This window comes from Monodelphis domestica, chromosome 1 (assembly GCF_027887165.1).
Source record: "Monodelphis domestica isolate mMonDom1 chromosome 1, mMonDom1.pri, whole genome shotgun sequence".
Lineage (NCBI taxonomy): Eukaryota > Metazoa > Chordata > Mammalia > Didelphimorphia > Didelphidae > Monodelphis > Monodelphis domestica.
Window position 1 is genome coordinate 707588558 of NC_077227.1, and position 144179 is coordinate 707732736.

General features: G+C 38.9%; 1 protein-coding gene and 1 long non-coding RNA gene across 10 annotated transcripts; one reads left to right on the forward strand and one right to left on the reverse strand.

Moving 5' to 3' along the window:
• Positions 1-8275: 8275 nt before the first annotated feature.
• Positions 8276-34991, reverse strand: LOC103105375 (sulfotransferase 2A1-like). 9 transcript variants are annotated; one of them, XM_056811026.1, is made up of 9 exons: positions 34771-34978; positions 22457-22684; positions 21932-21994; positions 20961-21112; positions 20110-20318; positions 14409-14535; positions 12701-12795; positions 9047-9224; positions 8276-8947 (listed from the first exon to the last, which is right to left on the reverse strand). In XM_056811026.1, the coding sequence occupies exons 3-9, from the start codon at positions 21949-21951 to the stop codon at positions 8832-8834; spliced, it is 897 nt and encodes a 298-aa protein (XP_056667004.1). In that variant the 5' UTR covers positions 21952-21994; positions 22457-22684; positions 34771-34978; the 3' UTR covers positions 8276-8831. The 9 variants fall into 9 exon arrangements, with proteins under 9 accessions (XP_056667004.1, XP_056667007.1, XP_056666983.1 ...); XM_056811029.1 differs by having other exon boundaries at positions 34838-34977; XM_056811005.1 differs by lacking the exon at positions 22457-22684 and having other exon boundaries at positions 8276-8966; positions 34771-34979.
• Positions 34992-36137: 1146 nt separating this feature from the next.
• On the forward strand, positions 36138-99612 carry LOC130456337 (uncharacterized). The gene is made up of 2 exons (XR_008915027.1): positions 36138-37035; positions 64964-99612. It is a non-coding gene; the product is annotated as an uncharacterized LOC130456337 (long non-coding RNA).
• The last annotated feature ends 44567 nt before the right edge of the window (positions 99613-144179 follow it).

The window sequence follows — 144179 nt, forward strand, 5'->3', positions numbered from 1 at the left end:
TACTATAAAGCAGTGGTTATCAAAACAATTTGATACTGGCTAAGAGAAAGAAAGGAGGATCAGTGGAATAGACTTGGCGTAAATGATCTCAGCAAGACAGTATATGATAAACCCAAAAACCCCAGCTTTTGGGACAAAAATCCATTATTTGATAAAAACTGCTGGGAAAACTGGAAGACAGTGTGGGAGAGATTAGGTTTGTATCAACACCTCACACCCCACACCAAGATAAATTCAGAATGGGTGAATGACTTGAACATAAAGAAGGTAACTATAAGTAAATTAGGTGAACACAGAATAGTATACCTGTCAAACCTTTGGGAAGGGAAAAATTTTAAAACCAAGCAAGACTTAGAAAGAGTCACAAAAAGTAAAATAAATAATTTTGACTACATCAAATTAACAAGTTTTTGAACAAACAAAACCAATGTAACTAAAATCAGAAGGGAAGCAACAAATTGGGAAACAATCTTCATAAAAACCTCTGACAAAGGTTTAATTACTCAAATTTACAAAGAGCTAAATCAATTGTACAAAAAATCAAGCCATTCTCCAATTGATAAATGGGCAAGGGACATAAACAGGCAGTTCTCAGCCAAAGAAATCAAAACTATTAATGAGCACATGAAAAAGTGTTCTACATCTCTTATAATCAGAGAGATGCAAATTAAAACAACTCTGAGGTATCACCTCACACCTAGCAGATTGGCTAACATGACAGCTATGGAAAGTAATGAATGCTGGAGGGGATGTGGCAAAGTGGGGACACTAATTCATTGCTGGTGGAGTTGTGAATTAATCCAACCATTCTGGAGGGCAATTTGGAACTATTCCCAAAGGGCGCTAAAAGACTGTCTGCCCTTTGATCCAGCTATAGCACTACTGGGCTTGTACCCCAAAGAGATAATAAGGAAAAAGACTTGTACAAGAATATTCATAGCTGCACTCTTTGTGGTGGCCAAAAAATTGGAAAATGAGGGGATGCCCTTCAATTGGGGAATGACTGAAAAATTATGGTATTTGTTGGTGATGGAATACTATTGTGCTCAAAGGAATAATAAAGTGGAGGAATTCCATGGAGACTGGAACAACCTCAAGGAAGTGATGCAGAGCGAAAGGAGCAGAACCAGGAAAACATTGTACACAGAGACTGATACACTGTGGTACAATCGAAGGTAATGGACTTCTCCATTAGTGGCAATGCAGTGTCCCTGAACAATCTGTAGGGATCTAAAAAACACTATCCACAAGCAGAAGATAAACTGTGGGAGTAAAAACACCAATGAAAAGCAACTGCCTGACTACAGGGGTTGAGGGGATATGACTGAGGAGAGACTCTAAATGAACACTCTAATGCAAATACCAACAACATGGAAATGGGTTTGAATCAAGAACGCATGTGATACCCAGTGGAATCGTGCGTGGGTTATGGGAGAGGTGGTGGGAGGGGGGGATGGAAGAAAAGAAAATGATCTTTGTTTCCAATGAATAATGTTTGGAAATGACCAAATAAAAATAAAAAAAAATTAAAAAAATAAATATTACAATAATTGGTATCAAACAGTCAACAAACATAATTTTGACTAGAGTCTGGCCTCTGGAGCCAGGGAGGGATTTATCTCTGCCTTCCATATCTTTCTCAAGGTTATGTTGCTCTCTTGTCTGCACCTGTGTCTTCTTTGTAAATTTACGGGACAGAGGAGGGAGAGTTTGGGGGGATTTAACCCCTTGGTCCCTGACAGGATACTTCCTAGTTGTGTGACCCTGGGCAAGTCACTCAATCCCTAACTCCCTTGGAACCAATACACAATATTGATTCTAAGATGACAAGTAAGGGTTTTAAAAAAATTTACTTTAAAAAGTTGCTATTTTGTTAAATATATTTGTATCATTGAGATTATAATAATGGTTTAAAAGTATCTGATATTTGAGACTTTTCATTAAATTGTTATTTTATGGAGTAAGTTAATAAAACATGAAAATCACTAGATTCAAAGGTGAAGAAACTGACATTGAGCATGTCTTAATATTAAATTATAAAAATTGGTATATATCAAAATTTTAAAGTAGAAAACCTGATTCTAAAGGTCAGATCCTTCTACATCCTTTAGATTCTCCTTTTGGTCTGTTATGGCTGTTTCTAAATTGACTAAGTGGTTTAGCTAGAGATAGAGAATAGAAGGAGTAAAGAAAATGTAGATCCTCAAGTGCAAAGGTTCACAATTGGATGTTCTTCATATTAATTACATTAGAACCACCAGGTTTGAGTTAGTTATCACAATATGACCTACTTATTGGCAAAGCAAAAATTAGGGTGATTGTATTAAATTTATTAAGATCTATTTTGCAAGCAAATTTAGTGGAAGATATCCACCTGAACTAGGGAAGCAGATAAGCCAGAGAAACCATTCCAGAAAGCCTAAGAAGAAAAGATGACAGCAATAGAGAAAGTCCTCAAAAATCATACAGTTGCATCATGAGACTATACAATATGATGTACTGAATATTGTGGACTGGGTTACCCATCCCTTTCATTTCCCCCCCAAAACTATTATTTGTTGGTAAGGCCCATTTGGCAAAGTGGACTTCTTCCCCCAATGATTCTTTGTCAATGTGTTGGTAAATTTCTTTTGTACCTTTTATATCATATCAAAGACCCTAAGCATCAGAATAAAAAAATTATTGAGGAAGTGTTTCTCATATTAACTAGTTTATATAATTTTTATTTTTAAATAATGCTCTAACTGTATAAAATTATTTAGAATATTTTTCCATGGTTACAAGATTCATGTTCTTTCCCTCCCTTCTTCCCTCCTCTCTCCCCAAACTGACAAATGCAGAAAAGCAGAAATAATAAACATAACTTTCTGAGAGCAATAAAAATCACAATTAGTAAGAGTTCATGGAGAGGTACATTTAAAAGTGTTTCTGCATTTGTTTGCTGTTTTTTATGACCTAGTACATGGTCAATCTTTGTATATGTACCATGTGATACAGAAAAGAAGGTATATTCCTTTTTATTCCTATTAAGTTTTCTCCAGACATCTATTAGCTCTAATTTTTTTAAACATATCATTCACTTCCCTTACTTCTTATTTATTTATTTATTTACTTATCTATCTATCTATCTATCTATCTATCTATCTATCTATCTATCATCTATCTATCTATCTATCTATCTATCTATCTATCTATCTATCTATCCATCCATCCATCTATCTATCTATCTATTGGTTTGATTTGTCTAGTTCTGATAGGGGAAGATTGAGGTCTCCTGCAAGTATGGTTTTACTATCTATTTCCTCTTTGGGCTCCTTCAATTTCTCTTTTAAAAATCTAGAAGTTGTACCATTTGGTGCATATGTACTGAGTACTGGTATTTCTTCATTATGTTACCTTTTATCATGATGTATTTTCCTTCCTTGTCTTTTTTAATCGAATCTATTTTTACTTTAGCTTTGTCTGAGATCATTATTGGCACTCCTGCCTTCTTTGTCTTAGTTGCAGTCCAAAATATTCTACTCCAGCCTTTTATCTTTACCCTGTGTATGTCTGCCTCATGTGTGTTTCTTGTACATAATATATAGTAGGATTCTGGAGTTTAATCCACTCTGTTATCTGCTTGCTTTTAATGGGTGAGTTCATCCCATTCACATTCACAGTTATGATTACCATCTGTGTAATACCCTTCATTTTAACTTCCTTCTTTATTTCTAATCTTATTCTTATATTACTTCCCTTCCCTCCAGTTTCTTTTAGTCAGTCTTCCCCCTTTTCTCTCCCATTATATTGCTCCCCTTATCCCCCTCCGTTCTTACTTCCTTCTTTCTTCCCTTCCCTCCAGTTTCTTTTAGTCAGCCTTCCCCCTTTTCTTTCCCATTATATTGCTCCCCTTATCCCCCTCCCTTCTTCCTTCTTTCTATATGACTTTTTGGATACCCCCCCCCCCATCCTCCCCCAATGCTCCCACTAATTTGTCACCAAGGCCTATTTCACCTTTGTTACATCTCTCCAATATACTCCCTTCACTTTTCTAACACTGTCACCATTATTGTGCAGACCCTCAGCATCTTACAATCTTACAAATCTGGGGGAGGGGGAGAAGTCCAACCTCTTTTCAGCTGCCAAGATAATTATCTTAAAATGTAGGTCTATTTGTTTATATAGTTAATAAAGTTTATTTATACATATACATATGTTCTCCCTACTGGCCGGGCTATTTTAGCTGGGGAACTCTGCTTGAGCCTGTGTTCCTCAGTTCCTTGCTGCTGATCTCCAGCCCTGCTCCTACTACTGCTACTGAATCAGCCTCCACCCTGACTGCTGTTGCTGATCCTACTGGGCTGCTAATTGCTGTCACCGAGAAGCTTGGAGTTCTTGGAGCAGCTCTCTGGGCAACTGGTAAAAATAGGAGTGTATTTTCCTTAGTCAATGTTTGGCATCTTAACTCCCTCTCCATCTGACTGAGGGGACAGGCTGCTCCCTAGCATTTTACCTTAGGGGGAAGGGAAGAAGGAAGTTACTCTTTCAAACAGGAAGTAAATTACAAGCATGGCATACTCTATGAAAGAGCAGTACCTTGCCTATTTCAAACAGCTTCTACCATTCATGAGTACACTGATCCTTTCATTTATCTTGCCTTAGATTCAGGGGAGAAATTCACCTTCTTACAACCCTTTGCCATTTGGGCCTGCCCAGTCTCTAAGATTCATCCAGTTTGAGATTACTCAAACCCATGTTCTTCCTTGCTATGGGAAATACCACACTACTGACAAAAGGGATCTGAACAGATAGAGAAAGAATCTTTAAAGAGTTTAGAGGTGAAAATTTTAAGCCTTTTCAGACTACATTGTTTCATGAAAGTCTCTGTATTTTATTATATTTTTCTGATTGCTTTAAGATTTAATTTTGTTGTTTTATGTTCATATATTAATGTATTCAATACTGTTCTGTTATGCTGAATCAGTTTAATCTACTGTATTTTAACTATTAGATATATTCTGTTACCTTTCCCCTGTAACTATTGAACAAATGTTTTTAAAAAAAAACAGCTTTTTCTTCCATTTTGGCTTTGTAAATTGTCACATAGAGAGTGGATGGACTCAACCTGGCTAACAACCTTTGAAAAATTTAATGAGCTAAATACATTAGATTGATTTTAAGAGGTCTTTAGACATGATTAAATTTTTTTTCCCCAACAACTATGGCCAATCATTTTGCCTCCCTCTGAATTATTTGTAACAAGAGGTAAAGAGTCCATTTTAGTAGCTGAAGTGAAACACTATTATAATCCCCACCTCCCACATTTGTAAAAATGTGAACGGATGGGACATAACAGTCACATACCAAAGGAGCTGGAATATTGATCCCAGGGCATGGTACCCCTGGATACTCCTTGGCTGCCAAGAGGAAGCATCTCTCATTTGTTACTCTTCAGCTAACCTTCCACCAGAATGATCTAGATTCTTGGTGACATTTTTAGACCCAACATAAACAGCATAGAGGTTTGGTTTTTTCTAGACTCCTCTGCTACATTTTTTTGTAATGATTGCAGTAATTGATTTTTTAAAAAAATATCTCAGCTAAGGTTGAAACATTGTTATACCTGAAAAACTTGTGACAAGTATCCATTATTTTTATTTTTTTAAACCTTTACCTTCTGTCTTGGAATCAATACTGTGTATGGGTTCCAAGGCAGACAAGTGGTAAGGGCTAGGCGATGGGGGTTAGGTGACTTCCCCAGGGTCACACAGCTGGGAAGTGTCTGAGGCCAGATTTGTACCTAGGACCTCCCGTCTCTAGACCTGGCTCTCAATCCACTGAGCCACCCAGCTTTCCCCTCCATTAGTTTTAAATGTCATACTTCAGATTCATGTGAATACTAATGATAATGGGTTTGTTTTCTATTGTAATTAACTGAGCTATTGTGAATTTTGGGGACTTCAGTACTTCTTTGAATATGCATTATCTACTGTATTACTGTTTTATTCAGAAAATCATAATGTATCCACACTGTGGTTCATGGCCAAGTTAAAAAGGAAATGGATCTCATTTTAGGGTGAGAAACCTTTATATTCTCCCTTTCCTTAACTGACACAGTGTGTTAATGATTGTAAGCTATATATTTTTGATTTTTAAAACTTTTTTTTATTATTGTTTTTGCTTGCATGTGCAATATAATATTTCAGTTTTATTTTTTCTCTCTTTCTGTATTTGAAGCACATGTCAACAGTGTCAAGATTTTCTTTAATTTTTTTATTTTGCAGTAACATAAGTTAAAAACATATATACATACATATATATATGTATGTATACATGCTCTATAATATTAATACATACCCAAAAGCTTTAGAGTATGGAAACCTACCATTTATTGATAAATATTATGGGATTGTGATAAATGATTGAGTATGATTCCAGGAGAAGGGAACAAAAGAGCCATTATACAGTGCCAAGAAACACAAGGTCAAGGAGAACAACAAATTCCAGTGGGATTGATGAAAATCTGCACAGTGCCAAGGAGCACAAGGTGAAAAAGGACCAAGCCAAACCAGTTAGGATTGATGAACTTCTAAGCCAATACAAAAGGACTTGTACCTAGTGTGAGACTCGAGGTTGTGGCACTTGATATATGTTAATATGCAGGATGCCTTGTTTTGATTTTATAAGATTAGTCACTTATAAAAATGAATAATAGGGGAATCTGCTTTGCCCGATAATACATGTGTCAGTTCTATTTTTGGAACTCCCAAGTTTGCCCTTTCTCTTAGGAAATTGCCTGAAGGGAAGTCACAAACTGACCTTGTGTCAGACTGAACAATGAACCTTATAGTATGTAATGATCTCAGTTTAGGTAGAATTGTTAGGTCCGAGTGGAAGACCACCCCAAGGATCACAAGGAGACAATGCAATTCAGGCAAGGGGAAGTCTTTATTACTAGCGTCGTTAGGGGAGCCCAATCAAGGGGTTCCCAAGAGTCAGAGTGGAGTTTATATTTGTTAAAGCAGTCATAGTTGAGTTACTAGATGGGGGACACCTGGAACATTCTGTTAATGATGTTGGCTAGTTTAGCATAATAGGTGGGTGATGTGACTGGCATATCAGGGGGGCAATTGGTCAGACATGAAAGGTGGGTTATTGTTGGCGTGCTCAGGGGCCCTGTAGATCCTGGGGCTTTGCACAGAACACTCTGTTGTGGGACATTCTGTTGTCCCATGCAGAGTGAGGGTCGGTTGATTTTTACTGCATAACAGAATTAGGAGATATAATTGAATCATAAGTACCCTTTTCTCTTAGAAGTTTCTCCCATTGTATCTTGGGCTACTCCCTGGTGCCCCAGCCTCTGGCAACAGCCTCATTCCCAAGCCTGCCTATAACTAGTCAGTGGATGTTTTCTGTCCTTAATTCCCCCAAAGGTATAGAAGACCCCAAGTTCTATTGCTCCCAGGAAAATCATCTTTGGCTGTGTGTTTTCCCTGAGCATTGTTCCCAGAGTCCCAGAACTTTGGCTCTGTGTGGTATTAAGCTCTTGACTCTGTGTGGCAGTCAAATCTTGAGTACTATCCCTTATTCTGATTAAAGACTTTGTCTTCATACTCTTTTAGTGGTTCTGTGTTTTTTTTCCAAAGTTGACACGTGTATACCCCAGTTTCAATTGCTTGCTAGTTCTGGGATGGGGAAGGGGAGAAGGGAAGAAGACAAATTAGATCATATAACTTTGAAAAACTTATGTGGAAATTTGTAATTACATATAATTGGTAAAAAAAAAATTTTTTTAAAGGAACCATTCGGGTTTATTGATCAGAGAGGGGTGTCATAGACTTGAGTTTTTGAAAAACTGCTTTGGCAGCTCAGTGTAGGATGGATTTGAAGGGGGAGAGAATAGAGTCAGGGAGACCAATTTAGCCACTATTACAATCATCCAGGTGAGGGGTCTAGACTAGGGTGGTGGTTATGTGAGCAGAGAGAAAAAGGTATGGAGAAGGGTTGTTGAATATTTTTGGTGGTGATGGTGACGGTAGTGGTTTCTATATAGTTGGATCCTGGGGTTTCTGTGGGGACTCCACTGTCAAGTGACGAATGATTGAAAGTGAGGGTCAGGCCTGGGGTATGTTCCTGCTGTTACAGCTGAGGTGAGAGTATCAGTTTACAAGGAGGCCAGCTCTGAGTAAGAGATAGAGATAGAGATAGAGACAGAGAGATAGAAAGAAAGGAAAAGTAGGCGCCTTCATGACTGAAGGTAAGAGGGCCTGAGTAGAAAGACACAGCACTATAATTGAGGGTTATGACTTCCATTTATTCAGAGTTTAGTCTTACATTTTATAGTTTATTCAAGCAATTGAAGAGTGACAGTTGATTTGTTTAGAGTAACTTGGGGGTTTACAGGAAACAGGGGAAGGGAAGTCTGGGTTATTTGGTCATGACATTGCAAAGGCTTCTCTGGTCATCCAAATAAGGAATGGCTCAAGGATTATTATGGCCAACTAGGCAAGAGGCTTTTAGGAATTCTTCTTATCTGAATTTTAGCCAGTCAGAAACTTGTAGCTCTGAATTGAGATTGACCCAGCCAGAAATCCCAGGCAGACTTACAAGGATGTCATTATGGCCACTTTCCTCAGTGGGTCTAAATTGTCCTAGGTTCCTCCATACTCCACAGGGATAGGTTGCCAAAAGGTTTGAAAATAGGGGATGACTTAGTGTTGGCCACATACTGAATAGAAGGGTACATGATTGTGGCAGGGATTGGGGTAAAGTAAGGTGGAATAGAGATGAAACATCACTACAGTAATCAGCTGAGGATTAGAGAAAGGGTCTAGTTTTTGTTTTCCTGGTCAGTTCAGAGACCAGTCAAATTTAAAGGTTAGATCTCCCAACTTTTCCTGGTAGATATTATTAAATTTATCATTCTGCTCTGGTGAGAAGTGTTCCTTCCAGTTTCCTGTGACACCTAAAGGGAGAAAAGGACACTGAGTGAAATGCTGGGAGAAATAAGGATCCCTCCCCTTCCTGGTGAAGCCCTGCAGGAATGCTTTAGGAAGGTCCTTACCTTTCCTAAAAAACTTCCCCTTGCTGTGGTCAAACAAGTCTATAGAAGAAGAATAGTTGAGGGAGTCATTTTGACTCATGGAGGAAAAACTGCTGTAATGTAGGATGTTCTCCATATCATCTGGTTCCAGCTTCTGTCCCAGGAAGTTAGCCAGGTTCTGGATAACTTGGTGAGGTTTCTTAGAAATGGGGAGCAGGAATTAGGCTGAGGTATCACAGGACCCCAGCCTCCCTTCCTCCCCAGTAGAGGCATCTCTAGGATCCCTGCTGCTCCTGTAATAAAATCAGATTGGGGAATTCTGGAGGTATGGTTAGAAACCAGGAACCAAGGCTGGAGACTGGGGAGCAGGTGCTCATGACCTATTTTAATTGGTGAGCATGTGCTTATGAGTATATGTATGCATGTGTATAATGCAGGTTTGTCAGTGTGTGTGATTCATTCTGTGTATTTTTGAATTATATGGGCCCTTGTGTCTCTGTGACCATAGGTATGCATTTCTGATTATCTGGGTGTGTATGCTTATATATGTGTGTCTGTGAATATGTGTGTGTTTATGTGTGCTTAGGAATGTGTTTGTGAGTATATGACATGTGCATAATGTATACCTCAAACATCCAAAGGAAGGAATGGCCCTTTCACAAAAGAATAAACTGCTGTTTCATACTTTGTCCTCTGAGCTCTGTCTTTGTGAACTCATTGCGTTGGTGGGATCCAGTGTCCATGACCCCATCTCTCTCAGATGGGGGGCCAGTCCAGGATTGTGAAATGGTGAGGGGCCTCAGTTACTTGTTTTTGGGCACGGCTTAAGGAATGCGTCACCCAGATGGGTTCTGATCAAGGACACATGTGGAATTGTGAGTCGGCTATGGGAGGGGTGCGGGGAGGGAAGGGAGGAAGAGAAAATGATTTTTGTAACCAAGGAATAATGTTTGAAATTGACCAAATGAAAATAATGTTAAATTAAGAAAAAAAGAAAGTAAGTAATGCAGTAAAGTAAGTAAAGTTTTACAGCTGTTGACCAGGAAGGGGGGACTGGGTGATTCTCACTTGCTTTCATGCCTGAAGGGAGTTTCAGCAGTAGCAGTACTAAGGTAGTGATGATTGGGGAATTCAGATTCTGCTACAAAAGGAATTTGTGAATATAGATGGAGGGTGAGGAGTCCTTCTCTGGACGTGAGTGTATAAGATGTGTCACAGGTGCCAGGAGAGGGGCCCCTGCCAGAAAGAGAGTGAAGCAAGTGTTGTGGTGTTGTGTGCTTGTGCAAGAGATACAGAGGAATGGGACAGATTATAGGACTGAAAACTGTGACTAGATCATGGAATCTCTTAGATGGAACTGGTGAGAAGTTGCAAAGATGAGACAGACATCTTGATTTTCTGGCAGGGTTGAGACACCTTGTTTTCAAGCCAGGTTGAATATATCTGAGGGAGGATACATGACTCTTTTTCTGGGTTGCAAGACATGTGAGGTCTGAGAGTGAGCAAGCCAGGTTGACCAGTTTTCAGAATATTTTGCATCGATAAATCCAAAGAAAAAGTACAAAAACTGGAGAATATTCTGCCAGAAGGAATTTGAAAGAGTCATAAAAATCTTAATTCTAAGACAAACATTGAATGTCAGAATGGGGCAAAGACATTCTGTTGTGGGGTGCAGAGGTGAATCCCTGGGGTTCTGGAAGGATACCTTATGCAAGAATGCAAGATTCTGAAACTTAGCTTAAAAATGAAAAGAGAAATTTACCAATTTAGAAAGTAATGTTGAGTATGGCCAGGAGGATAGTACAGGTGGAAAAGCAAGATGGAAGGCTGCTCCCAGAATCTATTAATTCTGGGGATTATATACTCTTTACAACAGTGAGGACTGTAAACCTTAAAATTCCTTAGACTTATAAATGTTGGAAATTTCACCATTGGGATATTTCATACTTGGAAAATTTCTTACTGATAGTCTATTGGAATGGGAACCCCATTGGCATGGGAGGTTCCTTCTCTTCCCTTCTTAAGATTACTTTAGGACAGAAACCTTTTGCTGAACAATGGAAAGGACTTTGACCTATGCTTAAGCATAGAAGAGGAATTTCTTTGAATCATGATTGATTTTAGAATTGATACAATGGAGATACTTGGAATAAACCTCCACCCTATTCAGTCCTAACAGGATTGAGTAAGGGCTGCAGCCTAGATCAAAGATTTAATCATTTGAAAATATGACCTTCAACAGACATGTGCAAAAGCCAGAAACCTCTGGGTGGTCCTGGGTTAAGCTAGAGCCTCCATTGGCACAGGGAAATTGATGAACAGTGATTGGTAGATGGGAGAACTGAGAGGAGGAACTTGGATGGTTTCCTTAAAGATAGGAGGAGCCGGAGACTTGAGGAGGGTTGAGGAGTTTGGTCAGGGTGATTGCGGTGGACTCGGAGAAGCTTGCGCTGAAGGAAGCTGAAGGTGGGGGCCTCTGAGACTGTTTCTCCATTTTGGTCACGTGAGTGATAGGGACTGATCTCTTTTCTTTGCCCCAGCTATCTAAGGGCTTGGGCCTTTTGGCCCAGCCTAAACAGAAGGGGTATTTAAGCCCTATTCCCTTCTCTCCCTTTTTCTCTCTCTCTATCTCTAATTCCTTTCTTGCTCCTATTGTAATTAAACTCCAAAAAAGGCTGACGGCTGACTTGAGTTTTTCATTTAGGAATTACATAGCTGAATTCCTTGGCGAACTTAAATTAATATATATCAGTCTTTTAAAGTGATTCCCTTGTCACAGGACATGATGCTGTGTCATGTGTAGACACGACTCGACTCTAGAGTGGTAACTACTCTGGCATTTGATGGTGGTGGGGGGAGGGCTGGTCATCTGACTGGGGTCTGCCTGGAAACATAGGGAATGACCCTCATAAAAGATTCTTTAGTTTTAGGGACAGACAGATGTCTAAGATATGGCCCAATAGTATTGAGATGTAGTCTGGAGGGGCATCTCTCTGTCCATCTTAAATCTAGAGGAGGATCAAAGAGGGTAATCCCCTCAGGGTTTCTATAGGGGTTATTATATGTTTTGGGTGAGGATGTAAGGGAGCAAAGGAATTTCCCTGATAATAGTTTGCCTGAGTTTCTGGGTATGCAATGGCCATGCCAATTCCACAAGCATCCAAAGCAGGTAGTGTCCAGTTCTTGAAAGAATAAACTGCTTTCTCATACTTTGTCCTCTCAACTCCGTGTTGGTGAACTAATTGCAGTGGTGGGGGTGGGACTGGGGGCAAGGAGAGATCCATCATTCATGACTTCATCCCACTCAGGAGTATATATATGTATTTGTATGACAACATGTGTATGTGATTATGGGTGTGTACTTGTGAGTGCATGATCTTGTTACATTATTCTCCAGCATCCATCATTCCAATACCAATTCCTTGATTTCCTGTGAAATCTGAGCATCTGGGAAAATCCCAGGGGAGCTGGTCATCCAGCATGGAAGCTCCCCAGTTGGAAGAAAACAGATGACCAAAGCCTGGGACCCTGGCCACTTCTCAGTCAACAGGGGCATCTCCACGATTAGCTGGGGCCATGGAGGAGAAGACCCTTGAAAATACTACCTGAAGGGGTGATGGGATCCAGACCTGATGACTGAGCACAGGGAAATGTAGTGGAGAAAAGTTTGTCTACCTGGGACAGGTCTTCGTAGGTGATCAGAAAGGAATTCAGTTCATGCCACACACCTAGCCAACTCTTAGTGTGGTTAAACCAGGAACCATAACTCACTAGAGAGAGAGAAGGCAGAGAGAGGGTCAAAGGCATGCTCCCCAGCCAGGGCCCAAGGCATTGCAGTTCTGACTATGGCAGCTGCTCAGCCCCCTATCTATCCCATGGCCAGGGTGGGGCTCTCCCAGAGGGCATCTGTCTTGTGTCCAGAGGAAGAACATATACTATTTGTTCTTTCTGTAATCAGTAGCAGTGACCTCACTTCTTAGAAAACTTCCTAGTGGCTTGGCACTCTGAAAATTTGACTGAGTTGTTGAGATGAGACAGAGCAAGTTGGGCAGAAAAGAACCTTGGCTGACATCAGGAGGACCCAAGCAGAATCTATGGTGTATCACTTGCCAACTGTGTGACCAGGAGAAAGTCATTTAAATTTTGGGCCTCAAATTTCCTCATTTGTCAAATGAAGAGAAAGGAGGAGAATAAGCATTTATAAAGGCCTGCTATGTATCAAATACTGTTACATGCTTTACAAAAATCATATCATTGGATCCTTCCAAGACCCTACAAGGTAAGTCCTTTTATTAGCTTCATTTTACATTTGAGGAAACTGAGGCAAACAGAAGCTAAATGACTTATCCAAGGTCATAAGCCACTGAATATCTCAGGCAGAACTTAGATTCAAATCTTCCTAATTCCCACCCCAACCTTTTCTTAAATGTCCTGTTTAGATAACTTCTAGCTCTAAATTGATTATCTATGATCTCTACACAGGACAATGGACAGGGCCAGTTTCCTTATCCCCTTTTTTGACTTTATCTGTGGTTTTCCTCACATTCCATGGCAAGCCAGAGTCTTCTCTCATTTGACTGACCCACTAATGGTTATTTTAGACCAGAGGTCTACCACATGGCCCACAACATCCTCAGTGTAAACTGAACCCGATTAAAATGTATTGGAAAATATTTAGCAAAATAAATAAAAATATAATAAAACATAAAATTGCATTTAAAAACCAAGTTCAGTATGCAGCCCAGAGGGATCTGTATATGTGGTTTAGTGGCCCCTATTTCTATTTGAATTTGACACTATTGTCTTAGATGTAAGTCTGCCATATTGCTCTCCTTCAAATAAGGCAAACAAGGAAGGGTAGAACTTGGAGAAGCTCATGATCCCCCCTAGTCATTCTACTGATCCTGTCCCATCAATGCTCCTGGTGTCATAGGAAGGAGCAGGAAACTCTTGACAACTCTTTCCCCTACTCAGGGTCTGGAACATCTCTCCTCACTAAGGTTAGCCTTGCCACTGATGTAATCACAGAACAGAATGAGGAATCTCTTCTAAGTCCAGATTCTGCTTGAAGTCTTCCAGGGATGGGATATTTGCTTCCTCTGGGAGGGTTCGAAGTCCTCAATTCCAGATTGAGCCCATTCCAACTTTGAACAACTCTGATTCACCAGATTAACCATATATTGGAAATATTTATTTCCGTGATCATATGTACCAATGGGTATCATATTTCTTGTCTTCTCAATGGGTGAGGGAGGGGTTAGAGAATTTGGAATTGAAAATTAAAGAGAATAATGAGACATAAGAAATGGGACCTCAAAGTCTAGCCATGTTTTCCTCCCTATCAGCTTTGTCCCCACCACCCTAGATCCCCAGGTATAATAACCTTTGCCTTCAATGAACTGATGAAAGAAGTCATCAAAGGAATTGAAATCTGGCAGAAACTTCGAGAAATTGTAGAAATGATAAAAGGAGACCAGAACATCTTTTGGGTTTCGTACCAAAAACACTACCTAAGGACAAACAAAATGAAGAAAGGATAGTAACAATCCTGAGATTTGGGGTAAACTTCTAGAAATTGTTGCCTAACCAATTTCCTTAGGGAATTTTCTTTATCTCCACTGTAAACCTCAAATTTCCTTAGGCTTATAAATGTTGGAAATTTCACCATTGGGATATTTCATACTTGGAAAATTTCTTACTGATAGTCTATTGGAATGGGAACCCCATTGGCATGGGAGGTTCCTTCTCTTCCCTTCTTAAGATTACTTTAGGACAGAAACCCTTTGCTGAACAATGGAAAGGACTTTGACCTATGCTTAAGCATAGAACAGGAATTTCTTTGAGTCTTGATTGATTTTAGAATTGATACAATGGAGATACTCCACCCTATTCAGTCCTAATAGGATTGAGTAAGGGCTGCAGCCTAGATCAAAATTTAATTATTCCAATCTCTACCATACTCAAGTTAACAGGATTTAGAAAGGGCTGTAGCAAAGGAGTATAGATTTAATCATTTGAAAATATGACCTTCAACAGACATGTGCAAAAGCCAGAAACCTCTGGGCGGTCCTGGGTTAAGCGAGAGCCTCCATTGACAGGGAAATTGATGAAGAGTGATTGGTAGATGTGAGGACTGAGGGGAGGCAACTTGGATGGTGTCCTTAAAGATAGGAGGGTGTGGAGACTGGAGGGGGGTTGAGTTTTTGGTCGGTGTGGTTCCTGGGCTCTGAGGAAGCTTGCTCTGAAGGAAGCTGAAGGTGGGGGCCTCTGAGACTGTTTCTCCATTTTGGACACGTGAGTAATAGGGACTGATCTCTTTTCTTTGCCCCAGCTATCTAAGGGCTTGGGCCTTTTGGCCCAGCCTAAACAGAAGGGGTATTTAAGCCCTATTTCCTTCTCTCCCTTTTTCTCTCTCTCTATCTCTAATTCCTTTCTTGCTCCTATTGTAATTAAACTCCAAAAAAGGCTGACGGCTGACTTGAGTTTTTCATTTAGGAATTACATAGCTGATTCCTTGGCGACCTTAAATTAATATATATCAGTCTTTTAAAGTGATTCCCTTGTTACACCACTTAGCTTCCCCCATATCTGTCTCTTTTCCTAGGTTCATACACAATACTAAAACTCAAGATCATTTAAACTGAGATTATCTATTTATAGATTCCTATATTGATTATCTATATGCTCAAAGGATAAGGAAAGGCTAGATGAGACCATAGAAATCATATAATACAACATCCTTATTTTCTGGAAACTGAATTCTGCAGAAGGAAGTGATAGAATCATAACTAGGACAGGTCAAATGATGCTTTTTCCAAAGGCACGGAACTTTAGACAATGCTGACAGAACTAGTATTACTTTTGGCCTGCAGAAACAATTGAGCCTAACACTTTAGTAAGAACAATTCTTTATAAATAAAAAGCTATTCAAGCCTTAGAATTATCTCTGTGCCTCCAACTCCTTTTAAAAAAATTAAATTGAATTTTTAATAGTTGTTTTCTGACATTTTGTAATCCATGTTTTCTCCCTCCTTCCTTCTCCTCCTCTACCTAGGATGGCAGGCAATATAATATAGATTGTACATGCATTTGCTATCATACAACACACATTTTCCTATTGATAATGTTGTGAAATAAGAGAGATCACTTATATTAGAGAAAAAAAACAAGTGGAGGAATTAAAGTGAAGAATAGTATGCTTCAATCTGCATTCACACTCAGTTTCTCATATTGTGGTGGAAAGTCTTTTTCATCATGACTCTCTTGGAGTTGTCCAACATCCTTCCACTGCTGATAATAGTTTAATCATTCACAGTTGATTATTATACATTGTTGCTATTGCAGTGTACAATATGCTCCTAGTTCTGCTCATTTCACTCTGCATCATTTCTTATAAATCTTTCTAGGTGTTTGTTTTTTCTTGAGATCATCCCATTCACCATTTTTCATGGGATGATACTATTCTATTACAAGCACATACCACAACTTGTTCAGTAATTCCCCAAACTGATGGATAACCCTTCATTTTTCAGTTCTTTGCCATTACAAAAAGAACTCCCATAATATTTTTGTACAAGTAAATCCTTTCCCCTTATCTTTGATCTCTTTGGGATATAGACCTAGTAGTGGTACTGTTGGGTCAAAGGGTATGCACAGTTTTATGGCCCTTTGGGCATGGCTCCAAATTGCTCTCCAGAATGCTAGTGTTCACTAATAGTGCATTAGTGTCTCAATTTTCCTACATTCCCTCCAATATTTCTCATTTTCCTTTTTTATCATATTAGCCAGTCTGATAAGTGTGAGGTGGTATCTCAGAGCTGTTTTAATTTTTATTACTCTAATGAATTGTGGTTTGGAGCATTTTATCACATGACGAAAGACAGTTTTAATTTCTTCATCTGAGAATAGCCTATTCATATCCTTTGATTATTTATCAACTAGGAAATGCATTGTGTACTTATAAATTTGACTCAGTTCCCTAACTTTTGAGAAAAGAGACCTTTTTCAGAGACACTTGCTATAAAACTTTTCCTCCAGTTTTTGTTTCCTTTTTCATCTTGATTACATTGGTTTTGTTTGTGAAAACCTGTAATTTAATGTAACCAAAGTGATACATTTTACATTTTGTAATGTTCTTTATGTCATGTTTGATCATAAATTCTTCCCTTATCCATAGATGTGAGAGCTAAACTCTTATGCTCCTCTAATTTCTTAATATCACCCTTTATTTCTAAATCATGTATCCATTTTAACTTTACTTTGTTATATAGTGGGAGATCTTGTTCTCTGCCTAATTTCTGAGAAACTTTCACATTCTGCAAGGTTTCCCAGGAGTTTTTGATGAATAATGAATTTTTCCAAAATCTTGGATCTTTAGGTTTGTCAAACACTTGGTTACTATGGTTATTAACTACTACATGTTGAGTACCTTATCTATTCCATCGATCTACTTGTCTATTTCTTAGCTAGTACCAGGTGGTTTTGGTGTTGCTATTAAATAATACAGTTTGAGATATGGTACAGTGAAGACACTTTCCTTCACATTTTTTTCATTCATTCCCTTTATATTGTTGGTCTTTTGTACTTTCCAAATGAATCTAATTTTTTTCTAGAGTTCTGAAATAACTTTTGTTTAGTTTGTTATGGTACTGAACAGGTAAATTAATCCAGGTAGAATTGCCCTTTGGGTGTGTCTTTTCATCAAACTTTTTAATTTCCCCCCAATCCTCACCATTTCCTTAGTCTTGCTTGTACTGATTATGCCATCCACCTTGGGCTCCTTCCCACTAATCTGAAAAACCTCCTTATGCTGCTTCTGCTGTAACTCTTTCAATTCTGTTGGCAGGTCATCACTGGAGAGACTGTCTATTGCCTTTTTTGTATCCCCAGGGCTTATTACAGTGCTTTGCACATAATAGGTGCTTAATGAATATTTGCTGATTGATTGAGGTGAGTTTGAAGAAAGCCAGGAAAACTAGGAGGTGGAGTATTCCAGGCCTGTATGATGGCCAATGAAAAGGAAGATATTCATGAAGAGTCATTTAACCCCATTTGCATAGCTCTTACAGCTCATCTGCCTAGGCACCAATACTTTGTATTGATGCTGAGATGGAAGGTAAAGGTTTAGAAAAATATGTGGCTGAGATCTTAAGCCTACACATGGTGTTCTTCTGTTTTGAAAATGTTTTGCTATCATTGACTCTTGAAGGCAGGAGAGATGATATACACCAAGGAGTAAAAGACAGACTAGGAAGTTGGGTTCTGATGCTTCTTTCTGTTAATTTTAAAATTACTCCACCCTACTCAGACAGTACTTTAGGGGAAGATAAAGTTGTAAACTCCTGATTGAACAATGAAGGTACTTAACTCATACCTTATAGTGAAGCTAGAACTTTAAGCTAAGTCTATTTTTAGATCTAATACAAAAAGGTGTTAAGTAACTATAAAGGTTAAATTAATCATAAAAAAAGTCAAGTAACTGAAAAAAGGTGAACTTAATAAAGAAGTGAGAAGTAGTTCAAAAGAGATAATCTAGCCAGAGAAGGTGAGAACTAAAGAGTGGACAGTCCTGGAGAAAATCTAGTCAGAGAAGGTGAGAACTAAATAGTGGGCAGTCCTGGAGAAAAGCATCTGCTGTGATTGGTCGACATGAAAATTTAGGGGAGGTGACACAAGAAAAAAGATCTTTAAAAGGAGGTCTAGATGAGCAGCAAGAAGTGAGTTCAGGACTGGAACTCAGCCTGGAGGATCTCCCTCAGACAGCTTCCTTGAAACAGTCTCATGGTGAGTGATAAGACTGACTCCCTTTCCCTTGGGCTCAGGGAGGCCAGTTTGGCCAAGGCCTTTAACTTACTGCCTGGCTCAGCCTGAGTTGGAGCAGTTTAAATTAACTCTTTCCTTTCCCTCTCTCTTCTCCTTAATTCCTTCTCTCTCTATTAATTAAAACCACCATAATTTCCAGCTGACTTGGGCATTTTATTATTTGGGATTTTCCCTGGTGACCAAATTAATAGATTTTAAGTTACAGCCTTAAAATTATCCTTACATTTCTTGGCAAAGAGAATGTTGTATTTATGGAAGGTATACCACTAGTCATTCACTCCTTTCTTCTGACTGCTTGTTTTAGTACTAAAAATCACCGTGTGCCTTTCTTCAGGCTACCAAAGAATCAATTTTACAGCTAGATGGGGATCACAGAGGCCATCCAATACCAACCTCTTCATTTTACAGATGGTGAAACAGAGGGATAGAAAAATTTAAGTGACTTACCCAAGGTACAGAGCACACATCAGCAATAGGATTTGAATCTGAAGTAGTTTGAATGAGGGAAGTAGGTTAGATAATAAAATTGGAGTAGATAAAGCAGATCAATCCCTTCCTACATTTTTAGGAAATAAACCCAGTCCCACCAGGAGGTCAAGCAGATTATACAGGGGACAGACTAGAATCTAATTAGCCTAAGGATTTTACACACACACAAACTATATATGTATATATCATATGTGTGTATATTTTGTATATGCACATGTATATATTTTTCTGAATTTAATAAACACCAAATAAATGGGTTTTTCCACATACATAAGACCACAGAAAAAGTGGATCATACATGAAACTGCTTCAACTGCATAGAACTTGTTTTTCTTTTTAAGAGTATAATCAATTCAACAAGTAGCTTTCCAAGCTATTCAATTTCTCCCTGCTTCTTCTTGACTTTTCTCTTGATCTATTCTTGGCATTTAAAGAAAAAGATGCTTCAGGGGCAGCTAAGTGGTACAATTGGTAGAGTGGCAGGGCCTGGAGTCAAGAAGATGTGAATTCAAATTTGCCTTCAGACACTTCCTACCTGTTTGACTCTGGGCAAGTCAACCAATTCAATTTGCCTAGCCCTTGCTCTTCTGCTTTATAGTTTTTACTGAGAGAAAAAGTCAGGGTTAAAAAATGCTCCAAAAATCCTTTTTTTTCTTTTGTTTTTGTTTTTCCTAGTCTATCTCTTTCTCTACTTACCTTCCTACCTGTTTGTTTGCCTCTTTTTTTTCCTAGAAAAAAAGAGAAAGAAAGTTTCTGAGTCCATTTTCACTTACTCGAACCTTGGAGTTCTTCAGGTTTTTAATGAAAAAGTTGGCAGGGAGGTGAGTAGTGAGAAGGCGTGGTTCAGGTATTTTGGTCCACTCTTTCTGAAAGATAAAGTTTTCAATCCAAGGGACCCGAATAAAGGTAGGAATGTTATTTTGGTTCTGCAAGTCCTCCTTGTTGAGCATAAGGCTCAGAATCTGCTGCATCCAGTGTGTGCCTGTTAAAGAAAGGAAAGAAGTATGGTTGTGAAGGTTGAACCTCTCACTATAGTTAAAGACAGAGGTGAGGTGAGGGAAGGAGACACAGTTTCACTCATTTCTTATTCCCCAGGAGTTGACGACCACCACCTCCATTGCTTGTCCTCAAGCACAATTCTAATGGAGGCAAAGTTGGCCTTCAACATATCCCTATTTCTTCCCCCATCCATTGATTTCTCTAGTTTGTTTGCTGTCCCCAGCTGCCCAGAGTCCTGACCCCAATGTCCCATTCAGTCTTATACTTTCAAATTAGCACTGGTACTCCAGGTCTGGGCAACAGAAAATGGGCATTTCATTATGTGAAGATCAGACATTTAACCAAGAGTATCTTCAGTGTGGATAAAGGCCCACTTGGCAATTCTCTATCTGATAAGTCAGGACCCCTGAAGGGGGAATTCCTTTGTGTTTCTAGAAAAGATCGAATTATTGTCCTCTCCCCTCAAAGAATCCCATTTCATTCAATATGTCACTCAAAGAGGATTCTCTCTAATGTATCTGTGGGAAGAACCACATTGATTTGTGGAGATGAGTGATCAAGGAGGAAGGAGATAGAGCTATGGTAGGAATAGTCATCTAAAACCTGATTGTTAAATCTATGTTACCTGATTTGGGGTAGGAGAGCAGGAGGATATCTGTGTCTTGGAATTGGAATTTGCTAGCAAAGTGCAGGTTCTCTTTAGAAAAAAATGCTACTGGCAAGGGAATGCCCTCAAAGACTTCCATAACCTTAGTTTTCTCCTTGCTAGTTGCTTCCCTGCAGGGAAAAGAAAGCCCAATATAAATGTTAGTGAAATTATATTAAAGGATCTACTACTTGGGGAAAGTCTCTAATGCTGGCAATTCTAACTCTCTAATTCCCTGGTAAGAAGATGAGTTCCAGAAGAGCCAGTCTCCTGGAAGAGAACAGCTGCCAGTTCTGGGGGAAAGTGTTCTAAGCAGCCAAATGTGTTCCTTGGTCTGCCCTCTGCTGAGTTAGAGATTCTTAATGTTGCTGCCCTTGAAGTAAAAGGTCTACACACAGTACTTCACTTAGCATGCCTGATCTGGGAGTAGAGTTGGGAAAAGGATGTGTTTAACAAGAATTTGCAGAGAAAGCAGTGCTGAATTCAGTGCCAAGTGGAGAGACCCTCCTCTAGCCTCCATTTAAGAACAGTGCCCAGACCAGCCATCTCTTCATTTCCTACCCAACTGTGTTCATTTACATCTCTTCATTGTATTACCTTTAACCTCATCATCAGGCAAAATCATACCAACTTTGATACTCTTACCTCATCATTGCCTTCTCCCCCTGGAAACTCCATGATTAGATTCAAACTTCCATTTTACAAGGGCATCAGGCCCAGACATCACTTCACATCCTACCCAGTTGCATTCCTTTGGACCTTTCTATCTCCATGCATTCTGCCTTATCAGATACCTTCCCTTCTTGCCCTCCTATTTTTAGTTTCCTCCATTGTATGTTCTTCCTCTATTAGACTATCAACTCCTCGAGGCCAAGGACTTTCTTTTTCATGCCTCAAATAGAGTGGGCACTTAATAAATGTTTATTAATAGATGAAGCTTCAGGTCTTACCTCTCTGTCCTCCTCCACATAGGATGGGAAGGGATTTGGGGAGAATTACACAGAGCTGAGAATCTGAATAAGGGAAGGTTAAGAATAAAGAAAGAAAATATGTATTGATTAAATGTTTACTTTGTGCCAAGTCATATGCTAAAGCCTTTAGAAATATCATACCATGTAATCCTCACAATCACCTTGAGGCAAGAGATTCTATTATAATTCCCCCTTTTAGGTGAGAAAACTGCAGGTAGATAAAGGTGAAGAGAGAAGGTCATTATATTAATGAAATGAGAGAATTGGAAGGAAAATGCACTGAAACCCAGAGAAAGGATGTGAGCAGGTAGATGAGATAGTGCATAAAACAGTGAACTTGGAGTAAAAAAGACTTGAGTTGGAATCATATTTCAGACACTTAGCTCTTGGCTTTGGGGACAATGAACCTTTCTCAGCCTCAATTTCTTCATGTATAACATGGGAATAAGCATCTACATAGGTTTGTTGTAAGGGCTAAGTCAAGAAGCATTTGTTAGCATTTACCATGTATCCGGTCATGTGTTAAGCTCAGAGGATGTAAAGAAATACAGTGTCATCATCATCATCATCATCATCATCATCATCATCATCATCATCATCATCATTAGCACCAGTAAGGAAATCCAGAGTCCAAATGGTGGAGCCAAGATGGCCAAGTGAAGTCAGCATTTTTTCTGAACTACCCTAATATGTTCCTTCTTCAACAACTTAAACAACACACCAGACTGAATTCTGAGTGGAAAAGTAAATAACAAAATCACCGTGAGTCATTTTTTCTAGCCCAGGAAAGCTTAGGAAGATAGAGAGTTCTATAGGTGGGTGATGATTGAGAACACAGCACAGAGAAAGTGGAAACTGTGGGGCAAAAGCAGTGCCCAGGGACTGTACGAAGACTGAACAACCAAGTCAGAAAGAGATTCCAAGGGACTACAGTACTGTCTGAAGGCACAAGACCAAGCACCAATAGGGAGCTCTGTTGCCTATTACCCAATTAGAGGTTACAGTTCAAGGGTAGAAAGAAATGGTCAAAGTCAATAGAGAGCAGGGCATCACTTGAGTGAGGACTAGAGCACAGACCGTGAGGGCAGTGACCCAACCTCTCTATTGCACCATACTGGAAGCTCTGAAAACTTATATTGGGCTGTGAAAGCAACAAAAGGACATAAAGTACAGAAGCTTAGGTCATACATCCACCTTTACACACACATTCCCATCCTGTGCTCCTGGAGTACCCGTTAAGTGGTGGCACCACAAAGCACAGTGTTGCTCACGTACAGTACTACTTCTGGTGACATAATCCTTTGTGTGGCACTTTGTTCTGAGAGTAACTGAATCAGAACGATGCCGTGAACAATGGATTATGTGACTGCACAATGGAAGATGTGAGTGGTGACCTGGGGGAGGGGATTCTGCACTTTGGATACTGTTGCCTGGTATAGTGGTGGCAGTGATGTACAAGGTGTGACAGGCTCATCACAGCCAGCACTGCAGCCTCTGTTGTCCCAGACAACAGTATATAGTGTCACAGGCCCAGCACCACCTCCAGTATTGTATACAGGCAAAGGATAGTGGTAATTTGGCCCTCCAATAGTCTAACGGACAGTGAACTGGCCCCCTGTGTAAAAAGTTTGGGGATTCCTAGTGACTAGGAGTTGATCAGAGTTCAATTCTAACATAACATTGTGAAGATTAGATTTGGCTCTCCTCTGATTAAACAATGAAGGTAATTAGCTTTTCCTTTATTATGAAGATTAAATTGTAATCCCCTGTCTATTTTTAGATTCTAATCCCTAAAATGTAAACCCAGGACTTAAATTAGACCTACCCATTTTAACCACAAAAAGTTATGAACTAACCACAAAAAGATGTGAACTAATCACAAAAGGTATGAACACCCATTTCATACACTGAGTGGGAAGACTGTGATTGACGTGTGACAGAGCAGGCAGTCCTGGAGAGGAACATCTCCTGTGATTGGTAGATGTAAAATTTAGGGGAGGTGACATAAGAGAAAAAGGTTTTTAAATAGTGGAAACAGACACACAGAGAATTTCAATCAGTCACTCAGGCTTAGAGTGAAGATCAATCAGTCACTCAGACTTGGAGTGAGGAATCATTAGTCACTCGAAGTTTATTCCATTTATTTATTCCATTTGCTGAAATAAAAGACCAAAACAAATCTTCCTTTCCCCCTGCTTTAAATTGTATCAGCTTCCTAGTTTTTTTTTTTTTTTAATTTTGAAACACTACCCTAAGTATGTGTAAAGTGATTGAATTCTAGCTTGCCTTGTCCAGAGGATATTAATATGCTAGACTGGTTGAGATTTAGCCATATTCTCTGGCTTGTTTTTATTATTAACATGATGTACTAAAATTAGATCCCTTTGAGATAAAAACTAGCTATTATGTAAAATATGGTAACATTGACATTGAATGACTAATAAATGATTGAATAAAAAAAAAGAATTTGACTGGAAGACAAACTCTCAGATGGAGTAAAGAGAGACTCTTGGACTTGGAGGGAAAGAGACAGACTCTTGGATGGAGTAAAGAGAGACTCTTGGAGTTGGAGTGAAGAGAGACACTTGAGCAGAGACTGGAAGACAGACACTCAGACTTGGAGTGAAGACACTTGGCTGTCGAACTGGACCCCTAGAGGAGCTCATGCAGGAGACCTCAGACTGCTTTCATTTTGGATAGTCGCTGTGGTGAGTGTAAAAGCTGACTTCCTTCCTTGCCCTTTCTGGAGGTGTGACCCTCCGAGAAAGACCCATCGTCTTAAGACTCCTTTCCTCTGACTGGTGCCTTAGAATTTCTAACTAGTTCAGAGGAAGCTGAAGATCTCTGTCTGTCTGTCTGTCTGTCTGTCTGTCTGTCTGTCTGTCTCTCTCCCTCCCCCTTAATATCTTCCCTCTATTGTAAAGTAAACTACTATAAATTACATTTTACTTTAGTAATTCATTTTGGGAATTAGTCATTAAATCCCTAGTGACCACCAATTAAATCTATTGAGTCCAAGTAACTATAAATTTAACAATATTTGGATGACCATTTCAGTTGTGATGAAATCCCCTCAATCAAATAAAAAATTAATCGGAAACTAAATAATCTAATTCTTCACAAGAATGGCTCAAAGAACAATCATAGAACCCATCACTGATTTAATTAAATGGTTGATAATGAGGAGACAATATATCACAATTTAATGGAGACCTCCAAAGCAGTACTTAGGGGAAAATTTTTTATCCTTGAATGTTAATATAAATTAAATGGAGAAAAAGTAGGTCAATTAATTGGGCACACAACTATGAAAAATGTAGTATTCCAGTATATTAGCATCTTGAAAGTATTATTGGTGGATTGATATTGTATCTTATGTGTTCATATATCAGAGTTATGGTCACCCTACTTTTGATTATTGTATTTCCAAGTCTTCATTCCAAAGAACAAAAGAATTCCTGAAAAGAACATTATTTGCCATGGGGTCCTAGCTTCCATCTTGTTAGACCACATTCCTTACCAAGTCATATGTTTGATTAATCTCCTCACATTAATGTGATTGTCAATTGAGTCAATGTTAAAACCTATGCCATGTCACATGTTCATTAGCTACCTCCCGCTCCACATTCCTAAATTCTCCAATAAAAGTTTGGGGACATGTTTAGAGCCCTCTATCAATAGCATTAGAAGGGCACACATGATTGAGCCCATGTTTTTTAACTCCTTGTTTCTGAGTCTTTATTCCTTTGTCACTATCTCTCTCTCTCAATCTCTTTCTCTCCTTGATCCATTTCTCCTCAGTTTCCAATCTCCTTCTCAGGTGTCCACCCATGAAAATATTAATATGTAGCTGCAAAATGTTATAAAAAACTAGATAATGAATAAATTAAAAATGTCCAATTAATGACTACATTGGAAATCCTAAAAAATTGAAAGTAAAAGAACCATTGAGCTAATCAATGAGACTAGGAGTTGGTTTTATGGAGTAAAATAAAATAGAATATTGGTTAATTTGATTAAAAAAGGAGAGAAGAAAATCAAATTACAAATTACAAATTACAAATTACAAAAATACAAATTACAAAAATACAAAAAAAATACAAAAAATACAAATTACAAATACAAATACAAAAGCGAAAAGGGTAAAGTCGCCTCCAATGAAGAGGAATTAAAGCAATCATTAGGAGCTATTTTGCTCAATTATAGGACAGTAATTCTGATAATATAGGTGAAATAAATGTAACTGATGCAGTGTGAAAGGAGCAGAACCAGTAAAACATTATACCCAGGGACTGATACACTGTGGTATAATCTAATGTAATGGACTTCTCTGCTAACAGTAATGCAAGGATCCAGAACAATTCTGAGGGACCTGAGAAAGAACACTATCCACATTCAGAGGAAGAACTGTGGAAATAGAAACACAGTAGAAAAACAACTGCTTGATCACATGGGTTGATGGGGATATGATTGGGGATATAGACTCTAAACGATCACCCTAGTGAAAATATCAATAACATGGAAATAGGTCTTGATCAATGACATGTGTAAAACCAAATGGAATTGCACAATGACTACAGGAGGGGGTGGGGGTAGGAGAGAGAAGGAACATGAATCTTGTAACCATGGAAAAATATTTCAAATTAATTAATTAAACAAAAATTTCCAAATATATTAAAAAGAGAAGAATGTTGGAAATAGTTATTACATGTAAATGGAGAAAAATAAAATAAAATATAATTAAAAAGTAACAAGTTGGAACCTCAGTTTAAAAAATAGGCTCATAAGAGGCAAATACAGTAGAGGAGAAGATTGGGGTGCAGATGGCTAAGTTTGAACCTTACTCTCATTGGAACTAGCTCAAAATGAGAATAACACCCACATAGTTGGCTAAAGAAAACTATCTTACCCTATAGAGACTAGGATGGTAGAGAGAATAAGGAAAGAGGGCCCTAAGGAGGGTGAATTGGGGTGGAGAGGTTATTGAAAACAAAACATCTATGAAGGGAGCTGCTAGGTAGCTAGGTGGCTCAGTGGATTGAGAGCCAGGCCTAGAGATGAGAGGTCTTGGGTTCAGATCTGATCTCAGAAATTACTAGCTGTGTAATCTTGCACAAGTCACTTAACTCCCTTAGCACTCTTTTGTCTCAGAACCAATACACTGTACTGTTGCTATGATGGCAGGTACATGTTTATTATTATTTTTAAATAATCTGTGAAAAGGGAGAAGCTAAAAAGAGAGAGAAAAAGAAGAATAAGTAGGGAAAAATAAGATGGAGAGAAACATAATAAGTAATCATAATTGTGAATATGAGTGGGATGAACTCACCCATAAAATGGAAAAGGATAGAACAGTAAATTAAAAAACATTATGCCACTATATGCTATCTATAATAAATTGAAACTGAAAATAGGAAGGTACAACAAATAAGTAAGAGAATACAGTAGAAGCTACTGTGCCTCAGCTAAGGGAAAAAACCCAACAACTGTGGTAGCAATCATAATCTCACACAAAACAAAAGTAAACATAGATCTAATCAAGAGAGAAGGAAGGAAATTACATCATGATAAAAGGCACCATAGACAATGAAACAGTATCAATTTTTAAACACCTATGCACCAAATGGCATTGCATCCATATTCCCAAAGGAAAAGTTATATGAATTACAGAAAGAAATAGATAGAAAAAGTAATTAGTGGGGGACATCAACCTTCCCCTCTCAGAAGTATATAAATCCAACCAGAAAACAAAGAAGGAAAAAGTTTAGGAGATAAATAGAATTTTGGAAAGGTTGGGTATTAGAGACTTCTGTAGAAAAATGAATGGGAATAGAAGGGAATATGCACCTTCACCAAAACTGACCACATAATAAGATATAAAATCCTCACATTCAAATGTAGCAAAGCAGAAATCTTAAATGCATTCTTTTCAGGCCACAATGCAATACAAATTATACTCTATAAAGGCCACAGAAAGAAAGACTAAAAATGAATTGGAAACCAAATATCCTATTCTAAAAAATGAATGGGTCAAAGAACAAATCAGAAAAAATCAACAATTTCATTAAAGAAAATTACAATTAAAAGACAACATATCAAAATCTATGGGATGTAACCAAACAAGTACTTAAAGGGAAATTAATATCTGTATATATTTACATCAATACCATAGAGGTAGATCAATAAATTGGGCATGCAACCAAAGATAATAGAAAAAGAACAAAGTAAAATCCTCACAATCAAGGGAGAGATGAATAAAACTGAAAGTTAAAAGCCATTGAACTAATAAATAAGACAAAGATTGGGTTTAATGAAAAAAATAGATAAGCCATTGATTGACTTGAATTAAATGAAAACAATTGAATTTTTAAAAAAGAAAGAAATCCATATTACCAGTGTCAAAAATTTAAAAAGTAACAACACAACCAATATAGGAAAAATAAAGCAACCTCATCACAGAATAAGAAATTGAATAAGCCGTCAAAGAACTCCCTAAGAAAAAGGCCCCTGTGTGACCCTGGGCAAGTCACTTGACCCCCATTGCCTAGCCCTTACCACTCTTCTGCTTTGGAGCCAATACACAGAATTGACTCCAAGGCGGAAAGTAAGGGTTTAAAAAAAAAGAAAAAAAAGAAAAAGGCCCCTAGGGCCAGAAGGATTCACAAGTGAATTGTACCAAACATTTAAAGAGCAACGAACTCCAATACTAGACAAACTATTTAGAAAAATAGGGGAAGAAAGAATCCTTCCAAATTCTTTTTGTGATAAAAATATGGTATTTATACTTAAACCAGGAAGAACTGAAACACAAAAAGAAAAATTAAAGAGCAATCTCTTTAATGAGTATTGATGCAAAAAAAAAATTTTTTTTAAACCCTTACCTTCCGTCTTGGAGTCAATTCTGTGTATTGGTTCCAAGGCAGAAGAGTGGTAAGGGCTAGGCAATGGGGGTCAAGTGACTTGCCCAGGGTCACACAGCTGGGAAGTATCTGAGGCCAGATTTGAACCTAGGACCTCCCATCTCTAGACCTGGCTCTCAATCCACTGAGCTACTCAACTGCCTTCTTGATGCAAAATTTTTAAATAAAATAGCATATTAGCAAAAAGACTCCAGCATGTCATTACAAAGGTTATTCACTATGACCAGGTAGGATTCATACCAGGAATGCAAGGATGGTTCATTATTAGGAAAACCATCCACAGAATTGACCATATTAACAAGCAACCCAACAAAAATCACATGATTATCTCAATAGATGCAGAAAAAGCCTTTGATAAAATACAACACTCATTCCTATTGAAAACACTAGAAAGTATAGGAATAGAAAGGCCTTTCCTAAAAATAATAAACAGTATATATCTAAAACCATTAGCAAACATCATCTAACTAGAAGCCTTCCCAATAAGATCAGGAATAAAACAAAAGATGCCCATTATCACCTCGGTTATTTAACATTGTAGTAGAAACACTTGCAGTAGAAATTAGAGAAGAAAAAGAAATCAAAGGTATTAAAATTGGCAATGAGGAGATCAAGCTATCACTCTTGGTGGATGATATGGTGGTTTACTTAAAGAATCCTAGAGAATCAACCAAAAAGCTAGTGTAAATAATCAACAATTTTAGCAAAGTTGCAGGATACAAAATAAACCTGCATAAGTTATCATCATTTCTATATATCTCCAACCCATTTCAGTAGCAGCAATTAGAAAGAGAAATTCTATTCAAAATCACCCTAGACAAAATAAAATACTTAGGAATCTATCTGCCAAGACAAATATAGGAACTATGTGAACACAACTACAAAACACTCTCCACACAATTAAAACTAAATCTAAACAATTGGAAAACATTGATTGCTCATGGGTGGGATGAGCTAACATAATAAAAATGACAATCCTAACCAAATTAATCTACTTATTTAGTGCCATACCCATTGAAATACCAAAAAACGTTTTTACTGAATTAGAAAAAAAACCCATATTATTTATTGTACCAGAAGTGTGACCACCGTGAGCCAAAGAGCTGATTTTTTTTTTGTGGGCATAAAATATGGAGCCTGAAGTCTGCATACCACATCCAGACTGTGACATGAGATGTCAGATGTTCAGATGACAACAGCACATGATTATTTCAATAGATGCAGAGAATTAAACAAAATACAATACCCATTTCTTATAAAAACATTTGAAAATCTTGGAATGAATGAAACATTCCTTAAAGTGATGAATGGCATCTATCTAAAAGCACTGGCCATCATTATCTGTCATGGGAATAAACTAAAACCCTTCCCAATAAGATCAGGGCTAAAATAAAGATGCCCATTATTATCACTCTTATTTCTTGTACCAGAAATGTGATATCCATGAGCCAAAGAGCTGACTTTCTTTTTGGGGGCACAAAATATGGAGTCTGAAACCTGCATACACATCCAGACTGTGACTTGAGATGTCAGATGTCCAGATGACAATAGGTTCTATGGGTTATGAATGATTGCTTAAGAGAAGTCATTAACGGGGAAAATAATTGGAACATTCTTAAAGTGATTTAGGAAATATTTTTCTGAAGGGTTATAAATTCTAGTAAGGTGGGATATACCTGAGTCACATCTCATCTTTCTTCTTTCCCTTCTTGGGTCATTTGGTTATGACACTATAGGAATAGGGTCCCAGTCTCCTCTTTACATATCCTCTAGAGTGTATGGCAAGGAGAAAATGGGGGAAGTATACAAGCACTTTCATCATTTCAGAGGCCCTTATACTATTCTTATTACCATTATATCTTATTTAAATCACATAGTTATAACTTTATCAAACTATTATAGTGGAATCATTGAGTGCTAAAAATTACTTAATTAGATTTCTTCTTATACTCCCCCTACGGCCCTAAAATTGGGTATGTTCAATGATGGACCAATACTAAATATATAGAAGGTATTCCTCTCTGGACAAAGCATGGTCCAGAGGGCACATTCCCATACTGAGGCACATAGATGACAATCAAAGGGGAAGAAGAGGGAAAAGGGCAAACTTATAACAGTGAAATATAGCAAACTTATAAGTGAGGCAGAGGTATATAAGGTCTTCAGGAGGAAAGCAGTCTCTGCTTGTAACATAAATGCAAAATGAAGGAAATGAGTCAAAGTTTAAAAAAAAACTGAAGTATATTAGAAGAGCACATGAAAGGTTTAACTCTTTAGGTTAAAATTTTGGGATGGTATCAATTCATATTGTAGAGTCACAAATATCAGATAATGGCACATGATTATCAGTTTTACACATATATTAATTTGACACTGACAAGGTCTCTTCTGGGGCAAACACAGGATGCACAATGTTGGACTTCCTGTGAATAGGCAGCAGCAGCCATTAGACATCAGCAGGAGATGGAGCTGGGTTGGGAGAAGCAAGGTAGCTGTTGCTGTTGGTGGTTCAGAGTAGTCATGGATGTTCAGGAGGGGAAATTCATTGGCAAAGTTCTTCAAGCACAGTGTCCTCAAGTGTGGCTCTTGATGAGAAATGATGATGGTTAAGTGGATACCTTGGAGTCACAAGATGTTAAATAGAGTGGTCTCTCAATAGTCTCATCTATTAAAAATGAGCCAACTCTCTATAGACTATATACGCTATAGTCAGAAGAGTGAGAAGTTTGGCTTTTCAAGGTCTGCAAAGACTCCTGACTCCACACCCTTCTGCTTATGTCCTTATGATGTGAGCTGGCAGTGAGTAATAAGGGGTACTAATAAGAACAGGACCCTCATATTCTGAAATCTTGCATTTCTAACTAGTTAAACATCAACTGCAATTCTCATAAATTCAGCATTAGTCAAGCATGAATTGTAGACTGTTCAATTATCCACTCTGTGTACTAAGATCTCTAACATTCTATGCTAGGCTTTGTACCACCTCTGTTTTATTAATTGCTTATATTGTTCTTAGAAATAATTAATGACCTATAGTGGTCCCCCAATATATCCCCTCCTTGTGTTCCCACTCTGGAAGGGCATCAAGATCTCTCCCTGACAAATGATGACAAGGTGGACAGTGGAAGAATATGGAGCCTGGGCACTGGAGACTCTGGCATCCCAGAAGAATCCCTCAATCTTGTGCATGTTCTTATTTCCTATGGCAACAAACTCTAAAACATACCACCACCTGAGTTTGGAAATGGAGCTGCTAAGTGATCAGACCCCAATAAATATGCCAACCCTGATCCGCAGGGTGTGGAAACTGCCACTCCACTGTAGAACCTGTTACTCTATGGGGGAACTTCACCCCTTGGTGGAAGCTGTCACTACAATGGAAGCTGCCACTCTAAGGGGGAATCTTCAGTCCTTTGAGGAAGCTGCCATCCTATAGAGGAGCTATTACTCCATAGTATCAGCTTCAAAGACACTACTCTACTAGCCCATGGGTTTATCCATTGGCCATAAGGTTCCCTGATTTGTCCCCAGATGATTCGACCTGCTATTATGCCACCATAAGCCACTTCTTTAAATAAAATTCTTTTCTTACTTCTGGACTGAATGGAGTTTGAGTCTCCTATTCTTGGGACAAGATGTTGCTCCAAACTTGGGTGTGTTTCTCCCACATCACTTAGATGGGGTGACTTGTAGTAATCTGGGAAGTCAAATGTATGGAGCAAAGATGGCTTCTGAAAATGTCCAAAGTTTTAGAGCAGAGGCCTTCATCAATGGCAAAGGAATAAAAGTGAAAACATGAGTTGATCCCATTGCCAGTAAAGAACTTACTCATTCATGGCAGGGAAAAATTTAAATTTAAGGAAAATGTTCACTTTTAGTTTTAAAAATCATAGTGAATTACCAGAGGACATTTACAAGTTGGGATTTTCTTTAACAGTGATTCTAATAATTGACTTAGGGTTTAGAGAAGGTGATAAGGTTTCTGAATAAAGTTTAAGTTGAAACTGGGAAAGCAGAACGAAGAAAATCACTTTGTAAACTTGACTAAGAATTCATTTCAAAATCTAAAAATGTTTAACATTTCCAATTTAAAAGGTCACCCAGGCCATAATAGACATAGAGGCAGTAACATCATTTATCTCGACCATGACAGCAAGACTGAATAAGGAAAAGAGGTACAGCTGCTCAGGAGTGGTTCTTTCTGTTAAGAGTAACAAAAGAAGGAAGTAAATGATACTTAGAAAGGACCAGACTGGAGGTATCATTCCAAAAGCTTCAAATTAAAGGAAAAATAATCAAGTCATCACAAAAAGAAAAACCAGAAAGAAAATTCCATCCCACATATTCCCCTCTTGTGAGGAGGAGAGACTGCACACACAGACAGGGGACAGTGAAACAGGGTAGAGAGAAGGTAAGAGACATATAATAGAAGCCTGTTGGTATCTTCATGAGGGAAATATAACCTTTTAGGGAAAAGCAATTAAAAGTAGAATGAATCATAAAAAATGTGTGTTATTGAGGGTAAAATGGAGCATTAATGAGGACTAACAAGAATCAAATTTTCTAAATGAGAGGGAAAAAAGGAGTTACAAATAAGCTCTTTAATCACAGGTAGAGGTTAGAGAAAGGCCAAAGAATGACACTATGACAGTCTAGCCCAGATCTGATGGCCTTATTTGAGCCCCTGAATTATGCAGGGGCTTTCCTCAGGATTCCCAAATAGTAGCATCCCCTCACTCTACTCAGGGCCAGGTAAATAGTGATGGGAGCCATCTATTCAGAAATCATTCATCTTGATGAATAATTTGTCAGCCTCATAAGGACTACCTTTGCTACTGACTTTAAGATCTATAATAGGTGTGAATTGGGATTAAAATAAAATCCAGTTCCAAAAAATAAAAAATAAAAAAAGCCTCAGAAGCTATTTGACATTAATGCCTGAAAGGAAGACCTTCAAAAAACTTACAAGTAAATCCTTAGTATTCAGCCTCAAATAGGAAAGTCTTGTTGCTAAATGTAAACTATCTGAGTGTCACCAATAATATAGGTAGACTCTATAAACTTAACTCTATTTTTGTGTAAGTGCTAGAAATCATAGTAAGTGTGTCTCCAATTCTAGCCAAATAAGTATGAGAAAAGTAAGAAGTAACTGAGGTAAGGGAGATTGGAAGTACAAGGAGTAGGTGTTAAAAACAAGAAGTGGGGATTTGAGACAGCAGTAGCAGTATACTTGCTGATAAGAAAGTGAAATAAAGAGAATTTAATAAAGTGGCAATCCACAATAATTTAAGTAAAAGGAAATCTAAGATTTAAGTATAGAAATATTATACACAGTCAGAGATGTCCTAGTTCCTCAAAATGAGTCACTTCAGAATTCAGTTCTGTAAGGATGGGCTAGAAACAAAGTTCAGTCCAGTCATCTGAGGAAGTTCCAAGGAGATCCACACAGAAAAAAAGTAAATAATAATTACTGTCTTATTTTTTTAAAAAAAAGGCAACCAAAGGCAGGTTTTTCCTTAAAAGGTTGTAAATTTATAGATTTCTGTTGGCAATCCAATCTCTGATCATTAGGCTTGTTACTTTAAGGAAAACACAGATCAAGTCTGATTTTGTTTGACCAGGTTGGAAGGTATTCATGATAATGATCTGTAAACCTTTTACATGGAATAGTTTAAATTATGATTTTCTTAAGGTTAAATCAGAGGATTTCGGCATTTGAACTCATTCAACTAATTTTATTCAATTATTCAAAAATTCAATGAAGAATTTCACTATTCTTACTAGTGAAATGTATAACATACAGCATTAAACAAGAGATTTATTTTATAGGCATAACAGTTCATCATATATTTAAAATCTGTATACAAGAAGAATTTAAAGAAATTTCAAAGACTTTACCTTTCATTTAACTTCTTTATCATTCATTCTTAAACCTTCAAAAATACAAACTTGAATCTTTCTCTACCTGATTTTCCCTTTCACAGTCCTACTGTCAGGTGACAGACAAACATTCAGGGGTCCCGGAGGGGTGAGGAGAATGAGATGCGGTGAGGAGGATGTCAGGAAGGCCACTGAAGATGATCAATAAGAGGCAAAGTTTCTTTCATCTCAGCTAGTATTTTATAGGGAAATGTTACATAAGCTAAAGGATTAGGTAATCCTTTTGCATAGACAGAGATTAGTAATGATTTACAATTTTAGCAGAATGACTTACTGAAACTTAGAGTTTTCTGTAGGATAATAATTCAATATTTCAATGTGTAACCATCTAACAAAATTTCTCAGAACTCTTGCATCAGTGATTTTTTGGAAAGATATTAGTATCTTGAAAGACGTTGGATTAAGTTCTCATACTGGAGGGGAAGCTACAAATCTGACACTTCTAGGTTATGGCTGTAATTTTACTGGGACCTATTATCACTATTGGAGGCTACTTTCATTTTGTGAAGATTAAATTACCTTCCCTGCCCATTTTTTAGATTTAATCACCAAAAGTGTGAATACCCCATTTACATTTGAGTAGGGGAAGTCTGTGAACCACATGTGCAATAGTGGGTGATGAATCAGAATCAAACTGAATGCTCCCAGGCCAGTCCTAAGCAAAGCTTTAGCTGTAATTCGTAGATGTAAAAGTGGAGGAAGACACAGAAAGTGATGCAAAAGAAAGTGTCTTTAAAAGGGAGTTACAATGGTCCTCCCTCAAAATAAAAAACATCTAGAGTCGGAAAATGAGAATAAAGAAAAATATTTGGTTATTTCTTTTCCTCATGAGAAAGTCAGAGGCCCTAATGGCAAATGCAATACCTGGGTACAAGAACAGGCATTTTATAGCTTCCTAACACAATATCCTCCTTTCCCTCCCCCTGTCCAACTCCTGCCTGTGGCTTGAACTTACAATCTAAACTTCTGTATTCCAACTTGGTTCACGTTATGGTGAGGTACAGAAAAAGTGTTATTTTAACACTCATAAGAGATAAGTAAAGAACTGAGTTGTTTATTGACCTTGAATCAGGGGCTTTAAAATTTTATCAATTTCTTCACCAGGCTTGTTCTGGAGTTTTTAGATAAACAAAAAGTCAACAAAAGGTCTTTGAAATTTAAAACAAACTAGTCATCCCTGTCTTAATTAGGCTCATTAAGAGTGATTTTGTCTTGAGGATATTGAAGGTATAGGCCAAATGTTTCCCTTTGAGAATCACACACTTTTATTTCACTCATGAGAAAATTGACTCTCTCTGCCTACCTGCTGCAGGGTTGGCCAGCCTCCCACAGGGGATGGGGTCTTAGAGGTGGGACAGTGTTGGCAGAATGATGACTGGGACACAGCTTTTGTATTCAACCCACAGTACAGGTTTCACATGAAAAATTGCTCCATCTTGGCTGAGGCTTGGCTTTATCTTTTACCCTCATGGTCATACAACTACTTGGCATACAGTTTCATTTTCAACATACATATTTCCATAGATCCTAACTACAGGCTCAAAATCCAAGGAGATAATCCATAAAAACACTGTTACTAAGTGCGGGGTCAGTGTGAATCTTAAAACTGCTCAAACTCTACCTTCAAACATTTGGTTAAGGTTATTCCCCATTTAAACAAATAGAGATAGTTGATCAGAAATGTATTAGGAACTTTAAAATTACTCCACCCATACTTAGGCATACCTTAGGGGAAGATACATTTATAAACTCCTTAGAACAAAGAAAAAGTACTTAACTCATACTTATAGTAAGGCAAAAGCCCTTAAGCTAGGTCTATTTTTAGATCTAATACAAAAGGGTGCTAAGTACCTATGAAGGTCAAATTAATCACTAAAAGGTCAGTCAACTTTCAAGGGACGACCTTAGCAAAGAGGTGTGAAGTACACAGAAAATATAATCTACCAAGAGAAGGTGAGAACTAAAAACTAAGAATGGGCAGTCCTAGAAAAAAATGTCTACTGTGATTGGTAGTTGTGAAAATTTAGGGGAGGTGACATAGGAGAAAATTCTCTTTAAAAGGAGGTCAGAAGGCCTCTGAAGTTAGTTCAGCTTGCTAAAGCTGAATTGGAGGTCAGGAGTCAGAGGAGGCTCTCTTTCGGTGGCTGAACTTAGTTCAGCTTTCTGAAGCTAAACTGGAGGGTCTCTGTGAACAATGGAGTTTGTTTGGGACAAAATCTTGTGGTGAGTGACTAAAGACTGACTTAGTTTTCTCTCTAAGGGAGAAAGACCTAGGCCATTGGCCTAGGCCCAAGCCCCTTTCCTATTATTTCCTCTTACTCTGTCTCTCTCCCTTTCTTTAATTCCTTCATTTGTATTAATTAAAATCTCCATAAAACCCAGCTGACTTGGGTATTTCATATTTGGGAATTTTTCCCATGGCAACCACTTATTTAAAAACATTTTTTTTAAACCCTTACCTTCTGTCTTGGAGTCAATACTGTGTATTGATTCCAAGGCAGAAGAGTGGTAAGTGCTAGGCAATGGAGGTTAAGTGACTTGCTCAGGGTAACACAGCTGGGAAGTGTCTGAGGCCAGATTTGAACCTAGGATGTCCCATCTCTAGGCCTGGCTCTCAATCCACTGAGCTACCCAGCTGCCCCCACGACCACTTATTTTTGATATAAAATCAATACGCTAAAATTATCTTTACAGTTTTAGCAATTCAAAGTCGTGAAACCATATTTTCCCGATTACATCAGAGGGTAGAATCAACATGACCTAGATTTAGGTTGGGGAATTCTGAGCACAGATTTGCCAAAAGTTTTAAGCCTAGAAAAGAGGGTCCTTTCTATGTAGGTACATGAGAATCCTTAGGTTTAATTTTGTGAGGGGGATCTCCTAATGATATTCTGGGGGGACAGAGTGGGACATCTATATTAACCCAAAAGCACTTTGCTCCCATCTATTTTTCCTGGACCTGAGTAAGAGCAATTCCAATAATAAGAGGATGTTAGTGGGGGAAGTCACACGGGGGTGGGGGTGGGGGGGATGAGTGAATGTTTCCATCCTTCCTAGGTGTCACTTTTTGACCTACTGGTTTCCACAAGTGATCATGTCAAAACATTGTGGCTTGATGGCCCCCTGAACCTATCTTTCACATTGTTTTCCTCAACAGAAACCCCTCTCTACATTTTATTGCTGGTTTTTGATTCCCGTGATTTTGAGATGCTTTTATTATTTATTTATTTTTTAAGCTCTTACCTTCCATCTTGGAATCAGTACTGTGTATTGGTTCCAAGGCAGAAGAGTGGTAAGGGCTAGGCAATGGGGGTTAAGTGACTTGCCCAGGGTCACACAGCTAGGAAGTGTCTGAGATCAGATTTGAACCTAGGAACTCTTGTCTCTGGGCCTAGATTTCAATCCACTGAGCTACCCAGGTGCCCCCTTGTAATGCTTTTAAAGTGTTGATCTGAAAGTATTTTCTGAGTGGTTTCAGGTCTTGCTGCTACTGAGCCACTATAATGGCTTTGTCCCCTCTCCTGATGTTATTTGAGTTCTTGGCTGGGACTCATCTGGTACTCCTCTAGAGACTCCAGTGCTGTCTCTGTATATTCTCTTATTAAATAATCCGGCAGGAATGCTTCTTTTCACTCTCCTTACCTCTTCTGACTGGTTTTTACTCTCTCATGGATGCCAAGGTACTATGAAGATAAGAGTTTATTTAGGCTTTTGGTTCAAAAAGGGAAGTCCTGCAAAACTGCCTCTTGGTTTGGAATTTTCAGGCATTAGGGGGTTACAAGGCAGAGTTCTGTGGAATGTTGAAAGCTTTTTTTTTTTTTAAGCCAACTGTCTTTTCCTGAGTGCTCTGACCCACTGGAGCTTGGAGAAGGAGGAAGTTTTCCCTCTGGAGCTCTTGGCATTTTCCAGTGTCAGTTTGGGAATATCAACATCAATAATTAGTGACTGTGCGGCTGTGATCTGAGAGATCTACCAACTGAGAAAGAAGCAAAGAAGATCTTTGTTTCCTGGTCTTTGTGATCCTGACCATGTGAAGACAGACTCTTGGCCAAGTTGACCAGAAGCCATTTTGGCCCCCCCAGGGCCCACCTTGGAGGCAGTATACAAGTTAATCCATAAGGACATTTAGAAGTAGATTAGATCAGATAGTTGGGAATTTTAAGAAAGAATAAGGAGCGTTAGGAAGGTTTCCAGTTTGCTTGAGACAAGAAGCCAGACTGTGAGGTCTACAGGGACGTGAGAAAGCTTAGTATCCCTGGTATAATTAGGGAACCCCTATTTGAAACCCTGTTTACTATCCCTTGTTTGGTTTTGTAATCTGCCTCCAAGGATTTTTTTTACCAGGCTTACCTTGTTACATAACCCACTTCAGTTCAAACACAGTCAGATTGCTTGAGCAACAGTTACAAAGTGGGGGAAGTTGGACACAGTCTATCATCCACTTTGTCATTTCCCTTAGTTTATCATATTACTATTACAGCAAAAACAACAGGGAATTGCACTAGCATGCACGTGCCAGACCAGTTAGAAATTGGTTTCTCTTCCACAATACCACCAGATGTCCACTTGGGATATATTCACTCTTGAGAAATCACCAGTACTTTCTCCAGACACATTACAGTCCGTAGTACATGTTCCCAATTCATCAGTACTCTGGAGTTGCTCTGCCTTCCTGCAAAGACATGCAGAATGATTTCTGGAACTTGGATGGGCAGCAGGGATGGCCTTGATGTTTCTCTTTTTCACCAGGGAAGACAAATAAGGCAAAGTGCTAAGATTCTTCCCATGAGCCTTATTTTGAAACAGGAGGATCACACACTTAAACTCTCCTTCCTGGCTGTCCATTCCTCGTGGCAATGGGACTGCCTGGGTGGTGGGTTGGCCAGAAGCCACAACACCAATGCTGCTTGTGCTGCTTCTGTTGCTCCTGCCCTTGCTCTTTTCACTGTCACAGATTTTGGTATGATTGCCCCAGCTGAGTAGCCACTTGGAACATCTGAGTAGCCAGCCCTCATCTTGATGCTGCCAAAGCCCAGAGTGGAGCAACAATCCTTCCCTACCCCAGGCTCACAGGACTCCACCAAGTGAGCTGGGTTTTTAGCAGCAATCAGCCTATCCAACAACCCTCCACCAGTGAGGTGGTGGAGAGAATAACTTGGTACTGGCACCTTACAGTGAGCACACCCAGACTGAATTGGCCAGTGATTTTTTTTTTCGTTTGCTCACCGCACTGGTCTCAAGAGGCTCCCCCAGGGACTGGAAACTAATTCAGCCTCTTGCTAAGAGAGCATCCTAGGGAGCATCTCAAAAGCAAAATCCCAGCAGGGGCCCCTGGTCCCTGCCCTGCTCTGGCAGCTTCCAATCCTTGCAACAACCAGAGACCTATGACCTTGCCTGGCTCAGATTGCAGCACTCTGTGCATCTGCTTGGGTTTGGGGATTGGGGACTGCGAATTAGGACTAGCCCACAGGGTTTTTTTGGGGGGGGGGCTGTGTTCCTTTTTCCCCTTTCCATGCTCACATGCAAAAGCCTAAGAAGTCAGCTCTTATGCATGTGCCTTTGCCTCCTCCTCAGCCCCCACCACATAGTTCTAGGAAACCCTGTCCCCTGGCCAGTACACACCAGTGTAGTGCCATCTAAAGGCAGGAAGTGAAACTCCAGGCAATTTTTAAAAGTATTAAATAAAATTAAATCTAATTGAATAAATGAAACTGAATTGAATCAAAGTGAATAAAATTAAGTAAAATAAATGTTAATAAGTTAAAATCAATAATATTTAATTAATTTGAATAAAATAAAACCAAAATAAGCAAATTGAATAAAATCAAATTAAGCCAAACTAATTCAAAGCCATGTTAATTAATTGAATATCCTAATTCAGTGATTTATTATTTGAAACATAATAATATTTTTAAAAAATTATAATAATCATTATAAATATATATTTATCATTGGTACTCTTGCCTTGTATTAATTCCTATTGCCTTACATTGATTTCTTATTTAATCCTACTCTAGTTTGGTTGCTTTCTGCAATAAAATTAAAGGAAATTGTGTCAATTTTTAAAAATGTTTTGGGGTCCTTTCATTGTTTGAATTCCTCAGAAGCAAGAGTTAGAACAGTTTCTTACTGAGCACTGGTAGTAATAAACTTGTACCATAGCTACTGAACTCTTCTACAATAGCAGATAGAGGAGAAGCCTCACCAAAACAGGGAAAAAATACTGAAGAATATTCTTAAACAGATTAGAAAAGAAAAACTAGAAATGTTTTTTACAAATTTTTTAAACATTATTTTATTTGGGGGCAACTGGGTAGCTCAGTGGATTGAGAACCAGGCCTAGAGATGGGAGGTCCTAGGTTCAAATCCGGCCTCAGCCACTTCCTAGCTGTGTGACCCTGGGCAAGTCACTTGACCCCCATTGCCTAGCCCTTACCACTCTTCTGCCTTGGAGCCAATACACAGTATTGACTCCAAGACGGAAGGTAAGGGTTTAAATTAAAAAAAAAAAACATTATTTTATTTGGTCATTTCCAAACATTATTCATTGGAGACAAAAATCATTTTCTTTTCTTCCCCCCCCAACCCCGACCTCTCCCCTAGCCGAACCACAATTCCACTGGGTATCACATGTGTTCTTGACTCGAACCCATTTCCATGTTGTTGGTATATGCATTAGAGTGTTCATTTAGAGTCTCTCCTCAGACATGTCCCCTCAACCCCTGTAGTCAAGCAGTTGCTTTTCCTTGGTGTTTTTACTCCCACAGTTTATCCTCTGCTTGTGGATAGTGTTTTTTCTCCTAGATCCCTGCAGATTGTTCAGGGTCACTGCATTGACACTAATGGAGAAGTCTATTACGTTCAATTATACCACAGTGTATCAGTCTCTGTGTACAATGTTTTCCTGGTTCTGCTCCTTTCGCTCTGCATCACTTCCTGGAGGTTGTTCCAGTCTCCATGGAATTCCTCCACTTTATTATTCCTTTTAGCACAATAGTATTCCATCACCAACATATACCACAATGTGTTCAGCCATTCTCCAATTGAAGGGCATCCCCTCATTTTCCAATTTTTGGCCACCACAAAGAGCACTGCTATGAATATTCTTGTACAAGTCTTTTTCCTTATTATCTCTTTGGGGTACAAACCCAGCAGTGCTATGGCTGGATCAAAGGGCAGACATTTTATTGCCCTTTGGGCATAGTTCCAAATTGCCCTCCAGAATGGTTGGATCAATTCATAACCCCACCAGCAATGAATTAGTGTCCCTACTTTGCCACATCCCCTCCAGAATTCATTACTTTCCTTTGCTGTCATGTTAGCCAATCTGCTAGGTGTGAGGTGATACCTCAGAGTTGTTTTCATTTGCCTCTCTCTGATTATAAGAGATTTAGAACACTTTTTCATGTGCTTATTAATAGTTTTGATTTCTTTATCTGAGAACTGCCTATCCATATCCATTGCCCATTTATCAATTGGAGAATGGCTTGATTTTTTGTACAATTGATTTAGCTCTTTGTAAATTTGAGTAATTAAACCTTTGTCAGAGGTTTTTATGAAGATTGTTTCTCAATTTGTTGCTTCCCTTCTGATTTTAGTTACATTGGTTTTGTTTGTACAAATCCTTTATAATTTGATGTAATCAAAATGATTTATTTTACATTTTGTGAATCTTTCAAAATCTTGCTTGGTTTTAAAGTCTTTCCCTTCCCAAAGGTCTGACAAGTATACTATTCTGTGTTTGCCTAATTTACTTATAGTTTCCTTCTTTATGTTCGAGTCATTCACCCATTTTGAATTTATCTTGGTGTAGGGTGCGAGGTGTTGATCCAAACCTAATCTCTCCCACACTGTCTTCCAATTTTCCCAGCAGTTTTTATCAAATAGTGGATTTTGGTCCCAAAAGCTGGGATCTTTGGGTTTATCATATACTGTCTTGCTGAGACAGTATAATAACATTTTTCTCCTTTTCCCTTTCCTTCATATTTACCTTTTCATGTTTCTCTTGCTCTTTGTGTTTGGATAGCAAACTTTCCACAGAGCTCTTGTCTTTTCTTTACAAATGTTTGGAAATCCTGTATTTTGTTGAATGCCCATACTTTCCCCTGGAAGTACATAGTCAGTTTTGATGGATAGCTGATTCTTGGTTGAAGACCCAGCTCTCTTGCTTTTCTGATTATCATGTTCCATGCCTTATGGTCGTTCAGAGTGGAAATTGCTAGGTCCTGTGTGACCCTGATTGGTGTTCCTTTATATTTAAATTGTCTTTTTCTGGCTTCTTGTAAGATTTTTTCTTTTGCTTGGAAGCTTTGGAATTTGGCAATTATATTCCTGGGAGTTGTCTTTTGGGGATTCAGTGTAGATGGTGTTCTGTGAACTCTTTCCATGCATATTTTGTCCCCTTTTTCTAGAATCTCTGGGCAGTTTTCTTTGATGATATCATGTATTATGATATCAAGATTATTGTTTATCTTTGTTTTTTTTGGGCAGACCAATGATTCTCAAGTTGTCTCTCCTTCCCCTGTTTTCCAGGTCTGTCACCTTGTCAGTCATATTTTATGTTGTCTTCTAATTCTTTAGTCTTTTGACTTTGCTTTATTAATTCTTGTTTGTTTGCAAGATTATTGTCTTCCAGTTGTCTGATTCTGACCTTTAAAGACTGGTTTTCCGTTTCAGTTTGGTCTGACCTGTTTTTTGAGTCTTCAATCTGTTTCCGCATTGCATATTTTGGTCTCTCATATTGCTGAGTTCCTTTTACATTGTTTCCCATTTTTCCTGCCAGAAGGCTTCCATCTTTTTGGTAATTTCTGATTTAAATTCTTCAAGAGTTTGTGGAGAATTTCCATTTCCTTTGGAAGGTTTTGGAGCATTTGTTTGTGTTTCCTCTTCTATCTCCTCTGTATTTTGTATTTTTGCTCCATAAAATGTGTCCAAAGTCACCCCTTTCTTCTTGCTTTTCTTGGTGTTTGGAGGCTTTTGCACTTCTGTACTGTTTGCCATATCTATCTGACTGAGGAGGACTGGCTCTTAGTGTATCTGTCTGATGGTCTGAGGCTTTAACCGCAGGCAAATTGTCCATTCTCCTGTCTTCCTGGGGAAGCCCATGGTCTGCCCTCCCCTGCCTGCTGGCATTTCAGGTGTTACTGCTCTCAGTTCCCTCCAGTTGCTCCTCCACTGCCTTACTTCCATGCTCTGAGCCTGGCACAGCACTGTCCGCAAGGTACCTCAGTGCCTTTGCATGCCCTGAGGTTTCTGTCCTTGCAGAAGACCCTGCACTCTAAGGGGGGGGATGGGTCCTGGCCTCCCTGAGCTCTGAGGGCTCCTGATGGGATTAGGTTCAGCTAGGTTGGACTGGATGTGCCCCAAAGCAAAAACCTCCAGTGAGGCTCAGATGGAGGCCCCCCCCCCTCCCCGTCTCTCTCTGTTTCCCTGCTCAGGTTGCTTTCAAGGTGCGCCCTTCAGAACAGCCAGCCCTGAGGCCCTTTTGCTGGCCCTGATGTTCCTGTTGCTGCCGCGAGCTCAGTTCTCTGGGTTGGGGGGGGGGGCTTCCTGGGAACTTCGTTCTGCCTTCCCCTTAGACCCGAGTGATCTAGGATTCTGGCTTTTGATCCGAGTCCAGGAGGAAGGTTCGCCCGCTCTGTCCTGTTGTTAAGTTTGAATTTCAGTCCCCTAGGAGCATTCAGTTTGTGATTGGTAAGGAAGGGTTTTCAGAGGTGTGAACTTTTGCTGCCTCTAAGCCACCATCTTGACCGGAAATCCATTTTTACTAATTTTTAAACTAAATTTACTAAATTAAATACTACATTACTAAACTAATTTTTTACTAAATTTACTAAATGTTTTATTAAATTTTACTCAATTACTAAATTTACTAAATTACCAAACTAAAAATTACTAAATTTTACTAAATTACTAAAAATACAACATTTACTAAATACTAAAATATTAAAGTACTAAAAATACTACATACTTAAAAAATTTACTAATTACTAAAAAAAAAGGAGTCAAAATATTGCAATAAATCAGGCAAGATTCCTTCAGGTTCACCCTTGTATGAGCTATTGAGCTCTTGGAATGATCCCAGTTTTCTAAAAGAAGACTGTATGCCAATGAAGGAATCAATGAGGTTATATAAAGCATGTGCATTAAAATCCTTTAGCTGGCCAAGATCTGGATCATTTGAGTTTAAACTTCTGAAAGAGCTAAGCCTTATCATTGGCCATAAAAATTTAAGTCACTTTTTAACTTTGCACTTAAATACAAAATTGTTTTGTTATTCAACTCTTAAGCAATTGTGATTGATAGTGAAAGCTGATCAAAAGCACAATGATCCTCTCAAGAGGTAAAGGGGTACTAACCTACAAACAACTTTATGTTATTCATATACATCACAGAATGTTGTAGAAACGTAGTAAATGATCACAGAATTCATTGTTGTAATAACATCACAAGAATGTGCATTAAGTGATTTGATAATATCCAATCAGAATGTAGAATATCAGATGTAGAAAATTGATTGTGTGCCAAAGAAGTATGTACTTGAAACCCTATATAAGAAAAGAACCACAGTACTATGGCAGAGCACTGTGTGTGATGCCTGCATGCGTGGGTGTGAAGACATAGTGTCTCTTACCTCATAATTCGACTGGATCGTCACACTTAGATGGAGATAACCATAGACCCTCAGAGAGACCACTGGATGGCTCTCCTTATTTAATAATCTTTTTCAACTGTTTTACAATAGCCATAGGTTTGTCATCCTATGCAGGTGTATTTGCTTTGAAGGAATCTAGATCTTCTTGTGTGAATGTCTTGTGGCATTTGACATTAAGGATTTCATTGTCTGCAGTGATTACTGGGTTCTCTTTTAATGGGAACATTTATCTGGGTAGTTTTGTAGTGCTTCAGATTTTTTCTAATTTAGTGGCCCCATGTGTGTTAACCAACTGTTCATAGTGTGTCTCTATTCTAGGCAATTTGTTTTCCAGAAAAGCTACTCTCATTTTCAACTTATTATTCTGTATCTTCTTCCTGAGAACTATTTTCACGTTTGCAAAGATAGCTGGTAGAACGTTCAATACCATGCCCATTAATAGTATCATTAATATCCCCAATGGAGTGTAGGAGATTGCTTCCAGAATAGTCATAGACACTAATGCCTAAGGCCTTAGAAAGCCAAAAGACAGAAGGCCCTGGATATATAAGGGTATTGTAGTCAGAAACAATTGAGGCAAAAAAGCCATATCAAAACACAGCAACCCCATTGTCTTTTTAGGAGGTTCCTGGGGAAACTGTAAGCAGGATGGCTTTTGGAGCCACCTAGAGGTCTGTTTGCTGGTACTGCAGGGAAAAAAACTGGTCATTGAATTCTCTAATGGAAATTATTATTTTTTTAAACCATTACCTTCTCTCTTGGAGTCAATACTGTGTATTCGTTCCAAGGAAGAGAAGTGGTAAGGGCTAGGCAATGGGGATCAAGTGACTTGCCCAGGGTCACACAGCTTGGAAGTGTCTGAGGCCAGATTTGAACCCAGGACCTCCCATCTCTAGGCTTGGCTCTCAATCCCCTGAGCCACTCAGCTGTCCCCTCTAATGGATATTCTAAATGCCTCTGAATGAATGGCAGTTAGACTCCTTAGAAACTTTCAGTTTCTAGGTCCTTTTATCTTTGTGAACTTGCCAAACTGTGATAGTAATATGATAAACTGTAAGGGAAACTGACAAGATGGATGATAGACTGTATTCAACTTCCCTTATTTTGTAACTGTTGCTCAAGCAATCTGACTGAGTTTGTACTGAGGAGGGTTATGTAAAAGGTTAATTGATGTAATGGAGAGGTTTGTTGGTGGTAAAGAGAAAATAGGATCCAGAAGAGACAGCTTATGGTTTAAAGTTGGCTCAGAGAGAGAAGGGGTTTTTTAGTAAGTTTTCCCCCTTCAGCTTCAGCTTCCCCTCCTATGGCTGCTCTCACAACATTGTCTCTTGCCCTCCTCCACTACTAGAGCCTAAGGTTTATTCTCAGGAAGATGTCTCTCCCCCCTCAAGCTGTAACACTTACACTTGAGTCAATTTGGGAAAGGACAACAACTTTAATATAACTTAAGTCAACTAGGGTAACACAAAGAAAATGGCTGGCAGAAATAGAATGGGAAAGGAAAGTTGGGAAGGGTGTTCTTTTTTCTAACTACCCCTTTCTTTCCCTCCTTGAGTTTTCGGGGAATTCAGGTCTTGGCAGCCTGAGCCCCCTGAGGAAGAGTCAGGTTGCCTGGCCCTGGTCTTTGACCCCCTGGCTACAGTTCAGACCCCGAACACCAGGAGCTGTGAGGTAAGGGTTTGACAGAGGCTCAAATGTCTTCTTCAGATGTTCCTTCAGTTGGAAATTGGGGGGGGGGGGGTGAGAATGTCCAGTCACCAGGAGAGGGAAAAGATGAGTAAATCCCAGGGGAAAAGCTTGGCCAGTCATCTGCTACTAGGCTTCTCAAGGTTGAGAGTGATCTAACTGAAATCCCAGCCAGAATCTTCTGGGTTCTCTCAACATCCCAGACCTCTTGGGACCCCTCCCCTATTGAGGTGAGCAGATCCATAAACTCTTCAGCCTGGTGGTCTTCCTATGTGCAAACCCTCTGTCACACTCCTCCATTTTCCTGTTGTTAGCGTGGTGCCAACATGCACCCATGCAACTTACCTTCTGTATATCTATTCTAATCTATCTATGCTACTTATTATTCCCACCTAACCTTCCCCCTCTCAAAATAATAAATCTTATCTAAAGCTTCCTCAGAGGGGAGAGAAGCTTTAAGGTAGGAAGATAGAGACAGGATAGAAGTTTTAAATACCACGAGGGGGATGATGGAGTCAAATTAGAGATATGAGGTGGCAGGAATGAGTCTTTATTATTTATCCATAAGCCACAACCAAGCTTTGATCAAAGGACCATTTCGAAGGCTTTTACCAGTCCAGAGATCCACATTTATTACCACACAGGTTGGAGAGATGAAAGAGAGATAGAGAAGATTTAAAGATGGAGCTTGCCAAGCTCCTGCCAGGACAGCCATCAGCTCCTGAAAGAGAGAGAGAGAGAAAGAGCGAGAGAGAGAGAGAGAGAGAGAGAAAGAGTGAGAGTGAGAGAGAGAGAGAGAGAGAGAGAGAGAGAGAGAGAGAGCGAGAGAGAGAGACAGGAAGGCCTGACTGAAGGGCCAGGCCTCAGGGAAAAATATAAAGAGGAGAGAGAAAGGGGAGAAGTTGCTCCCTTGCAAACCTCCTCCAAGTGGCTGAGCTGGCTGCTTCCCATTCTCTTTATTCTCTTTGATATACAAATGAGCTCAATACAAATTGATAAGTTACACGATGTCTCAATACATATGGATGAGTTACCTAGTGTATTGCCATTGGATAATTGCAAATTATGACTAGGTGAAGGTGGGGTTATTATCCTCAGGTGAGTGAGACAGGAGGAAGCAAGGTTTCGCGCCCTAACTTCAGCCACGCTGGGAATAGAGCCCATTGCCATGCGCAGGATGGCCATGTGCTCACTCATAATCCTTGTCTCTCCATAATACCTATGGGCTGGACTGCTACATTATCTTAATCTGTCTATTTGTTAGCTTAAGGTCCTATCTTAGGCTAAAGGCTGAGTCATTGGAAGGAGGGTTAGGATAACCTGTCTACAAAATTTTTGCAATATAACAATTTCCAAATACAAATGTCATTCCTATCACAATCAATATAAAATCTAGCTCTAAAATTTCAGTGAACCATTCATGACCTCATGGAATAGAGTTCCTCTTCCTAGGTGTTTGTGACATACCATTCCTTCTGAGTACGCCAAAACATAGAAATCTTAGTTCAAGGCTTCATAAATCCCAAGATCTCCTAGGAACGGGTTAACTCCCCTGTTCACATTCTGGGGAGGATTGGGGAGGATAGATTGTGTCTCACCACTGAATCTTATCCTTTGAGATCTTATACCCACTTTTGTGAAATTCGAAAAGAAGGTGTTTACTATCTTCCTGATATACCTCTGTGTCTGTTGAAGGCAAGAGTAGATAATCTATGTATTTTATAAATTTGCTGTTTTTTAATGTTATATTATCTGTGTCTTGGATCAAAATTTGCACAAATAAACTCAGGCTTTCCACAAACCCTTGTGACAGTCGACTCCACATATACTTAGAGCCCTTCCAGGTGAAAGCAAAGATATGCCTGGAGTTCTCATATATGGGTATGGAAAAGAAGATTGAGCACAAGTCCACTAGGGTAAAGTAGGTCGCTGTGCTAGAATTAGAGGAAATAATAGTATTTATGTTGGAAACCACAGAGTGTCTTTTTATAATGTGATTGTTCCCAGCCCTCAAATCCTGTACGAATCTATAGAGGTGCTTGCCATCAGGCCCCCTTTTTGGTTTTTTAATGGGCAGGATGGGTGTGTCGTATTCAGATTTACAGGAAATTATGATGCTCTGTTTGATTAATGAGTTTATTACTGGGGTAATATCCTCTATTGCCTCCTTTGAGAGAGGATACTGAGTAATGGAAGGAGGTCTGCTATAGTTAGTTTTAATCTGCACAGTAACAGCTGATTCAAGTAGGCCTATATCGAAAGAAGATGTGGCCCAAAGAGACTCTGGTATATCTATAGATATTTCAAAGGTGGAATATTTTTCCCCTCCTGACTCTCTGATAGAAGGGATACAGGGAGTAATTTGAGATTCCTCAGATACTTCCAAGGACATAGAGTCATATGGGGTGCAAATTATTGTGGCTTGTAGTTTGGAAAGTAAGTCCCTCCCCAGCAAGTTTGTGGGGGATCCAGGCATTAAAAGAAAAGAATTTTCAAAAGTTAGGGGTCCCATGCATACCATGTGAAGAGTAAGTTTTGGGACCTTTAATGCTGTTCCTGATACACCTAAAACATTTAGAGATCTAATAGAGTCACATTTTGCATCTTGTTTGCTTACCAAAACTGACCTAGATGCCCCAGTGCCCAAAAGACAATCATAGTATGAATTTCCCACCTTTAAAGTAACATGAGGTTCCTTACTATGTGTGTGTGTGTGTGGATGTATAGGGATTACTGGCATTAAAATAGCAGGGTCTGGTGTAGTTGAGGCAGAACCGTAAGGGTTAAAGCCCTCCTCTTCTCCCTGCTTGGGTTGCATAGTCAGGGTTGTGGGTTGAACTGTGTACGACCTGCCCAGCTGTGTGCACAAGGTTGGAGTAGCATCAAAGGGAGGACTGATAAGGTTTGTGAGAAAGAAACTGCAAGGTTGGAGTAGCCAGCAAAGGGAGGATTGATAAGGTTTGTGAGAAATTGTGAGAGACTGTGGGAAAGTTGCTTGTTTGGAATCCTCTCGGTTCTTCCCTGTGCCTGGCAGGTAACGTCATGAATTCCTATGAATCTGCCCAATTATTGGTTCCTGCTGTTGCTGGGTGGTAACATCATATCTTCCTGTGTGTCTTAACCCATATATGCTTTGTGTGAAACCAATAAAGCTTTGTTGCTATGCATTTTTATATAGCATCCATTTGTTACTCTTCATTTCGTTACCCCAAGTGAGGTCACACAGGGCTGGCCGACCCTGGCGATGAGCCTTACAGTCTGGAAAATCAAAGGTTTCACTCTTTGATTCCAAGGCCCTCCCCGCTTACCCCCTTTATACCTGCATAGAGATGCCTGGGAAGTTTTCTGGGATCTCCCACACTGATGGGAATTCTCACCCAGAGTATAGCATGGATGAACTCCATTTTTTATATATTGTTGTTGGGCATTATGTTGAGTATTATCATTTTCCTCATTTGGAGCACTGTCATTTTTATTGGCATTACGATCCCTTTAGTTATTATTAAAGTTGTTATTATTTCTTTTTTCCCATAGCCAGCTCCCACAGACCATCATTACATGTCCTCTCTTCCCACAGTAAAGGCATGTTAATGATTTATTTGTTAATTCCTGCAAAGGGGCCATGGTCTCTCCCTGATTTTTCTGTTGTCCTTTTAACATTTCAATTTCTTTCTTTAAGTCTTCCACTGACATATTGTGTTCCTCATGTCTTTCTGCACAACCCTTATAAACATAGGCTGCTACTCTCCTCAATTCTTTGAGGTCCATAGAGTCCAAATAAGGACAGCTAGTTTTAAAGTAGTCCTTTACCACCAAACAATAATTCTCAATGAATTGCCTACTTGTTTGCCTAATGTCCCTTTCTCTGGACAAATCAAGGTGCATATATGTATTTCCTACATCAATAAGTCTGTCCATAAACTAGGAGGGGGCCTCATCAATTTCTTGTCAGGTTCTTTCAAATTTTGACCATTTTTCAGGTCTATCAGAGCAAGCTCTCATGGCTATCAATAATGCTTCCATGGCCTGGTTTAGTTTTGTGTGATCTAGTTCAACATTGGGGTTCCAGTGTGGATTTTCAGTTGGCCAATAATTTGCTCCTTTACCTTGCTTCTGATTAGCCAGAGAGATTACATTATTTTTCTCCCTGTCAGAATTTTTTCTAATAAATTTTCAACATCCATCCAAGTGGGGTCAAAAGTTTTGAATATGTTCTCCAATCTTTTTATAATTTAATTTTTGCTTTTCCTCAAATGAGGGAAGGTCTTCCTTGAATTTATTTAAATCTTCAGGGTTAAAAGGTGTATGATGTTTTATAGATGCCAAGTTCCCATTTTTATTAAAAGTGGGTACTTCCCTTAACAGAAATAAGCTATCTGAACTATTTGGTGCTCCCATTTCTAGGCTTCTTGTTGCTTTTTCAATGGGGTAAGTAAGAGAAGTGGAAGGGGTGGGATGGTTAAGTGTGTTAAGGTAGTGTGGGCAGGGCAGGTAGCATGGGTAGGTGGGGTAGCCAGGGCAAGTGGGTTGGGGTAGAAGCAGCATGGGAAGGGGTAGGGGCTAGGGCTGAGAGAGCAGGACAGAATGCATGGGCAGGGAGGTGGGACAGGAAGCATGGGTGGGGGGAGGGACTAGGGCTGAGGGGGCAGGGCAGGAGGCATGGGTGGGGGAGGAGTGTGTTGGTTAGGGTGGGGAGGCTAGGGCAGGGGGAGCAGGGCAGGAGGAATGGGCAGGGGGAGGAGTGTTTTGGGTAGTGACGGGGGCGTAGTTGGGTATGGGAGGCCATGATTTGAGAACTAGGAGCCAAATTGTGTAGAGCAGGGTGGGACAGGGATTCTAATAATGATGAAGTATGGAAAGATAAATCACTCCTATTATGGGATGTTATTGAGTCTTTTTTAATGCTTTTCATAAAAGCCATGATCTCCCCCACATTTTCCTCTAGAAGCTCAAACCGAGTATTTAGTTCCGCATATTGTTGAATGGTTTGGATGGAAAACATGTTTTTCAGGGGGAGACTGACATAATCCTCCTATTTGATTCTCTATCTTCTGTATGGGATTTCCAGGGCTCTCTTATAGAAAATTAGATACAATATTACAGCTCCAACAAGTAAAATCCCAAGGAGGAGGAGTGCAGTGATTTGACATAGTCATAAGTCCTCTGGGATGAGCCATTCCAGAGAGACAAGGAATAATACATCTCCAAATTTGTTAATGGAGCTGATAAGCCAGTTTTAAGTAAGTTGTGAACTGGCTGTAACCACATATTCCTAAAGTCAAACATTAAGTTGCCTGTAATTTTGCCTTTTGTCAGTAGATGGCTCTACCGCCAAGAGTCTTATTTTGTTGTAAATTTTCCTAGCAGGCCTCACAAGTTTTTGTTGTGTTTTTGTTTTTGTTTTTGTTTTTGTTTTTGTTTTTGTTTTTGTTTGTTTTTACTCCTCACTTAATTTAAAACTAGAGACATGTGGGGAGCAGGATAAGGCCAAAACTTCCTCCAGGTTTCCTTCACTGCTAATTAAGAATAATCTAGGCAGTATTGTCAGTGAGGGTTGCCTAATTGGGTTGTTTGTTCCCTAAGGGAAAGGGGATTCATACGTAAACAGCTTCCCCAGTCCTGCTGCTTTTAGGGTTTTAAAAAACTGGCTGTGTTCAATTCAAATTAAGGAAAAAAAGAAGAAAAAATTTATACTCACCTGATCTCACTGCTGTGTTTCAAACTGCTTAAAAAGCTGACTTGAGAAAGTAATAAAGAGAGAAAGGAAAGAGATTTCACAGAAATTTGAGGGTTCTTGTCACACCCTTCATGGATTAGCCAGACTGTAAAGGTAATTTTAGGGTTGTGACTCAAATCTAAATTAATTTTGGTTGCTAGAGGAAATCCCAAATAAAATACCCAAGACAGTTGGAAATTTATGGTGATTTTAATCCATAAGCCATAGAAGGAAGGAATTAAGGAGAAGAGAGAAACGGATGATATGGGATTTCTCCTGGCTGGCCTGTACCAGGGGAAGTTCAAAGACCTCTGCCATGAGGTCTCTGAAAAAGATTATAGGCTTTCTAAGAGGATAATGTTTGGAAGGTAAAGGAGAAAGGAATCAACCTAAACTCTGAGAGAGCTCAGTTAGGATGCTTCACCTGAACTAGGTTACTTAGCTTCTCCCAGTATAGTGTCAAGGAAAACTCACTGCCAAACTGGATAATAGCTGCCGCTACGCTAAGATGCCGAAATGCTCAGCATGCTGCCAGCCAGAGCCACCTCTTCTAGGAAAGAGGCTGGAGAGAGGAAGTGACTCAAAATATAGATGGTTTTTACATCACTTTCCTGCATCTCACATGTACCAATGGTAGCTTAAACTTGACTTAGGACAGCCCAGGGGTCTGTCAGTTGTTTCTGATTTGCCATTTGCTAGCACATGTCTGTCATAGGCCATCCTCCTCAATACTTAGTCCTTAAGTATGGGTGTAGACATTCCTGTTTTTGTTAGACTAAGTAGGGTGGAGTAATCTAAAGTTCACATTATGAAAACCCATTTCACACATTGAGTGGGAGGTCTGTGACCCACATATGAAAGAGTTGGTGACAAATCAGAATCAACTGACAATCTTCTAGGCAATCCTAGAGCAGAGCATAAAATGTGATTGGTAGACATAAAGATGAAGAGAAGTGACTCAAGAAAAAGGTCTTTAAAAGAAAGAGACAAGAGCCTGGATTCAATTCTTCTGGGAGTTCGACTTGGGACACACACACTTTTGGAGCGGAACCTCCTGTGAGAAGCAGTTCTGCTATTCTTCTGCTGGAGGCTATTGGCAGTTCTCCTGGAGTTGAGGATGCTGAAGAAGAATCTGATAAAGAATCTGCTTATTTAATTGACACAAGGTGAGTATAAAGGCTGACTCCCTTTCCCTTAGCCTTTCTGGAGGCACCAGCCTCTGGAGAGGTCCATTGTCTTGGGACTCCTTTCCCTGGCCTGGGTCCTCTGAATTCCTGCCTGGCTCAGAGGAAGTCAGAGCAGCTCTCTCTCTCTCTCTCTCTCTCTCTCTCTCTCTCTCTCTCTCTCTCTCTCTCTCTCTCTCTCCATTCCAACTTTAGTAATTCATTTGGGATTTAGTAATTAAATCTCTGGTGACCAATCAAAATATTATTCAGTCCAACCATCAATTTAACATAGCCAATCTTTACCTTGGCAAAGATATTACTACCATCATTCCAAAATGTGGCAGGAGAAACAAAAAAACCCCCTCTGTACTGCTGATGAAAATATTTTGGGTCTAAAATGTCAGCACGGATCTTGATCATTCTGGTGGAAGGGTAGAGTAGGCTGAAGAGTTATAAATATAAAAACTGTCTAGGGGTAACCAAATCCCTTGGGAAACCTCCTTCCTTTGGTGTGAGACTGTAACAGCTGCAAAAGGCATGTCTTTATCTATCCCATCCATTGCAATGTGGATGTGAGGACTACAAAAGTGAAAATCACTTCAGATGTCTCATCCATTACATTTTTATGAATGCAGAGATGGGGAATTCAATAGTACTACAGCACTTCTATTCAGCTATTAAATGGACCCTTACCTCTTGTTACACACAAGTCAAAGGTAGGAAAATGATCAGTCAGAAGTAGTGGTGTCACTAGATATCTGAAAATCAATTCTGAATATCCCTTAAAATCAGTTGAGATTTTCAGCTGATTAAGTTCTCCAAACATTGTATACAGGCTGTAATCAGTTTGATGGAGTCCATCCATGAACAAAAGGCCATGTAGGCAACATGTGACTTTGATGGATCTGGGGACAAAATCCAGCATCCTTATGGACCTATGGTTTTGCCACAAACAAGGGTCTGTTCAAGAAGTTTATTGACTTTTATAATGGTATTTTCTCCAGTCCGGTCATAGGGGAAGGCGACAAATAAAGACAATGTAACAGAACATATAGCTAAATGGCCCAAAACACAGTAGTTGAAAATGACATAGTGTAACAGAAGATATTAGATTAGATTAATATGTGAACTTAAAAAAACAAAATTAAAATTTAAAGCTAACAATAAGAAAATACAATATATGTGACAGAATATGAGCAATGAATTGTTAAAATTTATGGTTAGACTGAATAATTAAATTATTGGTCACCAGGGATTTAATTTCTAAATCCCAAAATAAATTAGTAAAGTAGAATGGAATTTATGGTATTTTATTTACAATAGAGGGAAGATATTAAGGAAGTGAGAAAAGGGGAGAAGAGAGAGATAGAGAAAGCTCTGGCTTCCTCTGAGCCAGGTAGAAATTCTCAGGCCCCAGTCAGGGGAAAGGAGTCTCAAGACAATGGGCCTTTCTCAGATGTTCACACCTCCAGAAAGGCAAGGAAACTTAAGTCAGCCTTTTACTCACCACAGTGACCATCTAAAAGGAAAGCAGTCTGAGGCCTCCTGCACGAGTTCCTTCAGGGGTCCAGTTCCACAGCCAAGTGTCTTCACTCCAAGTCTGAGTGTCTGTCTTCCCGTCTCTCCTCTTTTTCACTCCAAGCCCAAATGACTAATCTCTTCCAGTCCAACTCTGAATGACTGAATCTAATGATCGATCTCCATGTGCTTCTGTTCCTCTATTTAAAGACATTTTTCTCTTGTGTCACTTCCCCTAAATTTTACATCTAACATTCACTGCAGATGCTCCTCTCCAGGACTGCCCACTCAATATATGAAATGGGTGTCACACGTTTTGTAGTTAGTTAACACCTTTTTGTGGTTAGTTAACACCTTTTTGTAGTTAGTTAACACCTTTTTTGGTTAGTTAACACCTTTTTGTAGTTAAAATGGGCAGATCTACTTTAAATACTGAGTTAACACTTTGGGGATTAAAATCTAAAAACAGACAGGGCATTAGATTAGAATTTAATCTTCCCAATAAAGGAAGAATTGAGTATCTTCATTGTTATAATCAGGAGAGAGCTAAATCCAATCTTCACAGAATTCAAGAGTCCTTTTCTCCTATTCCAATAGCTGCATTACAGAGACTTCTTCACTATTTGGAGGAGAACAGATTGAAACAGCTAAAATCAATAAGGCAAATGGCATCTGAAAAGGCTTAAAATCCACCTCTAGACTCTTTAAGATTCCTTCTCTTCTTGAGTATCATCATCCTTTTACATTCCTTTGGCCACACTTCTGGGGTTTCCCATTCCCGCACTGAGCATAGGGTGGATGAACCCCATATTGGATGTGTTTCAGGGACTGGACAGGCCCAAATGGCAAGAGGTTATAGGGATATGAATCTCCCCTGTGAATCCCGAGATTACTCAAGCTATCAATTGCAAGGTATCCAGTCAGTACACCCAGGAAGGGTAGTAAGAAAAGACATCCTAAAGCTACAAACTGTACAAGCTTGGTAAGGCTCTCTGAAAATGGGAGCTGTTTGAGATAGGCAGAACACCGGGCCATGTTTGCAATCATTACTTCCTGTCCATAAGTGGCACTACCCTAGCATGTACTGGCTAGGAGTAAGGTGAAGAGGTTTGGAAGAGTAACCTTCCTTCCTCTCCTTCCTAGGGGTTAAAGCAGTGGCTACATGACACCTCAGTCCCCACCCTTACATCCAGGAATATGGAAGCCACCTTGGGTTAGCCAGTTTGGGGCTGGGGTGAATAGTGTGTAAGGGGCTGCTCCACTGTGTTCCCCAGCTGAAAAGCTGCTAGCAGAGGCTTGAGACCCCCATGGTTGTAAGGGGAGTGTAGCCCAAGGGGATTTGGATCTCACCTTTCTGAAAGTAAAAAGAAAATGCTTCCAAACAGCTCTCAGACCTTTGGGCAAATAGCAGTGGTGGGAAGACTGTGGTAGGAGTGAGGGGAGCAACAGTGTGAACTGCAGTAGCTTGTAGACAGCAGAAAGACTTATCTGTTTCATCTAGGAATCTCAGGATGGGGCATCCAGGAAAAATGAAAAACAAAACAAAACAAAAACCAAAACCAAACAACAAAATAACACAACAAAAAGCAGCTTATCAGCAGGAGCAAAATTTTCTATTCCCTAACCTTTACTTGAAGACTTTCTTTAAAAAATTCAAGGATTCTATCTTCTGTAGTGGCTTGTCAAATATGTAAGATTAAAATTTATATCCAATAACTCCAAGTATTATACTTTATAAGATTTATTAATAATCACTTAAAGGAAAAGAAATGAAAGTACAAAAGTAAAAACATGAGTCAAAAACACCTGAGTAAAATTCTCCTGTATCTCTCCTCATTCCACCTTCATCAGCCCTGTTTCAGGGAGAAGAATACAACAGGTGGGGCTACATCAAAATATATCCTCCCTCTGCAAGGACATAGATAAACATGTAAATAGGATGCTGGAATTTAGAGTCCTGGGGAGCAGATTCTAATTATACAGGTTACTTCTTATACTTGTGCTAAAAGCAGTCCCTATTTTATCTCTCTTTATGTGGGAACCAAGCTTAGCTCAATAATTGGCATCAAACAGTCAACAAACATAATTTTGACTAGAGCCTGGCCTCTAGAGCCAAGGAGGGGATTTATCTCTGCCTTCCACATCTTTCTCAAGGTTATGTTGCTCTCTTGTCTGCACCTGTGTCCTCTTTGTAAATTTACGGGACAGAGGAGGGAGAGTTTGGGGGGATTTAACCCCTTGGTCCCTGACAGGATACTTCCTAGTTGTGTGACCCTGGGCAAGTCACTCAATCTCCAACTCCCTTGAAACCAATACACAATATTGATTCTAAGATGTAAAGTAAGGTTTTTTTTTAAAATTTATTTTAAAAAGTTGCTATTTTGTTAAATATATTTTGTATCATTGAGATTATAATAATGGTTTAAAAGTCCTTATCTGATATTTGAGACTTTTCATTGAATTGTTATTTTATGGAGTAAGTTAATAAAACATGAAAGTCACTAGATTCAAAGGTGAAGAAATTGACATTGAGCATGTCTTAATATTAAATTATAAAAATTGGTATATATCAAAAATTTTAAGTAGAAAGCCTGATTCTAAAGGTCAGATCCTTCTAGATCCTTTAGATTCTCCTTTTGGTCTGTTATGGCTGTTTCTAGATTGACTGAGTGGTTTAGCTAGAGATAAAGAATAGAAGGAGTAAAGAAAATGTAGATCCTCTAGTGCAAAGATTCACAATTGGATGTTCTTTATATTAATTACATTAGAACAACCTGGTTTGAGTTAGTTATCACAATATGACCTACTTATTGGCAAAGCAAAAATTAGGGTGATTGTATTAAATTTATTAAGATCTATTTTGCAAGCAAATTTAGTGAAAGATATCCACCTGAACTAGGGAAGCAGATAAGCCAGAGAAACCATTCCAGAAAGCCTAAGAAGAAAAGATGACAGCAATAGAGAAAGTCCTCAAAAATCATACAGTTGCATTATGAGACTATATAATATGATGTACTGAATACTGGGGACTGGGTTACCCATCCCTTTCTTTTTTCCCCCCCAAACTATTATTTGTTCGTAAGGCCCATTTGGCAAAGTGGACTTCTTTCACCAAAGATTCTTTGTCAATATGTTGGTAAATTTCTTTTGTACCTTTTATATCATATCAAAGACCCTAAGCTTCAGAATAAAAAAAAATTATTGAGGAAGTGTTTTGTGTATCTTAAAAATTCTCAGACTCTACTTCAGAACACTTGGTTAAGACCATTCCCCATTTAAACAATGAAGGGACTTAGATCAGGAATGTGAAACCTCTACTTCACCCATACTTAAGCATGCCTTAGGGGAAGATAAAGCTGTAAACTCCTTGCTGAACAATGAAGAGTACTTAAACCATACTTATTGTAAGGCAAAAGCCCTTAAGCTGTGCCCATTTTTAGATCTAATACAAAAAGGTGCTAAGTACCTATAAAGGTCAAACAACTTGTAAACTTGCAAGGGGCAAAGAGGTGAGAACTTACTCAGAGGTTTTAGTCTACTCAGGTGTGAATTACTCAAAAGTTTAGTCTACTTAGGTGTGAATTAAGAATGGTTTGTCCTTTGGAAAATGTTTACTGTGATTGGTAGATGTAAGAACTTAGGGGAGGTGACATAGGAGAAAATTCTCTTTAAAAAGGAGCTCAGAAAGGGCTCTAAGAGATTTACCTGAGAAATTCAGCTGGGAAAAGCTGAATTGGAGGAGGCATCTGGCCAAAGTTGCCTTGAAGGGCTTGCTGCAAATGAACTTGATTGAGCTAGCTGAAGCTGAACTGGTGTCTCTCTGAACACTAAAATCTTGCTTTGGACAGATCTTGTGGTGAGTTGATAAAAGACTGACTGATCTCTCTTTTAGGGCTTTAGCCTAGGCTGGCATAGGCTGGTCTAGCCCTTTTCTCATTATTTCCTTTTTTCTCTCTCTCCCTTTCTTTAATTCCTCATTTGTATTAATTAAATCTCTATAAAACCCAGCTGACTTGGGTATATTTCATATTTGGGAATTTTTCCCTGGCGACCACTTTATATTTTGATTTAAATCAAGACACTGTCTTGAAACCATAATTCTTTGGTCACAATTTAAGGAAAACACTCTTTTAATCATTACAGTTTATGGCACCAACTATTTTATTTGTTACAGTTTATGGCTGACTACGAAGTTGGTGGAAAAACCCTCAAAAATTTTTGTGAAATCTCTTTCCTTTCTCTCTTTATTACTTGCTCTATCAGTCAGCTTTTTAAAAAATGTTGCTAACTCGGCTTCAGAACACAGATGCAAGAGAGGGTGAGTAAAAAGAACATTTTGATTCTCCTTAAATTAAGCTGTTTTAAATCTTAGCAACAGGGCCCTAAGGTCCTTGCTAGGAGAGCTGTTTCTAAATCTCTTTCCTTTAGGGAACAACTTCCTAAATTAGGATTAAGAAAAACTTGGGAAAGTTTTGGCCTTGTTCTGCTTCCCACATTTACTTTAGAAATATGGAGTTACAGTCAGTTCAGAACTTAGTTAACAACTGGCTTTTCAGTAAATACTTTGTTCTTTTTTTAGTACAAACATTGGTCTGCAACTTACTTAACAGCTGGCTCATCAGCTCCATGACCAAACTTGTAAGTACAGAATTCCTTGTCTCCCTGAAAGGGCTCATCCCATGGAACTTATGGCAAAATCTAATCAACATACTATTTTCCCTTGAATTTTTGATTGTTGTAATTGTAATATGGGATCTCCTTGGAGAACTCATTTCTCAGTCAAACCAACCAATTGCTCCTTCTAATATTCAACAAATTGTAGAACTAAATACTCAGCAGGAACTTATAGAGGAAAGTCATGGGGAGATCGTAACTTTTATGAGAAGCATTAAAAGAGAGTTAAGAATATTATCAGAATCTCTGTCCTACCCTGCTCTGGACACTAACCCTCCTAACCAACTCACCCCTCCCCCTGCCCCCTTGGCCTCAGAAAACCCTAGTTCTAACCAACCCACTCCTCCCACTAGTCATGCTTTTGATCCCACACCCTCAACTCTAAGTACACACTCCACCCATGCTTCTGACCCTACACAATCCACTCTAAATTCACACCCTACTGATTCCTCCAACCCTTCCCACCCTGCCCAATTCAATTCTCAGATCCTTCCTACCTCTGATCTTTCTGGCACTATGGGACAACAACAAACCCTCTCCCTCAGTGTGCCCAACTCTTCTCTTTCTCATACCTACCCCATTGAGAATGGAGCAAGAAGCCTAGAAACAGAAACAGGAGTACAAAATAATTCAGATAGGTTATTTCCTTTAAGGGAAGTACCCACTTTTAATAAAAATGGAAACTTGGTATCTGTAAGACATCATACACCTTTTAGCCCTGAGGGTTTAAATAAATTTAGGGAAGATCTTCCATCATTTGAGGAAGAACCAATATTAATTATAAAAAAATTAGAGAACATATTCAGAACTTTTGACCCCACTTGGATGGATGTTGAAAATTTATTAGAAACATTTCTAACAAAAAGAGAAAAAAACAACATCGTCTCTCTGGCTAAACTAGAAGAGGAAATTATTGGCCAACTGAAGATCCACATTGGAACCCTAATGTTGAACTAGATCACACAAAACTAAACCAGGCCACAGAAGCATTATTGACAGCCATGAGAGCTTGCTCTGATAGACCTGAAAAATGGTCAAAATTTGAAAGAACCCGACAAGTTATTGATGAAACACCCTCCCTGTTTATGGACAGACTTATTGATGTAGGAAATACATATATAGACCTTGATTTATCCAGAGAAAGAGACATTAGGCAAATACGTAGGCAATTCGTTAAGAACTGTTGTTCAGCGGTAAAAGACTACGTTAAAACTAGTTGTCCTAATTGGGACTCTGTGGACCTTGAAGAATTGAGGAGAGCAGCAACCTATGTTTATAAAGGCCATGTAAAAAGACCTGAGGAAGGCAATATGTTAGTGGAAGACTTAAATAAAAAATTGAAATGTTAAAGAGACAATTGAAAAATAGGGAGAGACTAAAGCCGCTTTGTGGGAATTCACTAATAAATCAGTAAGCTGCCACTTTTGTGAGAAGAAAGGGCACAAAATGATGGAATGTAGAACCTTTCTTAAGATGATTGGAAGGAAGACACAGTTTAATAACAACTTTAGAAATAATAATTATAGAAATGATGATAATAATCATAGAAACCAGAATTTTAGAAATTATAATAACGATTATGGAAATAACTATAATGACTATAGAAATAAGAACCTTAGAAACCAAAAGTATAGAAATAGGAATTGGGAAAATAATGACAATGCTCCAAATGAAGAAAAGGATAATACCCAACAACAATATATAAGAAATGGTGCTCGTCCAAAAAATACTTGAGGTAATGACCCTCAGAGGGGTGCCCTTCAGGGGGGTGCCCAAGGAACATCCCAAACACAATGAAGGTATCTGGGGTGGGGCTGGGGCACAGGAATCAGAGGATACAACCTTTGATTTTCTGGACCCTGATGTCCTACTACCCGTTGTCCCTATCCACTGCCCTTCCCATACTAATGAACCCCATGTTACCTTAAAGGTGGGTAACACTTATTATGATTGTCTCTTAGACACTGGAACTACCAGGTCTGTATTAAAGAATGTACCTGATTTACACTGTTATTCCATTTACTCACAAAGTGTAGTGGGAGTATCAGGAATACCCCAAAGAGTTAAAAAACTTCCCCCTAGAATGGTGTCTGTAGGACCCCTAGAGGTACAATATTCCTTTCTTTTGATGCCTGACTCCCCTTTAAATTTGCTGGGGAGGGACCTTCTATGCAAATTCAGAGCCACAATAACTTGTTCCCCAGATGGTTCTTTAAGATTGGAAGTACCAGAGGAATCCTTAAATTTACTCCCTGTACTTCTCTCAGAGAACCAAGAGGCAAAAGAGCCTCCCACTTTTGAAATACCGATGCATATACCGGAGTCTCTTTGGGCCACATCTTCTTCCGATGTAGGCTTACTTAAATCTGCTGTTCCTGTGCAGATAGAAACTAAATCTAGCCCACCTCCTTCCATTCCTCAGTATCCCCTCTCAAAAGAGGCAATTGAGGGTATTACACCAGTTATTAACTCATTAATTAAACAAGGAATAATAATCCCTTGCAAATCTGAATACAACACATCCATCCTGCCAGTTAAGAAACCAAAAAGAGGGCCTGATGGCAAGCACCTCTATAGATTCGTACAGGATCTAAGGGTGGTGAATAATGATGTTATAAAAAGACTCTCTGTAGTTTCTAACATAAATACTATTATTTCCTCTATTCCTAGCACAGCTACATACTTTAGAGTAGTAGACTTGTGCTGAACTTTCTTTTCCATACCTACACATGAGAAATCCAGGCATATTTTTGCTTTTACCTGGAAGGGCTCACAATATACATGGAGTCGTTTGCCACAGGACTATGTGGAAAGTCCGAGTTTATTTGAGCAAATTTTCATCCAAGACACAGATAACATAACATTTAAAAATATCAAATTAATTAAATATGTAGATGATCTACTCCTGGGTTCAACAGATGCAGAAACATGTCAGGAAGATAGTAAACACCTTTTGGAATTGTACAAAAGGGGACACAAAATCTCGAAGGATAAGGTTCAGTGGTGTCTCCCTAAAGTAGAATATTTGGGATTCATCCTGACTGCTGATGCTCATTATATTTCTCCAAAACGAATTGAGAATATTCAAAATTTAAGTGCTCCTACTACTAAGAAACAGTTATTTGTTTGAGCTATTTGTAAAAAGAGGTAAAGAGTCCATTTTAGTAGCTGAAGTGAATCACTATTATAATCCCCATCTCCTGCATTTGTAAAAATGTGAATGGATGGGACATAACAGTCACATACCAAAGGAGCTGAAATGTTGATCCCAGGGCATGGTACCCTTGGATACTCCTTGGCTCCCAACAGGAAGCATCTCTCATTTGTTACTCTTCAGCTAACCTTCCACCAGAATGATCTAGATTTTTAGTGACATTTTTAGACCCAACATAAACATTATAGAGGTTTGTTTTTTTTCTAGACTCCTCTGCCACATTTTTTGATAATGATTGCAGTAATTGATTTAAAAAAAAATCTTAGCCAAGGTTAAAACATTGTTATACCTGAAAAACTTGTGACAAGTATCCATTAGTTTTATTTTTATTTTTTATTTTTTTTAAACCTTTACCTTCTGTCTTGGAATCAATACTGTGTATGGGTTCCAAGGCAGAAGAGTGGTAAGGGTTAGGCAATGGGGGTTAGGTGACTTCCACAGGGTCACACAGCTGGGAAGTGTCTGAGGCCAGATTTGTACCTAGTACCTCCTGTCTCTAGGCCTGGCTCTCAATCCACTGAGCCACCCAGCTTTCCCCTCCATTAGTTTTAAATGTCATACTTCAGATTCATGTGAATACTAATGATAATGGATTTGTTTTCTATTGTAATTAACTGAGCTATTGTGAATTTTGGGGACTTTGGTACTTCTTTGAATGTGCATTATCTACTGTATTACTGTTTTTTTCTGAAAATCATAATGTATCCACACTGTGGTTCATGGCCAAGTTAAAAAGGAAATGGATCTCATTTTGGGGTGAGCAACCTTTATATTCTACCTTTCCTTAGCTGACACACTGTGTCAATGATCGTATGCTATATATTTTTGATTTTAAAAACTTTTTTATTATTGGTTTTGTTTGCACATGCAATATAACATTTCAGTTTTATTTTCTCTCTTTTTTTGTATTTGAAGCACATGTCAACAGTATTGAGATTTTCTTTAATTTTTTTATTTTGCAGTAACATTAGTTAAAACATATATATGTATATGTATATGTATATGTATATATATATATATATATATATATATATGCACACTATAATATTAATACATACTCCAAAGTTTTAGAGTATGGAAACCTACCATTGATTGATAAATATTATGGGATTGTGATCAATGATTGTGTATGATTCCAGGAGAGAGGAACAAAAGAGCCATTATACAGTGCCAGGAAATACAAGGTCAAGGAGAACAACAAATTCCAATGGGGTTGATGAAAATCTGCACAGTGCTAAGGAGCACAAGGTGAAAAAAGTCCAAGCCAAACCAAGTAGGACTGATGAACTTCTAAGCCAATACGAAAGGACTTATACCTAGTGTGAGACTCGAGGTTGTGGCACTTGATATATGTTAATATGCAGGATGCCTTGTATCCACACTCTTTGTGAAATATTCACAGACAATTACCAAATTTTGGTTATCATCCTGACTCCCGCTATCCCTGAAAGTGAATGTAAATCAGACTAGGGAATGACACTTCCCTATCACACAAAAACCTAGTCCTTTTTTCTCTCTTATAGTATGGCAACTTCCTGTAGTCTTGGCTGCAAATGGGTAAGTAAAATATTACTGCATTTTGTCCTACAGACTTGAGGGATAGAAATTACTTTAATTGGACCCTGATTCAAGGACCTGTTATAGGTTTATTTTCCTTTACTTAGAATTTTTACACATAAGACATTGATAGTCTATATTTCATCCAAAAGTTATTTTTTCTATTTTATTTGGATTTTTTCTAATGTTTTTGGTTTGTCTAACCAAGTGATTCATATACCTCATAACTGAGCCATGTATCCCTAAGTGATCCTTGTGTTTTTCAATCACCCTCTTCAGCGGGAATGTATTATTATTCTAAAATGCAAAGTTTAAATTCTTTTTAAGAGTAATTTTATTTTAAGAAACATGCTACCTCTCAGAATCCAGAAAGTAAACTGTTTGGAGGAGGCTTGAAGATGCTTACACAGACCAACATGTTGCACCAGAAGATCCAAAGTGAAATTTGGAATGTGGTGATTTGAATAGTGTGGGAATGAATGCATTTGTTTTTGTATGTATACTCTGATGCCAAAAGGGACTGCCCCCTAACTGGCTTTTTGTCAATGCACCTTGCAATCATTGGTTTTGTTCTCTTTTCCTCTTATTCTCAAATTATTGTAATTGCAAAGTTGGTTATGTTTACAAGATCCATTGGAGAGAGTAGTCTTCTATGGATCTCAGGGGGAAATGTATAATTGAAAATCCGTTACCCTAAAAAAGAACTAAATTTCCTGGGAGCCCACTGACATCCTGTCATTATGCAGTTCCTGTAGACAAAGGATATTGTAATGATTAAAATTTAGCGGAGATGGGGAGACTGAGGCAGTTAGAAATTAGTTTCTCTCTGCAAGAAGTATTATATTTTTTAGAGGTTTATTAAAGGTTAAAGATTAAAGAATATACAAGTAAGAAACATGTGCCTAGGCCAGAGGCCTAGACAAAATAACCTCACATCATGCAAGCGACGCTCCTGCTGCAAAACAGAAGTCCAAAAGACCCAAGAGAGCCCCCTCAAAAGCCTTTGAATCAGCTTAAATACCTTCTCGATTTCAGCCCAGGTGAGATTACAAGGCATTCTGGGGAAGTGGAGCAAAGGCTCATGGGGATTGTAGTCCTGTATTCGAGTCTATTTTTTACAATATTAAATTGGGATGTGGAGAGTACTACCTCTTTATTTCCTGTCCTGAGTTTGGTGGTGGTAAGGTGGTTGTTTGAAACTGGCTCATCAGGCACAGGTACATGTTCTTTATTTTGTATCCTATTTATTCCTTAATTTCTTTTTTTTAAACATTATTTTATTTGGTCATTTCCAAACATTATTCATTGGAAACAAAGATCATTTTCTTTTCCTCCCCACTCCCCACCTCTCCCATAGCCAACGCACCCACCTCTCCCATAGCCGATGCACCCCACCTCTCCCATAGCCGACTCGCAATTCCACTGGATATCACATGTGTTCTTGATTCGAACCCATTTCCATGTTGTTGGTATTTACATTAGAGTGTTCATTTAGAGTCTCTCTTCAGTCATATTCCCTCCACCCCTGTGGTCAAGCAGTTGCTTTTCCTCAGTGTTTTTACTCCCGCAATTTGTCCTCTGCTTGTGGATAGTGTTTTTTCTCCTAGATCCCTGCAGATTGTTCAGGGTCACTGCATTGACACTAATGGAGAAGTCCATTACGTTCAATTATACCACAGTGTATCAGTCTCTGTGTACAATGTTTTCCTGGTTCTGCTCCTTTCGCTCTGCATCACTTCCTGGAGGTTGTTCCGGTCTCCATGGAATTCCTCCACTTTATTATTCCTTTTAGCACAATAGTATTCCATCACCAACATATACCACAATTTGTTCAGCCATTCTCCAATTGAAGGGCATCCCCTCATTTTCCAATTTTTGGCCACCACAAAGAGTGCAGCTATGAATATTCTTGTACAAGTCTTTTTCCTTATTATCTCTTTGGGGTACAAACCCAGCAGTGCTATGGCTGGATCAAAGGGCAGACATTTTATTGCCTTTTGGGCAATAAATTGCCCTCCAGAATGGTTGGATCAATTCACAACTCCACTAGCAATGAAGTAGTGTCCCTACTTTGCCACACCCCCTCCAGCATTCATTACTTTCCATAGCTGTCATGTTAGCCAATCTGCTAGGTGTGAGGTGATACCTCAGTGTTGTTTTGATTTGCATCTCTCTGATTATAAGAGATGTAGAGCACTTTTTCATGTGCTTATTAATAGTTTTGATTTCTTTGGCTGAGAACTGCCTGTTCATGTCCTATGCCCATTTATCAATTGGAGAATGGCTTGATTTTTTGTACAATTGATTTAGCTCTTTGTAAATTTGAGTAATTAAACCTTTGTCAGAGGTTTTTATGAAGATTGTTTCCCAATTTGTTGCTTCCCTTCTGATTTTAGTTACATTGGTTTTGTTTGTACAAAAACTTGTTAATTTGATATATTCCAAATTATTTATTTTGCATTTTGTTTCTCTTTCTAAGTCTTGCTTGGTTTTAAAATCTTTCCCTTCCCAAAGGTCTGACATGTATACTATTCTGTGTTTGTCTAATTTACTTATAGTTTCCTTCTTTATGTTCAAGTCATTCACCCATTTTGAATTTATCTTGGTGTAGGGTGTGAGGTGTAGATCTAAACCCAATCTTTCCCACACTGTCCTCCAATTTTCCCAGCAGTTTTTATGAAATAGTGGATTTTTGTCCCAAAAGCTGGGTTCTCTGGGTTCATCATATACTGTCCTGCTGAGGTCACTTACCGCAAGTCTATTCCACTGATCCTTCTTTCTGTCTCTTAACCAGTATCAAATTGTTTTGATGACCACTGCTTTATAATATAGTTTGAGATCTGGGTCTGCAAGGCCCCCTTCCTTTGTATTTTTGTTCATTATTTCCCTGGATATCCTTGATCCTTTGTTCTTCCAAATGAACTTTGTTATGTTTTTTTCTAAATCAGTAGAAAAGTTTTTTTGGAAGTTCAATGGGTATGGCACTAAATAGATAAATGAGTTTGGGTAGGATGGTCATTTTTATTATATTGGCTCATCCTACCCATGAGCAGTTCATGTTTTTCCAATTGCACAAGTCTAGTTTTAGTTGTGTGGAGAGTGTTTTGTAGTTGTGTTCATATAGTTCTTGTGTTTGTCTCAGAAGACAAATTCCTAGGTATTTTATTTTCTCTAAGATGATTTTGAATGGGATTTCTCTTTCTCGTTTCTTGTTTGCTGCTGAGCTGTGTTGGAAATATATCGAAATGCTGATGACTTATGCGAGTTTATTTTGTATCCTTCAACTTTGCTAAAGTTGTTTATTATTTCGATTAGCTTTTTGGTTGAATCTCTAGGATTCTTTAAGTAGGCTATCATGTCATCCGCAAAGAGTGATAACTTGGTCCCCTCCTTGCCTATTTTAATACCTTCAATTTCTTTTTCTTCTCTAATTGCTACTGCTAGTGTTTCTAGTACAATGTCAAACAATAGAGGTGATAATGGTCATCCTTGTTTCACTCCTGATCTTGTTGGGTATGCATCTAGTTTATCCCCATTGCAGATGATATTAGTTGATGGTTTTAGATATATCCTGTTCATTATTTTTAGGAACAACCCTTCTATTCCTATGCTTTCTAGTGTTTTTAATAGGAATGGGTATTGTATTTTATCAAAGGCTTTTTCTGCGTCTATTGAAATAATCATGTGATTTTTGTTGGTTTGCTTGTTGATGTGGTCAATTATGTGGATGATTTTCCTAATATTGAACCAGCCTTTCATTCCTGATATAAATTCTACTTGATCATGGTGAATGACTATTCTGATCACTTGCTGGAGTGTTTTTGCTAGTATCCTATTTAAGATTTTTGCATCTATATTCATTAGGGAGATTGGTCTATAATTTTCTTTCTCTGTTTTTGGCCTGCCTGGCTTTGGAATTAGTACCATGTTTGTGTCATAAAAGGAATTTGGTAGAACTCTCTCTTTGCTTATTATGTCAAATATCTTGTATTGTGTTTTGGGTTAGCTGTTCTTTGAATGTTTGATAGAATTCACTGGTGAATCCATCAGGCCCTGGGGATTTTTTCTTAGGAAGTTCTTTGATGGCTTGTTGGATTTCTTTTTCTGATATGGGATTATTTAAGAAATCTATTTCTTCTTCTGTTAGTCTAGGCAATTTATATTTTTGTAAATATTCATCCATATCACCTAGGTTGGTATATTTATTGCCATATAGTTGGGCAAAGTACTTTTTAATGATTGCCTTAATTTCTTCTTCATTGGAGGTGAGGTCCCCTTTTTCATCTTTGATGCTGTTAATTTGCCTTTCTTCTTTCCTTTTTTAAATTAGATTGACCAGTACTTTGTCTATTTTTCTGTTTTTTCAAAGTACCAGCTTCTTGTCTTATTTATTAATTTAATAGTTCTATCACTTTTGATTTTATTAATTTCTCCCTTAATTTTTAGGATCTCTAGTTTGGTTTTCTTCTGGGGTTTTTAAATTTGTTCTTTCTCAAGTTTTTTGATTTGCATTTCTAATTCATTGATCTCTGCCCTCCCCAATTTGTTAATATATGCTCTCATGGATATGAATTTCCTCTAAGTACTGCTTTGGCTGCATCCCATGAGGTTTGAAAGGATTTCTCAGCATTGTAATTTTCCTCAATGAAATTATTAATTATTTCTATGATTTGTTCTCTAACTGATTTTGGAGTATCATATTATGTAATTTCCAATTAATTTTTGATTTGGCTCTCCATGTACCCTTACAGATCAATATTTTTATTGCTTTATGATCTGAAAAGGTTGCATTTATTATTTCTGCTTTTCTGCATTTGAGTGCCATGTTTTTGTGACTTAGGGTATGATCTATTTTTGTGAGTGTGCCATGTGGTGCTGAGAAGAAGGCCTATTCCTTTTTGTCCCTATTTATTTTTCTCCATATGTCTATTAACTCCAATTTTTCTAATATTTCATTCACTTCTTTTACCTCTTTCTTATTTATTTTTTGATTTGATTTATCAAAATTTGATAGTGGTTGGTTCAAATCTCCCACTAATATGGTTTTACTGTCCATTTCCTCTTTCAATTCTCCTAGTTTCTCCATTTGAAATTTGGGTGCTATACTGTTTGGTGCATACATGTTGATTAGTGATATTTCCTCATTATCTATATTCCCTTTTAACAGAATATATTTACCTTCCCTATCCCTTTTGATCAGGTGTATTTTTGCTTTGGCTTTGTCAGATATCATGATTGCACCTCCTGCTTTCTTTCTATCAGTTGAGGCCCAAAAGGTCTTACTCCATCCTTTAATTCTAACCTTTTGAGTATCAACCCCCCTCATATGTGTTTCTTGAAGACAATATATGGTAGGGTTTTGGGTTCTAATCCAATCTGCTATTTGTCTACCTTTTATAGGTGAGTTCATCCCATTCACATTCAAAGTTATGATTGTCACTTGTGGATTCCCTGGAATTTTTATATCTTCCCCTAGTTCTGACCTTTCTTCTTTAGCTATATCCTTTTGAACCAGTGATTTACTTTAGGTCAGTCCCCCTAGTCCCTTCCCTTGATATGTTTCCCTTTCTAGCCCCTCCCTTTCTATGCTCCCTTCCCCTCCCCGCTCACCTTTCCTCCCTTTTTATACTCCCTCTCCCCTCCCCCTCCTTAATTTTCCTTTCTTTCTTACCATGTTGGATAAGGTAGAATTCAGGATCTCATTGGATCTAGATGTTCTTCCCTCTCTGCATTGATTTCACTGAGAGTAAGGTTTAAGTAATACTACTTCACGCTCTCTTCCTCTCCTTCTCATATGAGAGTTCTTCCCCTCCCCTTCCTATGTGTATCTTTGTATGGGAAAGATTATTCTATTTAGTCCCCCCCCCATTTCTTGAAGTAAATCTTAGTATTATCGACGCTTCCCCCCTTCCTTTTTCTTACTTTGACCCCCTTTCACCAAATCTTCTTGATGCCCCAATCTTTTCCTATGCATGATTTTTCTAACTACTCTTATGATGCATACAATTTTTGAGAGTTACACAATGCATTTCCCTCACATATTAATATATATAATTTGCTGTAAATGTAGTTCTTATAGAAGAGAGTTTGGCTTAAAGAAAAAGATAAGATTTTTCTCCTTTTCCCTTTCTTTCATATTTACCTTTTCATGTTTCTCTTGCTTTTTGTGATTGGATATCAAATTTTCCACTAAGTTCTTGTCTTTTCTTAGCAAATGCTTTTAAATCTTCTATTTTGTTGAATGCCCATACTTTCCCCTAGAAGTATATAGTCAGTTTTGCTGGGTAGTTTATTCTTGGTTGGAGACCCAGCTCTCTTGCTTTCTAAATGTCATGTTCCATGCTTTGCGTTCTCTTAGTGTGTTAGTCGCTAAGTCATGTGTGATCCTTATGGGAGCCCCCCTGTATCTGAAGCTCCTCTTCTTGGCTTCTTGTAGGATTTTCTCCTTTTCTTGGAAGCTCTTGAATTTGGCAATTACATTCCTGGGGGTTGCCTTTTGGGGATTTAGTATAGAGGGTATTCTACGAACCCTTTCTATTTCTACTTTGCCCCCTTGCTCCAGAACATGAGGGCAATTTCCTTCTAAAATCTCCTGTAGTATAGCATCAAAGTTTTTGTTTATCTCTGGTTTTTTGGGCACACCAATAATTCTCACGTTATCTCTTCTTCCTCTGTTTTCCTGGTCTGTGACCTTTTCAGTGAGATATTTTATGTTTTCTTCTAATTCATTAATTTTTTGGCTTTGCTTTATTAATTCTTGCTGTTTTGCAAGCTCACTGTCTTCCAGTTGCTTAATTCTGGTAGTTAGGGACTGGTTTTGCTTTTCAGCTTTGTCTGCCCTTCTATTAGATGCTTCCAGCTCTTTCTCCAATTGTGAAGTCTTGTCTATCAGACTGCTGACCTCTTTCTCCCATTTTTCTTTCCGGAAGGTTTCCATGTTTTGGATAAGCTCCAATTTGAGTTCTTCTAGAGCTTTTGGATAGTTTCCATTTTGGGAGGCATGTTTTGGTTTTGTTTGGATTTCATCCTCTTTCTCTTTTTTTCTTGGGTACTCCCGCCATAAAAGTTTTTAATAGTCACTTTTCCCCCTTTCTTCTTAGAGGCTTGATTTTTGGGCTGTGTGAGCCATTCCTTTGGTGGTTTTATTCCCCTTTCCTTTTTGGTCTGGGGTCTGGGTGATATGGGCGGGTTTTCTGTGAATTTAGGTTGCCTCAGACTAGTTCTTCCCAGCCTCTGAGGTTTCTTAGAGAGCAGGCCCCTGTGCTCAGTGCAACCACCCCTGTGTTCAGCAGGGCTGCCCCTGTGCTCAGCACAGGATTCTCCCATGAAACTGCCCTGAGAGGTCGTTTCCTAGCAGTCTTTAGATCCCAAGGACTTGGTGTGCCCCCCCCCTCCCCCAGACAGAGACGTTCCTCACTCACTCACTGTCCCAGTGAGTGCTCTGATACCTTACTCTGGTTTGGTGGGGGAGGTGGAGGGGAAGGGAGGCTCAGTTCACATTTTTGTGCAAGCTTTTCCTCCTTCTTATAGTGTGGAAATGTTCAAACCCCACTTACCTTCGTTTCTGTGGGGTACTGGAGAGTCCCTCCATTCTTCCAAAGGTGATTTTTATGCTCTTTTGAGGTAGTCTATTTTGTTCGGTGCCGGGGAGAGGAAGCGATTCGCATCTAGATTGCAGCCATGCTTACCTGGAAGTATATTCCTTGATTTCTAATGATCAATAATAAATTTCCTAAAATATATTTTTACTATTTGAGATTAATTTTAATTTTTACAGGAATATGATTGATTAGCTTTACAATGACTACAAAGAAATGAGAAGTCTAAGACAAGATTATCAGGGAGAGACTTATGCTTCATAATGGATACAAAAGGGAAAGGTTCAGCCAAAGGCTGGGCTACCGGGGAGAGCACTCTGATACAATGGGAGAAACTACTAGGACAAAAGTTTACTTAACATTTAATTAAGTTTATTAGTCCCACCCAAATTGGGATCATGAAATACTTTAAGGTCTATTGTTCAGTTTGATATAGGTTAAGTCTGGGGTTCCCCCAACCCCTCTTGGGTTTGCAGGGGATAGGGGAAAACCCGGGGTCTCCATATTTGAAGTTGACAGTATACAAATAAATACAAGCAAAAAAGATAATCTCTGCTCTCAAGGAACTTGCATTTTTAATGGGAGAGAAAACACAAGGAGTTGTAAAAGTTGGGAAGAGAGACAGAGAGAGACAGAGACAGAGACAGAGAGACAGAGACACACACCCAAACACACACACACACACACACACACACACACACCCAAACACACACACACACACAGAGAGAGAGAGAGAGAGAGAGAGAGAGAGAGAGAGAGAGAGAGAGAGAGAGAGAGAGAGAGAGAGGAAAGCATGATGGCAAAGACTACAGAATGAAAGATAGCTGGTCCAATACTCTTCTTCAAAACCAGAGTTCCTGGAATAACTCACTAATAGGGAAAAAGGAGTCACAGGGGCAGAGAGAGGAGGCAGGTGAGCCATGGTGGATTTGTTGACTGGAATGCTTAGGAAAATCCTCTTTTCGAGCTTTTCACTAAGTTTTATCTGAATTATTTTTTGTGTTTTATTTTGCAATCTTTCTTCTCAAGTTAAGGGAGTTAAGGTTGAGAGAAGAAGATGAAAGAGGGATATTTATCTGCTCCATGCTATTGGTTATTTGGGCCATTGTTGATAGTCAGGTATGAGGAAAGGAAATTAGACCAGTTCACTCTTTGGTTGAATTAAGAACAAAGGTTGATGTTTTATCTGTCAAAAAACTACTTAAGATAAAGGGGACTTGCACTCTGAGGGGACACCAGAGGACTCCTGGCTCCTAAAAGATGCCAGCTTCTTGTCTCACAGGACACCTGGCTTCTGGAAGACCTGTCCCTGATCTGGACTGAGGTCAAAGCCTGCCAAATGAGGGTCTCAGAAAAGTGATACCACAAGAAGCATAAAATTGGACTGGGGAAGGGATGTAGCTCTCTTTTGCTGCAGAATCAAGGTGAGAAGAGGTTGCTAGGTGAGCACTGACCCACTCATAGTGTGACTCTGGGAGTGCCTGAGGTATGGCAGCTGGGGAATGCCAGAATGGCTGAGGACCTCTGGCTAGGGGAGGCTTGTGACAGGAAAAGTCAGCCACATGTGACTGGTGCCTTTTCTTTCTCAGATCTGCTTTTAAAATTATTTAATAGATATATATAAATTAAAATACAGTCTCCAGAGAATTTTAATCTTAACACATGTAAATGTAAAAAGATTAGAAAATGATGAAGAATTTGGGTTATAAAGGACTTTAAAAGCCTAATGACTTTATCCCATTATCCTTAGGGAAAAAGAAGACATTGGAATGAACAGGATGATTTCAGAAAAAGTTGGAAAGACCTACATGAAATGATACAGAGGGAAATAAGCATAACTAGGACAACATTGTCCACAGTAACTGCAATATTGTGGAATGATCAAATGTGATAGAGTTAGCTACTATCAGCAATACAATGATTCAGAACAAGTCCGAGGAACTTATGAAAAAGAATGTTATCTATCTCTAGAGAAAGAAGTATGGGAGTAGGGATGGAGGTGAAAGCATACATTTCACTCGCTTATTTGGGGTTCTGTTTGGGGGTTTTGATTTTATAAGATTAGTCACTTATACAAATGAATAATAGGGGAATCTGCTTTGCCCGATAATACATGTGTCAGTTCTATTTTTGGAACTCCCAAGTTTGCCCTTTCTCTTAGGAAATTGCCTGAAGGGAAGTTACAAACTGACCTTGTGTCAGACTGAACAATGAACCTTATAGTATGTAATGATCTCAGTTTAGGTAGAATTGTTAGGTCCGAGTGGAAGACCACCCCAAGGAGCACAAGGAGACAATACAATTCAGGCAAGGGGAAGTCTTTATTACTAGCGTCGTTAGGGGAGCCCAATCAAGGGGTTCCCAAGAGTCAGAGTGGAGTTTATATTGGTTAAAGCAGTCATAGTTGAGTTACTAGATGGGGGACACCTGGAACATTCTGTTAATGATGTTGGCTAGTTTAGCATAATAGGTGGGTGATGTGACTGGCATATCAGGGGGGCAATTGGTCAGACATGAAAGGTAGGTTATTGTTGGCATACTCAGGGGCCCTGTAGCTTCTGGGGCTTTGCACAGAACACTCTGTTGTGGGACATTCTGTTGTCCCATGCAGAGTGAGGGTCGGTTGATTTTTACTGCATAACAGAATTAGGAGATATAATTGAATCATAAGTACCCTTTTCTCTTAGAAGTTTCTCCCATTGTATCTTGGGCTACTCCCTGGTGTCCCAGCCTCTGGCAACAGCCTCATTCCCAAGCCTGCCTATAATTAGTCAGTGGATGTTTTCTGTCCTTAATTCCCCCAAAGGTATAGAAGACCCCAAGTTCTATTGCTCCCAGGAAAATCATCTTTGGCTGTGTGTTTTCCCTGAGCATTGTTCCCAGAGTCCCAGAACTTTGGCTCTGTGTGGTATTAAACTCTTGACTCACTCTGTGTGGCAGTCAAATCTTGAGTACTATCCCTTATTCTGATTAAAGACTTTGTCTTCATACTCTTTTAGTGGTTCTGTGTTTTTTTCCCAAAGTTGACACGTGTATACCCCAGTTTCAATTGCTTGCTAGTTCTGGGATGGGGAAGGGGAGAAGGGAAGAAGACAAATTAGATCATATAACTTTGAAAAACTTATGTGGAAATTTGTAATTACATATAATTGGTAAAAAAAAATTTTTTTAAAGGAACCATTCGGGTTTATTGATCAGAGAGGGGTGTCATAGACTTGAGTTTTTGAAAAACTGCTTTGGCAGCTCAGTGTAGGATGGATTTGAAGGGGGAGAGAATAGAGTCAGTGAGACCAATTTAGCCACTATTACAATCATCCAGGTGAGGGGTCTAGACTAGGGTGGTGGTTATGTGAGCAGAGAGAAAAAGGTATGGAGAAGGGTTGTTGAATATTTTTGGTGGTGATGGTGACGGTAGTGGTTTCTATATAGTTGGATCCTGGGGTTTCTGTGGGGACTCCACTGTCAAGTGACGAATGATTGAAAGTGAGGGTCAGGCCTGGGGTATGTTCCTGCTGTTACAGCTGAGGTGAGAGTATCAGTTTACAAGGAGGCCAGCTCTGAGTAAGAGATAGAGATAGAGATAGAGACAGAGAGATAGAAAGAAAGGAAAAGTAGGCGCCTTCATGACTGAAGGTAAGAGGGCCTGAGTAGAAAGACACAGCACTATAATTGAGGGTTATGACTTCCATTTATTCAGAGTTTAGTCTTACATTTTATAGTTTATTCAAGCAATTGAAGAGTGACAGTTGATTTGTTTAGAGTAACTTGGGGGTTTACAGGAAACAGGGGAAGGGAAGTCTGGGTTATTTGGTCATGACATTACAAAGGCTTCTCTGGTCATCCAAATAAGGAATGGCTCAAGGATTATTATGGCCAACTAGGCAAGAGGCTTTTAGGAATTCTTCTTATCTGAATTTTAGCCAGTCAGAAACTTGTAGCTCTGAATTGAGATTGACCCAGCCAGAAATCCCAGGCAGACTTACAAGGATGTCATTATGGCCACTTTCCTCAGTGGGTCTAAATTGTCCTAGGTTCCTCCATACTCCACAAGGATAGGTTGCCAAAAGGTTTGAAAATAGGGGATGACTTAGTGTTGGCCACATACTGAATAGAAGGGTACAAGAGTGTGGCAGGGATTGGGGTAAAGTAAGGTGGAATAGAGATGAAACATCACTACAGTAATCAGCTGAGGATTAGAGAAAGGGTCTAGTTTTTGTTTTCCTGGTCAGTTCAGAGACCAGTCAAATTTAAAGGTTAGATCTCCCATCTCTTCCTGGTAGATATTATTAAATTTATCATTCTGCTCTGGTGAGAAGTGTTCCTTCCAGTTTCCTGTGACACCTAAAGGGAGAAAAGGACACTGAGTGAAATGCTGGGAGAAATAAGGATCCCTCCCCTTCCTGGTGAAGCCCTGCAGGAATGCTTTAGGAAGGTCCTTACCTTTCCTAAAAAACTTCCCCTTGCTGTGGTCAAACAAGTCTATAGAAGAAGAATAGTTGAGGGAGTCATTTTGACTCATGGAGGAAAAACTGCTGTAATGTAGGATGTTCTCCATATCATCTGGTTCCAGCTTCTGTCCCAGGAAGTTAGCCAGGTTCTGGATAACTTGGTGAGGTTTCTTAGAAATGGGGAGCAGGAATTAGGCTGAGGTATCACAGGACCCCAGCCTCCCTTCCTCCCCAGTAGAGGCATCTCTAGGATCCCTGCTGCTTCTGTAATGAAATCAGACTGGGGAATCCTGGAGGTATGGTTAGAAACCAGGAACCAAGGCTGGAGACTGGGGAGCAGGTGCTCATGACCTATTTTAATTGGTGAGCATGTGCTTATGAGTATATGTATGCATGTGTATAATGCAGGTTTGTCAGTGTGTGTGATTCATTCTGTGTATTTTTGAATTATATGGGCCCTTGTGTCTCTGTGACCATAGGTATGCATTTCTGATTATCTGGGTGTGTATGCTTATATATGTGTGTCTGTGAATATGTGTGTGTTTATGTGTGCTTAGGAATGTGTTTGTGAGTATATGACATGTGCATAATGTATACCTCAAACATCCAAAGGAAGGAATGGCCCTTTCACAAAAGAATAAACTGCTGTTTCATACTTTGTCCTCTGAGCTCTGTCTTTGTGAACTCATTGCGTTGGTGGGATCCAGTGTCCATGACCCCATCTCTCTCAGATGGGGGGCCAGTCCAGGATTGTGAAATGGTGAGGGGCCTCAGTTACTTGTTTTTGGGCACGGCTTAAGGAATGCGTCACCCAGATGGGTTCTGATCAAGGACACATGTGGAATTGTGAGTCGGCTATGGGAGGGGTGCGGGGAGGGAAGGGAGGAAGAGAAAATGATTTTTGTAACCAAGGAATAATGTTTGAAATTGACCAAATGAAAATAATGTTAAATTAAGAAAAAAAGAAAGTAAGTAATGCAGTAAAGTAAGTAAAGTTTTACAGCTGTTGACCAGGAAGGGGGGACTGGGTGATTCTCACTTGCTTTCATGCCTGAAGGGAGTTTCAGCAGTAGCAGTACTAAGGTAGTGATGATTGGGGAATTCGGATTCTGCTACAAAAGGAATTTGTGAATATAGATGGAGGGTGAGGAGTCCTTCTCTGGACGTGAGTGTATAAGATGTGTCACAGGTGCCAGGAGAGGGGCCCCTGCCAGAAAGAGAGTGAAGCAAGTGTTGTGGTGTTGTGTGCTTGTGCAAGAGATACAGAGGAATGGGACAGATTATAGGACTGAAAACTGTGACTAGATCATGGAATCTCTTAGATGGAACTGGTGAGAAGTTGCAAAGATGAGACAGACATCTTGATTTTCTGGCAGGGTTGAGACACCTTGTTTTCAAGCCAGGTTGAATATATCTGAGGGAGGATACATGACTCTTTTTCTGGGTTGCAAGACATGTCAGGTCTGAGAGTGAGCAAGCCAGGTTGACCAGTTTTCAGAATATTTTGCATCGATAAATCCAAAGAAAAAGTACAAAAACTGGAGAATATTCTGCCAGAAGGAATTTGAAAGAGTCATAAAAATCTTAATTCTAAGACAAACATTGAATGTCAGAATGGGGCAAAGACATTCTGTTGTGGGGTGCAGAGGTGAATCCCTGGGGTTCTGGAAGGATACCTTATGCAAGAATGCAAGATTCTGAAACTTAGCTTAAAAATGAAAAGAGAAATTTACCAATTTAGAAAGTAATGTTGAGTATGGCCAGGAGGATAGTACAGGTGGAAAAGCAAGATGGAAGGCTGCTCCCAGAATCTATTAATTCTGGGGATTATATACTCTTTACAACAGTGAGGACTGTAAACCTTAAAATTCCTTAGACTTATAAATGTTGGAAATTTCACCATTGGGATATTTCATACTTGGAAAATTTCTTACTGATAGTCTATTGGAATGGGAACCCCATTGGCATGGGAGGTTCCTTCTCTTCCCTTCTTAAGATTACTTTAGGACAGAAACCTTTTGCTGAACAATGGAAAGGACTTTGACCTATGCTTAAGCATAGAACAGGAATTTCTTTGAATCATGATTGATTTTAGAATTGATACAATGGAGATACTTGGAATAAATCTCCACCCTATTCAGTCCTAACAGGATTGAGTAAGGGCTGCAGCCTAGATCAAAGATTTAATCATTTGAAAATATGACCTTCAACAGACATGTGCAAAAGCCAGAAACCTCTGGGTGGTCCTGGGTTAAGCTAGAGCCTCCATTGGCACAGGGAAATTGATGAACAGTGATTGGTAGATGGGAGAACTGAGAGGAGGAACTTGGATGGTTTCCTTAAAGATAGGAGGAGTCGGAGACTTGAGGAGGGTTGAGGAGTTTGGTCGGGGTGATTGCGGTGGACTCGGAGAAGCTTGCGCTGAAGGAAGCTGAAGGTGGGGGCCTCTGAGACTGTTTCTCCATTTTGGTCACGTGAGTGATAGGGACTGATCTCTTTTCTTTGCCCCAGCTATCTAAGGGCTTGGGCCTTTTGGCCCAGCCTAAACAGAAGGGGTATTTAAGCCCTATTCCCTTCTCTCCCTTTTTCTCTCTCTCTATCTCTAATTCCTTTCTTGCTCCTATTGTAATTAAACTCCAAAAAAGGCTGACGGCTGACTTGAGTTTTTCATTTAGGAATTACATAGCTGAATTCCTTGGCGACCTTAAATTAATATATATCAGTCTTTTAAAGTGATTCCCTTGTCACAGGACATGATGCTGTGTCATGTGTAGACACGACTCGACTCTAGAGTGGTAACTACTCTGGCATTTGATGGTGGTGGGGGGAGGGCTGGTCATCTGACTGGGGTCTGCCTGGAAACATAGGGAATGACCCTCATAAAAGATTCTTTAGTTTTAGGGACAGACAGATGTCTAAGATACGGCCCAATAGTATTGAGATGTAGTCTGGAGGGGCATCTCTCTGTCCATCTTAAATCTAGAGGAGGATCAAAGAGGGTAATCCCCTCAGGGTTTCTATAGGGGTTATTATATGTTTTGGGTGAGGATGTAAGGGAGCAAAGGAATTTCCCTGATAATAGTTTGCCTGAGTTTCTGGGTATGCAATGGCTATGCCAATTCCACAAGCATCCAAAGCAGGTAGTGTCCAGTTCTTGAAAGAATAAACTGCTTTCTCATACTTTGTCCTCTCAACTCAGTGTTGGTGAACTAATTGCAGTGGTGGGGGTGGGACTGGGGGCAAGGAGAGATCCATCATTCATGACTTCATCCCACTCAGGAGTATATATATGTATTTGTATGACAACATGTGTATGTGATTATGGGTGTGTACTTGTGAGTGCATGATCTTGTTACATTATTCTCTAGCATCCATCATTCCAATACCAATTCCTTGATTTCCTGTGAAATCTGAGCATCTGGGAAGATCCCAGGGGAGCTGGTCATCCAGCATGGAAGCTCCCCAGTTGGAAGAAAACAGATGACCAAAGCCTGGGACCCTGGCCACTTCTCAGTCAACAGGGGCATCTCCACGATTAGCTGGGGCCATGGAGGAGAAGACCCTTGAAAATACTACCTGAAGGGGTGATGGGATCCAGACCTGATGACTGAGCACAGGGAAATGTAGTGGAGAAAAGTTTGTCTACCTGGGACAGGTCTTCGTAGGTGATCAGAAAGGAATTCAGTTCATGCCACACACCTAGCCAACTCTTAGTGTGGTTAAACCAGGAACCAAAAAACACTAGAGAGAGAGAAGGCAGAGAGAGGGACAAGGGCATGCTCCCCAGCCAGGGCCCAAGGCATTGCAGTTCTGACTATGGCAGCTGCTCAGCCCCCTATCTATCCCATGGCCAGGGTGGGGCTCTCCCAGAGGGCATCTGTCTTGGGCCCAGAGGAAGAACATATACTATTTGTTCTTTCTGTAATCAGTAGCAGTGACCTCACTTCTTAGAAAACTTCCTAGTGGCTTGGCACTCTGAAAATTTGACTGAGTTGTTGAGATGAGACAGAGCAAGTTGGGCAGAAAAGAACCTTGGCTGACATCAGGAGGACCCAAGCAGAATCTATGGTGTATCACTTGCCAACTGTGTGACCAGGAGAAAGTCATTTAAATTTTGGGCCTCAAATTTCTTCATTTGTCAAATGAAGAGAAAGGAGGAGAATAAGCATTTATAAAGGCCTGCTATGTATCAAATACTGTTACATGCTTTACAAAAATCATATCATTGGATCCTTCCAAGACCCTACAAGGTAAGTCCTTTTATTAGCTTCATTTTACATTTGAGGAAACTGAGGCAAACAGAAGCTAAATGACTTATCCAAGGTCATAAGCCACTGAATATCTCAGGCAGAACTTAGATTCAAATATTCCAAATTCCCACCCCAACCTTTTCTTAAATGTCCTGTTTAGATAACTTCTAGCTCTAAATTGATTATCTATGATCTCTACACAGGACAATGGACAGGGCCAGTTTCCTTATCCCCTTTTTTGACTTTATCTGTGGTTTTCCTCACATTCCATGGCAAGCCAGAGTCTTCTCTCATTTGACTGACCCACTAATGGTTATTTTAGACCAGAGGTCTCCCACATGGCCCACAACATCCTCAGTGTATACTGAACCCGATTAAAATGTATTGGAAAATATTTAGCAAAATAAATAAAAATATAATAAAATATAAAATTGCATTTAAAAACCAAGTTCAGTATGCAGCCCAGAGGGATCTGTATATGTGGTTTAGTGGCCCCTATTTCTATTTGAATTTGACACTATTGTCTTAGATGTAAGTCTGCCATATTGCTCTCCTTCAAATAAGGCAAACAAGGAAGGGTAGAACTTGGAGAAGCTCATAATCCCCTCTAGTCATTCTACTGATCCTGCCCCATCAATGCTACTAGTGTCATGGGAAGGAGCAGGAAACTCTTGACAACTCTTTCCCCTACTCAGGGTCTGGAACATCTCTCCTCACTAAGGTTAGCCTTGCCACTGATGTAATTACAGAACAGAATAAGGAATGTATTCTAAGTCCAGATTCTGCTTGAAGTCTTCCAGGGATGGGATATTTGCTTCCTCTGGGAGGGTGAAGTCCTCAATTCCAGATTGAGCCCATTCCAACTTTGAACAACTCTGATTCACCAGATTAACCATATATTGGAAATATTTATTTCCGTGATCATATGTACCAATGGGTATCATATTTCTTGTCTTCTCAATGGGTGAGGGAGGGGTTAGAGAATTTGGAATTGAAAATTAAAGAGAATAATGAGACATAAGAAATGGGACCTCAAAGTCTAGCCATGTTTTCCTCTCTATCAGCTTTGTCCCCACCACCCTAGATCCCCAGGTATAATAACCTTTGCCTTCAATGAACTGATGAAAGAAGTCATCAAAGGAATTGAAATCTGGCAGAAACTTCGAGAACTTGTGGAAATGGTAAGAGGATACCAGAACATCTTTTGCGTTTCGTACCAAAAACACTACCTAAGGACAAACAAAATGAAGAAAGGATAGTAACAATCCTGAGATTTGGGGTAAACTTCTAGAAATTGTTGCCTAACCAATTTCCTTAGGGAATTTTCTTTATCTCCACTTACCTTCCCCCATATCTGTCTCTTTTCCTAGGTTCATACACAATACTAAAACTCAAGATTATTTAAACTGAGATTATCTATTTATAGATTCCTATATTGATTATCTATATGCTCAAAGGATAAGGAAAGGCTAGATGAGACCATAGAAATCAGATAATACAACATCCTTATTTTCTGGAAACTGAATTCTGCAGAAGGAAGTGATAGAATCATAACTAGGACAGGTCAAATGATGCTTTTTCCAAAGGCACGGAACTTTAGACAATGCTGACAGAACTAGTATTACTTTTGGCCTGCAGAAACAATTGAGCCTAACACTTTAGTAAGAACAATTCTTTATAAATAAAAAGCTATTCAAGCCTTAGAATTATCTCTGTGCCTCCAACTCCTTTTAAAAAAATTAAATTGAATTTTTAATAGTTGTTTTCTGACATTTTGTAATCCATGTTTTCTCCCTTCTTCCTTCTCCTCCTCTACATAGTATGGCAGGCAATATAATATAGATTGTACATGCATTTGTTATCATACAACACACATTTTCTGATTGATAATGTTGTGAAATAAGAGAGATCACTTATATTAGAGAAAAAAACAAGTGGAGGAAATAAAGCAAAGAATAGTATGCTTCAATCTGCATTCACACTCAGTTTCTCATATTGTGGTGGAAAGTCTTTTTCATCATGACTCTCTTGGAGTTGTCCAACATCCTTCCACTGCTGATAATAGTTTAATCATTCACAGTTGATTATTATACATTGTTGCTATTGCAGTGTACAATATGCTCCTAGTTCTGCTCATTTCACTCTGCATCATTTCTTATAAATCTTTCTAGGTGTTTGTTTTTTCTTGAGATCATCCCATTCACCATTTTTCATGGGATGATACTATTCTATTACAAGCACATACCACAACTTGTTCAGTAATTCCCCAAACTGATGGATAACCCTTCATTTTTCAGTTCTTTGCCATTACAAAAAGAACTCCCATAATATTTTTGTACAAGTAAATCCTTTCCCCTTATCTTTGATCTCTTTGGGATATAGACCTAGTAGTGGTACTGTTGGGTCAAAGGGTATGCACAGTTTTATGGCCCTTTGGGCATGGCTCCAAATTGCTCTCCAGAATGCTAGTGTTCACTAATAGTGCATTAGTGTCTCAATTTTCCTACATTCCCTCCAATATTTCTCATTTTCCTTTTTTATCATATTAGCCAGTCTGATAAGTGTGAGGTGGTATCTCAGAGCTGTTTTAATTTTTATTACTCTAATGAATTGTGGTTTGGAGCATTTTATCACATGACGAAAGACAGTTTTAATTTCTTCATCTGAGAATAGCCTATTCATATCCTTTGATTATTTATCAACTAGGAAATGCATTGTGTACTTATAAATTTGACTCAGTTCCCTAACTTTTGAGAAAAGAGACCTTTTTCAGAGACACTTGCTATAAAACTTTTCCTCCAGTTTTTGTTTCCTTTTTCATCTTGATTACATTGGTTTTGTTTGTGAAAACCTGTAATTTAATGTAACCAAAGTGATACATTTTACATTTTGTAATGTTCTTTATGTCATGTTTGATCATAAATTCTTCCCTTATCCATAGATGTGAGAGCTAAACTCTTATGCTCCTCGAATTTCTTAATATCACCCTTTATTTCTAAATCATGTATCCATTTTAACTTTACTTTGTTGTATAGTGGGAGATCTTGTTCTCTGCCTAATTTCTGAGAAACTTTCACATTCTGCAAGGTTTCCCAGGAGTTTTTGATGAATAATGAATTTTTCCAAAATCTTGGATCTTTAGGTTTGTCAAACACTTGGTTACTATGGTTATTAACTACTATAGGTTGAGTACCTTATCTATTCCATCGATCTACTTGTCTATTTCTTAGCTAGTACCAGGTGGTTTTGGTGTTGCTATTAAATAATACAGTTTGAGATATGGTACAGTGAAGACACTTTCCTTCACATTTTTTTCATTCATTCCCTTTATATTGTTGGTCTTTTGTACTTTCCAAATGAATCTAATTTTTTTCTAGAGTTCTGAAATAACTTTTGTTTAGTTTGTTATGGTACTGAACAGGTAAATTAATCCAGGTAGAATTGCCCTTTGGGTGTGTCTTTTCATCAAACTTTTTAATTTCCCCCCAATCCTCACCATTTCCTTAGTCTTGCTTGTACTGATTATGTCATCCACCTTGGGCTCCTTCCCACTAATCTGAAAAACCTCCTTATGCTGCTTCTGCTGTAACTCTTTCAATTCTGTTGGCAGGTCATCACTGGAGAGACTGTCTATTGCCTTTTTTGTATCCCCAGGGCTTATTACAGTGCTTTGCACATAATAGGTGCTTAATGAATATTTGCTGATTGATTGAGGTGAGTTTGAAGAAAGCCAGGAAAACTAGGAGGTGGAGTATTCCAGGCCTGTATGATGGCCAATGAAAAGGAAGATATTCATGAAGAGTCATTTAACCCCATTTGCATAGCTCTTACAGCTCATCTGCCTAGGCACCAATACTTTGTATTGATGCTGAGATGGAAGGTAAAGGTTTAGAAAAATATGTGGCTGAGATCTTAAGCCTACACATGGTGTTCTTCTGTTTTGAAAATGTTTTGCTATTACTGACTCTTGAAGGCAGGAGAGATGATATACACCAAGGCGTAAAAGACAGACTAGGAAGTTGGGTTCTGATGCTTCTTTCTGTTAATTTTAAAATTACTCCACCCTACTCAGACAGTACTTTAGGGGAAGATAAAGTTGTAAACTCCTGATTGAACAATGAAGGTACTTAACTCATACCTTATAGTGAAGCTAGAACTTTAAGCTAAGTCTATTTTTAGATCTAATACAAAAAGGTGTTAAGTAACTATAAAGGTTAAATTAATCACAAAAAAAGTCAAGTAACTAAAAAAAGGTGAACTTAATAAAGAAGTGAGAAGTAGTTCAAAAGAGATAATCTAGCCAGAGAAGGTGAGAACTAAAGAGTGGACAGTCCTGGAGAAAATCTAGTCAGAGAAGGTGAGAACTAAATAGTGGGCAGTCCTGGAGAAAAGCATCTGCTGTGATTGGTCGACATGAAAATTTAGGGGAGGTGACACAAGAAAAAAGATCTTTAAAAGGAGGTCTAGATGAGCAGCAAGACGTGAGTTCAGGACTGGAACTCAGCCTGGAGGATCTCCCTCAGACAGCTTCCTTGAAACAGTCTCATGGTGAGTGATAAGACTGACTCCCTTTCCCTTGGGCTCAGGGAGGCCAGTTTGGCCAAGGCCTTTAACTTACTGCCTGGCTCAGCTTGAGTTGGAGCAGTTTAAATTAACTCTTTCCTTTCCCTCTCTCTTCTCCTTAATTCCTTCTCTCTCTATTAATTAAAATCACCATAATTTCCAGCTGACTTGGGCATTTTATTATTTGGGATTTTCCCTGGTGACCAAATTAATAGATTTTAAGTTACAGCCTTAAAATTATCCTTACATTTCTTGGCAAAGAGAATGTTATATTTATGGAAGGTATACCACTAGTCATTCACTCCTTTCTTCTGACTGCTTGTTTTAGTACTAAAAATCACCGTGTGCCTTTCTTCAGGCTACCAAAGAATCAATTTTACAGCTAGATAGAGATCACAGAGGCCATCCAATACCAACCTCTTCATTTTACAGATGGTGAAACAGAGGGATAGAAAAATTTAAGTGACTTACCCAAGGTACAGAGCACACATCAGCAATAGGATTTGAATCTGAAGTAGTTTGAATGAGGGAAGTAGGTTAGATAATAAAATTGGAGTAGATAAAGCAGATCAATCCCTTCCTGCATTTTTAGGAAATAAACCCAGTCCCACCAGGAGGTCAAGCAGATTATGCAGGGGTCAGACTAGAATCTAATTAGCCTAAGGATGAGAATTGGGAATGTCAAGAAACAAAGGGAATTTAGGAATATCAAAGAGGTCAGAATGGAATGCAAGATAATTTATAGCTAATTAGGGATAAGTGAATTAAGTACATGTGAAAGTAAATAACCCCTGAATAACCTGAGGATTGTTCACTCATCACTGACCATTTATTTCTACCTGTGTTTGTGATAAGGTTTGTTTGATTGTCAAATATTAACCTCTGTTTGAAAGGAAATAACTTTGCATCTTATAACCTATATAAACTATCCTATAATGCCAGTCTGATGCAGCTTCCACTAGGGAAGTCTGTCCTAGCTGGTAGATTCTTTATTCTTTATCAATCAACAAATAATGGTTCCAATAATTGAATTTTGGGGTGTCTGGACACATTTTATGAAGTGCCCCACTTCAAATCTATGTCTTCCTGATACTAAGTCCAAGGCTCCATTCATTCTACCATACTGTTTCCTGTCAAGTATCTTGTTACATTCCACTTACATGTTGGTTTCCTCCATCTAGACTGTAAGCTCCCACTCCTTACATACGTAGAATAAGACTCAAGGATTTGGCAGCTGAATCTAACTCAGGCCCCTGACAGCCTGGACCTATGGGTGCTGGGTTGGCTCCCTGTATGCTCTAGGAGCAACTGCTTTCTTTTAAAAAAATTTATATTAAAATCAGGCCTCAGACACTTCCCAGCTGTGTGATTCTGGACAAGTCACTTGACCCCCATTGCCTAGGCCTTAGCACTCTTCTGTCTTGGAGCCAATACACAGTATTGACTACAAGATGGAATGTAAGGGTTAAAAAAATCTTTACACATACACAAACTATATATGTATATATCATATATGTGTGTATATTTTGTATATGCATATATAGGCACATATATATATTTTTATGAAATTAATAAACACCAAATAAATGGGTTTTTCCACATACATAAGAGCACAGAAAAAGTGGATCATACATGAAACTGCTCCAACTACATAGAACTTGTTTTTCTTTTTAAGAGTATAATCAATTCAACAAGTAGCTTTCCAAGCTATTCAATTTCTCCCTGCTTCTTCTTGACTTTTCTCTTGATCTATTCTTGGCATTTAAAGAAAAAGATGCTTCAGGGGCAGCTAAGTGGCACAATTGGTAGAGTGGCAGGGCCTGGAGTCAAGAAGATGTGAATTCAAATTTGCCCTCAGACACTTCCTACCTGTTTGACTCTGGGCAAGTCAACCAATTCAATTTGCCTAGCCCTTGCTCTTCTGCTTTATAGTTTTTACTAAGATAAAAAGTCAGGGTTAAAAAATGCTTCAAAGATCCTCTTTTTTCCATTTGTTTTTGTTTTTCCTAGTCTATCTCTTTCTCTACTTACCTTCCTACCTGCTTATTTGCCTCTTTTTTTTTTCCTAGAAAAAAAGAGAAAGAAAGTTTCTGAGTCCATTTTCACTTACTCGAACCTTGGAGTTCTTCAGGTTTTTAATGAAAAAGTTGGCAGGGATGTGAGTAGTGAGAAGGCGTGGTTCAGGTATTTTGATCCACTCTTTCTGAAAGGTAAAGTTTTCAATCAAAGGGGCCCGAGTAAAGGTAGGAATGTTATTTTGGTTCTGCAAGTCCTCCTTGTTGAGCATAAGGCTCAGAATCTGCTGCATCCAGTGTGTGCCTGTTAAAGAAAGGAAAGAAGTATGGTTGTGAAGGTTGAACCTCTCACTATAGCCAAAGACAGAGGTGAGGTGAGGGAAGGAGACACAATTTCACTCATTTCTTATTCCCCAGGAGTTGACGACCACCACCTCCATTGCTTGTCCTCAAGCACAATTCTAATGGAGGCAAAGTTGGCCTTCAACATATCCCTATTTCTTCCCCCATCCATTGATTTCTCTAGTTTGTTTGCTGTCCCCAGCTGCCCAGAGTCCTGACCCCAATGTCCCATTCAGTCTTATTCTTTCAAATTAGCACTGGTACTCCAGGTCTGGGCAACAGAAAATGGGCATTTCATTATGTGAAGATCAGACATTTAACCAAGAGTATCTTCAGTGTGGATAAAGGCCCACTTGGCAATTCTCTATCTGATAAGTCAGGACCCCTGAAGGGGGAATTCCTCTCTGTTTCTAGAAAAGATCGAATTATTGTCCTCTCCCCTCAAAGAATCCCATTTCATTCAATATGTCACTCAAAGAGGATTCTCTCTAATGTATCTGTGGGAAGAACTACATTGATTTGTGGAGATGAGTGATCAAGGAGGAAGGAGATAGAGCTATGGTAGGAATAGTCATCTAAAACCTGATTGTTAAATCTATGTTACCTGATTTGGGGTAGGAAACCAGCAGGATATCTGTGTCTTGGAATTGGAATTTGCTAGCAAAGTGCAGGTTCTCTTTAGAAAAAAATGCTACTGGCAAGGGAATGCCCTCAAAGACTTCCATAACCTTAGTTTTCTCCTTGCTAGTTGCTTCTCTGCAGGGAAAAGAAAGCCCAATATAAATGTTAGTGAAATTATATTAAAGGATCTACTACTTGGGGAAAGTCTCTAATGCTGGCAATTCTAACTCTCTAATTCCCTGGTAAGAAGATGAGTTCCAGAAGAGCCAGTCTCCTGGAAGAGAACAGCTGCCAGTTCTGGGGGAAAGTGTTCTAAGCAGCCAAATGTGTTCCTTGGTCTGCCCTCTGCTGAGTTAGAGATTCTTAATGTTGCTGCCCTTGAAGTAAAAGGTCTACACACAGTACTTCACTTAGCATGCCTGATCTGGGAGTAGAGTTGGGAAAAGGATGTGTTTAACAAGAATTTGCAGAGAAAGCAGTGCTGAATTCAGTGCCAAGTGGAGAGACCCTCCTCTAGCCTCCATTTAAGAACAGTGCCCAGACCAGCCATCTCTTCATTTCCTACCCAACTGTGTTCATTTACATCTCTTCATTGTATTACCTTTAACCTCATCATCAGGCAAAATCATACCAACTTTGATACTCTTACCTCATCATTGCCTTCTCCCCCTGGAAACTCCATGATTAGATTCAAACTTCCATTTTACAAGGGCATCAGGCCCAGACATCACTTCATTTCCTACCCAGTTGCATTCCTTTGGACCTTTCTATCTCCATGCATTCTGCCTTATCAGATACCTTCCCTTCTTGCCCTCCTATTTTTAGTTTCCTCCATTGTATGTTCTTCCTCTATTAGACTATCAACTCCTCGAGGCCAAGGACTTTCTTTTTCATGCCTCAAATAGAGTGGGCACTTAATAAATGTTTATTAATAGATGAAGCTTCAGGTCTTACCTCTCTGTCCTCCTCCACATAGGATGGGAAGGGATTTGGGGAGAATTACACAGAGCTGAGAATCTGAATAAGGGAAGGTTAAGAATAAAGAAAGAAAATATGTATTGATTAAATGTTTACTATGTGCCAAGTCATATGCTAAAGCCTTTAGAAATATCATACCATGTAATCCTCACAATCACCTTGAGGCAAGAGATTCTATTATAATTCCCCCTTTTAGGTGAGAAAACTGCAGGTAGATAAAGGTGAAGAGACAAGGTCATTATATTAATGAAATGAGAGAATTGGAAGGAAAATGCACTGAAACCCAGAGAAAGGATGTGAGCAGGTAGATGAGATAGTGCATAAAACAGTGAACTTGGAGTAAAAAAGACTTGAGTTGGAATCATATTTCAGACACTTAGCTCTTGGCTTTGGGGACAATGAACCTTTCTCAGCCTCAATTTCTTCATGTATAACATGGGAATATTAAATAGCACCTACATAGGTTTGTTGTAAGGGCTAAGTCAAGAAGCATTTGTTAGCATTTACCATGTATCCGGTCATGTGTTAAGCTCAGAGGATGTAAAGAAATACAGTGTCATCATCATCATCATCATCATCATCATCATCATCATCATCATCATCATCATCATTAGCACCAGTAAGGAAATCCAGAGTCCAAATGGTGGAGCCAAGATGGCCAAGTGAAGTCAGCATTTTTTCTGAACTACCCTAATATGTTCCTTCTTCAACAACTTAAACAACACACCAGACTGAATTCTGAGTGGAAAAGTAAATAACAAAATCACCGTGAGTCATTTTTTCTAGCCCAGGAAAGCTTAGGAAGATAGAGAGTTCTATAGGTGGGTGATGATTGAGAACACAGCACAGAAAGTGGAAAATGTGGGGCAAAAGCAGTGCCCAGGGACTGTACGAAGACTGAACAACCAAGTCAGAAAGAGATTCCAAGGGACTACAGTACTGTCTGAAGGCACAAGACCAAGCACCAATAGGGAGCTCTGTTGCCTATTACCCAATTAGAGGTTACAGTTCAAGGGTAGAAAGAAATGGTCAAAGTCAATAGAGAGCAGGGCATCACTTGCGTGAGGACTAGAGCACAGACCGTGAGGGCAGTGACCCAACCTCTCTATTGCACCATACTGAAAGCCCTGAAATTTATATTGGGCTGTGAAAGCAACAAAAGGACATAAAGTACAGAAGCTTAGGTCATACATCCACTTTTACACACACATTCCCATCCTGTGCTCCTGGAGTACCCGTTAAGTGGTGGCACCACAAAGCACAGTGTTGCTCACGTACAGTACTACTTCTGGTGACATAATCCTTTGTGTGGCACTTTGTTCTGAGAGTAACTGAATCAGAACGATGCCGTGAACAATGGATTATGTGACTGCACAATGGAAGATGTGAGTGGTGACCTGGGGGAGGAGATTCTGCACTTTGTATACTGTTGCCTGGTATAGTGGTGGCAGTGATGTACAAGGTGTGACAGGCTCATCACAGCCAGCACTGCAGCCTCTGTTGTCCCAGACAACAGTATATAGTGTCACAGGCCCAGCACCACCTCCAGTATTGTATACAGGCAAAGGATAGTGGTAATTTGGCCCTCCAATAGTCTAACGGACAGTGAACTGGCCCCCTGTGTAAAAAGTTTGGGGATTCCTAGTGACTAGGAGTTGATCAGAGTTCAATTCTAACATAACATTGTGAAGATTAGATTTGGCTCTCCTCTGATTAAACAATGAAGGTAATTAGCTTTTCCTTTATTATGAAGATTAAATTGTAATCCCCTGTCTATTTTTAGATTCTAATCCCTAAAATGTAAACCCAGGACTTAAAGTAGACCTACCCATTTTAACCACAAAAAGTTATGAACTAACCACAAAAAGATGTGAACTAATCACAAAAGGTATGAACACCCATTTCATACACTGAGTGGGAAGACTGTGATTGACGTGTGACAGAGCAGGCAGTCCTGGAGAGGAACATCTCCTGTGATTGGTAGATGTAAAATTTAGGGGAGGTGACATAAGAGAAAAAGGTTTTTAAATAGTGGAAACAGACACACAGAGAATTTCAATCAGTCACTCAGGCTTAGAGTGAAGATCAATCAGTCACTCAGACTTGGAGTGAGGAATCATTAGTCACTCGAAGTTTATTCCATTTATTTATTCCATTTGCTGAAATAAAAGACCAAAACAAATCTTCCTTTCCCCCTGCTTTAAATTGTATCAGCTTCCTAGTTTTTTTTTAATTATTTTGAAACACTACCCTAAGTGTGTGTAAAGTGATTGAATTCTAGCTTGCCTTGTCCAGAGGATATTAATATGCTAGACTGGTTGAGATTTAGCCATATTCTCTGGCTTGTTTTTATTATTAACATGATGTACTAAAATTAGATCCTTTTGAGATAAAAACTAGGTATTATGTAAAATATGGTAACATTGACATTGAATGACTAATAAATGATTGAATAAAAAAAAAGAATTTGACTGGAAGACAAACTCTCAGATGGAGTAAAGAGAGACTCTTGGACTTGGAGTGAAGAGAGACACTTGAGCAGAGACTGGAAGACAGACACTCAGACTTGGAGTGAAGACACTTGGCTGTTGAACTGGACCCCTAGAGGAGCTCATGCAGGAGACCTCAGACTGCTTTCATTTTGGATAGTCGCTGTGGTGAGTGTAAAAGCTGACTTCCTTCCTTGCCCTTTCTGGAGGTGTGACCCTCCGAGAAAGACCCATCGTCTTAAGACTCCTTTCCTCTGACTGGTGCCTTAGAATTTCTAACTAGTTCAGAGGAAGCTGAAGATCTCTGTCTGTCTGTCTGTCTGTCTGTCTGTCTGTCTGTCTGTCTGTCTGTCTCCCTCCCCCTTAATATCTTCCCTCTATTGTAAAGTAAACTATATAAATTACATTTTACTTTAGTAATTCATTTTGGGAATTAGTCATTAAATCCCTAGTGACCACCAATTAAATCTATTGAGTCCAAGTAACTATAAATTTAACAATATTTGGATGACCATTTCAGTTGTGATGAAATCCCCTCAATCAAATAAAAAATTAATCGGAAACTAAATAATCTAATTCTTCACAAGAATGGCTCAAAGAACAATCATAGAACCCATCACTGATTTAATTAAATGGTTGATAATGAGGAGACAATATATCACAATTTAATGGAGACCTCCAAAGCAGTACTTAGGGGAAAATTTTTATCCTTGAATGTTAATATAAATTAAATGGAGAAAAAGTAGGTCAATTAATTGGGCACACAACTATGAAAAATGTAGTATTCCAGTATATTAGCATCTTGAAAGTATTATTGGTGGATTGATATTGTATCTTATGTGTTCATATATCAGAGTCATGGTCACCCAATTTTGACTATTGTATTTCCAAGTCTTCATTCCAAAGAACAAAAGAATTCCTGAAAAGAACATTATTTGCCATGGGGTCCTAGCTTCCATCTTGTTAGACCACATTCCTTACCAAGTCATATGTTTGATTAATCTCCTCACATTAATGTGATTGTCAATTGAGTCAATGTTAAAACCTATGCCATGTCACATGTTCATTAGCTACCTCCCGCTCCACATTCCTAAATTCTCCAATAAAAGTTTGGGGACATGTTTAGAGCCCTCTATCAATAGCATTAGAAGAGCACACATGATTGAGCCCATGTTTTTTAACTCCTTGTTTCTGAGTCTTTATTCCTTTGTCACTATCTCTCTCTCTCAATCTCTTTCTCTCCTTGATCCATTTCTCCTCAGTTTCCAATCTCCTTCTCAGGTGTCCACCCATGAAAATATTAATATTTAGCTGCAAAATTTTATTAAAAAACTAGATAATGAATAAATTAAAAATGCCCAATTAATGACTACATTAGAAATCCTAAAAAATTGAAAGTAAAAGAACCATTGAGCTAATCAATGAGACTAGGAGTTGGTTTTATGGAGTAAAATAAAATAGAATATTGGTTAATTTGATTAAAAAAGGAAAGAAGAAAATCAAATTACAAATATCAAAAGCGAAAAGGGTAAAGTCGCCTCCAATGAAGAGGAATTAAAGCAATCATTAGGAGCTATTTTGCTCAATTATAGGACAGTAATTCTGATAATATAGGTGAAATAAATGTAACTGATGCAGTGTGAAAGGAGCAGAACCAGTAAAACATTATACCCAGGGATTGATACACTGTGGTATAATCTAATGTAATGGACTTCTCTGCTAACAGTAATGCAAGGATCTAGAACAATTCTGAGGGACCTGAGAAAGAACACTATCCACATTCAGAGGAAGAACTGTGGAAATAGAAACACAGTAGAAAAACAACTGCTTGATCACATGGTTTGATGGGGATATGATTGGGGATATAGACTCTAAACGATCACCCTAGTGAAAATAACAATAACATGGAAATAGGTCTTGATCAATGACATGTGTAAAACCAAATGGAATTGCACAATGGCTACAGGAGGGGGTGGGGGTAGGAGAGAGAAGGAACATGAATCTTGTAACCATGGAAAAATATTTCAAATTAATTAATTAAACAAAAATTTCCAAATATATTAAAAAGAGAAGAATGTTGGAAATAGTTATTACATGTAAATGGAGAAAAATAAAATAAAATATAATTAAAAAGTAACAAGTTGGAACCTCAGTTTAAAAAATAGGCTCATAAGAGGCAAATACAGTAGAGGAGAAGATTGGGGTGCAGATGGCTAAGTTTGAACCTTACTCTCATTGGAACTAGCTCAAAATGAGAATAACACCCACATAGTTGGCTAAAGAAAACTATCTTACCCTATAGAGACTAGGATGGTAGAGAGAATAAGGAAAGAGGGCCCTAAGGAGGGTGAATTGGGGAGGAGAGGTCACTGAAAACCAAACATCTATGAAGGGAGCTGCTAGGTAGCTAGGTGGCTCAGCGAATTGAGAGCCAGGCCTAGAGGTGAGAGGTCTTGGGTTCAGATCTGATCTCAGAAATTACTAGCTGTGTAATCTTGCACAAGTCACTTAACTCCCTTAGCACTCTTTTGTCTCAGAACCAATACACTGTACTGTTGCTATGATGGCAGGTACATGTTTATTATTATTTTTAAATAATCTGTGAAAAGGGAGAAGCTAAAAAGAGAGAGAAAAAGAAGAATAAGTAGGGAAAAATAAGATGGAGGGAAACATAATTAGTAATCATAATTGTGAATATGAGTGGGATGAACTCACCCATAAAATGGAAAAGGATAGAACAGTAAATTAAAAAACATTATGCCACTATATGCTATCTATAATAAATTGAAACTGAAAATAGGAAGGTACAACAAATAAGTAAGAGAATACAGTAGAAGCTACTGTGCCTCAGCTAAGGGAAAAAACCCAGCAACTATGGTAGCAATTATAATCTCACACAAAACAAAAGTAAACATAGATCTCATCAAGAGAGAAGGAAGGAAATTACATCATGATAAAAGGCACCATAGACAATGAAACAGTATCAATTTTTAAACACCTATGCACCAAATGGCATTGCATCCATATTCCCAAAGGAAAAGTTATATGAATTACAGAAAGAAATAGATAGAAAAAGTAATTAGTGGGGGACGTCAACCTTCCCCTCTCAGAAGTATATAAATCCAACCAGAAAACAAAGAAGGAAAAAGTTTAGGAGATAAATAGAATTTTGGAAAGGTTGGGTATTAGAGACTTCTGTAGAAAAATGAATGGGAATAGAAGGGAATATGCACTTCCCAGCTGTGTGACCCTGAGCAAGTGACTGGGGGGCACTTGACGCCCATTGCCTAGCCCTTACTGATCTTCTGCCTTAGAACCAATACACAGTATTGATTCCAAGACAGAAGGTAAGGGTTTAAAAAAAAAGGAGGAGAGAGACATATAATAGAAACCTGTTGGTATCTTAATGAGGGTAATACACCCTTTTAGGAAAAAGCAATTGAAAGGAGAGTAAATTATCAAAAATGTAGTGTGTTATTGAGGGTAAAATAGAGCATTAATGAGGACTAACAAAAATTGAATTTGCTAAATGAGAAGGGAAAAAGGAGTTACAAATAAGCTCTTTAATCACAGGTAGAGGTTGTAAAAAATAGACTCGAATACAGGACTACAATCCCCACGAGCCTTTGATCCACTTCCCCAGAATGCCTTGTAATCTCACCTGGGCCAAGATCGAGAGGGTATTTAAACTGATTCAAAGGCTTTTGAGGGTCTCTCTCTTGGGTCTTTTGGACTTCTGTTTTGCAGCAGGCGCGTCTCTTGCGTGATGTGAGGTTATTTTGTCTAGGCCTCTGGCCTAGGCACATGTTTCTTACTTGTATATTCTTTAATCTTTAACCTTTAATAAACCTCTAAAAAATATAATACTGCTTGCAGAGAGAAACTCATTTCTGCCTCAGATGCCTCAGTCTCCCCATCTCCCCTAAATTTTAATCTTTACAGTTTGGCGACCTAATGGGGAAAAAAAAACCTCAATCTTCTGAATTCTTTTCTGATCTTTAGTTCAACTTTTAATATCTAGTACCTAGAAAAAAAATTTTTTTTGAGCCATATCTCTCTGGCCAAGGTTTTCTACCCTCGCAAAGCTGCTACAGGCTCCAGACCTGCGGCCCACCCTGCCTGGCTCAGCCCCGCCGCTTCCTGCCTGTAGCCTGCAGCCCTGATCGTCCTCACCTGGTACCTGGTCCCGGCCTTGCCCACCCCGACAGCCGCTCCTGCTCCTGGCCTATTTCTGCGCCCCAGACCCAAGAGCGTGACCCCAGCCGGCTCATCACCCAGATCCTTGGAGCAGATCGCTCAGGACTCATTGCGACCAGCTGGTAACAGTATTGGCCACGTGGGTGGAGGGGAGAGAAGAGAGGGAAAGGAGACCGGGTAATTTTCCCTTAGGCTAAGCCTCCACGTGGCTGGGGGTTTTGACCACAGGGGGATCAGAGAGGGGAAAGAGAGAAAAGACTAGAGAGAAGAAACAGATCTTTTCAAACAGAAACCTAAAAAGCAATGGGCTGTTTAAAAGGATTTCTGACTCTTCTGGCAATTTCATTGATTTTACCTGCCTGTCAGGGAGCAGACTCAGCCCAAAGATTCAACTTTAACTTTGGGGAGGAAAATGGGTGGCCCAGCAAACTGGAAGCCAGGCCCAGGGACCGGAGGTCTCTAGCTAAAATCTGGCCTCCGATGCTTCCCAGCTATGGGGCCCTGGACGGATCCCTTGAACCCCATAGCCTAGCCTTTACGACTCTACCTTCGGACAATAGACATTTAAATGGATAATTAAAAACAAACAAACAAACAAACAAAAAAAAAAACCCAAGGAACTTTGAAGAGACTAAAGGCTATATTCTAAGGCATTTCAGATTCCAATGGTTTATAAAAAAATCTCTGTATTCTATTGCATTGTTTTGTTTAAGATATAACTTTGTGATTTTAAGTTCATATATTACTGGATTGAATATTATTCTGTGAACTGAAGGTTGATTGAATTTATTTTGAATGTACTGAGTTTTAAAATTCTGTTGTTTTTCCCCTATAACTGTTGAACAAATATTATTGTGAATAAGCCCATATATGAAAAAAAACAGCCTTTTTCTATTTTGCTGAGGATAGATGGACTTCAGAACTGGTTATAATTGTATTAACAACCTTTGGAATTTTAATGTGCTAAATACCTCAAATGATTTGATTTTAAGGGTTTTTTAAATATGATTTTTGGAATTTTTTTTAACAATCTGGTTATTTTTGCCTGCCTCAACCATGAGGTAAGGCCCATTAGCTGAAGGGAAATACATTTTATAAACCCCAACCTTCCCACATGTGAATGGAAGTTGGGCAGTTAATCTCAGGGCATTTGTATCCCTATAAGCCTCCAAGAAAAAGGAGCACCCCTTTATTTATGCTCTTCAGCTCACTATTTTACTTCTACCAGAATGATATATAGATTTCTTGATTATGTTCTAAACCCAAGATGAGTTTTACTTTGTTTTAAAAAATATGTTTAAATACCAAGGTTGAAGGATTGCTATGTTTGTAAAAATTGTGACAAATGTCCATCAATTCATAGGTTTTAAAGATGTCATACAGCAACTTATGTGAAATATGAAATTGTGTTTGTTTGCTATTGTAATTAATTGGGCTATTGAGAATTTTGGGGATTTTGATATCTACATATTTGTACTACTGTATTTTTAAAGATGAAAAAATTGTTAACCTTGTTCAATTCATTTGCCTTCTACTCACAGTGATCATGGCCAGATACAAAGAGGAAATGGATCTCATTTTTTGGTGAGAAAGCCTTGCATTTTATATTTTCTTAACTGACACAGAGTGTCAATGATTATAAGCTATATTTTTGAATTTTTTAAAGCTCTTTTATTATTATATTTTTCTTGCATGTGCAATATACTTTTTCAGTTTTTTTAAAATTATTTTTTCTCTCCTTTTTATATTTGAAGCACATGTCACCAGTATTAAGATTTTCTTTAACCTTTTGATTTTTAAGTTTAAGATACATTTGCTAATACATGCCCTAAAAGGCTTGTGACTATAAAAATGATGCCACTAATTATTTAAATAAATTATGGGACTTTGCTTAATGATTCTGTCTGATTCTAGGACAAGATATACACACAAGAGCCATTGCATAGGGCCAAAGAAAGGCAAATCTAGGATGGATTGATGCACTTCTAGGCCAATACAAAGGTCTTGAACCTAGTGTGAAGACTCGAGGTTACTATGTTTAACATGTGTTAAGACATAGGATTTCCTTGTATCCACTCTCACCCTGAAGATACTCACAGACGAGTATCCCCAAAACCTTGGCTCCTACTTGGCTTCTATAATCTGGTCCCCTTTTCTGCCTTTCATAGTGTGGTACCTTTCTGTAGTCCTGGCTACTGACTGGGTAAATGCATCATTACTTAGATAATTTTGATTGGGCCCTGATTGAAGGACCTGATATAGATTTATTTTTCTTTACTTGGAATTTTTACACATAAGACTTTGATAGTCTATATTTTCATCTAGAAATTTTTCTTTTCTTTTGGATTTTCTGATGTCTTTTTAACATCTCTTGCCAATTGATTCATATACCTCATACCTCAGCCATGCGTCCCTAACTGATTCTGAATCTTTCAATCACCCACAACATGGGGGAATGTAAAAAAAAAATATCATTATTTAAATTGCAAAGTTTAAATTCCTTTTGAGAAGAATTTTAGGTAAAGAAGATGCTACCTCTCTGAATCCAGAACTGAACTGTTGGGGAAGCCACCATGAAGAAGCCGCCAGACCACAAGTTGCACAAAATTGAACTTTGGGTGTGGTTGATTGAACATTTATTTGTATGTATACTTTTATGCCAAAGGGGACTGCCTCCTAACGGCTTTTTGTCAATGTGTTCAGCAATTATTGGTTTTATTCTTTTTTCTCTTATCCTCACACTATTGTAATCTTTTAAGTTTATTATGTTTTTATGATCCTTTTGGGGAAAAAATTAATTTTTCCAAAAATGATCACACGGGGTGGGGGATGTAAAAAATAGACTCGAATACAGGACTACAATCCCCACGAACCTTTGCTCCACTTCCCCAGAATGCCTTGTAATCTCACCTGGGCCGAGATCGAGAAGGTATTTAAGCTGATTCAAAGGCTTTTGAGGGGCTCTCTCTTGGGTCTTTTGGACTTACATTTTACAGCAGGCACCTCTCTTGCATGATGTGAGGTTATTTTGTCTCGGCCTCTGGCCTAGGCACATGTTTCTTACTTGTATATTCTTTAATCTTTAACCTTTAATAAACCTCTAAAAAAATATAATATTGCTTGTAGAGAGAAACTAATTTCTGCCTCAGAGGCCTCAGTCTCCCCATATTCCCTAAATTTTAATCTTTACAAGGTTAGAGAAAGGCCAAAGAATGACACTACGACAGTTTAGCCCAGATTTGATGGCCTTATTTGAACCTCTGAATTATGCAGGGGCTTCCCTCAGGATTCCCAGATAGTAGCATCCCCTGACTCTACTCAGGTCCAGGTAAATAGTGATGGGAGCCATCTATTCAGAAATCATTCATCTTGATGAATAATTTGATAGCCTCATAAGGACTACCTTTGTTACTGACTCTAACATCTACAATAGGTGTGAATTCAGGTTAAAATAAAATCCAGTTCCAAAAAATAAAAAATAAAAAAATCTCAGAAGGTATTTGACATTCATACCTGAAAGGAAGACCTTCGAAAAAGTTGCAAGTAAATCCTTAGTATTCAGCCTCAAATAGGAAAGTCTTGTTGGTAACTGTAAACTATCTGAGTGTCACCAATAATGTAAGTAGACTCTATACATTTAATTCTATTTTTGTGTAAGTGCTAGAAATCATAATAGGTGTGTCCCTAATTCTAGCCAAATAAGTATAAGAAAAGGGAGAAATAGCTGAGGTAAGGGAGATTGGAAGTAGAAGAAGTGGGTATTAAAAACAAGAAGTGGGGATTTGAGACAGCAGTAGTAGTATACTTGCTGATAAGACAAAAGTGAAATAAAGAGAATTTAATAAAGTGGCAATCCACAATAATTTAAGTAAAAGGAAATATAATATTTAAGCAGAGAAGTAGTATACACAGTCAGACGTCCTAGTTCCTCAAAATGAGTCACTTACAAATTCAGTTCTTTAAGGATGGGCTAGAAAAAAGTTCAGTCCAACCATCTGAGGAAGTTCCAAGGAGATCCACACAGAAAAAAAGTAAATAATAATTACTGTCTTATTTTTTTTTAAAAAAAGGCAACCAAAGGCAGGTTTTTCCTTAAAAGGTTGTAAATTTATAGATTTCTGTTGTCAATCCAATCTCTGATCAGTAGGCTAGTTGCTTTACAAATTAGAGATTACTTTTTAGCAAATAAGGAAAACACAAGTCAAGTCTCATTTTGTTTGACCAGGATGGAAGCTATTCATGATAATGATCTGAAAAACCTTTTAAATGTTGCAGCTTAGATTATGATTTTTTTTAAACCCTTACCTTCTGTCTTAGTGTCAATACTGTGTATTGGCTCCAAGGCAGAAGAGTGGTAAGGGCTAGGCAATGGGGGTCAAGTGACTTGCCCAGGGTCACACAGCTAGCAGGTGACTGAGGCCAGATTTGAACCTAGGACCTTCCATCTCTAGGCCTGGCTCTCAATCCACTGAACTACCTAGTTGCCCCCTAGATTATGATTTTTTAAGGTTAAATAAGAGGATTTATCCATCAAAATTCATTCAACTAATTTATTCAATTATTCAAAAATTCAATTAAGAATGTCACTAGGGGGCAGCTGGGTAGCTCAGTGGATTAAGAGCCAGTCCTAGAGATGGGAGGTCCTAGGTTCAAATCTGGCCTCAGCCACTTCCCAGCTGTGTGACCCTGGGCAAGTCACTTGACCCCCATTGCCTAGCCCTTGCCACTCTTCTGCCTTGGAGCCAATACACAGTATTGACTCCAAGACGGAAGGTAAGGGTTTAAAAAAAAAAAGAATGTCAGTATTCTTACTAGTGAAATGTATAACTTATAGCATTAAACAAGAGATTTATTTTATAGGCATAACAGTTCAGCATATATTTAAAATCTTCATACACGAAGAAGTTAAAGAAATTTCAAAGACTTTACCTTTCATTTAACTTTTTTATCATTCATTCTTAAACCTTCAAAAATACAAACTTGAATCTTTCTCTACCTGATTTTCCCCTTCACAGTCCAAGATCTACTGTCAGGTGACAGACAAACATTCAGGGGTCCCGGAGGGGTGAGGAGAATGAGATGTGGTGAGGAGGATGACACATGTCACGAAGGCCACTGAAGATGGTCAATCAGAGGCAAAGTTTCTTTCATCTCAGCTAGTATTTTATAGGGAAATGTTACATAAACTAAAGGATTAGGTAATCCTTTTGCATAGACAGGGATTAGTAATGATTTACAATTTTAGCACAATGACTCACTGAAACTTAGAGTTTTCTGTAGGATAATAATTCAATATTTCAATATGTAACCATCTAACAACATTTCTCAGAACTCTTGCACCAGTGATTTTTTGGAAAGATATTCGTATCTTGAAAGACGTTGGATTAAGTTCTCATGCTGGAGGGAAGCTACAAATCTGACACTTCTAGGTTATGACTGTGATTTTACTGGGACCTATTCTCACTATTGGGGGCTACAATCTACCATATGAAGGAACTACCATTTCAGTCTTTTTATGTGATCACACATAGACATTTTCTTTACAGCTTCATCTATAAGAGTGGTAAAGTGCATATCTACAATAAAAGAGTAAATAGGAGCATGATGAGCTATTATGCTCAGGCTTATATGAAAATTTTGCAATAGTTCACGTGACTTTATTGCATGGCAGTGTATAATATAGTTTGGAAGTCCCTCAAGTGCAATGAAAATGAACAGAAAAACTTACTTCTAAATTACATCAGAACAGAAATTTGAACATAGTGATGACCTGCCAAAAATGATCAGAGATTTGAAATATAACCAAAGAACCATCACACACAGGAATAGGAAAACAAACAGTATGGTTTATATACATAGATGGTGCCTTAGCAGCACAGAAAGCTGAAACTTCTCTGAGAATCTTCTCAAACTAACCACAAAATAGTTCCTCAAAATGAATACTGGAGGCACAGAACCAATAAGAGGAGGGAGTGAAGTAACTCTCCCACAGAAAACAGCTTGAAAGGTAGGCAGAGGTGGTCTATTTCACAGGGTGATAGGAGTACAAGAAGTAAAACTACACAGAGGAGTGCAAGTGGTTTACCCTCAACCTACTGAGCTGGGTTCTAAACCTAGGCATAAGCCAACTTCAAGAATCCTGGACCCTGCCTATACCAACAGCAGAGGATCCCACCCCCCACCACTTGAAGTCCCAAGTTCTGGTACAAGACAGTACTGAGGCACCATGTCCATGAATCTGGGACCATTCAAGCTTGTGGTGAAGTCTTAAACCCAGGGCAAAGTAGTTCATAGTTCTTCGAGTTCTGCAAATCTCTGCAGTCCCTAGAGAAGACTGAATCAGCAGCTTCCAGAGATCTCACTCCACAAAGGATGTAGTCAATTTTGTTGAGTAGGTGATTCTTCATTATAAACATAGTTACTTTGCCTTCTTGAATATCATATTCCAAGCCTTCAAGTCTTTAATGTAGAAGCTTCTAAATCCTGTGTAATCCTGACTGGGGCTCCATGATATTTTCATCATTTCTTTTTGTCTGCATGAAGTATTTTCTCCTAAGCCTGGGAGCTCTTCAATTTGACTATAACATTTCTAGGAGTTGTCATTTGGTGATTTCTTTCAGGATGTGATCTGTGCATTCTTTCGATTTCTATTTTACCCTCTTGTTCAAGAATATCAGGGCAGTTTTCTTTCATAAATTTTTGTAATGTAATATGTAGCCTTTTGTTTTCATCATGACATTCAGGTACTCCTATAATTCTTAAGTTGTCTCTCGTGAATCTATTTTACATGTCAGTTCTTTTTTCAATGAAATATTTCAAAATTTCTTCTATTTTTTCATTCTTTTGATTTGATTTGATTTTTTCTTAATGTCTCACGAAGACATTAGTTTTTATTTCCCCAATTCCATTTTTTATTTTTACATTTCTCTTGTCTATTTATTACATTTTTTTTATAGTTACATGATTTTTGTCATTTCCTTCCCCCTCCTGGAGCTGCCAACCAATTCCACTGGGTTATACATATATTATAACTCAATTCCTTTTTCCATAATATTATTTTGTAATAATTCTCAAAATCGCAAATCATATACCCATAGAAATAATGGATAAATTATATGTTTTTTTCTGGATTTCTACTCCCACAGTTCCTTCTCTAGATGTGGATATCATTGTTTTTCATAAATCTCTCAGAGTGGTCCCGGATCACTGCATTGCCCAGTTCTAATTTTTAAAGAATGAATTTCTTCCAAGATCTTAATCCTCCATTTTCATTTGGTACATTCTACTTTTCATGGAACTATTTTCTTCATTGGATTATTTTTTTGGCTCTTTTTCCATTAGGTCAATTCTGTTTTTTTAAAAACTCTTTTTCTCATTGGATTTTTCCCCTCTTTTTCCAACTGACCAATCTTGGTTTTTAAGCTATTGTTTCATTTTTATGTTACTTTCATTTTGTGAAGATTAAATTACCTTCCCTGCCCATTTTTTAGATTTAATCACCAGAAGTGTGAATACCCCATTCACATTTGAGTAGGGGAGGTCTGTGAACCACATGTGCAATAGTGGGTGATGAATCAGAATCAAACTGAATGCTCCCAGGCCAGTCCTAAGCAAAGCTTTAGCTGTAATTCGTAGATGTAAAAGTGGAGGAAGACACAGAAAGTGATGCAAAAGAAAGTGTCTTTAAAAGGGAGTTACAATGGTCCTCCCTCAAAATAAAAAATATCTAGAGTCAGAAAATGAGAATAAAGAAAAATATTTGGTTATTTTTTTTCCTTATGAGAAAGTCAGAGGCCCTAATGGCAAATGCAATACCTGGGTACAAAAACAGGCATTTTATAGCTTCCTAACACAATATCCTCCTTTCCCTCCACCTGTCCAACTCCTGCCTGGGGCTTGAACTTACAATCTAAACTTCTGTATTCCAACTTGGTTCACGTCATGGTGAGGTACAGAAAAAGTGTTATTTTAACACTCATAAGAGATAAGTAAAGAACTGAGTTGTTTATTGACCTTGAATCAGGGGCTTTAAAATTTTATCAATTTCTTTACTAGGCTTGTTCTGGAGTCTTTAGATAAATAAAAAGTCAACAAAAGGTCTTTGAAATTTAAAACAAACTAGTCATCCCTGTCTTAATTAGGCTCATTAAGAGTGATTTTGTCTTGAGGATATTGAAGGTATGGGCCAATTGTTTCCCTTTGAGAATCACACACTTTTATTTCACTCATGAGAAAATTGACTCTCTCTGCCTACCTGCTGCAGGGTTGGCCAGCCTCCCACAGGGGATGGGATCTTAGAGGTGGGACAGTGTTGGCAGAGTGATGACTGGGACACAGCTTTTGTATTCAACCCACAGTACAGGTTTCACATGATAAATTGCTCCATCTTGGCTGAGGCTTGGCTTTATCTTTTACCCTCATGGTCATACAACTACTTGGCATACAGTTTCATTTTCAACATACATATTTCCATAGATCCTAACTACAGGCTCAAAATCCAAGGAGATAATCCATAAAAACACTGTTACTAAGTGCGGGGTCAGTGTGAATCTTAAAACTGCTCAAACTCTACCTTCAAACATTTGGTTAAGGTTATTCCCCATTTAAACAAATAGAGATAGTTGATCAGGAATGTATTAGGAACTCTAACATTACTCCACCCATACTTACACATACTTTAGGGGAAGATAAATTTGTAAACTCCTTACTGAACAATGAAAAAGTACTTAACCCATACTTATAGTAAGGCAAAAGCCCTTAAGCTAGGTCTATTTTTAGATCTAATACAATGAAGGTCAAATTAATCACTAAAAGGTCAGTCAACTTTCAAGGGGCAACCTTAGCAAAGAGGTGTGAAGTACTCAGAAGATATAATCTACCAAGAGAAGGTGAGAACTAAAAACTAAGAATGGACAGTCCTGGAAAAAATGTCTACTGTGATTGGTAGATGTGAAAATTTAGGGGAGGTGACATAGGAGAAAATTTTCTTTAAAAGGAGGTCAGAAGGCCTCTGAAGTTAGTTCAGCTTGCTAAAGCTGAATTGGAGGTCAGGAGTCAGAGAAGGCTCTCTTTCAGTGGCTGTAAGAAATAGACTCGAATACAGGACTACAATCCCCACGAGCCTTTGCTCCACTTCCCCAGAATGCCTTGTAATCTCACCTGGGCCGAGATCGAAAAGGTATTTAAGCTGATTCAAAGGCTTTTGAGGGGTCTCTCTTGCCTCTTTTGGACTTCCGTTTTGCAGCAGGCACCTCTCTTGCGTGATGTGAGGTTATTTTGTCTAGGCCTCTGGCCTAGGCACATGTTTCTTTCTTGTATATTCTTTAATCTTTAACCTTTAATAAACCTCTAAAAAATATAATACTTCTTGCAGAGAGAAATTAATTTCTACCTGCCTCAGTCTCCCCATCTCCCCTAAATTTTAATCTTTACATGGATGAACTTAGTTCAGCTCTCTGAAGCTATACTGGAGGGTCTTTGTGAACAATGGAGTTTGTTTGGGACAAAATCTTGTGGTGAGTGACTAAAGACTGAATTAGTTTTCTCTCTAAGGGAGAAAGACCTAGGCCATTGGCCTAGGCCCAAGCCCCTTTCCTATTATTTCCTCTTACTCTGTCTCTCTCCCTTTCTTTAATTCCTTCATTTGTATTAATTAAAATCTCCATAAAACCCAGCTGACTTGGATATTTCATATTTGGGAATTTTTCCCATGGTGACCACTTATTTTTGATATAAAATCAATATGCTAAAATTATCTTTACAGTTTTAGCAATTCAAAGTTGTGAAACCATATTTTCCCGATTACATCAGAGGGTAGAATCAACATGACCCAGATTTAGGTTGGAGAATTCTGAGCACAGATTTGCCAAAAGTTTTAAGCCTAGAAAAGAGGGTCCTTTCTATGTAGGGACATGAGAATCCTTAGGTTTAATTTTGTGAGGGGGATCTCCTGATGATATTCTGGGGGGACAGAGTGGGACAACTGTATTAACCCTACAAGCATGTTGCTCTCATCTATTTTTCCTGGACCTGAGTAAGAGCAATTCCAATAATAAGAGGATGTTAGTGGGGGAAGTCACACGGGGGTGGGGGTGGGGGGATGAGTGAATGTTTCCATCCTTCCTAGGTGTCACTTTTTGACCTACTGGTTTCCACAAGTGATCATGTCAAAACATTGTGGCTTGATGGCCCCCTGAACCTATCTTTCACATTGTTTTCCTCAACAGAAACCCCTCTCTACATTTTATTGCTGATTTTTGATTCCCGTCATTTTGAGATGCTTTTATTATTTATTTTTTTTAAACTCTTACCTTCCATCTTAGAATCAGTACTGTGTACTGGTTCCAAGGCAGAAGAGTGGTAAGGGCTAGGCAATGGGGGTTAAGTGACTTGCCCAGGGTCACATAGCTAGGAAGTGTCTGAGATCAGATTTGAACCTAGGAACTCTTGTCTCTGGGCCTAGATTTCAATCCACTGAGCTACCCAGGTGCCCCCTTGTAATGCTTTTAAAGTGTTGATCTGAAAGTATTTTCTGAGCGGTTTCAGGTCTTGCTGCTACTGAGCCACTATAATGGCTTTGTCCCCTCTCCTGATGTTATTTGATTTCTTGGCTGGGACTCATCTGGTACTCCTCTAGAGACTCCAGTGCTGTCTCTGTATATTCTCTTATTAAATAATCCGGCAGGAATGCTTCTTTTCACTCTCCTTACCTCTTCTGACTGGTTTTTACTCTCACATGAATGCCAAGGTAGTATGAAGATAAGAGTTTATTTAGGCTTTTGGTTCAAAAAGGGAAGTCCTGCAAAACTGCCTCTTGGTTTGGAATTTTCAGGCATTAGGGGGTTACAAGGCAGAGTTCTGTGGAATGTTGAAAAGCTTTTTTTTTTTTTTTAAGCCAACTGTCTTTTCCTGAGTGCTCTGACCCACTGGAGCTTGGAGAAGGAGGAAGTTTTCCCTCTGGAGCTCTTGGCATTTTCCATTGTCAGTTTGGGAATATCAACATCAATAATTAGTGACTGTGCGGCTGTGATCTGAGAGATCTACCAACTGAGAAAGAAGCAAAGAAGATCTTTGTTTCCTGGTCTTTGTGATCCTGACCATGTGAAGACAGACTCTTGGCCAAGTTGACCAGAAGCCATTTTGGCCCCCCCCAGGGCCCATCTTGGAGGCAGTATACAAGTTAATCCATAAGGATATTTAGAAGTAGATTAGATCAGATAGTTGGGAATTTTAAGAAAGAATAAGGAGCAACAGGAAGGTTTCCAGTTTGCTTGAGAGAAGAAGCCAGACTGTGAGGTCTACAGGGACGTGAGAAAGCTTAGTATCCCTGGTATAATTAGGGAACCCCTATTTGAAACCCTGTTTACTATCCCTTGTTTGGTTTTGTAATCTGCCTCCAAGGATTTTTTTTAACCAGGGTTAACTTGTTATATAACCCACTTCAGTTCAAACACAGTCAGATTGCTTGAGCAACAGTTACAAAGTGGGGGAAGTTGGACACAGTCTATCATCCACTTTGTCATTTCCCTTAGTTTATCATATTACTATTACAGCAAAAACAACAGGGAATTGCACTAGCATGCACGTGCCAGACCAGTTAGAAATTGGTTTCTCTTCCACAATACCACCAGATGTCCACTTGGGATATATTCACTCCTGAGAAATCGCCAGTACTTTCTCCAGACACATTACAGTCCGTAGTACATGTTCCCAATTCATCAGTACTCTGGAGTTGCTCTGCCTTCCTGCAAAGGCATGCAGAATGATTCCTAGAACTTGGATGGGCAGCAGGGATGGCCTTGATGTTTCTCTTTTTCACCAGGGAAGACAAATAAGGCAAAGTGCTAAGATTCTTCCCATGAGCCTTATTTTGAAACAGGAGGATCACACACTTAAACTCTCCTTCCTGGCTGTCCATTCCTCGTGGCAATGGGACTGCCTGGGTGGTGGGTTGGCCAGAAGCCACAACACCAATGCTGCTTGTGCTGCTTCTGTTGCTCCTGCCCTTGCTCTTTTCACTGTCACAGATTTTGGTATGATTGCCCCAGCTGAGTAGCCACTTGGAACATCTGAGTAGCCAGCCCTCATCTTGATGCTGCCAAAGCCCAGAGTGGAGCAACAATCCTTCCCTACCCCAGGCTCACAGGACTCCACCAAGTGAGCTGGGTTTTTAGCAGCAATCAGCCTATCCAACAACCTTCCACCAGTGAGGTGGTGGAGAGAATAACTTGGTACTGGCACCTTACAGTGAGCACACCCAGACTGAATTAGCCAGTGATTTTGTTTGTTTGTTTGTTTGTTTGCTCACCGCACTGGTCTCAAGAGGCTCCCCCAGGGACTGGAAACTAATTCAGCCTCTTGCTAAGACAGCATCCTAGTGAGCATCTCAAAAGCAAAATCCCAGCAGGGGCCCCTGGTCCCTGCCCTGCTCTGGCAGCTTCCAATCCTTGCAACAACTAGAGACCTATGACCTTGCCTGACTCAGATTGCAGCACTCTGTGCACCTGCTTGGGTTTGGGGATTAGGGACTGGGATTTAGGACTAGCACACGGGTTTTTTTTTTGGGGGGGGGGCCGGTGTTCCTTTTTCCCCTTTCCATGCTCACATGCAAAAGCCTCTGAAGCCAGCTCTTATGCATGTGTCTTTCCCTCCTCAGCTCCCACCACATAGTTCTAGGAAACCCTGCCCCCTGGCCAGTACACACCAGTGTAGTGCCATCTAAAGGCAGGAAGTGAAACTCCAGGCAATTTTAAAAAACTATTAAATAAAATTAAATATAATTGAATAAATGAAACTGAATTGAATCAAGGTGAATAAAATATAATAAAATAAATGTTAATAAATTAAAATCAATAATATTTAAATAATTTGAATAAAGTAAAATAAAACCAAAATAATCAAATTGAATAAAATCAAATTAAGCCAAACTAATTCAAAACAATGTTAATTAATTAAATATAGTAATTCAGTGATTTATTATTAGAAACATAATAATAATTTTTAAAAATTATAATAATCATTATAAATATATATTTATTGTTGGTACTCTTGCCTTGTATCAATTCCTATTGCCTTAAATTGATTTCTTATTTAATCCTACTCTAGTTTGGTTGCTTTCTGCAATAAAATTAAAGGAAATTGTGTCAAATTTTAAAAATGTTTTGGGGTCCTTTCATTGTTTGAATTCCTCAAAAGCAATAGTTAGAACAGTTTCTTACTGAGCACTGGTCGTAATAAACTTGTACCATAGCTACTGAACTGTTCTACAATAGCAGATAGAGGAGAAGCCTCACCAAAATAGGGAAAAAATGCTCAGGAATTTTCCTAAATAGATTAGAAAAGAAAAACTAGAAATTTTTTTTACTAATTTTTAAACTAAATTTACTAAATTAAACACTATATTACTAAACTAATTTTTTTACTAAATTTACTAAATGTTTTATTAAATTTTACTCAATTACTAAATTTACTAAATTACCAAACTAAAAATGACTAAATTTTACTAAATACTTTAAAATTACTAAATTTTACTAAGTTACTAATAATACTACATTTACTAAATACTAAAATATTAAAGTACTAAAAATACTAAATACTAAAAAAATTTACTAATTACTAAAAAAAAAAGGCATCAAAACATTGTAACAAAGCAGGCAAGATTCCTTCAGGTTCACCCTTGCATGAACTATTGAGCACTTGGAATGATCCCAGTTTTCTAATAGAAGACAGTATATCAATGAAGGAAGCAATGAGATTATATAAAGCGTGGGCATTAAAATCCTTTAGCTGGCCAAGATTTTGATCATTTGAGTTTAAACTTCTGAAAGAGCTAAGCCTTACCATTGGCCATAAAAATTTAAGTCACTTTTTAACTTTGCACTTAGATGCGAAATTGTTTTATTATTCATCTCTTAAGCAATTGTGATTGATAGTGAAAGCTGATCAAAAGCACAATGATCCTCTCAAGAGGTAAAGGGGTACTAACCTACAAACAACTTTATTTATGTTATTCATATACATCACAGAGTGTTGTAGAAATGTAGTAAATGATCACAGAATTCTTTGTTGTAGTAACATCACAAGAATGTGGATTAAGTAATTTGATAATATCCAATCAGAATGCAGAATATCAGATGTAGAAAATTGATTGTGTGCCAAAGAAGTATGTACTTGAAACCCTATATAAGAAAAGAACCACAGTACTATGGCAGAGCACTGTGTGTGATGCCTGCATGCGTGGGTGTGAAGACATAGTGTCTCTTACCTCATAATTCTACTGCATCATCACACTTAGATGAAGATAACCATGGACCCTCAGAGAGACCACTGGATGGCTCTCCTTATTTAATAATCTTTTTCAACTGTTTTACAATAGCCATAGGTTTGTCGTCCTATGCAGGTGTATTTGCTTTGAAGGAATCTAGATCTTAATGTGTGAATGTCTTGTGGCATTTGACATTAAGGATTTCATTGTCTGCAGTGATTACTGGGTTCTCTTTTAATGGGAAAATTTATCTGGGTAGTTTTGTAGTGCTTCAGATTTTTTTCTAATTTAGTGGCCCCATGTGTGTTAACCAACTGTTCATAGTGTATCTCTATTCTAGGCAATTTGTTTTCCAGAAAAGCTACTCTCATTTTCAACTCATTATTCTGTATCTTCTTCCTGAGAACTATTTTCACGTTTGCAAAGACAGCTGGCAGAACGTTCAATACCATGCCCATTAATAGTATCATTAATATCCCCAATGGAGTGTAGGAGATTGCTTCCAGTATAGTCATAGACACTAATGCCCAAGGCCTTACAAAGCCAAAAGACAGAAGGCCCTGGATATATAAGGGTATTGTAGTCAGAAACAACTGAGGCAAAAAAGCCATATCAAAACATGGGAACCCCATTGGCTTTTTAGGGGGTTCCTGGGGAAACTGTAAGCAGGATGGCTTTTGGAGTCACCTAGAGGTCTGTTCATTGGTACTGCAGGGAAAAACTGGTCATTGAATTCTCTAATGGAAATTATTTTTTTTTAAACCTTTACCTTCTATGTTGGAGTCAATACTATGTATTGGCTCCAAGGCAGAAGAGCAGAAAAGGCTAGGCAATAGGGGTCAAGTGACTAGCCCAGGGTCACACATCTAGGAAGTGTCTGAGGCCAGATTTGAACCCAGGACCTCCTATATCTAGGTTTGGCTCTCAATCTACTGAGCCACTCAGCTACCCTCTCTAATGGACATTCTAAATGTCTCTGAGTGAATGGCAGTTAGACTCCAAAAACATAATTTTCACAGTTTCTAGGTCCTTTTGTCCTTGTGAACTTGCCAAACTGTAATAGTAATATGATAAACTGTAAGGGAAAATGACAAGATGGATGATAGACTGTATTCAACTTCCCTTATTTTGTAACTGTTGCTCAAGCAATTTGACTGAGTTTGTACTGAGGAGGGTTATGTAAAAGGTTAATTGATGTAATGGAGAGGTTTGTTGGTGGTAAAGAGAAAACAGGATCCAGGAGAAACAGCTGATGGTTTAAGGTTGGCTCAGAGAGAGAAGGGGTTTTTTAGTAAGTTTTCCCCCTTCAGCTTCAGCTTCCCCTCCTATGGCTGCTCTCACAACATTGTCTCTTGCCCTGCTCCACTACTAGAGCCTAAGGTTTATTCTCAGGAAGATGTCTCTCCCCCCTCAAGCTGTAACACTCACACTTGAGTCAATTTGGGAAAGGACAACAACTTTAATATAACTTAAGTCAACTAGGGTAACACAAAGAAAATGGCTGGCAGAAATAGAATGGGAAAGGAAAGTTGTTCTTTTTTCTAACTACCCCTTTCTTTCCCTCCTTGAGTTTTGGGGGAATTCAGGCCTTGGCAGCCTGAGTCCCCTGAGGAAGAGTCAGGTTGCTTGGCCCTGGTCTTTGACCCCCTGGCTACAGTTCAGACCCCGAACACCAGGAGCTGTGAGGTAAGGGTTTGACAGAGGCTCAAATGTCTTCTTCAGATGTTCCTTCAGTTGGAAATTGGGGGGGGGGGTGAGAATGTCCAGTCACCAGGAGAGGGAAAAGATGAGTAAATCCTAGGGGAAAAGCTTGGCCAGACATCTCCTACTAGGCTTCTCAAGGTTGAGAGCGATCTAACTGAAATCCCAGCCAGAATCTTCTGGGTTCTCTCAACATCCCAGACCTCCTCCCCCATTGAGGTGAGCAGATCCATAAACTCTTCAGCCTGATGCTCTTCCTATATGCAAACCCTCTGTCTCACTCCTCCATTTTCCTGTTGTTAGCGTGGTGCCAACATGCGCCCATGCAACTTACCTTCGGTATATCTATTCTAATCTATCTATGCTACTTATTATTCCCACCTAACCTCCCCCCTCCCAAAATAATGAATCTTATCCTAATCTCTATATTTGTTAGCCTAAGGTCCTATCTTAGGCTAAAGGCTGAGTCATTGGAAGGAGGGTTAGGATAATGTGTCAACAAAGTTTTTGCAATATAACAATTTCCAAATACAAATGTCATTCCTATTTCAATCAATATAAAATCTAGCTCTTAAGTAAAATTGAATTATGATTTTCCATATACAATACTATTTCCAATGTAACAATTCACAACATTTAGATATATGTATATGTACTAACTTGTATCTATTGAAATCTGGTTTATTCTGTCCCTATGTTACCTCTCTAGTTACAACATTCCCCTTTCCACCCCAAACTCATCTGTCCCTGTCTGCTAATAGTACGTTAGCTCTCTCCTTTCTATCTATATTAGTTGATTAGACAATTAGTATAATACATATGTACATGTCTGTGTTTTATAATTGAGAAATGGTTTGGTTGTAATTGAGGGAAAGTCTTTCAGTATAGAGAGAGAGAAAAAGAGTGGAGACCTCCCTTCTCAAAGCGGGGTTCAGGGGAGATAGCAGATGTAATGGAGAAAAGGTTTGGGATGGTAAAGGGGACATAATATATGAGAGGACAGCTGATGTTTAGGGTTGGCTCAAAGAGAGGAGAGGGGGTTTCAAGATTTTCCCCCTTCTGCCTTCCCTCCTTAACTATGGCTGCTCTCCCAGATTTTCTCTTGCCCCTCTTGTCTCCTCTCCAGTACTAGAGATCAAAGGGTTTCTTCTTAGGAAGATGTCTCTCTGCTTGATCTATTCACTCATACTTTATTCATAGCTTGGGGAAAAGATAACTACTTTAATGTCAACTTAATCAGGGTAATACAAAGGAATAACTGGCAGGGAAAGAATGGGAAAGGAAAGTGGGGAAAAGGGGGTCCCTGTCTCTATCTAAACCCTTTTCCCTGCCTCCTTGAGTTTGGGGGGAGGGACTCAGGCTTTGGCATTTTAACTCCCAGAGAGAAAGTCAGGTTGACTGACCCTGGGTTTGGCCTCTTGGCCACAGTTCAGACCCAGGGCAACAGGAGCTGAAGTAAAATCTGATAGATTTAAAATGCCTTTCTTAGGTTTCTCTTCAATAGTCTTTTTCAATTGGGAAATGTTGGGGGAAAGGATTTCCAGTCACAAGCAGGAAAAAGTGGTTAACCCTCAAGAGAAAATCTTATTCAACCTTCTCTCTTCGGCTTCTCTCAAACTGAGAGTCCAACCATTCTTCCAGTCAGAATCTTCTGCTCCTCAAGAATCCAACCTCCTGGGACCCCTTCCCCGTTGAGGTGATCAGAGATCCTCATACACTTTAGCCTGGCACTTTTCTTATGTGCCAGCCTCTGTCACAGTTTTGTACACATTTCTATATGTTATATGTTGTTTATTCATATACACACATCCTTTCATACTAGAGATCTATTTACAAATATACAATTTATGGGCTGTCCTTATTTATGGCACAGCCCCTAATATCAGTGTAAAATTTGATTTGTGTCGTAAAATATGTAGTGATGCATGCTTATACTCATGAAAATCTTCCGGAATCCTCTTCTCATATTTGCCTGATGCTCAATCATATTCTGCATTCTTGTACCTGGTTTTGTGTGCATGTGGATGCAATTCCCTAAATGTGATGTTAATGTGATTGGTGACTACTTTTACGTGACCCATTTCCTGAAGTTTGTTCCCCCATTTTTTTTTGACTCAAAGTTCTTTACAGTCTTTGATTCAAAGTTCTTTACAGTTATTCGCATGTCTTCCTTCCTTTGGTATTACTTGAAGTTGTCACAGGTCTGGTTGTCTACAGGATACATATTTGACTGTTGTCTCCCCTTGAAAAATGTCTCAGGTATCCAGAACTACAGGTTCACGCATGTGTAAGATTAATGTCTGTATGCGTGTAAGAGTGGATTTTCATTGGGTGTGTGCAAGTGAAGTTTTTTGGTAATGAATGTAGGTGTCTTTCTTAATGTGTGATTGTAAGGCAATTATTATTTTCCTATGTGGTTAATTATAGAGGTTAATGACATTTTAATCTAGGTCTGGAGATGGAGAGTTGTATATACATTTACTATATGCATTATTCTGTTTCATCTTCACTGTCATTCGGGCTATCTCTGTTCAGTATTTCTATTTCTTCCTGTACATCTTGGCAAGATTTATGTTCTGTCTGTCTGTTTATCAGGGGCTGTTCTTGGTGCATCTGTCTCTGCATGGATTCTTGGGCTTCAATCAAGTTTTCTTCTGGTGTGTTATCATGAGTGTAGCGATGTTTAAGGTGAGATGCATGTATTCAAGAGTTTTTCCTATTACCTTGGTCAGTGTAGGAGTAGCGAGAGCTACATTGTTCGGGCCGATCCACCTGGGTTCTGTAAGTTTGTCTTTGGTAAAATTTTTCACATATACTTTGTCCCCTGGCAGATTACAAAAACAAACCTTGTTTATTGTGTTAAGGTTTTTAAAAAAGAAGGGATAGTAATTAGGGTTTCAAATAGGGGTTCCCTAATTCTACCAGGGGTACTGAGCTTTCCCACTTCCCTGTAGACCTCACAGTCTGGCTTCTTGTGTCAAGTAAACTTGAAACCATCTCATTGCTCCTCATTCTGTCTTAAAATTCTCAACTATCTGATCTAAGCTACTACTAATATCTAATCAATTAACTTGTATACTGCCTCTAAGATGGGCCCTGGGGGCCAAAATGGCTTCTGGCCAACTTGACCAAGAGTCTGTCTTCACATGGTCAGGATCACAAAGACCAGAAAAGAAAGACCTTCTTTGCTTCTTTCTCAGTTGGTAGATCTCTCAGATCGCAGCCATATAGCCACTAACTGTTGATATTGATATTACCAAACTGGCACAGGAAAATGGCAAGAGCTCCAGAGGGACAACTTCCTCCTTCTCCAAGCTCCAGTGGGTCAGAGCAATCAGGAAAAGACTGTTGGTTCAAAAATCCCCTTTCAACCTTCCACAGAACTCTGCCTTGTAACCGCCACTGCCTGCAAATTCCAAAGCAAGAGGTAGCTTTGCAGGACTTAACTTTTTGAACCCCAAACCTACAATCTTTTCTTAATAGTGGGTATGCGTGTGTCTTTCAGTAAAATGTCAAGCAGCCTTTCTTTCCAGAGGTTATCTTTGGCCATTGTATTTTGAGAAATTAATGTTTTTAAAAATTGGAAAGTGAGGGGGCAGCTGGGTGGCTCAGTGGATTGAGAGTCAGACCCAGAGATGGGGGGTCCTGGGTTCAAATGTGGCCTCAGATATTCCCTAGCTGTGTGACCCTGGGGAAGTCACTTAAGCCCCATTACCTAGCCCTTACCACTCTTCTGCCTTAGAACCAATATGCAGTATTCATTCTAAGATGGAAGTTAAGGGTTTAAAATTTTTTGAAAGTACAAATCTCTTCAGTTGAAACTCAATTACTGGCGCTCTCCATATGCTGAAAAGTGAAGAGCAATCACAGAAGAGTATAGAGTAAATATAGTTTAACTTGGAAAAATCCTTTATGATATAGCAGACTTGGCCAAGTTTTTTTTTTTTTTTTACTTGTTAGCTAGGATGGAGGGAGCTAGGAACTCCTCTTATACTTCAACGGGAACGTGGATCACTTTGAATATCCCAAAGATTTTTTGAAATTACTGATATTTTAATGGATTTTTTTGAGGACTTTATCTTACAAACTTCATAATATATATTTTGGATTAGCAATTGAAAAGACAAAGGTTAAATTTTCTCTAATGTCCACCCTACCTCTCAGCCTGGGGGAAGTAGTAATTTGTGAAAAGGGGTTATCTGAGTGGAGATTTAATTATTAAAAAAGGGAAAATAAAGATTTTGGTAAGACAGAAAATATTGTTTAACATCATGTATGTGCTAAGATTATAAAAACAATTTTCAATGACACACATCGAGTCTGAGATCTGGATACAAGGTGAAAAATGTAGAACTCAAGGCAGTAAAGAAGGGTTTAAAAGAAAAATAGTAAAGGAAATAAGGCCGGCGGCATCAGTGCCACCTGAAGGATGGTTATAAAAGCATACAAGTATATACATCAAGATAGAGAAATTAAGGGAGAAAGTTCTAGCATGTCAATGAAGAAGGGCTTGAGAAGTTTCCTGAAATAAGTAGGATATGAGACATTTCTGGTATCAGGCTCATTTGAGTAGTTCCAAAATAAATAGTTGAAAATATAAGTCATTATAAAACCCAGATTTGTTTGGTGGAAATAGGTCCTGAATGAAGGGCTCCCTTTTATTAGGAAAATGATGAGATGAAACAAGAAAGAACCACCTTAAATTTTTTTGCCTTAGATTAAGTGAAAATTGTGAGCTTCTTGTAATGCTTGAAATAATTAAACTTGGTAAAAATAATGCTAAATAATTGAAATTACTTGAGTATTCTGTGTAAAATCACTTTGGAAGGTGGATTCTCATGTAATTGAATTATTTTGATCTGAGATTTACTCTATTTTTGGCATTAAGATTAAATTTTAGGTAAATTTACTTCAGCTTACTAACTTGTTAGCCTAACATAAATGTGATAATTCATGGTATTAAAGAGCATTGATACACATTGGGTTAGATTTAATTTTCTCCCTAACCATGGGGCAACACTACCTAACTCTTTAGTCAGATAAAGATGAAGTTACATAAGCTTCTGGTAGTCAGAGCTACCTTTAAAATTCATTTGCAAAGAACTTCTCTGGCTCTAGGATGCTTAGTTTTGCTTATATATATCAGATACTATCTGAATGTCAGCTATTGTGATCCTCAAAAATTGAGGTTCAATATATTAACTTTCTTTTTGTCCTATGAAACTATTCAAGGACTTCAGGCAAGTCAGACCAGATTAGATCAATTTCCTTAGAACTTCCCTGCTGGGGTGAAAAATAAAATATCTTGGAATTTTAAAGGAAGTAGCTTATGATATCTAGCCCAGAACATTTTAAACTAACCAAATTGTAACAGGTGTAACTTCAAACTGGTGATGTTAGAAATGTATTTGCTATTATTAATACAAAATTAAATATATGCTTTTAATATAACAACAATATATGTAGGAAGTTGACGTCTCTTGTAAGTCAGACACTGTTCGGATATAAGCTCAGTGGTGAAAAAGGTTGCTTAAAGGGAGTGCATCTAGGAGGCTCAGTGGATTGAGAGCCAGGTTTAGAGACAGGAGGTCCTGGGTTCAAATCTGTCATTAGAAACTGTTGGGATCTGGGCTTCCCAAATGGGGACCCCCGGGGTAGGATAGAGCAACCGGAGAAGAGAGACTCTCACACTGGCAGGCTTATAACAATCTAGATTCATTCCACTATGTACCTCTATCAACAGGCTTTAGGCTTGTAAGATTAAAATTAATATCCAATAACTCCAAGTATTATATTTAATAAGATTTATTAATAATCACTTAAAGTAAAAGAAATGAAAGGACAAAAGTTAAACACCTGAGTAAAAAACACCTGAGTAAAATTCTTGTGCCTCTCACCTCAGTCCACCTCCACCCTGTTTCTGGGAGAAGAGCATGAGAGGCAGGACTACATCAACATATATCCGGCCTATGTAAGGACATAGATCAACATGCAAATAGGATGCTGAGATTTAGAGTCCTGGGAAGCAGATTCTAATTATACAATTCCCCACTCTGATTCCATTGGGAAACAAGCATGTAAAAAATTCCCAGATTACATGCCTGGTTTCTCCAGCGAATCAGTACATATAACCAACATATATCTCTAAAGATCTTTTTTTTAAACCCTTATCTTTCCTCTTAGAGTCAATACTATGTATTGGCTCCAAGGCAGAAGAGTGGTAAGGGCTAGGCAATGGGAGTCAAGTGACTTGCCCAGGGTCACACAGCTGGGAAGTGGCAGAGGCCAGATTTGAACCTAGGACCTCCCGTCTCTAGGCCTGGTTCTCAATCCACTGAGGTACCCAGCTTCCCCATCTAAAGATCTTTCATCAAAAGTACATACAATATTTCAGTTTCTAAGGGGATTTTACAATAATTTGAGGCTAAGAGGGAAATAAAAGAGAAAGAGGGGGGCAGCTGGGTCTCAGTGGATTGAGAGTCAGATGTAGAGGCAGGAGGTCCTGGGTTCAAATCTGGCCTCAGACACTTCCCAGCTGTGTGACCCTGGGCAAGTCACTTGACCCCCATTGCCTAACCCTTACCTCTCTTCTGCTTTGGTATCAATGGCAGAAGGTAAGGGTTTAAAAAAAAAGAGAGAGAGAAAGAGAACAAAACCAATAATTTAAAAATTAACCAATAATAGAGATTTGGACTTGGAATGAGGAGGTACCCTTGACTGTGAAACTTGACTCTGGACGAGCTTGTGTGGGAGACCTCAGACTGCTTTCCTTTTAGACAGTCTCCTTGATGAGTGTAAAGGCTGACTTCCTTGCCCTTTCTGGAGGTGTGAGCCTCCAGGAAAGGCCTATTGTCTTGAGACTCCTTTCCCCTGGCTGGGGCCTTAGAATTGATACCTGGGTCAGAGGAAGCCAAAGCACTCTAGCTCTCTCTGTCTCTGTCTCTGTCTCTCTATATCTCTCCCCCTTAATATTTTCCTTCTATTGTAAAATAAACTACCATAAATTCCATTTTACTTTAGTAATTCATTTTTGGGATTTAGAAATTAAATCCCTGGTGACAAATTAAATATTCAGTCCATTCATAAATTTACCAGCTCTCAGGGATAGGGAGCCAAAATGGCAGCCAAACTGAGGTACTTAGTAGAAGTATGGATCTGGCACAAGAGAATACTCCATCTGATTTTGCAAACAGCCACTTTATCGAACCTCCAAATAAGTTCAAATCCCCTGTCTTGGTACAGAATCTCATCAATCCCACTGAGATTGGTCATGACTTCATGCTCCTAGGCACTGTGAAGGTTAACTTTGTGCTCCTTGGCACAGTGTAGTGGCTCTTTTGTGATCCCTTCTCCTGGAATCAGACACAATCATTAATCAAAGTCCCATAGTATTTCACAATCAATAACTGCTCTGCTTGGCTCAGAGTTATCTTTATTTTTATACCCTCAGGAGTTATATATCTCCTTGGCACATAGCTTCATTTTTCAACATACACGTTTTCTTACAGATAATTGGGTAATTAACTTTTTACAAATCATTTAATTAACATTCTATAATCATCCTACATAATATTTTGCTATAGATTCTGACAACAAATGCAAAGCTTTTACAAAAGATAAATGCTTTCTTGTAACAGGCTGCATAGCCAGAGGTAAGTTCTTCATTAACCTGTGAGATGCTCAGACTTGTGGACAAGCTAAGAAAAATCATTCAATACTTTTAATCAAATAGATAATCAGTCAGGATTTCTTAGGAGATAATCAACAAAAACACTGCTGCTAAGTGTTTCACTAAGGTTTCTAAGCTTTGGTTAGCACATTAAATTAGTGAAGAATATCATACCAGTCTGTGCCTGAGAGGTAATTAATCTACCTGTCGTCTCTGGCTTGTAGTGGGGGTAGAGAATCTAACTGCAATTCTGTTAGAAGGTTAACCTAAGAAAAAAGAGGGTTTTTTCACCAAAGTGGGTACATAAGAATCTTTTGGTTTAATTCTGTATGCATGACCTTTTGGTGATATTCTGAAGGAATAAAGTGGAAAAATCTATATTAATCCTGTAGGTATTTTGCTCTCATCTATTTTCTCCTGGAGAACAATTTCAATAATAAGGGATGTTAGTGAGAGAAGTCACACAGAGGGGGTCTGAGTGAGTGTTTCTGTCCTTCCTGGGGTCCTCTTTTAAACTGTCAGTTTCTATATGTGACTGTGTCAAACCGTGTGGCTTTGTTGGCTCTGGCAATGTTGTCTATTTTTTATTTGGCCATAAAGTATTCCCTTATCAATAAATTGATCTAAAAGGTAAGTGTTTCTATGCTTCCTTCATTTTACTATGACATCATACTTTAAGTCTAAACCATATGCCATTTTGGACTTCATCTGAGTAGAGCTTATGACATTCTAGAGTGAATTATCTCATTTAGAGCAAGGTGAGAGCTCATTGTGAAAGTCTGAGATTTTTCTGATGTTGAGCAAGAGTGGAGCTCCATATGAATGTCTATTCACCATCCTGGCATTCATAAGGTTTCTCCTCAGTGTGGATTTTCTGATGTACAATAAGATGAGAACTCTGGCAGAATGTCTTTCCACATTGCTTGCATTCATAAGGTTTCTCCCTAGTGTGGAGTCTCTGATATTTAGTAAGACTGGAGTTCAGCGTAAAACTCTTTCCACATTACCTACATTCATAAGGTTTCTCCCCAGTGTGGATTCTCTGATGTTGAGCAAGTGTGGAGCTCCAACTAAATGTCTTTCCACCTTGCTTGCATTCATAAGGTTTCTCCCTGGTGTGGAGTCTCTGATGTCGAGTAAGACTGGAGTTCAGCCTAAAACTCTTTCCATATTGTTTGCATTCATAGAGTTTCTCCCCAGTGTGGATTCTCTGATGTTTAGCAAGACTGGAGCTCCAATGGAATGTCTTTCCACATTGCTTACATGCATGATGTTTCTCTTCATTGTGAATTCTCTCATGCTTGGTAAGTTTGGACCTCCGACTGTATTGCTTTCCACATTGTTTGCATTCATAAGTTCTCTCACCAGAGTGGACTCTCTGATGACCAGCAACACCACTCCTATGCATAAAAGTCTTTTCATACTGATTAAACTTATTAGATTTTTGCTCACTGTGCATTCTTTGTTGTTTAATAAGGGATGGATTTTGTGATTCAACACAGAAAGCTCTCCAAGCAAAGTTATTGGGACCTTCACTCTTGAATTTTTGTTGGTCACTTTCCTCCACAGAAAGGCTTGCCTCTATTGGAGTCATCTTCATTTCAGGTCTGATCTCTCCTTCTAAGAGACAAACATTCATAGTCACATATCCATATATATATATATATATATATATATATATATATATATATATATATATATATATGTAAAGCCATCTCTATGTTCATCCATTGTCATGTAATGACATAAATTAATGGTTTGACTAAATATATGAGGATTCTAAAATAGTCTTGTGGTTGTCCATTTAAAAAGAATAGCTTTTACTACAAAACACTCGCCACACAACTAAAACTAGACTTGAACAATTGGAAAAATATTAACTGCTCATGGATAGGACGAGCCAATATAATAAAAATGACCATCCTACCCAAACTTATTTATCTATTTAGTGCCATACCCATTGAACTACCAAAATACTTCTTCACTGATTTAGAAAAAACCATAACAAAGTTCATTTGGAAGAACAAAAGATCAAGGATATCCAGGGAAATAATGAAAAAAAACACATATGATGGGGGCCTTGCAGTCCCAGACCTCAAACTATATTACAAAGCAGCAGTCATCAAAACAATTTGGTACTGGCTAAGAAACAGAAAGGAAGATCAGTGGAATAGACTGGGGGAAAACGACCTCAGCAAGACAGTATACGATAAACCCAAAGATCCCAGCTTTTGGGACAAAAATCCACTATTCGATAAAAACTGCTGGGAAAATTGGAAGACAGTGTGGGAGAGACTAGGAATAGATCAACACCTCACACCCTACACCAAGATAAATTCAAAATGGGTGAGTGACTTAAACATAAAGAAGGAAACCATAAGTAAATTGGGTAAACACAGAATAGTATACATGTCAGACCTTTGGGAGGGGAAAGGCTTTAAAACCAAGCAAGATATAGAAAGAATCACAAAATGTAAAATAAATAATTTTGACTACATCAAACTAAAAAGCTTTTGTACAAACAAAACCAATATAACTAAAATCAGAAGGGAAACAACAAATTGGGAAAAAATCTTCATAGAAACCTCTGACAAAGGTTTAATTACTCATATTTATAATGAGCTAAATCAATTGTACAAAAAATCAAGCCATTCTCCAATTGATAAATGGGCAAGGGAAATGGATAGGCAGTTCTCAGATAAAGAAATCAAAACTATTAACAAGCACATGAAGAAGTGTTCTACATCTCTTATAATCAGAGAGATGCAAATCAAAACAACTCTGAGGTATCACCTCACACCTAGCAGATTGGCTAACATAACAGCAAAGGAAAGTAATGAATGCTGGAGGGGATGTGGCAAAGTAGGGACATTAATTCATTGCTGGTGGAGTTGTGAACTGATCCAACCATTCTGGAGGGCAATTTGGAACTATGCCCAAAGGGCGACAAAAGAATATCTACCCTTTGACCCAGCCATAGCACTGCTGGGTCTGTACCCCAAAGAGATAATGGACACAAAGACTTGTACAAAAATATTCATAGCTGCGCTCTTTGTGGTGGCCCAAAACTGGAAAACGAGGGGATGCCCATCAATTGGGGAATGGCTGAACAAACTGTGGTATATGTTGGTGATGGAATACTATTGTGCTCAAAGGAATAATAAAGTGGAGAAGTTCCATGGAGACTGGAACAACCTCCAGGAAGTGATGCAGAGCGAGAGGAGCAGAACCAGGAGAACATTGTACACAGAGACTAATACACTGTGGTATAATCGAACGTAATGGACTTCTCCATTAGTGGCGGTGTAATGTCCCTGAACAACTTTCAGGGATCCAGGAGAAAAAAAACACCATTCATAAGCAAAGGATAAACTATGGGAATGGAAACACCGAGAAAAAGCAACTGCCTGAATACAGAGGTTGAGGGGACATGACAGAGGATAGACTTTAAATGAACACTCTAATGCAAATACTATCAACAAAGCAATGGGTTCAAATCAAGAAAACATCTAATGCCCAGTGGACTTACGCGTCGGCTATGGGGGGTGGGGGGGAGGAAAAGAAAATGATCTATGTCTTTAACGAATAATGCTTGGAAATGATCAAATAAAATATATTAAAAAAAAAGTTTAAAAAAAAAAGAATAGCTTTTATTTACAAAAGGGTGGAAAGTGTGGAAGTAGAGAAATACAGAAAACGGGTAGAGATGTATCCCCTATCACATGAAATATTGTTCTGGTGCTTGACTCAGCCTGGAAGGGCTTGTTGACCCTTGACCAGAGGACCCAGAGTTCCACCCACAAAGCCTCCTTCAAGAATGGAAAGACTCTCCAAAATTAATCTCTCTCCAGACACCAGGAAAGGAAGGCCAGCAACTCACCCAAGAGGCAGTCCAAGTCCCAAGTTACCTCCAAGAGGCAGGTCACCAGTTGAAAGTGACTACCAAATAGGACTACTTGAGTTGAAGAAGTTCAGGACTTTTATAGTCCTTCTTGACCCTTCCCTTCTTCACAGGGGCCAATCATACCTTCCAAATTACCTAGCAGTTCCTGGGGCGGGGCAGTTCTGTGGGATATACCTCCTGTCCTCTGAGGGTATGAACTCTTATCAAAAGGATTCACAAGTTCCTGAATGATTGGGTTAAAAAGGTGGAGCTCTCCAAGTAAGTGACTTGTGAATTCTCTTATGTAAGGATTAAATCTAGGGGTTTGATTAAATATGTGAGAATTCTAAAATAATCTTGTGGTCACAGATTTAAGATATTATAGCTCAAGTCAAAGTGACATTTCATAGCTTTTATTTACAAAAGGGTGGAAAGAGTGAAAGTAGAGAAATACAAAAAGAGGGTAGAGAAGATGTCTAATCTATCACACTAAGTATTGCTTCAAACCTCCAGGAGGGAACAGACTCTGCAGAACCAATCTCCCCCCAATAAGCCAGAAAAGGAAAGGCCGGATTCTCACTCACCCAAGAGGCAAGGTCCCAAGATGAAGCTGAGTTCCAAGTCCAAAGTCATCTCCTGAGGCAGGTCACCAGCTGAAGTTCCAAGGCCAAGACCCAAGTTCCAAGCTGAAGTCTCCAGTGAAGCTCTTCTCTCTGAAGACTCCCTCTGAAAGACAACCTTCCAAAGACTATCCCCGGAAGACTGACCTCAACCAAAGAAGTTGAGGGCTTTTATTGTGACTTCTTGTCCCTTCCCCTCTTCACAGGGGCCAATCACAACCTCCAAATTGCCTACTACTGTCCTGGGGGCAGATTCTGTGGAGTCTACTTCTCACCTCTGAAAGTGTTAACTCTTATTATAGGCCTCTGAAGTTTTAAACTTTTTTAATGATAGGATTCACATGTTTCTGACTGATTGAGATATCACTTTAGAAAATGTCCTGCCAACACTCTTACTTAGTGTTTAGTAGGGGTGCTTTGAGTTCTCACTGTAGCAAGTGACTTTGGAATTCCCTTACTTCTCAAGTAAGTGACTTGTGAATTTTCTTACTTGTTGCCTAACAAAGTATGAACTCAAAATAGACAAAGAGTATAAAGAATTCCCTTTCACAATCACCCCTGTGATTCTTTGGGAGACTGGTCTCCCCAATGAATCATTTAACATAACCAGTTTATACATCTAAAGAACTTCTAGCTAAACGTGCAAATCATGTTGCACTAAGAGGACACTACAATAGTTAGAGATAGGAGGGAAATGGGAGAAAGAGACCAAAACCAATGTTTTCTAGGGACATTGACAAAAATCCAATAAGGGGGCAATCCCTTTGGCATAAGAGTTTACATTCAGAATAAATGTGTTCAACTCCTTCAGTTCAATCAGTTACACTCCAAAGTTCATTCTGAATCTTCTGATACAGTGGAGGTTTCTTCATGGCACTTTCTCCAAACAGTTCATTTTCTTGATTCAAGGAGTTAATGAGCTTCTTCTCCTGAAAATTTTCTCAAAAAATTTTAAGTCTTGCATTTTAGGAGAATTAATTGTATTGAAATTTTATAAAATTAAAAAAAATTCAATAAAACATTGAAATTATAAAATTTAAAAATTGCATTCAGAAGCTTGACTCAGGCTGGCAGGGCTTCTTAACAGTCAACAAGAGGACTCAGAGTTCCACCCACAGGGCCTCCTCCAAGAAGGAAAGGCCTCTCCAAAACTAATGTCTCTCCAGACACCAGGAAAGGAAGGCCAGCTACTCACTCACCTAGGAGGTAGTCCAAGTTCCAAGTTACCTCTAAAAGGCAGATCACCAGTCAAGGATGACTACTTAAGATGACTACTGAAGACAATGATGACTACTTTAGCTGAAGAAGTTCAGTTTCCAAATTTCCTAGCACTGTCCATCGGGGCAGTGTCTGTGGGATCCACCTCCTGTTCTCTGAGGGTGTGACCTCTTATCAAAAGAATTCACAAGTTCCTAATTGATTGGGTTAAAAGGGTGGAGCTCTCCAAGTAAGTGACTTGTGAATTCTCTTACTTGACAACAAAGTGTTATGTAGAGGTGCTTTCAGTTTTGGTTGATCAATTTAAAAGTTGCTGATGCTACACAAAGAAAGTCTGATTCACACTTCACAGTCAGAACACAAATGGCTTTATATCCTATTTTCTCATGTAACAAGAAAATTCTTCCAACTTAAATGAACACCATTCATATTTTGAAAATGCCATTACTTCAAATATAAAGAACATTTTAATTAACTAAGGGTCTCACATACGATCACACTGACTCTTTGTAACAAACCTGTAATTTTGGCAAGGCTAGCATTATTACATTCCTAATTCAGAACATGACCTTAGAATGGTGGCAGAGTGACTTGACCCAAATCCTAGCAGCTAAGAACAAACCTTGTAACTGGGCATGCTGTGTCATTAGTATGAGACAATTCACTCTCAATCTTTCCATGTTGCTTTAACCCAATCATTCAGAGGGTCTCAGAAAAGTGACACCATAAGAAACATAAAATAGCCTGGAGAAGGGATGTTGCTCTCTTTTGCTGCAGAATCAAGGTGAGAAGAGGTGACTAGGTGAGCACTGGCCCACCCATAGTGTGACTCTGGGAGTGCCTGAGGTATGGCAGCTGGGGAATGCCAGAATGGCTGAGAACCTCTGGTTAGGGGAGGCTTGCCACAGGAAGTCAACCACATGTGACTGGTCCTTTTTCTTTCTCAGATCTGCTTTTAAAATTACTTAATAGATACATATAAATTAAAATACAGTCTCCAGAAAATTTTAATCTTAACACATGTAAATGTAAAAAGATTAGAAAATGATGAAGAATTTGGTTTATAAAGTGTAGTCGAGGCAGAGCCGTAAGGGTTAAAGCCCTCCTCTTCTCCCGTTTGGGCTGCATAGTCAAGGTTGTGGGTTGAACTGTGTAGGACCTGCCCAGCTGCATGCTCAAGGTTGGAATAGTCATTAGAGGGAGGTTTGATAATGATTGTGAGAAAATGCAAGGTTGGAATAGTCAACAGAGGGAGGTTTGATAAACACTGTGGGAAACTGTGAGAGACTTGTTTCTCTGCCCTTTTTTGGAATCCTCCTGGTTCCTCCTTGTGCCTGGCAGGTAATGTCATGAATTCCTATGAAGTTGCCCAATTATTGGTTCCTGCTGTTGCTGGGCTGTAACGTCATATCTTCCTGTGGTCTTAATCTATATATGCTTTGTTTGAACTCAATAAAAGGTCGCTATGCATTTCATATAGCGTCTGTTCCTTACTCTGCATTTCGTTACCCCAAGTAAGGTCACACAGGGCTGGCCGACCCTGGAGCTGAGCCTTACAATAAAGGACTTTGAAAGCCTAGTGACTTTATCCCATTATCCTTAGGGAAAAAGAAGCCATTGGAATGAACTGGATGATTTCAGAAAGAGTTGGAAAGTCCTACATGAACTAATAGAGAGGGAAATAAGCAGAACTAGGACAACATTGTCCACAGTAACTGCAAGATTGTGGAATGATCAAATGTGATAGAGTTAGCTACTATCAGCAATACAATGATTCAGAACAAGTCTGAGGAACTTGTGAAAAAGACTGTTATCTACCTCCAGAGAAAGAATTATTGGAGTTGGATGGAGATGAAAACATACAACATTTCATTTGCTTATTTGGGATTCTGTTTGGGGGTTTTGATTTTATAAGCCTATTTACTTACAAAAATGAATAATAGGGAAATCTGCTTTGCCTGATAATACGCGTCAACTGTATTTTTGGAACACCCAATTTTGCCCTTTCTCTAAGGAAATTGCCTTAAGGGAAGTCCCAAACTGAACTTGAGTCAGCCTAAACAATGAACCTTAAAGTACCTAATGATCTCAGTTTAGGCAGAATTAGTTGATATAATTGAATCTTAAGTACCCATTTGTCTTAGACATTTTTCCCATTGTATCTTAGGTTACTCGCTGGATACCCCAACCTCGGACAATAGTCTCATTCCCAAGCCAGTTTACAGCTTATAGTCAGTGTATGTTTTCTGTCCTTAATTTCCCCCAAAGATATACAAGACCCTAAGTTCTAATTGCTCCCTGGAAAATCATCTTTGGTAGTGTGTTTTCACAGAGCATTGCTTCCAGAGTCCCAGAGCTTTTGCTCTGTGTGGAAGCCAAATCTTGAGCACGGTCCCTTGTCCTGCAAGTCTTTCTTATTATTTTAGTGGTTTTGTGTTTTTTCAAATTGACACATGTATAATCCAATTTGAATTGCTTGCTAGTTCTGGGATGAAAAGGGGGAGAAGGGAAGAAGACAAGTCGGATTATATAACTTTGGAAAACTTATGTGGAAATTTGTAATTACTTATAATTGGTGAAAAAGACTTTTTAAAGGAACCACTAGGGTTTATTGATCAGAGAGGGGTGACACCAACTTGAGCTTTTGAAAAACTGCTTTGGCAGTTTTGGTAGTAGGATGGATTTGAAGAGTGAGAGAATGGAGTCAGGGAGACCAAATTAACCACTATTACAATCATCCAGATGAGGGGTCTAGATTAGTGTGGTGGTTATGTGAGTGGAGAGAAAAGGATATAGAGAAGGGTTGTTGATGTAAATTTTTGGTGGTGATGGTGGTGGTGATTTCTCTATAGTATAGTATAGTAATCTTGGGTTTCTGTGAGGATTCCACTGTCAAGTCATGAATGACTGGATGTGAGGGCCAGGTCTGGGATCTATTCCTGCCATTACAGCTGAGGTGAGTGAATCAGCTTACAAGGAGGACAGCTCTGAATAATAGACAGAGATAGAGAGAAATAGAAAGAAAGGAAAAGCAGGAGCCTTCATGACTGAAGATGAGAGGATCTAAGCAGGAAGACACACAGCACTAAAATTGAGAGTTATGGCTTCCATTTTATTCAGACTTTAGTCTTATATTTAATAGTTTGCTCAAGCAATTGAAGAAGAGTGAACGTTGTTTGGTTTAGAGAAATTTGGGGATTTGTAAGAAATTGGGGAAGGGAAGCCTGGCTCATTTGCTTTTGATATTACAAAGGCTTCTCTGGTCATCAAAATAAGGAATGGCTCAAGGTTTTATTATGGCTAACCAGGGAGGAAGTTTTCAGTTCTCCTTATCTGAGTTTTAGCAAGACAGAAAAGTGTAGTTATGAATTGAGATTGACCCAGCTAGAAATCCCAGGCAGACTTACAAGCATGTATTTATGACTGCTTTCCTCATTGGGTCTAAATTGGTCTAGGTTCCTCCATACACCACAAGAATAGGAAGGTCATAGACTGCCAAAAGGTTTGAATCTAGGGGATGACTTAGTGTTGGCCACATCCTGAATAGAAGGGTATGGTGCCATGGTCAAGGTCAAGCCTCACTTGTGACTCTAGGGGTTCTCAACAGGGGGCAAACAATCAGTCAAGAAAATAACAAATGGAAGACAGCTGTATATGTTAAGGTCATGGGCATGCTATGAATCTGATAGCTGCTCTGCCATCCCCAGGCTTGGTGTTTATTTTTATACCCATTTTTTTGGCACACAGATACATTACCTAACATACATGTCTAAATAGAGATAATTGGAAAAGTGACACATTAACTTTTAACAAATAACTTAATTAACATTCTATATTCTTGTATTATGATTTCAGATTCTTGACAAAATAAAGGTTTCACACAAGAAAATGATTTCATCACAGGTGGCTTAATTTTCTCATTACCCTGTGAGGAGTTTTGAACTTACAATCAAGGAAATTTACCTAGAACTATTAATAAAAATAAATAATCCATCAGAAGATCTTAAAGACAATTCAACAATCATATCATTGAGGTTGAGGTGTACTGGGAACACAATTCAGATTTAATATTAGACTGATCATTTTTCAGGGTTTGCTAGGGAGTTTCTCATGGGGAAGAATCAAGTCATTGAGGCATGATGAAGCTTGGTGTACCTGCACATTTTGTATGGGCCTTTATGATTGATTTGTATGGTGGCTTCATGAGAATAAGTTTCTGTAAGTGGGAAAGTTCTGGGCTTGGTTTGTAGCTGTGGTTTTACTGGGAGTTATATACCTAAGTAAAAGTTAACCCATGGTAGCCTTTTGGGATGGGGTTTGAGGGTCTGATCTTTTGGTGATGTTTTAGAGAAGTAGAGTACATTTACTTTGCTCTTGTATTATTCCTTCTGAGACAAGGGGGAATAGAAATCATGTCAATTCCATGGTAAAGGATGTTAAAGAGAGAGGTTATGTAAAGGGGATTGAGTGGACAACCACATCTTGCCAAGGGCCACTCTGTGGCTTCCTTAGCTATCACAAATGACCTTGTCAAGGCATTGTGGCCTGATGGCTCTCAGCAGAATGGGATTGTAACAGGGAGTGTGATCAGTCTGAGAATTAGAGAATGGGTCTAGTTTTTGTTTTCCTGGTTAGTTAAGAGACCAGTCAAATTTAAAGTTTAGATCTCCCAACTCTTCCTGGTAGATATTATTAAATTTATCATTCTGCTCTGGTGAGAAGTGTTCCTTCCAGTTTCCTGTGACACCTAAAGGGAGAAAAGGACACTGAGTGAAATGCTGAGAGAAATAAGGATCCCTCTCCTCCCTGGTGAAGCCCAGCAGGAATGCTCTAGGAAGGTGCACCCCTCCTTACCTCTCCTAAAAAATTTCCCCTTGCTGTGATCAAACAAGTCTATAGAAGAAGAATAGTTGAGGCAGTCATTTTGACTCATGGAGGAAAAACTGCTATAATGTAGGATGTTCTCCATATCATCTGGTTCCAGCTTCTGTCCCAGGAAGTTAGCCAGGTTCTGGATAACTTGGTGAGGTTTCTTAGAAATGGGGAGCAGGAATTAGGCTGAGGTATCACAGGACCCCAGCCTCCCTTCCTCCCCAATAGAGGCATCTCTAGGATCCCTGATGCTCCTGTAATGAAATCAGACTGGGGAATCCTGGAGGTATGGTTAGAAACCAGGAACCAAGGCTGGAGACTGGGGAGCAGGTGCTCATGACCTATTTTAATTGGTGAGCATGTGCTTATGAGTATATGTATGCATGTGTATAATGCAGGTTTGTCAGTGTGTGTGATTCATTATGTGTATTTTTGAATTTTATGAGCACTTGTGTCTCTGTTACAATAGCTATTGTAATGTTGGAAGGAGAGGTCCAGGGGGTTACAAGGAAAAGCCAGGCTGAAGGAGAGATCAGTGGAGGAGGGGCTGAGAGAGAAGCCTGGGAGTTCTGAAGGGCTGAGAACTCTGAAGCCAATTGTCAAGGGTCTTCCAGCCTTGGAGGTGAAGGAGGAAGGTGGTTTTCCTGGAAGCTGAGAAAGTGCCCCTTCATTTGGGAATCTGTTATTCCTTCTGGGATCCCAAAACACATCCACTAAGACTCTTGAAGGACAGCTACCCTAATTCTCAAGGCGGTTTTGAATTTGGACTCACTCTGACCAGTCATCCAGATCTTTCCCTGAGATTTCTCTCTGTCCCTGACCTGTTCTGGACTCCTGAATTAAGAGCTAGTTAGCTGAGGAATAGGGATCAACCAGCAGCTGGCTGGAAGAGGGTTCAAGGCTCAGTGCCTTGAACCCTGAGAACTTGGGGGGAGCAATCTGCCAGAGAGGACAAGTGTAAGGGTTTCCTACTCCCCACTTTCCTTGCTGACACCCTTAACTCTCCTTCCCTGTGTGAACGCAAATAAATTGTTTACTACTTTAGAATTAGGTCTGGCTGGCTTCTGACACTAGGAAAGGGGACAGAAGATTTGGGGATAATCCCATCACTCCCCAAAAGGGGAAGGTTAACTCAGGATCCCAGTGATCTAAACTGCCTAACCCAAGGAACAACATCTCTTCTTCATAGTGGGGTGACCCCAGGTTTCTAAAGGGAAATGACAGTGGGTGTCCCTAAGGAGACCAGAGGCAAAAGAATCCATCCTGCCTCTCAACAATAGCAGAGCCCAAAGGGGAGGCAGTGGGTCATCTTACCAAAGCTAATCTCTCCATTTTCTTATCCACCATCTTCCAGAGATCTTCTCAGAGGAGACATATTCCCTCTGTCAGGGGGACAAGACTTGGCTGCCACTCTCCAGAAAAGAGAGGGGAGGAAGAATCTCTTCACTCTCCACATTTCCCTCTCTCCTTCCATTCCCCCTGTTCCAATCTCAATCCTTCTATTACACTATGCATTTCTGATCATCTGGATGTGTATGAATATGTGTGTGTTTGTGGAGATATATGTGTATGTGTATGTGTTTATGAATATATGATAGGTACATAATGTATACCTCAAACATCCAAAGCAAGGAATGTCCCTTTCACAAAAGGATAAACTGCTGTTTCATACTTTGTCCTCTGAGCTCTGTGATTGGGAACTTATTGCATTGGTGGGATCAAGTGTCCATGACCCCATCTCACTCAGATGGGGGGGGGGCAGTCTAGGATTGTCAAACAGAGAAGGGCCTCAGTTCCCCGTTTTTGGGCATCACTTAAGACATGCATCAGTCAAAGTTTTACAGCTTTTGGCCTAGAAGGGGGGATTGGGTGATCCTTACTTGCTTTTAAGGCTGAAGAGAGTTTCAGAGGCAAAAGTACTAAGACAGTGATGATTCTGGAATTCAAATTCTGCTACAAAAGGAATTTATGAATATAGAAGGTCTAATTGGTGGGGAGTGAGGAGTCCTTCTCTGGATGTGTGTAAGATGTGTCACAAGTGCAGGTGAGTCTGTATTTCAAGGGACCCCTGCCAGAAAGGGCGTGAAACAAGTGTTGTAGCATTATGTACCTGTGCTAGAGATCTAGAGGAAGGAAGTTCCTAGGTTTGTTGACAGATTTACAGGATCGAAAACTGTGGCTAGATCAAGGAATCTCTGAGATGGAGAGACTGAGAATTTGCAAGGTTGAGACAAGACATCTTGAATTCCTGGCAGAGTTGAGACACCTTGACTTCAAGCCAAGTTGAATATATCTGAGGGAGGATACGAGACTCTTCTTCTGGGTTGCAAGACATGTCAGGTCTGAGAGTGAGCAAGCCAGGTTGACCAGTTTTCAAAATATTTTGCATATGAATCCAAAGAAAAAGTACAAAAACTGGAGAATATTCTACCAGAAGGAATTTGACAGATTTTTTAAAATCTTAATTCTAAAACAAACATTGAATTTCAGAATGGGCAAGATAATTCCACAAGCATTCAAAGCAGGTAATTTCTTGAAAGAATAATCTGCTCTCTTATACTTTGACCTCTCAACTCTGTGTTGGTAAACTTATTGTAGTGGTGGGGGTAGGGAGTGGGGCACAGAGAGATTTACCATTCATGAATTCGTCTCACTCAGGAGTATATATATGTATTTGTATGACAATATGTGTATGTGATTATGTGTGTGTATTTGTGAGTGCATGATCTTGTTAACATTATTCTCCAGCATCCATCATTCGAATACCAGTTACTTGATTTCCTGTGAAATCTGAGCATCTGGGAAGATCCCAGGGGAGCTGGTGCTACAGCATGGAAGCTCGCCAGTTGGAAAAAGCTGAGGGCCAAAGTGGAACCCTGGCCACTTCTAAGTTAATAGGGGCATCTCCAGGATTAGCTGGGGCCATGGAGGAGGAGACCCTTGAAAATACTACCTGAAGGGGAGATGGGATCCAGACCTGATGACTGAGCACAGGGAAATGTAGTGGAGAAAAGTTGGTCTACCTGGGACAGGTCTTCGTAGGTGATCAGAAAGGAATTCAGTTCATGCCACACACCTAGCGAACTCTTAGTGTGGTTAAACCAGGAACCATAACACACTAGAGAGAGAGAAGGCAGAGAGAGGGTCAAGGGCATGCTCACCAGCCAGGGCCCAAGGCAGTGCAGTTCTGACTATGGCAGCTGCTCAGCCCCCTATCTATCCCATGGCCAGGGTGGGGCTCTCCCAGAGGGCATGGGGGCATCTGTCTTGGGCCCAGAGGAAGAACATATACTATTTGTTCTTTCTGTAATCAGTAGAAGTGGCCTCAGGCCTAAGAAAACTTCCTAGTGGCTTGGCACTGTGAAGATTTGAGTTGTTGAGATGAGACAGAGCAAGTTGGGCAGAAAAGAAACTTGGCTGATATCAGGAGGACCCAGGCAGAATCTATGGTGTATCACTTGTCAACTGTGTGACGGGGGGAAAGTCACTTAACTTTTGGGCCTCAAATTTCCTCATTTGTCAATTGAAGAGAAGGGATGAGAATGAGCATTTATATAGGCCTGATATGTACCAAGCACTATGTCAAATGCTTTACAAAGATCATGTCATTTGATCCTTACAAGAACCCTATAAGGCAAGTGCTTTTATTAGATTCATTTTACATTTGAGGAAACTGAGGCAAACAGAAGCTAAATGACTTATCCAAGGTCAAAAGCCACTAAGTATCTAAGGCAGAACATAGAATCAAATCTTCCAAACTCCCACCCCAATCTTCTCTTAAATGTCCTGTTTAGATAATGTCTAGTTCTAAATTGATTTTCTATGATCTCTACACTGGACTATGGACAGGGCCAGTTTCCTTATCCCCTTTGTTGACTTTATCTGTGGGTTTGCTCACATTCCATGGCAAGTCAGAGACTTCTGTCATTTGACTGACCCACTAATGGTTATTTTAGACCAGAGGTCAACCACATGATCCACAATGTCCTCAGTGTAACCTGAACCTAATTAAAATGTATTGGAAAATATTTAGCAAAATAAATACAAATATAATAAAACAGATAAAATTATATTTAAAAACATTAAAAACATGTAAAAAAATTACAGTCCAGAGGGATCTGTATATGTGGTTTAGTGGCTCCTATTTCTATTTGAATTTGACACTATTGTCTTAGATGTAAGTCTGCCATATTCCTCTCCTTCAAATAAGGCAGATAAGGAAGGGTAGAACTTGGAGAAGCTCATTATTCCACCTAGTCATTCTACTGATCCTGCCCCATCAATGCTACTGGTGTCATGGGAAGGAGCAGGAAACCCTTGACAAAATTTTCCCCTACTCAGGATCTGCAACACCTCTCCTCACTAAGGTTAGCCTTGCCACTGATGAAATCACAGAATAAAATGAGGAATCTCTTCTAAGTACAGATTTTGCTTGAAATCTACCAGTGATGGGAAATTTGCTTCCTCTGGGAGTATGAAGTCCTCAATTCCAGATTGAGCCCATTCCAATTTTGAACAACTCTGATTCATCAGATTAATTATACATTGGAAATATTTATTTCCATGATCATATGTACAATGGGAATCATATTTCTTGACTTCTCAATGGATGAGGGAAGAGGTAGAGAATTTGAAATTAAAAATTAAAGAGAACAATGAGACATATGAAATGAGGTTGCCTTCAAAATAGAACTCATAGCCTAGCCATATTTCCCTCCCTATCAGATTTGTCCCCACCACCCTAGATTCCCAGGTATAATAACCTTTGCCTTCGATGAAGTGATGAAAGAAGTCATCAAAGGAATTGAAATCTGGCAGAAATTTTGAGAAGTTGTGGAAATGGTAAGAGGATACCAGAACATCTTTTGGGTTTCGTACCAAAAACACTACCTAAGGACAAGCAAAATGAAGAAAAGTTAATAACAATCCTGAGATTTTGGATAAAGTTCCTGAAATTGTTGCCTAACCAGTTTCCTTTGGGAATCTTCTTTATCCTCACTTACTTTCCCCCATATTTGTCTCTTTTCGTATCTTCATACATGCTGGGAGCCATCAGGCCATGATGCCTTGACAAAGTCACTCATGGTAGCTAAGTAGGCCACAAAGTGGCCCTTAGTAACCTATGATTGCCCACTCAATCCCCTTTGCATAACCTCTCTCATTAACATCCCTTACCTATGTAATTGACATGATTACTATTCCCCCTTGTCTCAGAAGGAATAATGCTAGAGCAGAATACCTGCAAACTCTAAAACATCACCAAAAGATCAGAACCTCAAATCCAATTTCAAAGGACTACCATGGGTTATTTTTTAAAAATATTTTATTTGATCATTTCCAAGCATTATTCATTAAAGACATAGATCATTTTCTTTTCTTCCTCCCCCCCAACCCCCATAGCCGATGCGTAAATCCACTGGGCATTACATGTTTTCTTGATTTGAACCCATTGCTATGTTGATAATATTTGCATTAGAGTGTTCATTTAGAGTCTCTCCTCTGTCATGTCCCCTCAACCGCCTGTATTCAGGCAGTTGCTTTTCCTCGGTGTTTCTACTCCCACAGTTTATCCTCTGCTTATGAACGGTGTTTTTTTTTTCTTCTCCTAGATCCCTGCAAATTGTTCAGGGACATTAACCGCCACTAATGGAGAAGTCCAATCCATTCGATTATACCACAGTGTATTAGTCTCTGTGTACAATGTTCTCCTGGTTCTGCTCCTCTCCCTCTGCATCACTTCCTGGAGGTTGTTCTAGTCTCCATGGAACTCCTCCACTTTATTATTCCTTTTAGCACAATAGTATTCCATCACCAACATATACCACAATTTGCTCAGCCATTCCCCAATTGATGGGCATCCCCTCATTTTCCAGTTTTTGGCCACCACAAAGAGCGCAGCTATGAATATTTTTGTACAAGTCTTTTTGTCCATTATCTCTTTGGGGTACAGACCCAGCAGTGCTATGGCTGGATCAAAGGGTAGATATTCTTTTGTCCCCCTTTGGACATAGTTCCAAATTGCCCTCCAGAATGGTTGGATCAGTTCACAACTCCACCAGCAATGAATTAATGTCCCTACTTTGCCACATCCCTTCTAGCATTCATTACTTTCCTTTGCTGTTATGTTAGCCAATCTGCTAGGTGTGAGGTGATACCTCAGAGTTGTTTTTATTTGTATCTCTCTGATTATAAGAGATTTAGAACACTTCTTCATGTGCTTATTAATAGTTTTGATTTCTTTATCTGAGAACTGCCTATCAATGTCCCTTGCCCATTTATCAATTGGAGAATGGCTTGATTTTTTGTACAGTTGATTTAGCTCTTTATAAATTTGAGTAATTAAACCTTTGTCAGAGGTTTCTATGAAGATTTTTCCCCAGTTTATTGTTTCACTTCTGATTTTAGCTACATTGGTTTTGTTTGTGCAAAAGCTTTTTAATTTGATGTAGTCAAAATTATTTATTTTACATTTTGTGATTCTTTCTATGTCTTGCTTGGTCTTAAAGTCTTTCCCCTCCAAAAGGTCTGACATGTGTACTATTCTGTGCTCGCCTAATTTTCTTATAGTTTCCTTCTTTATGTTCAAGTCATTCATCCATTTTGAATTTATTTTGGTGTAGGGTGTGAGGTGTTGATCTAAACCCAATCTTTCCCACACTGTCCTCCAATTTTCCCAGCAGTTTTTATGAAATAGTGGATTTTTGTCCCCAAAGCTGGGATCTTTCGGTTTATCATATACTGTCTTGCTGAGGTCGCTTTCCCCCAGTCTATTCCACTGATCTTCCTTTCTGTTTCTTAGCCAGTACCAAATTGTTTTGATGACTGCTGCTTTGTAATATAGTTTAAGGTCAGGGACTGCAAGGCCCCCATCATATGTGGTTTTTTTTCATTATTTCCCTGGATATCCTTGATCTTTTGTTTTTCCAAATGAATTTTGTTATGGTTTTTTCTAAATCAGTGAAGAAGTATTTTGGTAGTTCCTTGGGTATGGCACTAAATAGATAAATAAGTTTGGGTAGGATGGTCATTTTTGTTATATTGGCTCGTCCTATCCATGAGCAGTTAATATTTTTCCAATTGCTCAAGTCTAGTTTTAGTTGTGTGGAGAGTGTTTTGTAGTTGTGTTCATATAGTTCCTATGTTTGTCTCAGGAGGTAGATTCTTAGGTATTTTATTTTGTCTAAGGTGATTTTGAATGGGATTTCTCTTTCTAGTTTTTGCTGCTGAGCTGTGTTGGCGATATATAGAAAAGCTGATGATTTATGTGGGTTTATTTTTTATCCTGCAAATTTGCTAAAGTTGTTGATTATTTCAATTAGCTTTTTGGTTGAATCTCTAGGATTCTTTAAGTAGACCATCATGTCATCTGCAAAGAGTGATAACTTGGTCTCCTCCTTGCCTATTTTAATGCCTTCAATTTCTTTTTCTTCTCTAATTGCTACTGCTAGTGTTTCTAGTACAATGTCAAATAATAGAGGTGATAATGGGCATCCTTGTTTCACTCCTGATCTTATTGGGAATGCGTCTAGTTTATCCCCATTGCAGATGATATTAGTTGATGGTTTTAAATATATACTGTTTATTATTTTTAGGAATGACCCTTCTATTCCTATGCTTTCTAGTGTTTTTAATAGGAATGGGGGTTGTATTTTATCAGAGGCTTTTTCTGTGTCTATTGAGATAATCATGTGGTTCTTGTTGGTTTGCTTGTTGATGTGGTCAATTATGTGGATGGTTTTCCTGACATTGAACCAGCCCTGCATCCCTGGTATAAATCCTACTTGATCATGGTGGATGATCCTTCTGATCACTTGCTGGAGTCTTTTTGCTAGTATCCTTTTAAGATTTTTGCATCGATATTCATTAGGGAGATTGGTCTATAGTTTTCTTTCTCTGTTTTTGACCTGCCTGGTTTTGGTATCAGTACCATGTTTGTGTCGTAAAAGGAGTGTGGTAGAACTCCCTCTTTGCTTATTATGTCAAATAGTTTGTATAGTATTGGGATTAACTGTTCTCTGAATGTTTGATAGAATTCACTTGTGAATCCATCAGGCGCTGGGGATTTTTTCTTAGGGAGTTCTTTGATGGCTTGTTGGATTTCATTTTCTGATATGGGATTATTTAAGAATTCTATTTCTTCTTCTGTTAGTCTAGGCAGTTTGTATTTTTGTATATATTCATCCATGTCACCTAAATTGGTGTATTTATTGCCATATAATTGGGCAAAGTAATTTTTAATGATTGTCTTAATTTCCTCTTCATTGGAGGTGCTGTCCCCTTTTTCATCTTCGATGCTGTTAATTTGTTTTTCTTCTTTCCTTTTTTAAATTAGATTGACCAGTACTTTGTCTATTTTGTTTGTTTTTTCAAAGTACCAGCTTCTTGTCTTATTTATTAAATCAATAGTTCTATCACTTTCGATTTTATTAATTTCTCCCTTAATTTTTAGGATTTCTAGTTTGGTTTTCTGCTGGGGTTTTTTAATTTGATTGCTTTCGAGTTTTTTATTTGCATTTCCAATTGATTGATCTCTGCTCTCCCTAGTTTGTTAATATAAGCATTCAGGGATATGAATTTATCTCTGATTACCGCTTTGGCTGCATTCCAAAAGGTTTGAAAGGATGTCTCACCATTGTCATTTTCCTCGATGAAATTATTAATTGTTTCTATTATTTCTTCTTTAACTAAATGATTTTGGAGTATCATATTGTTTAATTTCCAATTGGTTTTAGATTTGGTTTTCCATGTACCATTACTAATCCTTATTTTTATTGCCTTGTGATCTGAGAAGGCTGCATTCATTATTTCTGCTTTTCTGCATTTGTGTGCTATGTTTCTATGACCTAATGTATGGTCAATTTTTGTGAATGTGTCATGTGGTGCTGAGAAGAAGGTGTATTCCTTTTTATCACTATTTATTTTTCTCCATATGTCTATTAATTCTAATTTTTCTAAGATTTCATTCACTTCTTTTACCTCTTTCTTATTTATTTTTTGATTTGATTTATCTAAATTTGATAATGGTTGGTTGAAGTCTCCCACTAATATGGTTTTACTGTCGATTTCTTCCTTCAATTCTCCTAGTTTCTCCATTAGAAATTTGGGTGCTATATTATTTGGTGCATACATGTTGATTAGTGATATTTCCTCATTATCTAAATTCCCTTTTAATAAAATATAATTACCTTCCCTGTTCCTTTTCATCAGGTCTATTTTTGCTTTGGCTTTATCAGATATCATGATTACCACTCCTCCCTTCTTTCTGTCAGTTGAGGCCCAGAAGGTCTTGCTCCATCCTTTAATTCTGACCTTGTGGGTGTCAACCCTCCTCATGTGTGTTTCTTGAAGACAACATATGGTAGGGTTTTGGATTCTAATCCATTCTGCTATTCGTCTATGTTTTATGGGTGAGTTCATCCCATTTACTTTCAAAGTTATGACTGTCACTGGTGGACTTCCTGGCATTTTGATATCCTTCCCTAATTCTAACCTTTTCTTCTTTGGCTCTACCTTTTAGTACAGTGATTTACTTTGAATCAGTCTCCCTTGTCACCTCCCTTGATGTTTCCCTTTTTAGTCCCTCCCTTTTTGTTCCCTTCCCCTCCCCCCTCTCTTTCCCTCCCTTTTTGTTTTCCCTCTCCCCCTCCACCCCTTGGTTTTCCCTTCTCCCTACTCTTGTTGGGTAAGATAGAATTCAAGATCCCAATGGATCTGGATGTTTTTCCCTCTCAGAGTTGATTTACCTGACATTAAGGTTTAAGTAAAAAACCCTCTCTTCCTCTCCTTCTCATAGGAGTTTTCTTCCCCTCCCCTTCCCATGTGAATCTTTGTGTGAGAAAGATTATTCTATTTGGTCTTTCTTTACCCCCTATTTATACATTACATTTTCCCCACATGTTAGTATACATAGATTGATAGAAATGTAGTCCTTATAGAAGAGAGTTTGAATAAAAGAAGAAGCTAACATTTTTCTCCTTTCCCCTTTCCTTAATATTTACCTTTTCAGGTATTCCTTGCTCTTTGTTTTTCAGTATCAAACTTTCCACAGAGCTCTGGTCTTTTCTTTGCAAAAAGTTGGAAATCTATTTTGTTGAATGCCCATACTTTTCCTTGGAAGTATATAGTCAGTTTTGCTGGGTAGCTGATTCTTGGTTGAAGAACCAGCTCTCTTGCCTTTCTGAATATCATGTTCCATGCCTTATGATCATTCAGAGTAGAACTTGCAAGGTCTTGTGTGACCCTGATTGGCATTCCTTTATATCTAAATTGTCTTTTTCTGGCTTCCTGTAGGATTTTTTTCTTTTGTTTGAGAGCTTTGGAATTTGGCAATTACATTCCTGGGAGTTGTCTTTTGGGGGTTTAGTGTAGAAGGTGTTCTTTGAGCTCTGTCAGTGGCTGTATTACCCCCTTGTTCTAGAATCTCTGGGCAATTTTCTTTGATTATATCTTGTATCACGATGTCGAGTTTGGTGTTTATTTCTGGCTTTTCTGGAAGTCCAATTATTCTTAAATTATCTCTTCTCCTTCTATTTTCCAGATCTGTCACCTTGTCGGTGAGATATTTTATGTTCTCTTCTAATTTCTTGGTATTTTGGCTTTGCTTTATTAATTCTTGCTCTTTTACATGATCATTGTCTTCCAGCTGCCTGATTCTGGCCTTTAAAGCCTGGTTTTCCTTTTCAGTTTGGTCACACCGGTTTTGTAGATGCGTGAATTTCTTTTGCATTATTTCCCAATTTCCTCCCAGAAGGCTTCCATCTTTTTGGTCATTTCTGATTCAAATTCTTCATAGGTTTGTGGAGAGTTTCCATTTCCTTTGGAAGGTTTCGGAGCATTTTCTTGTGTATCGTCTTCTATCTCCTCTGTATTTTGTATTTTGGCTCCATAGAATGTGTCCAAAGTCACCCCTTTCTTCTTATTTTTCTTGGTATTTTGGGGCTTCTGTGCTTCTGTGAGTTTGCCATCTCTGAATGGGGAGGATTAACTTTTCTTATCTCTGTCTGGTGTTCAGAGGCTTTAGTCCTGGGAAGATTGTCCCTTCTATGAGCTTTCACTGAGTTGAACTGAGTATGACTTAAGGCAGTGACTTTCACTGGAAATGGAATGGAAGGATCGGGCCAGGAGGTTACATTCGCCCTGGCTCTCTCTGTTTCCCTGCTGTTTGGGTGCCCCCTCCACTGGGTCGGGTTGTTTTCCGGAAGTTGCCTTCAGAATAGCTGGCCCTGAGGCTGTCTTGCTGCCCGGAGGGTTACTGTTCTTTCAGATGACCCTGCTCTCTGAGGGGGGAGGGGCCGCGTGTTCCCGGAGCTCCGAGGGCAGTGACTTTCACTGAGACTTGGATAGAAGGATCTGTCCTGTGAGGCTATCTTGCCGGCCCTGAGGGTTGCTGTTGTTTCAGAAGACCCTGCTCTCTGAGGGGCGAGGGGCTGCGGCTTCCCGGAGCCTTGGACTCTGCGCTCCTACCCCTTAGGTCCGAGTGTTCTCGGGTTCTGGCTTTTGAGGGGGGCCGTACCTTTGATCCAGGTCCAGGTCTAGGAGGAGGATTCCCAGGGTCTATGCTGTTGATCATTTTGAATTTCGGCACCCTAGGAGCCTATAGTTTGAAATCAGTCTGGAAGGGTTTCCGGAGATCTGAACTTTAGCTTTCTCTAAGCTGCCATTTGACCGGAAGTCCCCATGGGTTAATTTTTAATTAAGTACATAACTCCCAGTAAAACCACAGGTACAAGCCAAGCCCAAAACTTTCCCACTTACAGAAACTTATTCTCATGAAGCCAGCATACAAATCAATCTTAAAGGCCCATACAAAATTTGCAGGTACACAAAGCTTCATCATGCCTCAGTGTCTTGATTCTCACCCTTGAAAAAGTCCCTAGTAAACTCTGAAAAATGATCAGTCTAATATTAAATCTGAATTGTGTTACCTCTCAATCTCAAAGATATGATTGTTGAGTTGTCTTTTAGAACTTCCAATAGATTATTTCTTTTTATTAAATGTAATAAGTAAATTTCTTTGATTGTTTGTATGTTCAAAACTCCTCACAGGGTAATGAGAAAATTAATCCACCTGTGACAAAATCATCTATCATGTGTGAAACCTTTATGCTGTCAAGAATCTGTAATCACAATACAAGAATATAGAATGTTAATCAATTGAATTGTTAGAAGTTAATGTATAACTTTTCCAATTATCTCCATTTAGCAATGTGTGTTAAGTAATGTATCTGTGTGCCAAGAAAATGGGTCTAAAAATAACCATTAGGCCTGGGGATGGCAGAGCAGCTGTCAGATACAAACATGCCCATGCCTGTAAAAGATACAGCTGTCTTCCATTTGTTATTTTCTTGATTGATTGTTCACCACCTGTCAGGAAGCCCTGGAGTCACAAGTGAAGCTGGACCTTGCCCATCGCATTTCTGGTGCCTGAATAGGACCTTTCCCAACTAGCTAAGTACCCTTCAACAAAACCCCATAAGTTTTGAACAGATCAAGTTCTCCCCCTATAAGAGGTTCTGGGCCCTCTTGTGAATGGAGCAGGGTATGGGGCAGAGTAATCCATGGCTCCCAATATAAGATGAGCAGTTCAGAACAGGAAAAGATAGGAGAAGAAAAGGGCTGCCTTGGGACACAGTGAATCAAAGGAAAGAAATCTATTCACTGAAATAATTATAAGTTTTCAGTATATGAAATAAATATAAGTTTTCAGTAAAGGGAGTAAAAGAGAGAAAAGTAAGCAAGTCACAGCTGCCTAAGCTCTTGGATTTTATTCAAAATTGCAGTCTGTGGTTCCCCAATGTATGGATGGTAGATTTAGACACAAAACAAAAAGTTAACCCTGACTTAAAATCTTATAACATTCCCGTTTGGGCTAGACAATCACCACCAACCCCCCACCTGACAGAAGGAAGAGTAAATGGATGTGAGTGAGGGATCCCCTTGGTGCCCCTCATCATCCACCTCCATGACCCCTAGATCCTCAGCTCTAGCAGAGAAAAGCCCATTTTCCAAACCCTTGTCACCTGCCTTTTCAAATGTTTACACTTTAGGCTCATGGAGCCAAAAACTTTTGTCACCTCTCACAGTTTTAAAGGGACAGTTCCTTGGAAACATCAAAATGGATTTTTCCATTCCTTCATCTTCCTTTTTCTTTCTTCCTCAAGATCTTGAGTAAACACCTTAACTCTTAAAAGCATGCTTCCAAAAAGAAATCCAACAGGCCATCAAAGAACTTCCTAAGAAAAAAATCCCCAGGACCTGATGGATTCACAAGTGAATTCTATCAAACATTCAAAGAACAGCTAATCCCAATACTATACAAACTATTTGACATAATAAGCAAAGAGGGAGTTCTACCAAATTCCTTTTACGACACAAACATGGTACTGATTCCAAAGCCAGGCAGACCAAAAACAGAGAAAGACAATTATAGACCAATCTCCCTAATGAATATAGATG

Coding starts and splice junctions, on each gene's coding strand:
- LOC103105375 (XM_056811001.1), bottom strand. CDS start 34,793: ATGATAAAGAAGTTAAATGAAAG. Junction 21,995..34,770: donor ATAAAGAAGTTAAATGAAAG/GTAAAGTCTTTG, acceptor TCCCTTATTCAG/ATTCTCAGCTCTGTGTAATT. Junction 8,948..9,046: donor GGGGAAGTTTTTTAGGAAAG/GTAAGGACCTTC, acceptor TTCTCCCTTTAG/GTGTCACAGGAAACTGGAAG.